The sequence below is a fragment of the Lutzomyia longipalpis genome, chromosome 1 (genome assembly GCF_024334085.1).
Source record: "Lutzomyia longipalpis isolate SR_M1_2022 chromosome 1, ASM2433408v1".
NCBI lineage: Eukaryota > Metazoa > Arthropoda > Insecta > Diptera > Psychodidae > Lutzomyia > Lutzomyia longipalpis.
Window position 1 is genome coordinate 7,257,750 of NC_074707.1, and position 116,672 is coordinate 7,374,421.

Sequence of the window (116,672 nt, forward strand, 5' to 3'; positions counted from 1 at the left end):
CACATTGTTTATTTAATTAAGTGAGTAACAATTCATTTCTATTAATCCCTGTCTGAGTAGTGATGAAAAATATGAGGATAAAAAGCCAAACAGCCGGTTCATATGGCCTTAACAGCTACAATAAAGCTATTAAGTTTTCCGACCTCTTTGGACTGAGAGAGCAATAATTTTCCGTAGAGAGGACATTAACACTACATATGCTACAACTGTGGAAAGTGGGATATATGCCGTGAATAGCACAATTATGTGCTGCTATTTTCTTATCGTGATATTTCATAAAGGAGAATCGGCACTGTACAAAAGGATATTTCCATATAAAATTATCCACACTTGTTTGAAAGGGAAAGTTTTCCGGTACATGCAGACATTGTAATATTCTGTTGATCAATTTGAATTATCATTTGAATATCCGTTTATAAGGCCGTGAGGATGATGAATAAAGAATGAATTTATCTTTTGAAATTATTTAAGTAGGTAAATTTATTCAGAGATGTTACAGGTAAATTCAATCTGTTAGGGCAAAAAAAGAGACAAGAAAAAGGACAAATTGTTTCGCGATACAAAATAGGTAACCTTTCGAATTCGTATTGTGCGTGATGTATCTCTATTTTATGGGAAAGCAGCATTTGAGACGAAGGTGATAATGTGGCAAAAATCTCACAAATAGCTCCCACAGCCACCCACTTTGGTTCATTCACGCCCACACCTCTGCAGGAGGATGTTTTACCGGAAGAGAAGGCGGATGTGAGATATGAGGGCACCTTTTGGTATGGAGGAAAACACTACGTTGTGGCGGCATGTGAAAGCGCGAAAGAGGAATGTGCGGTGATATATACCTACGCATAATGCTAGCACACAGGAATAAGCGTCTCACGAAATATCCTTCTCCGGTGGCGTGTATGGAATCTTTAGCCTCAACCCACATAGCAAAAATAACCTGCATCAATCTCTCTTTAACTCGTTTTTCTCTTCTCTGTGATAACAACCACACAAAAGATGAGAAATTTGCAGAAAACTGGGGAAAAATGAAAATATGGATAGAGTTGTATTTACAAAATTAAGAGCTACCTATTATGTGCTCATACGTGTACATACATATTTAAAAGCATTATAGACTAATATGCGTATATTTTATATAAGAGAGATAATAATTCAAGCCAAAACCAATCTTCTCAGAAAATTCTATATATAATAGAAATATATTTTACAGGATTTAAGGTCATGATGATTTTACGTAATTTATCGTGAATTGCGAATACGAAATCTCGTTATCTGTTGAGATCGTTGAGATAATGTGGTTAACATGGATGAAAAAAAGAAGGCGCGACTTCGTTCGATAATAACAACCACCCCCCAATTTTGCATGTATGTATGTATCTACCCCCATTTTGGAGAAATTTGGTTTTTTCCCTCAATACCGACTCTTCTGACAGCAAATAATATAGAAGAGAAAGCATGAGCAAACTCAGACAAAGAGTTTTTAGTACATTTCGCCAAAATCCCTGCCAAGCCGTTTAATTTGTAAACACCGTGGAAAAATAAACTGGTACACAGATGCTTATTTTCGTTAACACGGAACACTTGTACAAAAGTGGTTTGTTTGTTTATTAAAAACCGTGAATGAGGAAAAAAAGGCGCATAAAATTATAATGCGGTTAAAGGGTTCGCGCTTTACGAAATGGGGTGATGGAATTTTAAATAAAGTACATGAAAGCAAATAATGTGAACCTCTGATTCATCCAATTTAAGAGACTCCATTTTGCATTATGTATAAGACAATTTTATATTAGGTGTATACATAACATATACATACCTTTGTATTATAAGTTTTATACCTAAAGTACTATACATATGTAGTACATGATCTGTATAAAAGCTCATTATCTCTTCTTATAATCTATGAAGATGGAATGTGAGGAATTTTGAACTTTCCCAAAACTGTAGAAGAAAATTTTATTGATTCAATTTAAGTTTGATTAAAGTCGGTACCTATAGGTGAAATATAATAGTAAAGATTAAAAAAAGATACTGCTTGTTTACAGATTAATGAGTTTTAAATTTATTGGTTTAAAAAAACTTTGACTAACTACTGAATAGCGTGTAACATTTAAAAATTACCTCTAAAAGTCTTACTCAAAAGTTACTAAATCATCAGAAGACTATTTAAAGCAATACCTGTGAATCCTTTCAGTATTAGAACAAAAATTGAAAAATCAATAAAAAAGGAATTATGATTAAATTTTTTTAACTACAAAAAAACTTTTAGAAATGATGTATTAATGTTTAATCGTTGAAATTATATTGCAAATAAATAAAGTTTTTGCTTTTGTGTCTCTTCCTCGTAACAAATGATTTTAGTCATGAAAGTGTTTGGTTGGATAGGTTGGATTATCATATTTCATTTCTCTGCAGAATTGAAATAAAATAATAATACTTTAATTTTTTGTAAGCACCGACCTTGATGGTCAGTGATTATTGAGGTTGGCAAAATGTGGTTTTTAGTGCTTAAAGATATTTTATTTTTGTGGTTAAGACAATCAGTTGGTGCCAATCAATATCTCACGATAATTGAATTAAAAGAATTAAATTACCATAATTTACTATAAGGTAATTTAAGATTGTTTATTCAGTTTAAGTTTAATCAAGTTATTGGAGTATTTCTTGGAATGGAGAAAGAAAACGTAACAACCAAAAACTATACGTAAATTATTTATTCCAAACATGACAGAATTTGAAATTCTGTAATTGTCTGCTAATATTTATTTTGTCATTTGGCTATAAGCCATCTAATAACCACATGTTTTACATTTATTAATAGACTAATTAATGCATGCCAAGTTTTATATATAAACTGACCACACTGTGCACAATTCAATTATTGTGTAAATTTTTTTCATTCATTTTTGGATAGGAATAAATTGGATATATGCACAATATTGTAAAACTTCAAATTATTGATAGAATTATATCTGACAACATTTCAATCAAATAGTAATTATATAGGGTGGTATGGAAAAGCCCCAACTGGCTAATTCCGAAGTGACAATTATACATAATCTACCTCCAGGGTAATAACTTACTTGAAAATTCACCCCACATATCTTGCCCTAACATTATATGCCTCGTGGATTTTTCACTGTATGCGGGTTGGGGGAACTTGAGCTTTATGGAGACCCAATCTGTGTGACTCTTGAGAAGATATTTTAGGGTAGGTAGGAATTAGTCGGCTCTATGTAAATAATGTAGAGGAATCTATCAAAGGATCAACAGGTGTGGTTTCCTCAACCATCTACCGATATTTGCTTAATAAATGCTACCGCTCGTACATGGGTGGTATAAACTTTAAACTCCGGACCACAATTCCACACTAAATCATGCTACACAGAGTGCTATATAGATGAGTGAGTACTTGTATAAATATCTCACTCATTATACTGACTACGTGGTGCGTTTTTGATATAATTCTATGTCGCTCAGTGTGTTGTAGGGTAGGGGAAAGGATTCATTGATAAAAAGACAAAACGCTTGAACGGAGGGGGTGTATCCCCACTACAAATTGCTGAGTACACGAGCTTTGGGAAAGCACCACCGAGAAGTGGGGAGGATATTACACGCGCTTGGAGAATAACCTACTGAGCGATGAAATCTGAGCGACAACTTTACCAAATGGTGTAACCGACAAACTTTTAGGCACTCTGGTGAGACATCACAGTTCAGTCTGCGTTCGGGTACTGAAATGTGCGCTTTATGCAGCTCCCACGACCTTTGAAAGTGAAGCCAAGAGCACCAGTATTATAGTTTAATTTCTTGTGCGGTTGCTGGCAAGAGTACAAGATATTAAGGTGGTTCACGTTTACAAGTGCAAGATAATTGAGTGCATCATGATCCCACTTTAATTATTCCACATAAACAGGAGGAATGTTAAAGGGAGGATGAATGGGAAATTTCCCGGAATACGTGTAATAATGTGATATGCTACCTACATATGAGTGAAATGGTATTTTAGCGTCTAAATTAATAACATATAAATTGCAAAATGTTAGTATATAGGTAAGGGAATCAAGTGTGAGAGATTGTACTGTACGTACATAATAATCGAAGATAGGGAGAATTTCGTGGAAAGTGCAAACTCAATTTATTTTCAATCTCGTGGTAGATTAGACGCGCCAGTTCTTCAGTGTAGAGATTTAGATTTCGCACACAAATGATCAAATATTGAAGATGCCATGTCACGTTGCGTTATTAACTAGATATCTAGGGCTTTCTCTATAGTGGGGAAACATTAATTGCATTAGAATTCAAGAAGAGGTATTTACACATCATCTAATATGTTTCGATGTTATAGTCAGAGTGAAGAAACTAATCCAGCATCATTGTCGTGCGAAACATATATAAATTCTTAAGCTTCAGTACACAAAAGCAAAGCGAGTTGTTCGTCATTTAACTGATAATATTCATGTAGTGCGCGATTTGCCGCAATATCATAAATCTTCCGCTTCGTCTCCCCATTCGTTCTCTATTCAAGAATATTTTATTAGTTGGTATACCACAATCGTGGCATACCAAGTATTGTAATCGTCGGAAAAACCGACCACCTCAGATCGGGCTCAAACTTGGTATGAGCACGTTTTAGACATCCCACATTACGAAAATGCTGGTGGAAAATTTTTGATCCGGCCGGCCGGCCTGCCGGCCGGTGCGCCAAACTTTACCTTATAGCTCAAGAACGGTAAGAGATAGAGACTTCGGGTTTGAAGTTTTCTATAGAAATGTGGGTGTAAATTTTCATTTTTTCGCATTTTCAAAATCCAAGATGGCCGCCGTCCGCCATTTTGAAACACCGTCAACCAGTTCCCTTGTAGCTAGAGGTCTGAAATTTTAGTATGTTGTAGGGCTTAGTGAGACGTTTTCATCAACAAATCATACTTGAAAATCGGTCAAGCCGTTTAGCAAATATAGCGGTCTAAAGCAAAAAGTGTTTTTTCGATATAACTCGAGAACGGCTTGACCGATTTTGACCATCTTGGTATCAAATGAAAGGTATTGAGAAGCCCTACAACTGTCTGGAACATTTCAAGTTCCAAAAATGACCACAAGAGGCGCTAAAATCAAAAACAAAAATTGCCTAACTTTAAGGGGCAATATCTCCGAACATCTGTTATCGTTTTCCTTTAAATTTTGATATGTTATAGCCTGACTCAATATCTATCACCAGTCCGAAAATGAAGAAAATCTATGATGCCGTTTAGAAGATATAGCCATTTGAAAAATTCTTGAGTTTGAAAAGTTCAAAGAGTCATATCTCCTGAACGGCTTGTCCGATTTTGCCCATCTTAGTATCAACTTAAAGGTTTTGCAAAACTCTACAACTTTCTAGAACATCAGAAACCTCTAAAACTATTTCTTCGGGACAAAAAATGCCAATAACTGTTTTTGTAAAACAAAAAACCGCCATTTTGTGTTCTGGAGGTGACCTTGAAATGTTTCTAAATATATGTCAGATTATGGCTTATTTCAATACCTTTCCATAACTAATCACGAAATTTCTGTAAGTCTAATAGAACTTGAGATATAAGCATTTTAATCTGTCAAATTGCCAAATTTTACAAAAAAAATCGACTTTGCCTACTAATACTACTCACAAATTAAATTACAACGCATAGACTGACCCATCCGCGTTGTGGTATACCAACTCTAATAACTGGACGCGTTATGATTGACTTTCACCTGTAATTTCGTCACAATGTGCTAAATTCTTGCCAAGAGGCATAAAGGCAATTTTTTTTAGACTTTTCTAAACTGCCAGAAAATTCTGTGTTATACGTATTGAAAAAGATCTTCGAGAAAACCATAGAAGATGAATAATTTATTTTGGGGTGTTGGATTTTTCTTCTGAAGAAAAATCTCTCTAAGGGGTTACACATTTTAAATTTCTTCTCGAAAACAAAAGTGTGGATACATGCAAAATTGGGTAAAGGATATAAAAATACAAGGATCTACCTCAAGAAGATTTAAATCACTGCACTTCCACCTTTTCTTTTCAACTTTCATCCGTTTCTTTTTTCTTCGGATTATATTCCCATCCCCTTCGACGTTGGTAACGTAAATCTTCTTGCGAATATGAGAGGAAGTTTAGGAAGGGAAAACAAGTAAATATGAGGAAGAATGATTGTACTTTATGCACTGCCTGTGGTTTTCTTCCTTCACCACCAAGTTATAAATTCAAGAAGATACCCAACCACTTCAAAACTGTATATCCACCTGATGGTGTACAGTCTCATCGTTATCGCGTGTGGTACCGTGTGAAAATCGTAAATTTATCGAGACGACTCCTGTTGCAAAAAAATTCCTCGTCCTTCCTACTTGTCATTCACATAATGGAAAATAGCATTAAGGTGGTTTTTCATTTCCCAGTTGTGACTTCTCCGCAAAGCGCGCCGGTAAAGCTAAGTTGCAGTATAGATAGAGAGTCTGCATGAAGACATGTTGCTTTTACTGCTGACATCCAACTGAAGAGTATCAAAGTTTAAATATTTACATTAACAAAACTCCTCATACAGATAAGATGCTCTCAATTCTATTTCTGTTTACATTTTTCCCTCCGTCACTCTCGTATCGTCTCAGTATAATCATGTACGTAAGCATGCAAAATCTCGCAAAATGCGAGAAAGATATATCTGTGAGGGGATGAAGAATGTTTTTCAAAATCCACCCTGAAATTGAAAGAAAAATCATTCAATTTGCTTTGCAGAAGAATCTTTGACATGCATGTTTTTTTTACGAATCAAAAGAAGATTCCATCAGTCATAAAATCCATGGAGAAAAGTCTTGGTATTCTGTGGGATTTATGTTGTGTGTTATCATTGATGCCATGACCCGAAAAAAATTGAATCCTAATAAAGTTTCCGGGGTTTTCGTTTTTATTACAATTGATTGGCACTGTTGGCACTATAAGTAAAATAAGTCACATGAAATAATCAAATATCGCAAACATATATCGTCAATACCAGAAAATTCTTATTCTTGTTCATTCCTTATTCATTATAATGACAATTTAAGTACTAAATCATGTATAGAGATTTTATGAATCATTTGGATTTATTATCTCCTTTTAAATCATTTTTACTATTTTGTTTTCTTCCATAATATCTATTAAAAAATAATCACGTTCTCTATTTAAAGGACAAATACATAAATAAGAAAACTTGGTGCTATAAAGAAAAATAAAACTTTTCGCAAAGTTTTACGCGAATGCAAGATTTACTTAAGCAATCTCGCAAGGGATGTAAACTCTTAAAATATTACCAATGAAAGTACCTACCTATCCTAATTACTCGGAAGAATACGTGCTAAATCGTGAGTTTGGTTGTTATTTATTGCAAATGCCGTGAGCTTTCGAAAAGAGAAATTGACTTAAAACTTTTGCGATAAGCATCGTGCATGGTGATGCAGGTAGTGATTATAAATTTTAATAGTAGTGAGATTATAGAGATTTCCTTTAAGTATATAACAAACTATCAAAGTTGTATTAAATCTTTGTAAGTAAAGCTTTTTTGTGTTAAATCTAGCATATACGTTATTTCTTATATAAATATTTTCTGTTAATTTTGTTTGCCTTCAAAAGTCGAGACACATAATATATATAATATAATGTATTTGTTGTTGATAACGTGAAGAAAATAGAAGGTGAAAGCTCTCTCAGATCCATTTTTGACAAAAAAAATTAATTTAAGCATAAGCTGTCGTGCGTATGATAGATCTTCAAAATCTTCTGAATTTTAATAAGACATTTTGAATCTAAAAGCAGATAAGAATACCAAGAGGCTGCCGCTTTCCACCGAGCGTATATAATTCACGCAATTTTCTTGATGATTGAGTCTCTTCATAGTTACGCATATAAGACAATTTTCTCCATTATATATCATGCATTTCCTTGGCAGTTTAAACAAAGTTCTATTACACCATGAATTCTCGCCTCATGCTATATTCGTTCGCATTATTTACAATGAACTCGGAAATGACGATGTTTTTAGTAAGGGCACTCGTTATATGTATGTATCGTAAAATTCTAAATGGCCCTCATTACACTGTAGAATATTCATTGGGACAGATAAAACGAATGTTATCGATGCCATATCTTTGCTATCAAAAAACAAATAAAAAATGGTAAATTTGTATGTGTGTTTGAACAATAAAAAAGACATTTTTGCCGAAGAAAAGTTTTTAGGACAATTTTTTTATAAAGGTGGAAATCTTATGATATCCCTTTTGAAACATTTTGCGTCAGCTTGTGTGTTGTACAGTTTATTTTACAACTTTCCCAATTTTCAGAGTTATCAGACAGTAATTTTCGAAGGATTACGTTCAATTGCACAAAGTGTTTCCGGGGAAATCCCCATGTTAATACCCTAAATTGGACCCATGTGAGAAAGATGTGACCCAGTCTCTGGATTCATTCATGTTCTGTGTATTGCCGAAGTGTATTTCATACACTGTTTCAATTGCTACTAAAATATCCCCTAAAATGTTCATAAACCAATCGTATATTCTTCACGAGTACATAATAATCAATAAACTTATATTATTCCTTCCTTTTTCTTAAAAAAAAACAATGAAAGAAAATTGAATTTCCCCGTGAATTTGCGAAGTAACAGAAAATTCTGTTTACGCGTAAAAAGAGCCCTCGCAGAGAACAAACCCTTAGATATTTGCTTTTATTGATCGTCTAACCTTGAAAGTATTTCAGCTCAACTTTTATCTCGTAGTAGTGTGCACATTTATTAATCATCGCACCGGGTTGGTTTCCTCATGATTGTTTCAAAGAACGCCGTAGAATGCGAAGAATTTCTTCCTGTGACTTTTCCGACTTTCCCCCAACTGGGTTAGCATATTATTTATTGCAAAGCAACATTCTGCCCATTTGCACTTTCACCCCACCAATGAAACTTTACAATAAAAACGCCTGGGAAATTGCATATAAATTCTCGTGTATTTTGCGACAAAAAAAAATATTGGATTGGTGGTATTTTCATTCCCAACTTTATTTCGCAATGAAAGAAAGTTTAGCAGAATGAAAAAAAACAAGGCGAGGAGGGGTTTTCCCATTGAATAACTTCAACTGCCTACAGGTAGTTCTTCGGGCACTTTTGATATATTTTTTATGGTCCACATGGGTAAGAAAAATAACAAGAAAATTCCCAATCGCGCTCAAACTTCATGGACATCACAAACTGGTGTAGCAAAAAGGATATAGCTTTTTCAGTTTATTTGGTGTGACTTTGAGAAACAATTTTGGCTGTTTGTTATACGTATTTGTGTTCTCGATGAAGGTAATAAAATCTAGAAATTGCACGAAAGAGAGCAAAATTCACAAAATCCAGAGCTTTTGAGCTTCAATTTTGTCTTATGAAATCTTCAAGCTTAAGAAGCTTAAAAATATTTTTTAGCAAATTATTTTGTTTAACACTTCCATTTCCTTCGGCATAATTTCATAATTAAGGAGCCAGCGTGGTTAATGACATTTATTTTGATATGCTATTTCCATAATAATTTTAGGTTTTCGCTGTGACAAAGAATGTTAATGCCCATTATAGCACTTACTGTAAGAATTTTTATTATACATAACCATGCGATTTTTCTATTATGTTTTTCTTATCTCAATCACAAGTAGAACAAAAAAATAATTTTTACCATCATTAATGTTGGTATATAGGTATAGAATACAGAAGCTATCATTAAATTAACTATTAACCCGGAATTATGTTTTTTCTTCGTTGCCTTTCAAGCACAAACATGCATTATCATCCTCCAAGCGTCTTCCGGTATCATCTTCCGTTTCAACATTTTTTTTTCATTGTATTACTCTATTAGCTATTTCGAAATGATAATGCAAAACTTTCTTAACATTTTTGCAATTTCATTTCAAGCTTCCTGCTGAAGGGTACAGAAAACATAGGAATAATCGTTAATCTAAGAGGTCAAAGAAAAGAAGTAGCAAAGAAAAAAGTTCACATAAGTATTCATTCAGTGCAGAATTGAGAAAGTCATCTCTTTTCCGAGAAAAACTAAACAGTTTTTCTTTCTTTTTTCTTCCATTTCAAAGGATCCAGAAGTCAATATCTCGTTTGGATTTTTTTCCTTTATGCAGATTCTGAGATTTACTTGTGCACGTGGGACCAACAGTGAGCAATAAACCAAGCAGAAAAGCTCCGTTGGTGTACAAACTGAAGAAGCGAGTAAATTTTCTTTTAGCATTAAAATCCATTTGCATTGTATACCCGTGCCTCAATGGGTTGAACCGAATGGTCGTTAAATTTGATTTTAGAGCATCATCTTCTTCCCAACTGTCTCACGTGCGGACCATTTGCATGATTCGGGGAGGTGCAAAAGATGTTGTATACACTAATTTTTTCTTCGTGTATAGTACACTAAACAAGAATAAAGGTTGTGTTATGCTTGAAGGTCAAGAGAGGGATTTAAGCTTCATGTGTATGCAAATAAGTCAGCATGACTGCGAGTTTGCATACAAAATGCAACAGAGTTTGTGGGTGGTTTTGGTAAATTGCTCATTGAGCACCACATTCTGTCTCAAGCTCAATTTCATAGCAGAGTAATTTGTTTACCAATAGAAGTCTTATATGGCGGGTAGAAAAAAAGCGCAGCTCCAGGAAGTGTGGGTGATACCACTATGTTAATGACTTTGCACCATTTTCTCCCTCTCTCACAGTTATAATTGATGCAATTCCGCACAAGATTCCCAAACGCAGGAGTGTTGTTAGTTGAAAGTGCACACTGTGAGTTATGGGACAATACGACTACTGCACAGTGGATTCGAGTGTTGCTGTTAACACTAGGAAATGTGCCATCAATCTACTTTAGTCATAAAATAGTGGTGAAAGAGACGCGGTGAATGTGAGTGCAAAAGAAAAGGCTGTGTTTAGTAGAGCTTCGAGATACATACATATATAGCACATACACAACATATATAGAGGAAGCGAGTGTGGAAAGCACATGTTAAGTGACATGAGAGGGTACTGGTGGCACAAGAGTTAAGCAGCATCTTTATTAAATTCCATCGCGAACCGACACAAGTGACGGAGGTTAGGCGAAGCGGAAGGAATAAAAATGATGCTGAATCAGGAGCATTTCTTTGACAATTTCTCAAATAATTCCCTACTCTTGGACGTACTGGCTGCTAATGCTACTTCCAGTGCGACCGTGTCCACACTCTGGAGTGACAATATACTCGTCAACTGCAGTCACAATGACAATACAACACAATTCCCAATTGTCTATGAAAGCAACTACCAGGGAATGTCACCATGTGATCCAGGCAATCCCTATTTTAACTGCACCGTCGAGGAGTTTCTCCAGCACGTACGTGGACCGAAAACTTTACCACTGCTCATGGCACTTATGGTGAGACATAAAAGACCAATAAAGTTTTAATTAATTTTGCCATTCAGCGAACTAATTTGCTTTAATTAACACCAACGCATTTTGACATGAGCTCTCACATTAGCTCTCACACTAACTGGTTTATATGCTGTGGAAGACATTCATTCAAACCGTCCACCTAGCGATTTATTCATTCATCATTTCCGTATTACACAAATATTCCAATGAAATTTACTAATTACACGAACGTTCGGTAACAACCCTTCAGAAGTCATTCAAAGGTGTTTGATTTCCCAATTGGAACTGTTTGTAATGAAAACCAATTTATTTCAACATACAAATTTAGAATTTGCTAATAAAGCTTCCATGTGGAATACAAAGTTTATTGAATTTAAGGTAAAGATATGTAGTTAGGTAGTACTCCAAACATTTTATGTTGGTAAAAACAATAATAATTAATTATTCATTTTACTTTTTAAAAGCTTTGAATTGTTTTGTAGATTTAACGATAGACAAAGTAGTATCAAAAACTTCCAGAAAATAAATTTTCTATTCCTGTTTGTGACCTACCCTCCCCTATGTGCAAAAAAAATAAAGTAGAAATAAAAGAAATTGTATATTTTGTGGGTTTTTTTTATTACCCAGAAAAAAAAACTTCTTATCTGAGAATGAGTTTCTCGTGCTAATTTTATGGAAATAATATCACTTAAAAACATCTGCGAGACATCATTCTTATTATATCACTTTCTTCTTATCTGTACAAGAAGAATATCTGTCCAATGCTGATGTTTGTGGTATAAATTAAACATTTTCTCAACTTCACGTACACACAGACTTTATACTACCCCTCACAAATGTCATCTTGAGAGTTTTATTGTAATTCTATTATAAAAATATTATTTTTCTCCCCACCTATAATCTGAAAGCAAAGTATAATATTTTATAAGGAGTTTACACTAAAATGCATTGCTGGCTGATGTCTACATTTCCCAAGATTCTGCCTCAAATGACAAATTGTCGGAAGAGTATACTCCCACACTGAAAAGGCAAAGACAGTGAATGTAATTTGATTTAAAAGAAGAACTTTCCGTGGAAATTTAATTTCATCAAAAAGAAACAAACTTGAGTGCAAATAAAGAGAACTGGCTGAAGACTAATGACATTGTTATATTTTTCCACTAATCAGTATTGTTGTTCTTAAATTATTTTGCGTGCACTTTAGCCATATAGAGTTTGTGTGTCAACAAAGTGATTATTTAATTACTCACATGAGTTGAGAGAATGATAAATTAAGATGCAGACAGTGGCACTTAATTTGCATATTTAAATTTCGTGTAAGAAACGTGATATTTATGAGGAAAAACAATTATATTTTTGAGCATTAACACATCAAAGTGATACAGGTTTGATTCCATCCATATGAAACGCCTCCGCAGCAGACCTTACAAAATAAGCTATCAATTCAATTACATACTGAATAATACATAAATTCTGCATTAAATCCATAATATTTCATTCAGACTCTTTGAATTGATGGAAAATATATTAATAGAATTTATTGTAAATTTAGCATAGTTATGATTATGATGTATCAACATGAAAAAGCTTCCTTTCATTCGAGAGAATTAATTTTTTTTTTCGAAATAAATAAAACATATAGCATGTAATGCGCAATGGATGTATCTGAAATTGTTCAAATCCATTGTAAATCAATAAATGATTCATTACTGTTTATTATTGCAGTTTTTGCATAAGGCTAATTGTTAATGGTCAATTAAAAATAGCGAGATTACCCTTAATTTACGCATTCACTACCCGAAATTTCCACAGAGGATGGGAGGGACTTTTCACATTAACCGAAGTGAAAATGCTTATGTTGGAGATTTCACACGAATTACATTTCCATGCAAATTAGAACGCTGAGTGCAACAATGTATGTAGTTAGAGTATTTAATTGAATTAAAATTTTGCAGGTCACCATTCTATTCATGGCGATTTTCGTAACAGGAGTAATAGGGAACGTGATTGTGTGCGTCGTCATTGTGAGACATTCATCAATGCACACCGCAACCAATTACTACTTATTTAGTTTAGCGGTTTCTGACCTTATTTTCCTGCTAGTTGGTAAGTAAAGTGACACCTTTCCAGGAATATATTGTGCAGATGTGTAATAGTGTGATAATATCATTAATTTTATGCGGTTTTAACTCTTCCTTTGTTTCCCCGAGCTACACTCGAGGCCCGTAATTTCCATTGGGAAGACCTACGAGCACCAAGGGTTGCCCTATGTGGGTGTATAAATGAAATCGAGTTGAAGTGATTTGTGTCCTTAGTAGAAAGGCAATGGGAACATTTGCATAAGATATGCTTTCTCTCATAAACTTTTATATATTCCCTTCCTTAAGGGAAGCTTTCCTTAAAATTTAATGCACTAATTTCCCTTGAAAGATTGTCAGGCAGGAGTCGGCAAAAGGCGATAGTAATGCTTCCTCGTCGTGTAAATAATTCTACATAATAATGCTGAGAAATACCATCATCCTCTTTCAAATAGTCAATTGTGCGTCTCAAGTTTTCATTACATAGCAGCAGATTGGAAACAATTTCAATCAAATTGAATGGGAAGATGAGATATCTTAAAAGATAAGTGGTTTTGCGTACAACGTATAAGCAATAAGTATTGGAAAATCAATTTAGAAGGATGCTTTTCAACATACATATAACGTCTTTGTTGCTCACATATATGTTAGTTGTTTTATGTATCGCACTTTATTGAGCAATTTACATTTCTGTTTTTTTCCTTCTTAAAATTCGTTAAAGTCTTTCGTTTTACTTTCTATTTGAAATTCATCGAATTTAAACATGAGATTGTACATAGCATTATTATTATCTTCGACAGACATCAATTTTCACAAAATGTATCAGAATTTTTTATGCGTATATATATGTTATGACTATATATGTATGTAGTAGATACATAGATAATGTATTTTCATCATTTTTAAAATTGAATGGATATTGGTAAAAAAAACATGCAAATATCTGAAGTTAGTCGATGAATTTTAAAACAAAAACTTGAAGTAAAAAGGAATTTTCCACTAATAATCTCATTTATTAATTGCGTGTTTTACCAAATGAGATAAGAACAAAAAAATACATAATATTAAATTTGCAGAGAGATTTCCAAAAGTAATTTTAGCTTATGACAAAATTTCTCGTTTTTGAAATTTAATTGCACATGAAGGAGACATTTTTCTTCTTGTCAGACATAAGATGAGCATAAATAATTGAAACATAAAACAAGACACAAAATATCAAGGCATGTTCTACCCTTATTGCGGTGACTGCCTCAAGAGCACTTATTCGTAATTATTCAGTTCGTGAAAAATGCATTTTCTGCCAGAGAACATGCGCTTCCCTCACACTTGTAAATCTACTGGGAATTGTAGCTACTAGTACCAACAGGGTGATGCCTAAACATTTTGCAACATTTCTGAAAAATAATAATCTCTATCATTTACATTATATGAGTATATATGGGATCTGTCGCTCCCTTGTAGATGGCATAACTTTTCATTAAATGAAGATTAAAATTTTAAAAGAAGTTCTTAGAAAGTTTCTAACTGAAAATTCTACACTTTATTAAATTTGTTGGGTCATACTGCAACTAGCAAATATCACATAATGTGCCAGTTGACTTGGGAATGTGTAACATAGAGAAATAATATGCGGACAGATACCAAGAAAATTTTGTGATACATATTTTTGGAGTACTGTGGGACTACCCAGAAGTTGGGAATACTCAAAGTAAAATATTTTGTACAATTTGAATGATGATTTATGTTTAATCTATTCTGTAATCGTTTTTTGGCAACATAGTTGTGTAGCAATATATCTCAATTTTTGGAAAAAGCAATTTTGCAATATATCTACTTATTTTGTCATTTAATACTACACCAAAATCCATCATCATTTTGGGATATTTTGATATAATATTGACATCAACAGCAGATTGTCTCACGGTAGCATAACAAAAATTTCAATTGAACGGATTCAGAGTGAAAATATTGCCATTTTGGATGGTCAATGTAATTTATTATATAACTTTATTATATGTGCTATCGTATTTCCCCACACGACAAAATTGTATGCTACACTAACAATTAAATGATCTTGTGTTGGAAATTAATAATAGCGATATTTCATCATTGACGCTTCGCTGCGAAGGGCCGCCAATTTATTGTGATACGTGGTTTCATGTTGATGGTGCATATTCGATAAAAAAATACACTCATGAAAATTGTTGCTTTCAATGGGCATTCACCATTTGAATATAAGGACACTTTACGCTCCTTTATCATTTTTTTTTCAATTTTTATAATCACATATGGACACTTTTCTGTTCATGACACTACCCTTCTAGCTCAAAAGCTCTTCAATTATGAGGGCGGTATAAGTGGAAATTCAGCTGATGCAAAGTTTGAAAAAATTATTTACAAACTTTTGTGGTGGTTGAGGATGATTGTTATACTCACTGAAGTTAATATATAATTTAAATCCAAATTTACAAAAAAAAGTAGAAATGAATTCCACGAAGTGTTATAAAGACACGCGTTGATCCACTCAAGTTCCAGGATGATGAAAAAATTCATTTTGCACAAAATATTACATATTCATACAACTCTTTGCACATGTGGCATGTATTGTGTTGACATGCTGACATAAATCCACTTTCCAAATCTACAGTAATTTTCATTAAATTTGCAAAGACGTCCAAGATAATACGTAGAGATGCTTCAACATTCCATGTCAAAATAAGACATAAAATATGTATGTGTTTTAGGCTAACCACGTCCGAACCTGCCATTCATAAAATCCATTGAGATGGATCCTCTTCAACAAGTTTATTAAGGAACAAAATTGGAGTTCATGGGAATAATTTATTACAAAAACTGTTGACTCTCCCATCCATTTCAAATTTCCTTGTATTTTACGAAACATTCAGATAACATCTTGGTATAGGATATACCTGACTTGGATAATCTCCTCAGTCCCTCTTTTATGCCTTCGGGAAAGATTTAGACACAAACAAGTAAAGGGAGAGAGTAGTCAGCAGCAAAAGCCTGAGAATATCTTGGAGGGTATAGCATGTATGTATAGGGTCGTGGAATAACCTCACAGAATAGTAACGATGTTCATTATATCGAAGTGTATATGAATATAAGTAATCATTCTGATAACGACTAATAGAAGAATATTGTTATTATACAATATCTTTTCCTCATCTTTTTTTTTCGTTACCACACAGCAACATATTCCATAACGTATTTTATTGCGTTATATATCCATTCGTAATTTGATAGTGTCAATCTATAAATGGAATTACATTTACTCCGAATTTGAGACTTTCAAAAGGCAATCCAATTACATTTTTGCTGCTTTTGAGATTTTCACACAAAAAATGTTTGCAAATATAATCTAATAAAATAGAAATTGTAAGGAAATGTGGGGAAAAATCCTTTGGAGTCACAACAAACTTTCAACAACTTTGGTTATTATTAGAGGAGAAACATATTTAGGAATTTATATGAAACCTAATCGGTGTACCCACATCTTGTGGAAATTGGTAATTTCAGAGCACACAGTTTGCCTTATAAAGGTTTTTGCATCGACTAATCCAATAAATCATTATATTATATTACGTTTTATTTTGAGAATGCATCGTTAGCGTACTTGCTTAGCATCTGGCCGTATAGAAATCTTATAGGGTGTGCTAATTAAGCTCATATCAATATATAAACTTAGAAAGTATATAAACTTAATATCATATGTACATAATAGGTGCATACATATTATATATGTTTCCCTAATGCTTACACTCAAAATCATCGACAACTTTAAAATTCATCAACAATTCAGACCAAAAGCAGATATTCGTTTTTTTTTTTTTTAAATTAAGGGCGCAATTAAAGACAAATACTATTTTAGATATTGAAGATTTTAAAGAAAGTTAATCCTGAAGGAAGTAAAATTTTCTGAACACGTACACAAAGTCCTTAAGTGTATTGAATAAAAATAAAATTATTCCATAAATTAGGAAATGACTGCGGGTGTTTAATCTTTCATTGAAACCAAAGGAAACTCAATCTCAGTCTCTCAACTTTATTATCGAAAATAACACCGATAATACCCCAAATAGATGGTGCGAATCTTCATTGACTTGTGTTATTTATTGTGTTTACCCACGAGATAACACTCGTTCGTGCGGTACGACGAGATTGTGTGGGAAAGGATTTTACCATACAAATCCATACCCGGGTGCTAATGTGTCCATGATTCCATCTCCTGAGTTGCCGACAAGAGCTCACTGTAAGCCTTTAAGGGGGTGTAGTGTATACAGAGTGCATGAAGTAACCACGGAAATATTTGTGTGCACTCTGTGTGTGCTATCTTCAACAGAATTTGCATTATTAACTTAGAAATTTCTCTCACCAGTCCCACAAATAACGACCGTGAATGATGAGATAACTTTATGAATATGCGGTCACTCTAAAAAGAGTGGTTAACCTGTATGAATATTTCCATATGTGTATATAGCACACCCACATACCTATGATACGTTTTAACATTTAAATATATGTTTGAGAATATATGCTAAAATATGCTCTGCATTTTGAGAGATAGAACTATCAGGGGTGCTGTTACTGAAATATTTATGAAAAGAAAAGAACTTTCAAAGCCATGTTTTGAGTAGACCACAAATCTGTAGAGATTGTGAACATTAAAATAATTTATATAAAAATTATTTTATAAAAAGTTTAACAGAATAAATCAAAGGATTTTTTAAAACAAAGTAGATATAACTTTGTAGATAGACTGCTTCAGAAGCACATATCACAAGTGACGAGCAATTAATTACAATATATAGCTTGTAATTAAATAATTCAGTGAATTATAGTCATTTTAAATTTAATTTAATTTAATCGCACTTTGTAGGATGATAAATCATGCTCTTTTGTATGTGCATTAATTAATTTGATTATGAATTTTTACTCAAATATAAAATGGATAATTTCGTATTAATCATCAACTTTTCAACATTTTCATGGTGTATTAAATATAATTTATTACCTATAATAATACATAAAGACTAAATGTGATAAAAGTTAATTTTTGTTTATCCAAAAAGTTTCTTTAAAACAAAATGTTATTTTATAGAGAAATATTTTAAATTAAGCACAATCTTTTAATGTGATTTATTTTTATTAAGTTCAAAATGCACTAACAGCAGACTAGAGGTTATATCGCTGATCAATTTAATCAATTTTGTGTCGTACATGAGTTAGTAATTTAACAACATCGACAAGATTACATTCAAGAATGCCCAGAAGTCATCAAAATGTCTTGTCTATTTTTCGAGATTGTACAAAACAGGTTGGTGAGATAATCACAGTGTCAAGAAGACAAATTATTCCAATAGAAGGGCCACAAGATCATCATTCAATCAAAGACTCCATCATACCATCATATAGATTCATAGGAATGACGTTGTATGTAGAATTATAATGAAGCCTGTATCGTTATACAACAACCCTGCCTATTTTCTTCGCAATTTCCGAGTCATCTTGCGACTCCACGTGAGGACTCCTTTCTTTAGTTACTTTAGTTACCAACGAATTCCTGATATAAGTAAATATTCGCATGACGTACGATAGCTATTTGAAAGTTTTCTATTTTTATTTCAATTACATTCTGTATACTTATGTGCTTTTTTTTGCCCTTTTGCGGTACCCTCAATTACTGTGCCGAGACATTCACAACAGTCATCCATGCAATAAACATTTGCTTTGATGTAGCACGCAATATGTTTTCTATTAGGACATACCTATTTGCCATTCTTCAAGTCCAATTTGTTCACTAAGTGAGTGACTGCTGAGTCAAGTTTGCGATTAAACTTGAGCAATTATTCACAATGTAGGTATTGAAGGAGTGTTTTCCTAGGAAAAATGCCCATATAAAAAGGACTAATAAAAAATGTTCTTTTATATATTTTTCTATGTAAAAAAAAGAACGTTTTCGTGAGGTTTATTTAAATATTTTCGCAATACATTTCTATTTCCCTAAACTTATGAGACTTGAAAACACAGAGAAGGAATTGTTTTCCCAGATTTACATGGTTTAAGGACATTTTATGTGATTTCCTAAACTGTTATCTATTTCTCCATTCACAACATCTTGCTGGAAAGTGTATTAGAAGATCAAAACCCAAAAAAAAACGAGTTTAGGAGAATTTTTGCAAGACTTGTATGCAAAATGGAAAAATATCCTGAAAATGCATGAGAATCACATTGTATCAATAGAATAAAATACCATCATAAAAAAGATGGGGAAGAGAAGAAACTGTTGAAAAGAAATAACACAAGGGGTGGAGAAAACAAGTCATGCACTGTGAATTTTTTACGAATCAATAAAACTGCTGAAAGCAAATTTTTCCACCACATTGCAAAATTTCACCTTATAGCACAGTGGAGGCGCCGGGTAAATTGGCGTGTGTAACATTTAAATTTGTATGTGGGGAGTTTGTGTTGGATGCTGCAAGTTGAAAAGACAGGTGTTCTTGCGGAAAGCTCCGATTAACGAGTTGAAGTTTAGTAGCTGTAAAAAGAGCACCACACATGTTAGTCAATGGCACGAAATAAAGTTTTATATGAAAAGTTGAGCTTTTCGCGAGTGGTATTCATTTCATTAGCTGCAAAATTTACACCCACAGAGATTTTAAATTTTTTATTTAAAGTCACATTAAGTCGTAGACATATGGGGTTTAAAATCTCTCGATCATTAAAATTAGCAAACTTTCATAATGTCTCTGGCCCATATATACTTTCCTCCTAATTTTTCCATATAATGGCATTAAAAATGTAATTTGATATAGAAAGTAGTTTGTTCGGTCGTTATTTTAATTTAAGACCATTAAAAAAGTTAAGTTTTACTCAATTTTCTACACAGTTATGAACTTTACTTCTGTTAGTTCGTGGAAAATGTTCCAAATAATAAAAAAGAAAGAATAATTTATCTGTGATTGGCATGAAATCCTATACCAATAAAAAAGGTCCACGAAAGCTGTTATTGAAATTGATCGGAGAAATGAAAAATTTATTACGATGAATATAAATCTCCTATGAAAATTAATATTAAATCTCTCGGAGGACATCCTCATTCCACCAGTATTTGATATATTGATGGGAAAAGGTTCTAACAGAGCAGAAAATATCCTTGGAGCGGAGAATACATCTTTTATAAATTAACAATGATCTATGGGAAGGGTTAATGAGAAATAATTTTAAAGACATTAACAACTTTAAGGACACCTTTTTCTTCACAAAGTGGTTAAGGATAATTTTCGCAAGGTGAAAAGGTGAATGAAAAAAGAATCATAAAAAAGAACTTGCAAACTTCCTAAATCTGTTATGAATGACTTTAGAAGCTTTTTTCATGAAAAATCACCATAAAATGTGTTCTTGTGCGTCGTTTTTTTTATTAAAGGAATCTCCTACATTTGCGAGATACGACGGTGTTCTCACGACAATTCATATTTACCGCACTCAACCATAATTCTGTACATATTTCTGTTGACAATGTTCATGAAGAGTAGCTTTTAAAGCTCCGTGATATTAGAGGGAAAATTAATGACTATGATTAGTGTGAATAAATAATAAATGCCTCTCGCTATGTGATGAGTGTCACTATATATACATACGCAATATTTTCCCTTGCAAAATTATATTTCCCGTGCTTCAATGGAAAGATTTTCACTCCCATAATTCATCGTGTCCTCAGCAGGACGCATGTGTATTTTATCGAAAGCCTAAAGCATGACAATTGGATGTTATGTTTGCGACAGACAACACTATATGGCTAGACTTAATTCGTGGTATTTTATGAAAATATGTATTGCGTGCGTTACACAAATTAAAAATCCTCGTACAGTATGGTCATGAAAAAGATCAAAAGATCCGTAGTCAATGTTCATTTAATTTTAGATAACCCAGCAAGGACAAGTTTATTAATGTAAGCTAGATAAGAGTTTGTAAAGAAAAACTTATGAGATGGTAGAAATAAAAAAAAACTCTGCTAGCAAACATAAAAGGAAAACATATCTGTTTCACATTGATAGAGAAATCTATGCCATTTTTTTCCTAAAAAAGCTTTTATTCTTGAATAAAAAAAAGAGATCTGTGTGAATGTGATAAAAATGTGCGCCCTATTCATACGGTAGGTAACGTTAAAAGCGCCGTCAATGGTTAAGTAATGGTCGTCATAAGCAATTTCATGAATTGAATACCTACGCAATTACACAGCCATATTCCGTCTCATTTTCTTAAATGCGTACACCTCATTTCCATCCCAACAGAGCTTTCTGGTGTGGAAGTGTGTGAGAATTTACCATAAGCGAGAGTCATGTAATTTTATGGCCTTTTAGCTTTCCATTTCCCAGAAACACAGCATCAACTTGAAAGTATAATTCATCCATAATATTCAACATAAATAATTTAACTTGTAATACAAATTTGTGTGTGATTTGTAGATAAAACGCCCCTTACGCAAATATTATTATCAACGGATGAAGAAGCACTCATTGCTGGAGGAGCGTAACCACTTAATAGGTCAATATCAATAAAGATTTGCCCTCCTGGTGTAATCCACAAATTTTATTATTACGAAAACCAATAAGTTTGCCCCCAAGCAACACTCTCACAATGTATTTGCTTGCCAAGACGAAAATTTTAATGAAGCCGTAAACAGTCCTGTGTACTCAGGAAAATTTTGTGGCCTGTTTTTTGGCCGGAAAGTCACATAAAAATTTTCATATCCTTTTCCTCTTCTCATGTCCCATAAGACAAAATATGCACCCAAAATAGGTATATGCAAAGAAATTCTATATCTGGATCAATTTGTTTGAGTCGCTGTTTTTCGCATTTTACTGATTGTATGTTTTTTTTATTGCATTTCATCTTCCTACATATTTTACGCATTGAGGTTAAAAATAAAATTTGCAGCCAATTTTTTCATTCCTATATCATTTCGATTTCAAAATCGACGCTTTCAAGTCCATATATCCACCTATATTTTACATAATACGCACTGAAAAGTTTTCTAATATAAATGATTTATACGTGCTATACATTAATTCTATACGTTGATCATTTGGAGGGATTTCTTTTAATATTGCACACATCATACGTGAACGCAAAAAAAGCGAAGAAAAATGAGATATTTAAAGTAAGTATGTGCGAGATACGCGAGAGATATTTCTCCGTATGAAGTGTAACATAACAATGCCTCTTGATGTTTTTTTTTTGCACTTGTACAAAATTGAAAATTCCCTGGGAAGATCTTTCTCATATAGTGAAATAAATTAAAATCGCTTAGAGCATTTAATTTCATTTCAAAGCATTTTAAATGGTGCTCCAAGTAGAAGTATCTATAAAGTTTAATTTGTACGTTGTTTAGTTGATAAAACATACCACTCCAAAAACTAATTTTGCAAATACCTAACACAGGTACCTATATCTTCATGTCTAAAGTATACATATATCGTAACATTTCCAAACAAACTTAATTTTTTTTAATTGCACAAAAACCTGTGAATTATTTAAATTTATGAACCGACACTCTGATAAAATATTAGGTATAACTATTTTGCACAATTTATCACCATGAAGGGTTATGAGCTTTGAGAAATATTTTCTCACAGCACAATAAACAGTCCTCCTGCTTCAGCGTAATAAATTCTAAAACTACCAAAAATATTCGTACATCCTTTGGCATATTTTCTTTAAATCCAGCGCAAAGGAAGACACATATACACACGTTAGAACCTTCTGCAAAGGAAGAACGAAGAAAGTTTTATATAAATTTAAAATTCAGTGATATGCAAATGTGTTGCAGATAAAATGCAATACAGCCACTCAATTCTGTGAACTTTAGGAGAGAAGTTTGAAGTCAAAAGGCAAATCATGATGAAAACTTTAATTTTGAAAAGTACACACATACGGGTATGAATTCATTATTTTACGATTACTGTGTAACAGGAGAAAGTAGGAAGTTCTGAAAATTTAAATTAAAACAACAAAGTTAGAAAATTCTTTTTAAAATTAACAATTAACCTACATATTGAAGTGTTATAGACTCATATCTGTGTGAATTAGGACAAAAATAGAAACAGAAATATCTGCCAAAAATCCAATTACAATATTGGGCACAAATCACTTGAACTTCATCAAAAGGAAGGGAACTCCGCATGTCAAATAATATCAAGTACTTTTTTTTTCTATTTTTATCATTTCCATATCGATTACATTCGGAATATTTATCATTTCGCATATTGGCGCAAAGTTGAGCTAACCAGGAAACTTTCACTGTCACCAGAAGGGCACATACTAATGTGGTTTTTTTCTTGCTTACTCAAACACTTTTGATTTCCCTTTCGAGTCACATGTGGAGAAATGAAATTGAATTTTGATTTACAAAAGGAATTCAATTCGATCCTACTGAAATAATTCAGCGGTTAAATTGAAATTGTGGCGGCCATAAAATGTTTTGGGGGTCACATAGTGAAACGTGAATTTGATACCAATGATTTTTTTCCATTTATACTATGTATAAATTTGCATATGTATATTGTGAATAAAAGATAGAATGTAGTACACAATATGTATGTACAATGATTTTGTGTCTGAGAAATAGTGTAGCTTTTACCCTCTGTAGAGTAGCATCATCTCCCAGGGTGTAAGACATGTCAATAGCTGGCTGTTGGCTTTTCATCCCCATACAAAGGCTTTGCCCAAAATACCATAACAAATTCAATATTGACAGTTTCTTTAGGTTTAAATAAGTAGTTTCTATATATGTATATATCTCCTCGTGCACGTACTTCTGTTCGAAATTTTACTACATTAATAATTCTGCTTATGGTGCTTATGTTAAAAAGAGAAAAAATGAAATACTTATTGGTGCAGCAGCACTACATATCTGTTTGATTTACATCCATAGAGAGAATATCCTAAAGAGGGGAAACACTCCATTAGGCAATATCTGCTGAAGTAGTAATAAAAATGTTTAAGAAGCAAAAAGTGACGGCAGCTTTTATCTTTTTTTGCATATTACAAAAATTCCCAACATATAATTTCTGTTCTACTCCACCGTAAAAAAAAGATATGTATTCCACTGGAGTGGAAACGATGATCATAAATATGGCTATATATGTTCTACGTATATATAGTACGTAATACTCCTTCAGTTTGCCAGACAATTTCCTTAATTTACCCAAAATATATTTTATGTGTGTAACATTATATTGATATTATCCTTAATTTCGTGGATTTTGTTTGCTTCCAGGTCTTCCATATGAGATGAGTCTATTGTGGCATCAGTATCCATATCAATTAGGAATTGTTTTCTGCAAATTGCGAGCATTTGTATCGGAAGCGTAAGTATAACACAATTTGCTGTATGAGCACGAGGAAAGATATTTGAATCGGCAATCAATTCAAGAAATTCATTCACTCTATTGAATGAAAGCATTTAGAATCTTTAATACGCAGAGATTTCAATCCTCGTGAATTTGGATGGGAAAATAAAGATTATATAACGTTCTTCTTAAATACTTTATTTTCGTTATAAATCTTGGTAAATCTTTCAGTATGAATTCATCACACTTTGAAAGCAAGAGTGAGAGAAAATCTGAAATATATGTTGCCATGTCACTGTCAATGGGTATGTAATGTAGCAGCATATCGAATATAGCATATCATTTATTCAACACTGATATTGCTACAAAATACGTTGACAGTGACAATTTTTATTGTACCATTTCAATAACACATGAATAAATACAGATCGTTTAGCTTTATGATTAAGTTTATGATTTATTGAGGTAATTTTGATAAAATCATCGTTTAGAATAGTTTAAGATACAATATTGATTAGCTAATTGATCACATCAATCATAAGTATTTATATACAACTTGTTACAAGACCTTACACTTGTGATTTGTAGTAGAAACTACTACAATCTTTCCACATTCACAGCTAAGTACACGCTTGGGAAAAATGTAATTGATTGAAAATAAACATAATAATCTCTATGTATTTAATATACGTAAACTCTCGAAGAGGAATTTGTTGAATTTATTAAGTAGGTATACCTACTAAGCAAAATAAAAATATGTACGCACGTTTGCAGCAATAAAGAAGCAACTTTTCTACCGGATCTGTAGGTATTAATATTTATATTGATTTACTTTTCATGTGATGATTTCTCTTGGGAAATGAAAGCCATAATAGGAAAAGTTGTATGGGATAGACATGCATGATGGAAATATTGAAGGGTGTTATGTGGAATTGATTGTCGGTCACAAATCTCATATTTTTCCCTCTTTTATTTTTTACATAATATAAAAAAAAACAAAAAAAAAGAACAATGAGTGTGTGGGTGTCAGTTATCTAGAATCAAATCGTGACCACTTTCTTTCTTTTTTTTATACTTCCATACCACAAAAAAACAAATAGATCGACTTATGTATCGGTTCTGACGATAGTAGCTTTCACCATGGAACGTTTTCTGGCCATCTGTCACCCCCTTCACTTGTACACGATGAGCGGTTTCAAGCGGGCAGTTCGCATTATTGGCGCATTGTGGGTGGTGAGCTTTCTCAGTGCTGTGCCTTTTGGAATATTCACAAAAATCGACTACATCGACTACCCGCCTGGTAAGTTCTTATCTCTCTTGTTTCCCTTTCACCTCTTCCTTCCAATGAAATACTTTCGGATTCCCATCCCTTGAAAAATCTCTAATGTGGAATCATTGAGATTTTTCACATTCTTCCCCTTCAATATTTTCACAACTCTCGGTGTTCTTGGCAGACAACAGTACCATACTGGATTCCGCATTCTGTGCCATGCTCGAAAATCCAGAAGGTTTCCCACTTTGGGAACTGTCGACATGCATCTTTTTCGTCGTTCCCATGGTCGTCATTGTGGTGTTGTACACAAGGATAGGGCTCAGGATACGTTCACGGACCCGTCACACTGTTGCTCTCGGTGAGTTATTTTGCATCCTCTGGTGCACCATCAAGCACACTTTACCATTTACCCAATTACGAAATTTTCCACATAATTTATACAAAGTGACGGTAATATGCATGAAAAATCTGCAACATCATGTCTCACATAATGTACAAGATATAAATATTATATTTTTGATCACATTTTTCGTTACTACAAAAAGCGTGGTTGGAATTTAATAAAATTTACTTAAGAAGCATATAATTAAATCGAAACTCCTTCACGACGGCAGTTTGGGGTGAAATTCTAAACATACACGGATCATGTTCTGCTGAAAGAATCATGTAATCAATGATGTAGAAAAAATGTCGCCAAAATTGGGTGGAATATTGTATTGTTCATTTTTTCGCAAAAAAAATTTATTGATGTTTATTTTACCATGAAAATGAAAATCCCTTTGGCTAGAAAGGAAGGTCATGGTAAATTTATGCTCACCAATCATTTCGATTTACTGGGCTTATGCCAAATTTTTGGAATTGAAATTGGAGCTCATTAAATCATATCCTGTGTAAATAATTTTCAAAAAATCTTTAAAACACTCATCTCTGAAGGATCTGACGTATTTTATTAATTCCATGTTTTTTTCTTTTTTATTCATTTCAATTTAAAAATAAACTTTTAACATGTTTGTTTGTTGAAAAGTTAACAAACAGTAAAAGCAATCACACTAAAGGGGTGGGTTAAAGTTTAAATGAGAAGAAAGCATTTCCGCCCTTTGACAAAACACAACAGGAAAACTTTTTGGGGATGCTTTACATAACTTAGGGTTTTTTGGGGTAAGAAAAAAATAATGAAACCTGTTGTGGGCTTGTCATAAAGTTGTGGGGAAACACTGTGAGTTTTCACCCCATTTATTAACAGAACAAGAAAAGGTTAACAATGAACAAAGGAGAAAAGCAATTACAATAAAATTCTCTTTGTAAATTATACCCCCAATTTTGTGAAGAAAAGCTTCGTTTTATTTTTAAGGACGTTTTTTTTCCTTAAAAATCAAACAAAACCTTTCATAGATTTATTATATGGCGAATTTAAATCATTAACAGAGTAATTGCGAGAGTATTATAGGGGTGGCAGGGAAGGATATTGTTAAGTGTATTGGAAAATTGCAAAGACGAAAATTCATCGAAATCGAAAGATGTAATTGATAAATTGGAAGCATGCGGGAAAATGGAAAATTGCGACGAATTGAATGCTAGCGGGCACAACCCACAGTAATCCACAGAGGGATGGAGGATAAATTACCCAAGTCATTGGGGGTGACAGGGTGGCTTTATCGGCGCCATAAATGACCTCCGCTAACTCTACATCACTCTCATGTTCCTATATATGTACATATTACGGTATAGAATTACCGGACTCATCTCAATTCTATGCATCCCAAATTTACTACACACTTTATCGGTTAGCAATTAAATTGGAAGTGGGAGAATTTACGCTTAAACTAATGAATATGCATGAAACACAGATTTTGACCAATAATGTTTTAATTATTTTGAGGAATTTAAGCATTTATTCTTTAACGCTCGTAATCAAAACTGCTAATTCCATCCACATAAATTTTCCATTTTATCATAATAATAACAAGGAAATGCAAATCGTGCTACTTTATTCTTTTTTTTTTTCTCTAAACGAATAAAGATAATACACCTTATAAATTTTTTACAACTAAACCATTTAGCTGAGTACATAAGTATTTCGTACGTATCAGCAACCTCCGACCTGATGTTACCGAAGTAAAAACTACAATTTATTTTATGATATTGTGTGGTGTCAAAAGGGGAAAACATCTAGTGGAGCGTAAACATATTCAAACTGCTAACATATTAAATTATGTACCCAAAAAGACATCCATATTCTACCCCATATGAAACGAAATTTACCCACTTTTTTTCTCTCCTCGATCCCATTTTCTCGGGATCCCCGAAAATTTACCCCAACTCCCAGCTGGGTGGGAATGTCGCGAAAAAAAACGAGAAAAAGCAACCACCATGAATTTATATTGAAAGAGTTTATTGTCTGACGCTTTCCCTTTCATTGTGGAAAATGGAGAAAATTTTATCGAGTTTTCCTTGCGCTGCTATTTTGTTATATAACTTTTGGTAAGTCTCTCGTGTCTCTCATCTCACATCAATTGACATGAAGGTGCAGAAAGATAGAAATGATGTTATATGTTGACATGAAAGAAATATCAAGACATTTTCTCAGCTTTCGTCTTAACACTTGCAGGTGTTCAGCAGGGATCGGTTCATAATGAATCCAGGCAGACACAGTCACGGAAAGCAATCATTCGAATGCTAGGTGAGATTATTGTTTGTCCTTAATTATTGCAATAACACTTTATTTTCACAGAGAAATCACCTCCCCTCTATTTTCCCCATTTTTGCCAATTGCTCTTCTCCCTTTTTTTGACAAAGAAAAGATCTATGATGGGGGGATTCTTCTTTGTAAATTACTTCCACTCGTTGACATCGTCATTATCAGAATGAGAAGCTAGAAATAGGGTAGAAAAAAAGTGACACGCCATCGGAAGATGAAAAAGTATAAAATTGAAAAATCACACCATGAGACAATGAGCGCGTGAAAATGAGGAGATTTTTAAAGCTATATGCTATGCGACGAAGGATGCTCCCTTTTTGCGCTATGTATGTGTACACATATTCTTACTAAACGAACCCCCGTGGATGAAAAGAAATGTGAGAGTTTACAAAAAAGGCATACTCTCACGAAAATTACTTTCAAGAATCATGTGAATGAAACGCAGAAAAGGGAAGAGATATAATCTGATATTTCCTGCATGACAATGTCGTCAATGACCCAAAAAATGGTGCACAAGCTGATGGAGTGACAATCAAAGACAATCTCTGGATGGAACGTTAAGGACGAGCATCATTGTCATCTCATATCACTTTGTCTTTTACAAACCCCAGCACATCTAAAGCATTTGGCATAATTTGCATGCCATATCTCTGAAGAGAAATGTTAAATCACATGGCATTCGTGTAAAGGGTGTAGGATAAATGATTTATAATCTTCTGCTATATGATCTCTTGAATTAAAATGTGGTATATGTAAAATACCACCTGATAACTGCTGTTATGGACCAGACACCTTTTGAATTTTTCCTTCATGATTACGCAGACAGATTACTCGTTTTATGTGCAATAACTCTTACAAGGACTTTATTGCCAAAAATAAAATCAAACTTTTTTTTGGGGATGTCTACCTCTTTAAAGAGACCAAGTAAACTGTTTTTTAAGTGAAAGATGGAAAGGAAAATATCCCTCTTAAATTTTACAAGGCCATTTTCCGGGTCAAAAAGTAATTAAGGACATTGAGTTAAAAATAAGGGTATCTCAAATGACAATTCACTGAAAATGGACACCGTACTTTCTAAATTGTGATGAATTCGTTATATCTTTACTTTCAATTTTATTTTCTTTATTTTTTTTTCCTTTCAGCCGCTGTTGTTATTACATTCTTCGTGTGTTGGGTCCCATTTCATGGTAAGTATGTCCTCAAAATATTTTCATCCCATTTTATAATTTATACGTATTTCTTTTCTCTTATCTCACGGCTTTTCTCTTCTTTTCTTTCCATGATCCCGCAACAGCACAAAGATTATTGTTTTTGTACGGTCGCAACTGGGATTATTTTGAAATCGTGAATGAGTGGCTGTTTTTATCCGGTGGAATGCTCTATTACATCTCATGGTGAGTACCTAGAGGATGCTACATGGGGGAAGAGGGAGGGTGGTATAAAAAAAAATATACATAGTCACATGGAAGCTAAAAGTGGGTTTAGGTAACATAGAAAAACAGTCCAATGTCACGCGGGATTGCCGGTGAAAAGACCCGAAAAAAAAAGGAAATAAGTGTAGGACAGCCTTCTCTGGGTGAGTGTTGGTAACAGAAGAACCGGAGGTAACTGAAAATCCATCCGGCTTGCAAATGAAATCCCACAAATCAAGCCATGCTCCAAGTGTTTACATATACACTGGAGAAAGCCCTACGAAATTCTCATCTTTTTGGTAACTCTAGGATGGTTTAGTAAAAAGTTTGTAGGTATCTATATAATCTTTAAAGTTCAACTATAACTATTCAAGTTTGGGTTTAAAACTCATTTTTCTTTGTATATTTTCGTACAAGAGTTTAGTCTTCAGCCGCAATTTCATGGTCTACGATAAATTATGAGTTTGTGTTCTTGTGTTAGATACTTTAGCAGAAACTTTAGAAAAATGGTCAGAAATTATTTGCCACACCATATATTTTGGGTATGCAGCATGTGAAATTACTTTCACACAATCGCTCCGTTGTTGTGCCTCTCCATGTGAATTTTGCGAGGTGTTTCTTGTGAAAATGCAAGAGCAATATTTCTACCATGAAGCTATCCCAGCAGATCAGGGCAATCAGCGTCTTCACACAATCGCTGAATCGTGAAATTGCCATACTGTGCAAATATAGTGATTTTTTTCCATCGCCCAAAAGCTTCTTTTTTTTCTACCCTTCACGACCCTTACACACTTCTACAAAAGTGATGGGCGATATAATTCAAATGCACAACCCCATCGGAAATTCTCCAATTTTCCACCGTCACCCGCGTATAAAACCCAAAGTGACTTTCTAAAGCAAACATCATTGCATATTCTCTGTGTCTCTCTTTTTGTGGCAACCCATTGGGCAACGTAATCCACTATATAGATTCTTTGTCTTTCACCCTGCTGCTATATGGATCAATTTTCCCCCGCTGTGCTATATATTGTATTTCAGTTGTACATACCGAGAACAATGGTGCAATCAATTGATTTTAAAGATGAATGGCATTTTAAACTTAAATCCATCATCTCGCTATAGGATCATTAATAACTTGAAAATTTTACAAAAGACAATACTAAGGGGAAATCAACAAATTGCTCCAACATAAAATTCCCATAGTCACTTACACCGAGCAATAAGACAAGTGGTCTCTTTTAAAAGTACCTACTTCCTTTCTGAAACTTTGATAAGGAGAGTTGAATTTGAAAACTTCCACCGATGCAAGATGGATGGGGAAGGCCATTTATTATATTTTTATGTCATGAGATTCCACCATGAAGATGAGAAATTATACCACAAGCTATTTGAAAGATTATTTTGGGAGATAAGAAATTATTTAGATAATTTCAATGACCTCATAAAGAATTTTTCAAAAAATAAAATGCCAAAATGCTGACAATTTTCCTCTCTGAATGTGAAATTCCGTCAATTTTGATTTTCAAACGTATAAAAAAGCAGCTCCAAATAAAGTTCATAAATTAAAAGAACTGTCGTTGATTGTTGAGGAAGAAGAAAGTTTATTACTATCATGATTTAAGTGAGAACTGAAATGCGAGGGAAACTTTATTATGTTACCACAAAATGCCAAGTTCAAGGCTCAACCAGTCACGTTTAGCTGGAAGGGATGAAAATCGATCAGTTTTCTTCATTCAGCACAGACAAAAGACATGAAAAATATTTTTAGGACCATTCTTGTCACAGAGACAAAAGAAAATATGCAAATGTAACCAACATTGGTCCTTTTATTGCATATGTGCTGCATCATTTTCTGTTTAAATGGCGGGAAAATTCATGGAAAAACTATAAAATGCACAAAACAGATATCAGTTGTGGAAAAAAAAAATAACCCGCATTTCATAAAACAATGAGAAATTTTCGAGGAAAATGCAAAACATTTAAAAAGGAGAAAATTTCCAACCAGTGAAGAGGAAATTTTTCAAATTAACAATTCCCCATATTTTAGCAAAGTGAAACAAAACGAAACAAATAATGCATTTTCATTTCCTGCACTGAATGGATGCGGGTTCAGGAAGCCATCAGACCGTTGAATTGCAGAATCTTATGAGTGTGAGGTGAACTAATATTTTATATCACACACTTTCACGCTTCCTTGATGATTTTTCGAGTGGAAAACTGCGGTCATCATTCGCACAATGATGCTTTCTCAGCAAGTGTCGCACAACAATGGGGATATCCGTTCGAATATGGGTGGAAAAATGAGTGGCAAAGATGGCTCAAGGAAGATATAGGAGGGTGTTTCATACTAGAATTATAGGTCATCCACATTGAAACACGATGACGACATAAGAAAGTTTGAAAATATGCTGAATTGGCGAAAGATTTTCTTAAGAAATCACAAAATTTCATAACGAATCTCTTATCTCTTCGTATAAAGACTTACACAGAAATATAAACTTTAAATCACTCTTTTACGAACTTTTGTTTACTTATGGACTCTAAAATGCCCCAAAATAGATTATACAAATAAAAGATAATCGTATGCTTTAAAATTGAAGCATTTGATAAAATATGATAAACCCCTTTAGAAGATAGGAAAGAGGCACAGAGGATCCTTGCCCATGAGAAAACGTATCCTTGTGGTTATATGGGTTTTATGTTGTTGCCAAAAGCAAAATTTACTGTTAAGAGTGGCACAATACGTTAGGTATATTATGTATTATATTAAGTTCACACTAAATAATAGCATTTCGGCAAGATGAGAAGAGTCCCCACCAGAAAAAGGACACACACACTGTAGTTGTTTTGAGGGATGATGAGAAAAAAAAGCTCATTTATTTTCCCTGGAGCTATGATGTCCCAAAAGAATTTTCCCATCCGGGATCACCTTCAAATATTGGAGCTAAGTAACTGTCTGGGGAGCAATTTTCTGATGTGTGGATGAGATATGCTGCCACTTCTTAATGATACCTCGTACTTTTGGGGTACCCCATATGTGTGTGTGTGTGGATGGACCCTTCTCTAAAAAGGCGGGAGAAAAGTCAGGAGACCAATCATAAGTTTGATAGGTCTTCCCTCATCCTCAAACTGATGAGATAAAATGGGAGAGATATAGTGAATTATTTACTTTAACCGATGGCGAGTGAAAAAAAAAGAGAAAAAGAACTGTGAAGGGAAAATTGATCTAGCAGAGCATTTGGATGCTGTCTCCGCTCCTTCAACACTCAACCAGATGGAAAATATCCTTCAACTAGGGAAAAATCCAAGAAACAATTGACGAAAAAATATTACATGCTGAAGCCACAAACCACCCACTTGAGATTGAGTTTGTTTCCCCTGATATGTGTGTGGGTGGAGGTATTTTGATGAAATATATGCAGTAATTATGGGGTTCGGCAATAATACAATTTCGATGAAATCAAGCAAATATTCTGACACCCCAAGAGACCTCAGCTGGGATTTACGTTGAATATATACAGAAATAGGGTAAGATGAAGAGAAATTAGTCAATAACCACTGTTCGGCCAATATTGTGGTTCATTCGGGAAATTCAAGATATGTATACGTAGTACATACAGAGTTCCTATCGAGGAAAAGTCTCGATTGTGGAGAAATGTAATCCGTAGCGTCTATAAATGAAATCCTTCTCTTCGTCATTGGCATTGTAGATTCTTCTTATTAACTCGCACCCTTCACTTATGTATGTATACACACTCTACTTGACTATAATGAGAGCTTTTTCCAATGATTTTGGGGTGCTTGAAAGCTCTACTTATTTTCAATGTTATAAGAAATGGTTTTTTGGAGAATAAAATTCCGTCTTACATTTGCAACATTTTACTTTTTCTCTTCGTCTTCTAGAAGGTTTAAATTTATTAAATTACTTACATATTTTAAATTAGATTCTACCTACATATTTCTTTATTATAACTATGTATGTGGCCATTAAGATTTTGAGCTTTCAATTATAATAACAAAAGATCTAAATTGTAAATTTGAGAAATTTTATTTAAAAATAAATCTTTTTGCTCTCTCATACTTTTGATATGAAATATTCATTAGATACTACAGCTGCTGAATTCTTCTTTTGAATACGGTATTAATCCTCTTTGGCATGGCTCCTCACAGAATGTGTAGTAGTAATAGTATGTAGTTGTAGAATGAAAAGCACAAGGAAAAGTAAAGCTTCTGAAATGCTACACAAACCATATTCTTCGCACAAGTAGATCAAGTGGCTTCTACGGCGATTTTCCGGCCAGACGATCTGAATTTAGCAAGTTTTCTCAATTTGGAACCCTTCATTGCTCCCCTAAATTGGTGCGTGTGTGGCTTTATGGGCTATTTGGTAACTTTTAAGTGAACCACCTACCAATGGTACACAAAAGGGAAGATTTTGAAAATACAGGCATTTCCCTCGTTTATTGCATCTGTGTATATTTGTCAAGGATATTGACGGGTATTTTGGAGAGTTTTATCTTTTGGGGCATTTCTCGCATATTACAAGATACATATATACAAAGCTAATTTACTGCGGATATAATTTATTGTCTTATCTCTGTGTAAATACGTGTTCCACCCGCAATGTTGGTGGAGAACATTAGCCAAGGGAGGTATGACTGTGTTAAATCTTTGGGATATGGTGAGAATGAATGTCATGTTCCCTTTATTTAATCTACTTATATAGACAACATTCAAAATGTAATGGAGCACTTTTTACATGCGTATTTATCCGATTTGTGAATTGGCATTTAATTAATCGGATTTCGACCCCAAATTGTTGCGTGGAGATTATAACACTAATCCTACTGTTTGTGTTTTCTTTTTCTTTTCCATTTACATGCTCTCCCCGCCCATAATTTTGGACACATTGACGGTGATTACTCGACAGCACAATAAATCCAATTTTATACAATGTAATGTCACATCGCTATCGCATCGCATTCAAAGAGACCCTCTGTGGACGGAAGGCGAGCTATTTTCACAACAACGGCTTTTCCACCGACCACTCAAGCTTCAGGGAAACCACAATTGTAGGCGGATGCGAAAGTTCTCATTTGGTAAGTGGTGCTGTTGAATTTTATTCACATAAATCCATCATCAGTCAGTGCAATAGAAAATGATTTTCGTGATGCTTTATAAAATGTTTTCCTTTACATTTTACCCATCACCCACCCTCGCGCTTTTTCCATTACACTCTCATATTCCAAAGTGCAAGTGGCACTGCCTGCCCCAGAAAGTGATTTAAGCTTAAGGGATGAAAAGGAAGGGTTGGCAGAGAAATGGCACATTTTCATCCCAAAAGCTTATGCTCGAGAGCTCTTAGCATCATGAATAAACGAAAAATCAACTTCTCCAGGCATCAAAATTCAACTAAAATATTTACTTGGGGCACCCTTGTGTTATTCTTGCATCCCCACCGAGACACCTTCTGTGTAAAGTTGAATTAATGAAAATAACTAAAGAAACCTCTGCCAACAAATAAACCAATTGCCAACGTCTTTTCATATTGCGCGGTGTTCCACCATCAAACCTGCAACTTGTGACCATCATCAATTAACATCCCTCCACTTTTCTTGTCGCGGTGTGTAGACCTCCATGTTCAATCAATTAAAAAGTAATCTTTCATTTAAATTAAGTGCCTTGCGAAAGTGTTTCAATTTCATATACATCACATAACATACAATCGCACCAATTCACGCAATGTTAATTACCACACCGCCACCAAGAGGGTGGTAACAAATTAAGTCCCATACCATCGTCCCCTTTTGCTATCTCGAAGCGAAAAAAAAGCTACCTCTTTGTCTTTCTAAAATATTCAACAGGGGCTGTTTTTATCAAGGGCACGTATTCAGATTTTAGAATAATTTTCCGTGAATTTCCTAAACATCCTTGCTATAGTAGAAGCTTTTCCAAGAATATGAGTTCTTGTACGCTCACAAAAAAACTCTGTTGGTTTTTATTCTAACCCATTGAGGAGGAAAAGAACTTGCGAGATTGATATTTAGGATTTTGCCTCAAAAAACTTAAATTTTCCTGGACTACGGAACGTAAAGAAATCGTCCAAATCCTTCATGAATGAAATCTCTGTTGAAATAAGTTTTTATTCCAATTCACCACAAACAAAATCTCCCAAGATATTACACTTATCTTCTCCCTCAAGTCTTTCATGCCACAAAAGAAAGACTTTATAGAAGAATTCACGGATAAACAGTAAAAGATATATATAGAAAGGTCTTATGCTCGATTTCTCCCGCACAATAATACTGATGGTTGCTGCAAATCTTTGAAATGCACTGCAAGAAATTCCTGTGAGAAATCCCCTAGGAGACTTTATATATTGATTGTATATAAAACTATCTTCAATACAACATACATTATTGCTTTCAATTCTTGGTGTTTTTAGATACGTGTGAGATCCCTAATGCCCAGCAAGAGGTACTCACGGTACAAGGAGTCAAGAAAAAGATTCTCCAGCAGTGTGAAGTGGAAGGAAAGATTGGATGTTGGTGAAGCAATTAAGGTGAGATATTTAATTGAACAATTTACTTCACTATATGTAGCCGATGTGGCCCATGTGCGGTGTGATTTACCACAAACTGCCAATAGGGGTGGAACGATTTATGAACAAACCCACCCTCCCACAGGAACATCCATATTCAAAAGATTTTTTTTTTATTTGAACTACATAAGGTGAGCTTTTCATAAGAGCTTCATAAATCTCTTATAGAGATAAAATTAAATTACGTTATGAGAGAAATTTTCTACAAATATTGCGAAAGAATTCTGTTATGATGTGGCTTGGTTTCCGTCTAAAAGGATATTATGAACTTGTCAATTTGATGAGTTATTTGTCTTTGTCAAACATCCGTTGTGAAGGAAATTATTTTCCATTTTTAGAATTAACGCATTTTTTAACTCATTCAGTCTTGTATAAATTGGGTTAAATTTGAAGTCATGCAAAGGAGAATTAAAGCAAGAACAAGGTATTAAATATTTAAGAAAACGCTAAGAGGATATAAAATGCTATAAATCTTTCACAAAATGTTCACAGCTTCGTTTATATTTTTCTTCTTCTTATTCAAGGAAAGCTTTTTGGCTATATGACCTATCACATGCCTATCACATTGAATTCTAGCCCGCAAGGTTTATTACTTTTCTATTTTCTCATGGTATATTCCACTATATGCAATAAACAAGTTGATAAATGAGCGAAAGGTAAATATGTGAATTGAATACTAAAATTCAATTCAGAATGTTTCATTTCACCCACAAATAAATCACTTTGGATTTAAGAGGAGCTTCATGTGAATCTCTTTAGCTATATGGAAAAGGTAATTCAATACCCATGACCATCAATGGCTGTCTGCGGAGAGTCTCGTCTCATGAGAATCGAAATTCTCGCTTTATCTTAATCCCCCACAATTTACTATTGTAGGAAAATTTGCTAATCTTTTGCTTCAAAATTTAAGATCTAATACCAATATTTGTTTGAAAAGCTTTTTTTTTCTTTTTATTGAATTTTCAATGGCAATTGAAAGCTCTGAAATCTGACGTCATAAAAAGCCCCCACCCAGAGTGTATTCTATATATGAATGATAAATATTGAGAGATTATATTTAATGTATATTGCTCCATGGGATCCCCCCTTTCCCCTAAAGGTAATTGTAATTCATTCAACTGTGAATATCCCGTAACATGAGCAACTCTTTTCGTGTGGCAGCATCATCTCGAAGTGATTCTAGCCCATTTATATTGCAAATTGTATCAGTCACCTTCTCTTTTGTATTTACCTGGGATTTTGCCATGTTCAGGAGGTAAAATTTATAGGTGTGTAAGAGATACATTAGGGGAAATTGTCGAAAGACATTTGATATGGGTATTCAAATCGACGTAAATTGATTCTGTCCCCGAGACGTTGTACTTTCGTTGAATGGTTGATTACCATAAGAAGGGCTTATATACATAGAAACAGGCTTATGGCTGGCTGGAGGGGGAAGCTTTGTATGGAAAATGAGAGTGAAAAATGTGATTTCTTCGGCAGAGAGAAATTTTTCCATGGCCGACACTTTGTTATTACGTGACTGTTTTCAATGTTTATTTTTCACCACTTTTCTCCTAAACATGGAAAACAAGCAAAAGAAAACGAAAAAATGTGAAAAAAAGAAAGGCGCTAAATATTTGGTTTTAGGGCGAGACGACAACAGAGGAAAAGAATCGTATAAATTGGAATTAAAGGGGTTTTTGAGATTGTGCCCGCGACTGGAGAGACTTTATACGGTACATACATATTTTTGTGGATTTACAAAGGGAGATGGGGAAGGAGGATGAAGTTCTGCGTAAAATTGTTGTTTAATATTTGAAAATTGAATTCACATATAAGGCTTCTTTAGCCCTTCTCCCGCATACACCACGCACTCACGCAGCAGTTTATTTTCCTCGCTTGACTTTTGAGTACATATACAGGGCCCAAGAAAAATTTGCTAAAAGCGTAGAATGAGATTTTAGATATTCTATTTAGAAGCAACACACAATCGCTGAATTATGAATGGGAAAGTTTTCTTTTTCAAGGTTTTTGTGGGTGATGGAATTTTGATGGCATTGAAGCCACAATATGAGCAGAAAACGACCCATTTATTGCGAAAATACTTAAAAAATACGTAAATTCAACAACTCCGAAATAAAAAAAATAACTTCTCTGCTCTCGCTCTTCGCAAGCAAAATGTTTTTTTTTTGTACATAAACTGTTGAATAACTCCCGCATAATTCATTTATTATTTCCGCCCAGATCAATATAATATTCTGTAAGTCATCCAGGACGTGATCTCAAAAAAAGGAAGCTTACAGATTTACCCCATCATACCGCACGTGGATGCTTTTCCAGCCCATTGTGTCAACGTTATTAGGATTCTGGGAGTTCTATGAGCCATCCATACCGCATGTTATTCACATCATGAACTGACCACAGAGGCATTTTTATTTTTATTTCTCCTACCATTACATAACGTTCATCTTGTGGATGTCCTAGCCTGCATTCTGCGAGAAAGCCCCCCAAGCTTTTGCCATGGCAAGAGTTTTATTCTCCGCATACAATGAAAATGCGAGTAAAAACAATGTTTCCAGAAAATATTTCTGGGCACTTTTGTGCATAGCTGTGGTTGAGTTTCTCTTGTTTTTTCCCACAGCTTATCCCAAAGCTCAATATATAATGTTCTCCCTTTTTAGGGGAGAATGAGCCAAAAACGACCATGTAGGATTTGTTTCAAAAGTTTAATATAAAAGATTTTCATTTTATTTCAAAGAAATCTTCCTCTTCATATTGCATATTTTTATAGAGAATTTATTAATTTTTCTTATTCTTGTAAGCTTGAGTGCAAAATGGTCACATTTGAGCCATCTGCCTGTATCTGGTTTTTCTTCAAAAATTAATATTAATAGAGAAAAATTTATCTTCTCAAAATGTGAACAAATAACATTTTCTTGGGCTGAAAGATAAATGAGAGAAAGACAATGAATTCGGAGAAATGACCGTCTTTTGGATTAAAAAAAAAATTAGCGATTTTTTTTGCAAGTTAAGAAGAATCTCATTGACGTATCTTTCAGAATTTAATTATAAATAAAATTTATGTAATTCAAATAATTAATTTCAAAGCATTTAATTTTTATCAAAATTAACTTGAAAAGTCTACTTTTGAGCAGCGTTTCGTGCATTACACAACCTTTCTCAGAAGCATTTTTACTTTTCTTGTTCTTTTCCTGGCTATTCTTCCTCTTCGGTGGCAAAGTTAAATTACGAGCATGGAAGCTAAACGGCGCAAGTGGCCGATATATTGTTCCACCATATATTTCACCAATTTGCTCTCAACTAATTTTCGTCCTGTCGACATTTTACGAGGGTGTTTCCATTCTTTTCGCCCCATTTTCTCACCAACTCACTTTTTCACACTCAAAAGAGATCACCGACCGCCTGAGTATGTAATTCCAAAGGTGTACACATGGTATTTGTAATTTAAACGGGTTACATTGCACAAAAGGGAGGTGGGTGGGTGTTTTGTGTGTTTAATGAGATTCACTTTAAAGCTTGATGAAATATCTCATACCGACACGAAAGTATTTAATTACACATGTGCATACCTCCAAGTGCTCCTTTTAAAACTGCATTCACTGTTTAATTACGAGATTTCTTAATTTAAAGCAAAGAGCTATACCACCAGTTGAAGCATTCGGCAACACACAATACGCCCTTTTGAATCCCTAATTGACAGAGACATGATTAACTTTTACAAAATGTAGTCGCTCTATGGCAGAACAGATAATTTTTTTTTTTTTGAAAATAATAAAGAATATTCTATGTATTGATACGTGGGTGATGGCAAAAGCTTGTTCGTGCCTTTGACTATTTACCCAAATTCACCCATCAACGGAATATTGCCAAATTATTTGAATTTATTGAATCATTTTCACCCACGCACAGTCTATGTCGATATAATAAATGAATTTAAGAGCCTGCCTTCCCCCTCAAATAGTCATTTCAATATTTTTTCCTATCAAACCTATATCAAGTTTATTTGAAAAAATATCGACGTTCGTTTAAGCAATGAAGTGATAAAAAAAATTGTAAATGTCCTTTATCATGAATTTTTCTTTCAAAAATTCACCCTTTAAAGCTCCATACTATTTTGTATGCTAAAAAGAAAGCACAAATTATCATGTTTTCATCATAATTTTTTCATCAAAAATTCCTTTCTTACAAAATAATCCCATAAATTGGATTTTTTATGGGATAGAAATAAATTTTTCAAATAAAAATCCATTCTTGTAGTTAAACTAACGCCATGGCACCACTGGTACTGTAAATGAAATTTTTATATGAGAAAAATATAGCTTTTGTGCTTTCCCTTTTTTCATCCATAAAGCGAGTTTGGATTAATTTCATTGGGGCAGAGATCCCTGTGAGAATTGAAAAATTTGCTAATAAATTTCTCACATATAATACGAGGGGGGATAGGGGGGTGTAAAGGGGGGTTGGATAAACAATTAATAAAAGTTGCTCTTGGCAATTTTTTGGACATTTCAGTGGTGTAGGGTGGAAAAAAAATTAAATTTTCCACATATGGAGCACAATATTCCACCATGTATGGTATATGGGGTACAACACTATCATCCTTTTCGTTTAGGACCAATTATTTCATCCCCCAAGCACATGGGGGAATACCCCAAAAATGCTGTGTATTTCACTTTGAAGTGGAAAAATTAAATTGCGAAAGTTTTATCCAACAATATTAAATTTACAAAGTAATCCATATTTTTGGGCAATACGGGGGGTGGCTTGCTGCTGAAACTTGTCTTCAAATTGCTTTTAATTTCGTTAAGAAGTGTGTGGCCGAAGCTCTGAGAGGTGACGTAATTTATTAAGAAGACTCCTGCACAGAAGTGATCTCAATGTGATTAGGGGCAATCCCATTGAGGAAAACTCTCCCCATTAAGAGGAAATTCCACCTATTGCCACCTCTATCGTCTCGGATTATTCACTTCAACTCGCCTTTCGACGTAGGGTGAATTCTTTTTCTTTCACCTCCTTCATGGAGTTGTACAAATTGATCAAATAATGCAACATACCCGAAGCTATGAAAAAGTTATATGTGCGAGAATTTTGCCCTTATACGAAAAGTAGCGTCATGCGTTGGGGGGTGGCGTGAAGGCGCAAATTTTATTATCACCCAACTTCTTATGAATGGAATTGTTTTGTGGTCCATTTCCGCAGGAGGAGAAGAACCCCCAGGAGCTGAGTCAGAAGTCTGATGTGGTTGTGGTAATTGGGAACAGTATCAACGGACGTCCCAAGTGTTACGCAACAGCGGTTTCTTCTGTGACCCCAAACACAGATTCAACTGAGGCTGGAGGGTTCGTCGATGGAGTGGAAAAGACCTCACCATTGGGTCAACCGCTTCTCTCCACATCAAACGGAAGTCACAGGAATACCGACAGGGAACCCGAAGAGAGGGACGAGACGCGTATTTAATAAATCTTTCATTTAAAATTCCACGAACTCGTCGTACCCTCATCCCGCCCATATTGTCGTCTAATCGCGCGCAGAAAATCATTAGCACAGCACAAGAACTCCCTTCCCCTCCCCCTCATTCGTCTTTCTCACAGTAAAGCTATAAGGGGGAGGGCAGCAGGGGATCTTATCATGATAATATCTTCCTTCTCATCGTCACATTTCCGCGCTAAAAGACTCGGAAAGAAAAAGAATAAAGAAGCAAAAAATATGTGTGTACATCTTATCTCAAGAATTTGTGTAAAGATTTAGAATGTATTATAACATTTGTACTGTAAAAATGATAAGAGAGTCAGTGCAGATGAGAAAAACGTGTGTAATTGAAATTAAACGTATAAAATGAATTTAATTTTGTGATTCAAACTGTGAGATTTTATTGAGAAAAGTTGAAATAAAAATTAGCAAAGAAAAAGATATATAATAGAGAGAGCTTAAAAGACGGAAAATATAGTAAAAGCACTGGACAAATATAAATTTGTACTTTGAAGCCAAAACTATATATATAAAAATAGATGAAATGAGATTAAATTGATGGTTAAACCACAGAAGCGGTAAAAGAAAAGCAGACAAAAACTTTCAATTGAAACCACCCCCGCCCCGGCCCCTTGACAATTTATATAAGAAGTTTCATTCGCCCTGAAACAACACGCTACACCAGCAACAGGATATAACTCCTTCAATTCCATCCCCCTTAAAACATACATCTATATTGTTCTAGTCATTGTATCTTCCTGCTCTTTGGGGGGAATTTAATGGGGTTTGAGTGCACGCGGGTACAACTTTCTGTTGTTGCATCAATCTGCTCAATAAGGAGAGGTAAGTATGTACTTTGGTGTACAAGTAGAAAAGTGTATCCTTCAACTCCTCCAGCAGCGTGGGATTAATTAACTTGAAAAATTGAAAACATTTGTCACCATCCCCAATTCATCACCCACCAGTATTTTCCCACCCACTCTGACCAACAAGAAATGGTGGCTTTTTCCCCTTTTTTTTTCGTTTGAGATAAATTCAGTCCCTGCTTTGCCATTTTGGTAATGCCCATGAGAGACATGAGTCCCTTTGCCACATTGCGAACCCACATTAAAATTTTACTCATTCCTAATTTGATGAGCTTAATAAGGGCTGCCATGTCAAAAAAAAGGAGTTGACTACAAAAACACTGAAACTGAAAAACATCGAAATCTCATGATGATGGTAAGTTTTTGATATATTTAAAGCATACTCAGTCAATTTTTATGTGTAATCAGAGTTGAGCTTTGCAATGGAATTTAATTCTTTCGATTGTTGAAAATGGAGGGATGTAGATATTTAGTATTTTTTTTTTTTAGAAAATTTGATAATTTTCCGGGGTGTTTTTAATCAGATTTAATACGAACACTAATTATGATATTTCCGGCTCATAAAAAAGAATTTCAGGAAATAATGATTATATCGTGTTGTTCCTAATTAACAGATTCCGCTGATCTAATAAAATTAGAAAAGTTCCAAAGAAAAAATATTAAAAGATTTCTTTCATCAATAATATTTTATATATTATTTTTACTTAATTGTGATTAAACAGTCACATCTAAATATATAATTTTTCCGATTTAATATTTAATGATTAAATTACTAATATATATTTAATATAATGTATGTACGCTGTTGATAAAAAATACCCGTTGATTTGAAACCAACAATGGTCTGCTGAAGTTCTCTTCATCTCTTTAAACACCTTCGCATCAAGAACACTCATTTTCGGTAACTTTTTCGTAATGTTCTTTGCACGCAAACTTGTAATTAAAAAAAATGTCTATTCGCATTTATATAAATATGTTTTTTTCGTTTATTTAAATACCCTGCATTAAATTCTTTTTTTTTTCAACGAGATGTTAAAAAGTTTCTGCATTTAGGAGGAGGCAAATTTGTGCATTGAGATTTCTCTGTGTGCAGGCGATATTTCAACAAGTTAGTGCAAATGTTCATATCACACATGAGTGTCTTGGGCATTATTCTTAATTAAAGATGTGGCGAGAGATGCTCTCTGCCGTACATTCTCCATATGGAGGATTCGTTAAAAATTTCCACCACGTACATGCACTTTGTGTGCACCATCCAACAACTCTTCCTCTCCTCATTTCTATTCAACATGCAACCTTCCAGCCACGTGAGTGAGTGAGTGAGAGAGGGGACTATCACGTTAATTATGCACCCACCCACCCCACAAACTATGCCTTGAACATCTTCTGGAAGGATTTTTTCTCCTTGTCGCGGTACTCCATGAGAAATTGTTTGGCCCGATTGAATTCGTCAAGGATAACTTTGGATTCGGGTACGAGATTGTAGGCACGCTTTAGGTCACTAATGGCATTTTCGTAGTTCTTAAGTTCAATTTCAGCCTGGCCTCGGCGAAAGAGGGCCTTGGAATTGGTTGGGTGCAACTTGAGTGCCTCACTGCATACCTGGATTGTTTCAACGAAATTATTTGATTTCATGTGGACGGCAGCGATGTTGACGCAATTAATGGCATTGGCCTTCTCCAGTTGACACCGATCAGGTGCACTTAGGGTGGTGGAATTGCTAAAGAACTGATAGTATCGAATGGCCTTGTTGTATCGCCTTATCGCTTCGACATTGTTTCCATTCTTGAAGTGGTAGTTGCCCGCATTTCTTATTCTCGTAAGAATACTCACCATTTGCTCGATATTGAACTCCAACACTGAATCATCCCAGTCCAGGGGATACGGTGGAAGTTTGTCATTTGTTGCATCGTTGTCACAGAAGCCCCAATCCATGCCCTCGTAGATTTCTCCGCAATTCTCAATCACAATATCCGCCGTTGGGGTACCTTCGTCCGTTGTGAACTTCTCCATTTCACCCAGAATACCCAGACCCCGGAGAACGTAGCCCACGACGACATTTGTCCCATCCAGATGGGAACAATTGATAGCTGTGATGAAGAACTGCGAGCTGTTGGTGTTTGGTGTTCCGTAATTTGCCATTGATACAGCTCCCTCGTCATGCTGCATAGACAAACAACATCATTAGCATCCTTTCCAAGGAACTAAAGAACCCCAAACAAACCTGGAGAATAAAGTTCTCATCCTCAAACGTTGGTCCATAGATACTTTCACCCACATCACCACCTTGTGCCATGAAAATCCGCTGAACTTTACGGAATTTCGTTCCTTTATACGTCAACACCTTCCCGGATGTACCTTTAATCTCACCCCTGCACAGGAGACGGAAGTTCTCAGCTGTTTTGGGAACCACATCCCTCCGTAGCTCAATGACCATTCGTCCCACTTTAACAAACAACCATTATTTTCTCACAATACGTGGCAAAATCTCATTATCTTTTCACTCACCTCTTTCCTCATTTATACGGATGTCCAGGAAAACAAGTGGATTCCCAGGAAGGGGTTTCTTTAGGCCCATTTTGGTACAAATTCCACGAAATATGTGCAAAAAAATCTCTTGCGTTGTTTTTCTTTTCTACCCTCTAACGCGCGCATGTGTACAACCAAATTGTATCCGCGGAAGTTCCTACGAAAACCTTGACTTTCTGGGAATACAGGAAGAACTTTCCAGAAATCCCGGAAATCCGTTTTTTTTTTCATTTTTCTTTGAAAAAATTCTTAAATTCTTTTAAAAACTTCAAAAACTTCAATTTAAAAGTAAATCAAGAAAAGGTTTTGCGGGATTTTTCTGAAAATTCTGAAATTCCCTCATCTCCAGAATCTCCCAGAACTCCCAGAATGTCCAAAACACACAAAAAATTAAAAACAAAAAAAATCTCCGTTGATAAAATGATATTTTACTACGTTTGATTACACAGTATTGAAAAAAATAAAATGAATAATAAATATAAAATGAATTTGTAAATTCCTGACACTCTCTAATACCCCCGCAATCTCACTGAGATGGCTGTACTTCCTGCTGGGGCTGTCTGAGCTGCCTGATGAGAATCCTAATATGGTGGTGGTTGATGTGGATACTGCTGACCCATCATATTTTGCTGATTTGGCATTTGCCGCTGGAGCTGCGCGACAAGAGCTGGTGTCTGTTGTTGCCCCATTCCCTGACCCTGTCCTTGCCCCATAGCTTGAGGATTTGGTTGCTGTGCCATACCTGCAAGAAAAGATCCTCAAATTGTTACAAAAAAGAAACTCACTGTGAGCAGAAATGTGCAGATAATCTTACCTTGCTGCTGCATCATCATCTGTTGACGAATTCTCTGTTGATTTGCTTGCTGGAATTGCTGCTGCTGCGCCTGAGTTGGTTTACCACCTGTCTGCCCTTGGCGGGAATACGGTGGTGCTGCTCCCTGACCCACCATATTGTTCATTGTGACATTCGGTGCGGGCTGCATGTACTGCCCACGGTTCTGCTGGAGTGCTCTCTGCTGTGCAATGTACTCTGCCTGTGATGTTCGCTGGGGGGTCATTTGATTGAAATTCCCCATCATGGTTTGTGGGGCATTCTGCTGATTCATCCCCTGCCCACCGTAGCCGCCAAAGTTCTGCGCCATTCCCTGATACTGCTGATTCTGGAACATTGCCTGCTGATTTCCCCCCTGCTGTATGGTCTGCATCCCACCAGCTCCCATTCCCTGAGCAACCATTTGTGCCCCACCACCAGCTGCACCCCCACCCGGAGCTTGCTGCGGTTGTTGCTGCATCATCCCACTCGGGCCCTGACCAATTCCACTCGTCTGGCCCATTCCACCACCTGCCTGATTCATCATTGCACCCCCTGCAGTTGCCATCATCGCACCACCTTGTGCCATCATCGTCTGTGGCGCCGCTTGAGCTTGACTCATGGGATTCTGACCCATCTGTGATTGCTGGTTCATCATCCCACCCGGACCCATTCCTTGCCCACCCATTGTCTGTCCCATCTGCCCCATGGGCTGATTCATTGTCTGCCCCATCACGGGATTCATCGCCTGATTTGGACCCATTTGTGCGCCCAAGTTTGCACGCAATGTGTTCCGCATAAATTGATGCTGTTGCTGCTGTTGTTGCTGCTGCTGTCGCTGTTGCTGCTGCTGTATGTTAAAGTTAGCCGCATTTCCTGGTTGGTTTCCCCCAATAAATGGATGTCGCTGCCTCAGCATATTCGATAGAGCCTGCTTCGATTGGTTCGTCATGCTTGGTCGTTCGAAGCGATTTACTAAAATCAACCAAAAAAAGTTTCTTTAAAAACTTTTCTTTCTCTTTAATCTAACAGGGATTAGTTTGTTATATGTTGTTGTTGTTGCTTCATTTATTAGTTGAAACTCAGGCCAAGGAATATCCTAGGACTTTGAGGATAAAAGACTTGTTGTATTAGTATTTTGTTACTAAATTGAGCGGGAGAGAGTTAAATTGAATTGATGAAGCCTAAATAAAAAGAACTCACTTTGTTGCCCCATTGCTTGTTGATTGTACATCATTTGCTGCTGTTGCTGCTGCATCGGATTGAACCCACCCCATTGCTGAGGAGCCTGCTGTTGTCCCTGTGGCTGCTGCTGTGGACCACCCTGGCCCATTTGTGGTCCCCCCACGCCGAAACCCATACCACCGGGATTTTGTTGCTGCTGCGCCTGAGCCCCCACGGGCCCACCTTGCATTGGATTGCCCTGCTGCATCTGTGGCCCTGGCATCATTTGACCCGGATTCTGGCCCATCCCCCCTGGAGCTTGCTGGTATTGCTGCATCCCCGGATTCATCTGATTCCCCATGTTCATTTGCATGGGATTCATTGGGTTGTTGGGCATTTGCGTTTGCATCGGTTGCTGCTGCTGCTGCTGCTGTTGCTGCTGCGGAGGTGGTTGTGGTTGCTGTGGCTGATTGATGGGAATATTTGCGGGGCCGGGTTTGGGCTTCCTCGGTCGACGTCCCTTTGGTTTCACCCGTCCATTTGTGCCAATCATAGCACTGGGTGATTGATCAACGGACGAAGGAGTGTCCGCCTTCATATCCTCCTTCTGCAAAGACAACATTTTCAACAATGTGTCCTGCTTAGAGGCGTCACCGAAACTCACCGGTTTCTCGGGGAGTGGCTCCAAGTCCTCCGGTGGTAGAGGTAGTGGCTCATGGAAGTAGCTACTTGGCTTCGTTAGGCTATGCGTGTGGTACTTGAGTAAACGATGTGAATCTTCATACGCCAGTGGTTTGCGCTCCATCTTGACAGCACCAAACCATGCCCAGGATAATGGTGCTGGATTCTTGTGACCTTCTAGCAAATCCCACACACTAACACGCTGCTTATCAGCAATTCGCAGTCCGTACTTCTTGTCAATACTGTCGAACCCACTGATTTTGTTGCCCTTCGTATCTGTGAGGCTACTTGCGGAGTCGCATGCAATCACTTCGCAAGTTTGCTTCGACAGTGGCAAAAGTTGCCGGACAAACTTCACTGAGGCATTATTCTTGTCACCCAACTCCTTTCGTAGCTTCTTCATGAGATTCGTGTAGGATTTCTTCGTGTCATCGCGTTCCGATTGACTGTCAGACACGAGAGTTGAGTGAATTAATGTAGCCAACATATCAACGACGGTGGTGAAGAGTTCGGAGTTGTTGGTCAAGTCAATGACACCTTGAGAGATTAATTGAGCAAGGAGGATTGCCCAGTCTGTTGTGGAGGCGGCATTCTTCTGTATTGAGTCAAACATCCCCCCAACAAGGGAAAAACGAAGTTGTAGCGCATCCAACATCGATTCTCTCCCCTGTGGATCCTCAATCCCACCAATTCTTTCCATTTCCTTGTTGGACTGAAGGAATTGCGACAGTTGGGTGTGCAGGGAAGTCAATAAGCCCTCCTTCTGCTCATCTTGACCCTTGAGACACGTCAAAACAAGCCCCAAGAATGGTTGATGGCTCAATTGCGGTGTGGCCTTTCTTTTACTGCAACTCCCTCCACCATTGTTGCCCCCATTGCCGCTATCACGTCCCTTTGCACCAAAGATATTCGTACTCTCGAGCACTTGTCCAGCCACACGCAGGATTCTTCCCTGAACCTGACTCGGTAGCTTCGAAACAAGTGGTGCCACCAACCAAATTGAAGGTTTTTCCTGTTTTGTCGCCACAGGACTAACTTGGAAAACATCAATGGCCGCCCTTGCCACCGTATCCAACCAATTAGTGAGTTCAGCTGAATTCGAATTGGTCTGCTTGAACATGAGCTGCAAATCAAGCCAAGAAATCCTCAGAGACCACTGCTCTAAATTCTCCAAAATCCGCACAATGATGGACTTTTGATCCATCTCTGCCTTCATGTTGGACTCATTCTCCGCATAGCAAATCATATGGAGAAGTCTTTGAGCTTGTTTTGGTGTCAACATTGGGTCAATTAGCATCCCCGGTAGGCATAGTTCTTCCGCATTCTGTAGGCATCGCTCAAGAACCCATTCTTGGGAGCAAATTTGCCGTAGAACATGCTGAGCAAAATCATACAAACTCGATGCATTCTCACTGTGAACGCTGTGATTTTGTTGACTGCAAAAATGAGAATTTATTTTTAATCAAACTTTCTTCTTCTTGCTGAAAAAAAATAAAGAAAGAATACTTACGAGGAATCCAGCATTGGCTCATCGCAATTCCCCAAAAGTCCAAATTCACTTGTTCCCAGGATGTGGCTCAAGTCTCCAGCACTTCCCATACTTTTGGGAGTACTTCCGGGATGAACGGGCGTGTTGAGTCCACTGCGCTTCCCACTACTGTGCACTGAGGATGCCTTGTGCGCCATTGCATCGCCAACCACGAGGATTCCTTTGAGAACGGCCAATACAGGTCCAACGGCGATATTTTTATGTGCTGCCGCCAACAAGTGACGATCACAGCTCAGTTTTATGTTGCACGCTGGTCCAGAAATGATGGGATTGGGTGATGTGCTGACGGAATAGAGGCCTGGTTGGGGAATTTCAATTGTCTTGAAGAGTCTCAGGAGAAGGTGACACGTGAGACGTGCTCCAGCTTCAGCCTCGGGCGTCATATCGCGTCCAGTTCCATTGCAAATAGCCACAAGAGCCGGAAGAGCAACACTGGCGACAAAATTCTCCAGGGAGAAGCAATGACGTGCCACAAGGATGCACGTAAAGACAGCCAGGGCATTGTGAATACTCAAATTCTGAACATCCACCTGGCACACAATGTCCGGATAGAATGTGTCATTGCTGGAACCACAGAGGGCCACCAGAGCTCCAAGCCATTCAGCACTGAGGGCATTGCAGCAGGCAGTTAGTTCAGCACACGTGGCAGCAATGTCATTTAGCCGATCATTGTCATTCTCCCGTACAACAGCGAGAATGGCATTGCAGACGAAGCTATAGCGATTGGCAGCAGAGTCATTGAGTGGTCTCCCCCAGCCAGCTTCAATCTTCCCCCCACGCTTTGGCTGTGTGAGGATTTCAATCATAAATTGCGGATTGTAGGGATGTGTTGAGGCTTGAATTTGAACAGCCGAGTAGAGAGCTTGTTTTATCTTCGGATAGGCATTGTGGAAGGGCTCCGTGGGTTGGGGTTTTGTCTTTAGCAACGAACACGAGCTGTAGAGATCAAAGAGATACGCCAGGATGCATCTCTCGGCTGAACTACAATCTCCGGGATTTGTGACGTGTTTTACCACCTTGCAGAGCCCCTCAAATACCGCCGAAGTCTGTTCCGGAGACAAAAGTAAGCAGCAGTGGTACCTTCGCAGCACCCCAACTACGTAGAGACTCAATGAGGTCGTGTAGTTCCTCACCAAAATGGAATTCTTCGATATCAACTGACTCTCAACTTCGGGCAATTCCTTGAGAATCTGAATGCACATATCAATGAGTCCGTAGATATTAAATGCCATCTCCATGAGGTCGAAGAGGAAGGCAACGTGCTCCTGCACAGGGAGATAGTTGCTGTTTCCCAGTGCAAAACTATTGAGCATCTCCTGCACAGTCACAGCACACTGCCAAGTGACAAAGTGCTGGTCAAAGTAGGACATTGCCTGGCATTTATTGGTGGTTGATTCAAAGTTAAATTCACTCCTGGAATGTTTTTTCACCTTACCCCCCTCAGCCACGTCAATGCTGAATTTTTTCGAGAAGAGTTTGCAAATTTCTGAAAAAAAAAAAAAATGTTTTTTTGATGAGATTTTAAAGAAAAAACTTTTCCTCTTCAACTAACCTTTGGACATTTTCTTCACGGCATGCTTCTTCTCATCTCTTTCCTTCCCAACACCAAAGAGGAGGATGTAGCGTTGATTGCAATCATGTTGGGAAGCCATGTCACCATCTTGGCTGAGTGGGAAGTGTTTGGTGTAGAGAAAGTGCCGGGAAACCGTTGAATCCGTCCCAATTCCAATGTGTGATGCCCCTTGTGTGGAATTGTCGGGATCTTTGGGGCTATCCGGAGCATCCATGGAGTTTTGCTGATCAGACTTGATGTGCTGCAGCAATTTATCCAAATCATCGTCCACATTTGAATCATCAAATTCCTCAATCTTCGACTTGAACTCAATCCCCGCAAAGACATCCTCATCGAGCCCTGGATGCATTCCTGGGGATGTCTTTGTGGGATTCGATATTGGCCCAGGAGGAATTACATTCGTATGAGGTTGTGTGGCGGAAATTCCCTTTGTCGTGAGGTCTCCACGTGCAATTAACGTACACATGTAGCCATCATGAGAAAAGACATCATGCCGAATGAGTTCACTGAAGAGATGAACGAGATTCGTGAACTGCGATCGATTCTGTGGGCTTCCATTCTCCTCCAGCACTGGAGCATCATTATCCAGGAAGTTCATGAGAATCTTCTGAAAGACCGGAGACCCATTAATCCCCGCTCCCGAGCTAATGGAATCCTTATCGTCGGAATTCCCATTTGTAGCTTCATTCTCATTTGACGACGTCACTTCCGTCTGCCTCTTATCCAGCAGCCATGCCACAGCCATTGCTCTGTGTTCCCCCCATCTCTGCCACGATACCGCCCATTCACAGAGAATCTTTATAATGGGAGCATCTTGATTGGGATCATACTCAATCTTTGCATCTTTCCCATCACTTCCGGATGTGTGATCCTTCGTGGAGCTCCCATTGGGCCCTGCGGAAGTCACAGTGTTTGGTGGGAAGATTTTCGTGTAGAGTGTCTCGAGGGAGTTATTGGTGTCCATGCGATCGAAGCAGTGCGAATCGAGAGCATCGAGTGTGGATAGAATACGATTCCCTGTATTTCCCGTCACTGACTGCCACTTATCCGTGCACCAGCGTGCCTCTGCGTGCTTTGAGCGGATCTTTATGCTCTCCTCCACAACACGCAATTGCTTCCGGATCTCCTCATTCGCCTGTGTAAAACGTGGCGGCATTGGCAGAGAAGATGGGGAGATTGGTAAGTGATCCAGGGGGCTTCCAATGAAAATTGATGAGGCTCTATTCTCCCCGATTCCACACCAAACCAGAGCTGTTGGGCATTCAATGGTGATCACCTGAATTATTGCACTCCACTGAAGAATTAAATCCCTGTGATGAGCACAATTCATGTAATCGCTGAAGAAGGTGTAAGGATTGGTAGATTGCACACCATTTACCGGTGCACTCTTTGCTCCTGTCTTATTGAGATTTTCCTTGGCATCAGCATTCTCCGGATTCTTCGAGGCATCTGTATTTTGTGCTTCTGCTGGTTCCGTCTTCACATTACCTGCTGTTGCGGCTGCAGCTGTTTCCTGAGACATGAGGTGCCTATTCTCAACAGCACTGTTGATCATGTGTCCCATCTTCTTGCAAACCAGATAAGCGAGACGTCGAGAGAGACGCTCAGATTGCACGAAATCTGACATGTATTGCAATGCGAGTGGCAGGAAGAGCTTAAGGAGACCATCATCGGTGGGCTGGGAACGTACTTTATCGAGCAGATCGAGTATCCAATTGAGGAACTCGTGCTTATCCAACAATCCCTCCTCGTACATGTATTTGCTGAGCTGCATGCAGTAGGTCCACTGCTTCAGGGCTAGTTTGTGCTCATCTTGTGGCGATGGGGGTGCTAAGAGAGTTGATGAGGGTGTGGAACCAAGATTCCCAGGGCTATGCATACTGGAAGCGGGGCTTGTGAGGGGTGTAGGGACGGTATTTGTGATGGATGTGGATGAGGCGGAGGAAGTAGGTGTAGAGCTACTTGCAGAGCTACTCTGAAGCTTCTCCGGCAAAACTCCCTGGTAGTAGTGCTCGTGAAGTTTCGGAATGAGCTCTCGCATGAATTTTATCATTGTCCCCGTCCATTCAGTGGCCGGGTCTGGCATTTGACGCTTCTTTATCTTTGCCTCGGAAACCGCAACAGTGTATGCAGAGCTCAATTTAATGAACCACGCTGCCCGCTGCATGCTTACTTGATTCTCACTCAAAATTGCAAAGATCTCCTCTTTCTTATTGAAGGATGGCGCCTTCTTGGCCAGACTCACGAGCGGCTTTGTTCCTGCGAGATCCTTGAACCACGTATCAAGGGTAGCCTTTGTTCTCGCCGTAACTGGCCAAAAGTTATCCTTCGGATTGATTTGTTGCTTCTTTCGCCCTGAATCGGGGAGCGTCATGAGCTCCTCCTTCCTGGCCAGGATTGCATTGAAGTACGAACCAACCTTGTTTGCTGTAACATTGTAATTCCTCGCCGTACCGAATTCCTCCATATGCGGCAGGAGTGTGAAGCCTTGTTTAACATTCGACGAGGTGAGTTCATCCTCTTTCTGCTTCGCTTCCTGCGGATAGATATCCGGGGGCCCCAGGCGAGGTCTCTTCAGGGGCCTCTTCTTCTTCATGTCATAAATCAGGTTGTACACAGACATTGTTTCTTTTTATTACTTTTTCACCACTTATTCACTAAACTTTCCCCCTCCTCAGCTTTTGGGGCACTTGCAGAGACTCCCGGAGGAGTGAAAATGCTTCTTATTTGTGGGGAAAAATGAAAAATAGGCTGTGGAATTTAGGAAAATTGGTTCAAGTCAGCCATTGCGGGGCTTGGTGTGGCTGTCAAAATAATCTCACAAAATTTCCATGCAATTTTCACCCCAAAAGACTGCTTGTGTTTTAGAATTTTCTACTTTTCTCAACACTTTGGACTTTAACTACATTTTTATGCACTAATTTCCCAAAAAATGGGAAAAATACAGTGAGAAAACAGAAAAGAAATTTTCACCATCATCCCTGTTGGACAAGTGGAAGTGTCCAATGTGTGTCCCACGGAGAATCTATGGAATTGATATCAAACCATCTCTAGTTTGTTTTACGGGAGTAGGAACATTTTGGCGGGAAAATTTCATGCCTTTTCTTGCTTTTTAAATTTTTATTTCCGTTAAAATGGATAAAATTCATTAAATCTACAAGGAAATAGATTTTCTTTTAAAATTGTTGTTCTTTTGAGCTAATAAAAGGCTATTTATAGGAAAATTTAATCATCAACCTCCTTCTCAGGATCATCATCATCACCTTTTGACCCCTCTCCCTTTGAGAAGCCCTGCCAGTCGGAAGCTTCGGATTCCTCATCTTGCTCAACTCCCACACAGTGGATTCCATTCCTCAGCATTGGTGTACCCTTTCCACGTCCCAGGACTCTCGCACTGAGTACCAGCTTTAGTTTCTCTTCGAAATTCTGAACATTCACCAAATGCAGCTCCTCCCGAAGGAGTTTCTCTTTATGCGCCAGGAATTCCACCTTTAGATCATAGTGTCCTCCCACTTTTCCCGTAAACTCGATGTATTTGCAATTGACATTGGGTAGGCACCTCTCATCTCTGCTTAGTGCAATCCTCTCACCAAATAGGAAGGCTGGTGACACCGTTGAAGGCAGCTGCAGCTCCAACAAATATCGATGATTTATCTGTAGGAATCCCAGATGAACCAGCACACCATCCTCTCCACTCTTCTGGTACACAATACTGTTGTCTGCTTCCAAATTCTCCTTTATGGCTGATTCATCAAAGTGCACGTGATGATCGTGATGATGAGGATGACAATGGTCTGCTGAAATGTAAAAAGGAAAAAAAAAGAATATCCTTAAAAACCTTGGAAGGATGTCAAAATTGACGATTTTTGTAGTAAATCCCATTTAGCTGCACGAACAATTTAAAAAGGCTTTTCAAGTCGATTGGATAATAATTTTTTTTTGGCAAAGATTATTATTTCAAGTTCGTAAAAGGCTAAAGAGAGAATATGTAGGTCATTCCCACTACACGAGGGGCTTATCATTCCGTTAAAAAATATACTTTTTAAAGGAAAGAATTAATCAAAAATAGACAGATAATCATTTGTTTCTTATCGGAAATTAATGGTTAATTAAAGTGTTTTCTTTACGACTTTATACATTATTATTGTACACAAATTATCATAAAGCTTATCAGTTTTGTGTGGGAGCCTCTTCAAATGATGATGAACTGACAATATTGCGTGCTATCTTTGCATTCGACGCATATTTTCTGCGTAATTCTATTTTTAAAAAGACTTCCTGGGAGTATTTTCTTTCTGATACTATTTTTTACCTCTTCCTCGATACTCTAGTCTAGCCAGATAGTTAGATTAGTTAATTTTAGAGATTTAAAAACAATTTCAATTCCTGGAAAAAAAGAGTTTTCAAACTCTTTCGAGAAGATCCGGAAGATAACACTAAAACTTACGAAATAAATAAATTATCCAAAAAATAGGAAAAATCTATTTAACTGCAGAAAATCATTATTATTTTTCCCAAAACTTGTTCAATGCTTGACTAATAAGGAAAAGGTTTAAAACATCAAAGTGGGGCATAATCAGAAAAGAATTTTATCTAGAAAAATTAACATAAAATTATCAATTTAATAAAGCTAAAATTCCCATTATTTTTTCAATAAAAGAAAGATTTTACAAAGTGATTAAATATTTATTGAATATATGATTATTTTTATATAATCTGCACGTTTTCTCAATGAATATTCCAAAAAATTCATGGGAAAGACTTGGAATTTATGATCCGTGCTACAATGCTGGTTTTTGCGAGAGAGAATTGCGAGATTAGGATTTGAGCTATTAAAAGAATCATTTTAATTTCTGCAAAAACAAATTATTCAATTTGTCTTCTACTCTTAGCAGTTGTTTAGCATTGAAATAATTTAAAAACTTGCTTATGTTGGGTATGTTTTGTTGCGAAATGATTAGCCCCACTTCCTCCTAATAATGCTTGGCATCTGATCATTATTTTGTTTGCCACACTGTATGGAAATCTCAATGAAATTTAAATGGAAAAGTGCATTTGGCGGCTAATCGAAGGTCTTCCAGTTTAACTCATCTCATTTCTGAATTTTCTCGCACTGAAAGGCGATTTATTAATATTAAAATCCACCCAAATGCTCTCTCTAGAATAAAATATATTATTCTAAAGGTCAAATGGTTTGAGATAGTGTGACTTGGCATCAAACTGACCCTTTTTATGAAAAATTTTAAAGGATTTTTCAATGCCAAAGGATTGATTTAAAACCAATCACAAGTTTTTGATTAATTTAAGCCAAAATACAACTTTTTTGCAAAATAGTCACGCATGTTTGATCATGAGTTTAGTCAGTGATTTAGTAGAATTTTTTCTTTAATAGAAAACACAAATTGAATGTGCTAACATCAAGTTCAGTGCGCAATTCTGGGATGTTATATGTTCTGGTTGTGCGAATCCCGTGAATGGAGGAGTTTTGATAGCAAAGAGAGAGCACTGATAGGGAGTCTGATAATAACAATGGTGCGCGACATATTAAAGCTGCCACCACTTGAAGAGAGGAGCTCTATTTTATTCCCACTCGCTTATTTACCTCACACGCCAACAGCCCGAGAGCATATCCAATTGTATGCTATTTGCTCAGGGGCGCGACCAGGAGGGAGAGATCGCGGAGAATTCACGTAGGTGCAAAAAAATTGGACTTTTATTTATGGCAGAGCGATAGAATGAAAATGATTTTTCGTTTATTTGCACAACAAGCAAAATTCAACATTCTTGTTGTTCTTTGGCTATTGGCATTTTAGGCACGTTCTCACATCCCCCCGGCACGACCGCTATTGATTGAGAAATATGCAAATTTTTTTTCCATTTTGCTAATCTCTTCTTTCCCATAGGAAATCTACCAAAAGGATCCGGAGGAATTTACCTGAAGACGCTGCGGCGGTACTCATTTTTTAGAAATGCCTCCTTTTCTTCTTCTCGAGGGAATTTCTTTAATTTTGGGGCTGATGGGGGCACTGTAGCTGATACTTTCGGAAAGGATCAATAGAAAAATTTCCTTGAAGGTCCCCTTGGTCTGTCCATTACTTTTCTTCACGCCACTTCCACTAGAGAGATTGTAAATTATCTAAATTGCCCCAGAATAGATACCATGGAGATTGCAGAGGAAGCCACGAATGAAAAAACACAACCGAACACAAAAAGAGTCAATTTTCAACTGATTTTTATCTTCAACTTTTATCACATGTGTGGCGGTAGTGGATCAGCTGTTTTTGACAGCTACATTTTTTTCTCCGTGCATCGAGTTTGTTGTTTTGTTTTGTTCCCAAAAAAATAATGCACAATTACTATTCCACGTGATAAAATAAAAAGTACCACAAAAACCACAAAAGGGCAGAGAAATATAATGTCGGAGTACACCAAGAGTCCAGTTGTTATTGATGGTGAAGCAATTGAATCAGATGACGGTGAGAAATGATTCCTCCAAATCGAGATTTCTTTGACCCAGATTTTTTTAAAATTTCTTTTTTTTTTGTGCAGAGATCGTATCATTTTCCAATGCCTACCTCCCAATCCAGACTGCCACAGAGCTGACGGAGTCTTTTATGGCCTCCAGTGCATCATCCCCATCAAGATCTGATCCACAATTCTCGTCAATTTTGCACAGGAAACTCTGTAAGGTCACCTTCCGGAAGGAAGCCTCTCAAGATAAGTTGATTGATGAACTCTTTTTATTTACTTTTCAGACGAACGAAACGAACAACTTTGGCGTCATATTTACAATTTTGTACAATCAACAGTTGTCTCAGCATCCAAACAAATCATTGCTGCTGATCAGCAACTTCTCAAGAGTCAAGTATGTTTTCTTGAGAGACTTTTTCACTTTTTCTTTAACTTTATCTTTTTTTGCAGATTATTTTACAATCGGTGGCATCGGCTGTGAAAAAAATGAACACATCTAGCACGCAAGTTCTGGAACGCGTGCGTGATATTGCCACTGCGAATTTTCTTCCTCCAATAAAAATGAGATCTTTATGATTAAAAAAAAAAAAAGATTTTTTTGCATTGTTGAAAAGCGCGCGCAAAAAACTAAGATAACCGGAGAAAGCGTCGACTAAATGATAATCGGGATAATCGCATATGCGGTTACTTTGAAAGGTTTATTCGTCGAATAAATGAGCCGAACTCATTTGGAAAAGAAATTATTTTTTAGTTTAATTTCTCGGCTCCAATTTATGCATCAATGTGTTTTGCTCCCGGAGAACCTCACATGGCCTGAAAAAAAAAAAAAAAAGATATCGAGACAATAAAAGTTTTCCCAGCAATTCTCACTTCAAAAGAAAAACTTTTAAGAAGCGCCATCTGCAAACTGAATTGCAAAATTGTGGGGACAAAAAGACAAACAAGAAGAAGAAAAGGAAGAAGAAGAAGAAAGTGATTCACGTCCATTGTTTTTTCACACGCAAAAATTCCTCGTGCAATTTCTATTAAATAAAAAAGAAGCAGCGCCCCATTTAATTCGCAACAAGGATGCCGAAGAATAAGGGAAAAGGAGGCAAGAATCGCCGTCGTGGTAAGAATGAGAACGAATCCGAGAAGCGAGAGTTGATCTTCAAGGAGGACGAGCAGGAATACGCGCAAGTGACGAAAATGCTGGGAAATGGCAGACTGGAGGCGATGTGCTTCGATGGAGTTAAGCGACTGTGCCACATTCGGGGGAAATTGCGAAAAAAGGTCAGTAAAATGGGGCCACTCTGTGGGGATTGGGAGAATTGCGTTGCAAATAGCATTTTTGGGTGGTTTGGGAAAAGAAAAAGATGGACGCGAGAGATTTTTGCATTCGTGGTCTCGTGGGACTGGGGGGGCTTCCAAATCAATCTGTTCAATGTCCAAGGTTTTTCCTGCCCCTTCTCGTGTGAAAGTTGCCCCAAAAAGTGTCATTTTTATCATTGAAAATGTTGCATTTTACATGGGATTTATGTGAAAAGCTTCTGTGCAAATTATTCTAAGAAAAGGCCAGGAGCCGAGGACATCCGAACCCCCTCTTACGAAGCTTTGGCTTTAGGGAAGAGTCTTCTAAATACGACCTCTCTGACCTTTTTCTTCAATAAATTGAAATGTTAAAAAAAAATCTTTTTTTGTTTGTAGGTTTGGATCAATCAGGGAGACATTATTCTTGTTGGCTTGAGGGATTACCAGGACTCAAAGGCAGACGTTATTCTCAAGTATACACCCGATGAAGCAAGGAACCTCAAGACCTACGGCGAATTCCCTGAATCTGTGCGCATTAACGACACAATCACATTCGTTGAGGATGGCTTCGATGAAGATATTGAATTCGACGATTACATCAGTTCGGACGAGGAAGCAGATTCAGTTGATGCCATCTGATTTCCTGCCAACTAAATTAAAAAGCAGCGTCAGCCTCTCTTAGAGGTAAACTCTCAGAAGAGACGAGTGGGTGGCTTAGAGAAAGTTGATTGAGGGATTTAAAGAAAAAGGAAACACTTTAAGATGTGAAAAATCTAATTAATTACACAAAACAAAAAATTTACTCGTTGTTCGTGCAGAAATAATAAGAACATAATATCCAAACAAAAAAAATTACAAGTCCTTCAAACCTTGTTTTCCAAGATGAATGGAGTTGTGAATTTTTTCACGCAGAATAGGTATAATTATCAAATTTTCTGTTACAATGACAAGTAGTTATCTTTCTCTTTTCTGGCAAAAAGCAGAGATGAAAAAAATGTAAAAAAATGCACTTTTAGTATTGAGAAATTTGTTTTTTTTTTCTATTCTAGATATTCTTTGGTTCATTTAAGATAAAAGAAATACATTTATGTAAATTTCAACGTAATAAATCCACTATTTTATTAATTTTTCCAATTTTTATTTTATACTTTTTTCCCTTGGTTATGCACATAGGATGAACTCTCACGAGAAATAAATCTAATTTGTCTATATTTATCAATTTATTCATTTAGAGATATTCTTTTTTATGTAATAATTATTGGTGACTATTGAATTATATATTATTGTATTAAAAAAATATGAAATAAAGGAATATCTTAGTAAACAAAACACAAGTTGAAGCTTTCATTCAAAAGTTATTTTTAGAACAAAGATTCAGACTGCACAGAAAGATCTTTTTTGCGCTTTCTTAGCTATAGAGAAAATTCTAAGTGTTTTGAAATTGATTCTAAAAAATCTAACGATTAAGGACACATTCCGATGATTTGTTGCCCTGTGTGTGGATGGAAATGATATTAATGGTTGTATGAAATAGAGAACAATTTGATGAACTCATGCTACTATTCAATTTGTAGACTATACATATTACAACAGTATTGTATTGCCTCGCTATGGTGACCTCTTGAACCCTCCTTCCTATGTTGTGTGTAGCAGCTCTGATGCTGATTCAACACCCACTTGCTCCCGCGAGCGCGAGAGATGCGTCTTGGACGGACGGAAAAGTGAGTTTAATTGTTGTAATTGGTAATGATGGTCGATTAATCAATTACTTGTTGGACAATTTGAGAACTCACAAAAATTCATGTTTTACGGGCATGAGTAAAATATCTTCTTTTTTTCCCCAAATATTTTTCATCCACTGGACATTTATTTCATTTTCTCTTTCAAGATCATCTTACACATGTTCTGTTCACTAAATACAATTATATGGAATTTTATTAGCCGGCTTCAAGAGTGTGGGGCGGGGGAGAGACGTATGAAAGGGTCAGATGATGAGTTACATATAGCATGTAAATTATATATATAAATTATGGTGTGGGGGATTCCAGCCAGAGTGAGATGGTTTGATGCAAAATTGGATGGAATCAGTGGAGTTGCGCAAACACTGCAGGCAGGCAATGGGAAGGAGGGATGCCTCTAAATTACCAGAAATTTTCTGAGGGCTGGCAGGGTGGCCAGGAGGAGGAGGATGGTGCCACTGAAGGCGCCTTCGAGGCGCCTAGAACCATTCCGGCACACCTTTCGTACATTCGTCGTGGGTAGTCCGCGTCGCTTCAGGAGATTCCTCACACTCTGAATGTCCTGTGGAGGATTTGAGCAATTACATAATTATTATAAAAGCACAAAAGCTTGCAAGAGTAAGATAGATAAGAAAAAATTCAGCTTTTACCTCGAAAGTTAGGGTGTTGGGCTGTCGCGAGAGAACAATGGAGAAGAGTGTCCCGCTGGGGAAGTGTTGGCAGAAGGTGAGAACGAGGTGATCTCCCACGGCTTTCATCACCTGCACCGTGCCACTGAATGTCCCATGCTCCAGTTCAAATGGCCCACCACCCTGTGGTGCCGATGTAATCCAAAAGCCACGTCGTGATGCATTGAGACGCATTGTGTACTCCAGTGTCTTCTCCCTTTCATCCCAGATTAGCTTGAGGTATCGATAATTCTGCCGACTATTTCTGCCACGATATGTATTCCCGTAGCCATACTCCCCAGGACGAGGACTCCTCTCCGTGGTGATCATTTCATTGGTCACCTCACCCAAGTGGATCACCACGCAGGAGTTGTAGACCAGCTCGCGCTCCTCATTGTCGTGATGTGTGTAGATTTCACTGCCGTACCACAAGCCCATGATCTGGTGGATAATTCCACGAGGAGAGATTACTTAATTGGTGCTAATTGGTGTGAACTTGCCAGAGAAGACTAAATGAAGGGGCAAGGCTTTGGGATGGTTTGGAATTTTTCTTGAGGAGCCAATTTGAGGGATTTAAATTTGTCGTTTGATAAAATACTTTTGCGGGAGCATGTAGGGCGTTTTCTGTATTTAATTATATCCGTAATCTAAGAGATGTTTTTCTTTTGATCATAGAAAAAAGATTCCTGTTGTTGTGATCTTAAATAATGTTTTATTTTATGTAAAGAAATTGTTAGAATTGTTATGATAAGATTAGAAAACATATAGGTTGACCCCGATCTTTTGCCCCCCATTTCATGGAAATCTTGGTTGTAATTTCAATTTAATTCGTCATGCAATGATTTATTACATTCCTTTTTTTATTTACATCACATAACTTCTTATGTTTTATGTTTCAATTTTAAATTAAATTTAATTAAATGATCAAACTCAATTCTATAAATTAAATGATTTATTTGAAATTCGTTTAATAAGAAATGAAAGAAAAAATGCGAGAAAATGCCTTTTAGCACGCGTTTCTATAGTTTAAATATAATATAGCAACTATAGCAAATAAAAATTCCTCGCAAAAGAGGGCAAGGGATTCATGCCACTAAAAATGCAAAAACACGCCCATGCCGGGTGTGCTGCTGGACAAAAGGAGAGTGTTGAAAAAGAAAAAAAAAAGAATTAATAAATACGGGGACAAAGAATAAAATGTTTGTCCGGAAGTTGAGGGCGTCAATTGGCAATTTGGATGGTAGTCCAAAACACATAACAGTGGGAGCACTTGACAAAAAAAAATTCCAAATCACCACCCACTTGTTCAATATCCAAATGACTCTGCGGATTGAGATCTTGGCAGTAGAGCGGTGATCCTGTGAGCTCATCATCCGCCACCGCAAGGACAGCTAGGAAGCATGGCACAATTAAACTGATCACTGACTTCATTCTCACGCACTTTACCGATCAATTGAACTCTGTCTCACATTCAAGAGTAATTGTCACTCAATAAATTCCACTCTTTATGGGCTCTTCTGGGTGCGTCTGCTTTCAATTCGCGCCGGAGACTGACTAAAGCCGACCCAGTGGTGACGCTCTAATTTTATTTGAAGGGGGAACCATCAGGAGAACCTACACACTATACCGTCCTCGCAACAACTCATTCGAACCCTCTTTGTCTGCACACAAAAGGCAAATGAGGCAGCCCCCCGCTTACACCTTACCCAGCATGTGGCAAGAAGCACTAAATTCGCCTAAGGAGTCAGCACAGCCCTCGAGGATTTTCCCACTTCTTGGGCTTCGCAAGAAAAGCTGCGCTATATACCGCGATGATTCCTTTTTTGGACGTTGTGCCACACAGTTCAAAAAATGGTGACCCACTTCAAACAATATTTTAGCAGAAGAGGAGGAGGACACAAAGGCGTGGGCAGTAAGAATGCCTCCATGAAGCCATATGTGAGTGCTCTTCACGCACGTGAAGCATTTCCTCATTTTTTTTAATCATGGTCAGTATTTAAGGATTTTTATTTAGAGAACAAACAAATTATTTTTGAATAGAATTCGGTTGGCTGAAAAGTTCAAGAGCTTCTGGATGAAGCATCATACATAAATTAATTTACATATTAAGAATAATTTTATGTTCAACGAACTTTTTGAGCAACCTTAAAAATATGTTTCATACTCCGTCAAGGTTGGGGGACAAAAATCAACAGAGCCATTACTACCACTCCGCTATATACGAAAAACTTCCTCCCCTGACAACGAGACAGGAGTGTGCTAATGTGAAAAAGCATGCAAAAATATAGCAACGGGTCTGGTGTATGTTTTGGCGCCAATTTGTCGCATCCTGGAAATGGAAATGGCCTGATTGCAACTTAATAATCCTGCGCGGGTGTAAAAGAGGGACTCCCAATTAGTTGCAAGGCAATTTTACAATCCCTTTCGCCAGTGATTCAGACAACAGCAACATAATGTCTTGATCACCAAATGCAATTGAGAAAGGCAAAAGATGCTGTGAGAGGAAGCTCACCCCACGCAGAGGCAACAAAGACGCTCGATTAATTGAATTAGCACGTTGAGTGATTTCTCCAGAGTGTGATATCGAGGGAAGTTGCGCTAAAGGAAGGTGATTCACGCTTATTTACACAAATTTCAAGTTTATTATAATTTTATCTTTTAAAAGGAATTCTCACAACAATATCACTAAAAATTAATTAATATCACTAATCATAAAATATAAAATAAAATAATATTGGGTCTAAAATACTTTTTAAAAAACGTCTCTCCCGTCTTAGAATCTCGTATTGTCGGGCATTTTCATAAAATAAGCCACTTTGTCCTCAGGCACGCGGTAGTTGTGAATCCAGCGGCTTCCTTTGCGCAGGGAACCGTCAATCCCATCTTTCCAGACACCCTGAGGCAGATAAACTGCAAAGAAAACAAGCGTATTAATCAGCAGAGTGTCTTCTCATGTCACATACAAATTAGATTATATTGATATTCATGAGTTCTTGAAAAATTGAGAGGAAGCTACCATTTGATCTTGAAAAGATCTCAAAATTAATGCAAGACTAAATTATTCATATTCTGCGAATATTTTAATTACTCGATTGATTGTTAATCATGCTCTTAATTAACATGAATTAGATTTTAAGGAATGTGTGAAAAGAAGTTATTTTAGTATGTGTCTGTTACAGAACTTGATATATTGCTTACCTTCTCGCTGTAATTGTCCCTTCTCGAGGATAGGTGCTACAATGAGATCCTCACCAATTGAAAATTCGTCATTGACATAGAGACAAGCCGTGTCCTGAGCATCCAACATCCAGAGAGGTCTAATGAGTGGTAGACCCTCATTCATGGCATCACTGAGGTACTTCTTGAGCAGTGGAATGACTGCCTTCTGCCGAATAAGCGTCAATTCCTTTACTGCTTCCATTATCAGCTCACTCTTATACTCTGACGGTAAATGAGTAAATCTGATCACAGGTAGGAACGTTGCCAGTTGCATCCAACGTAAGTAGAGTTCTTGATCCGGAAGTGGAGGCTCTTCCATGAAGTAGAATGATACAGTTTCATTGGAAGCTGAAGGAGGGAGCAGATAATCTCCACCAATTGGACCTATAAATTAAGAATTTTTTACTGTGTTGTTTGATGATGAAAAGAAAGATTCATTAAACTTACCTGGCATTATGAATGGATATCCAATGATGCCGTATGTCAGAGCACTGGTCACGACAGTTCGAAGTCCTTCCCAGGATGAATTTACCGGAGGTAGGCTAACAAAGGCAGGTGGTCGAGGAACAGTTACTGCACTTGATACTCCAATAACACTGATAACACCCTCGAGGGCAGTTGTGAAGATTGTTTTATATTGATCCGGATTGTAGAGGGTTTTATTGCACTGATAATAGTGGGGCATGTTCTGAGAAGTTCCAAAATCCAAGTAGAATCCATCAATTTTGTAAGTTTTTTGAATCTTCTCCAGCTTTTCAATGAGCCAAGGAATTGACGCATTATTTGTGATATCCAATACTCCTGCACTTGCAACACTTTTATACCTCGTCAGGGCAGGAATACTTCTCTCAGATTGCCTCTCGTAGACTAGAAGTTTCTGCGCTACAGACTGAGCGAAATTATCACTATCCGTGCTTATGTATGGCTGAACTGAGAAGACAATCCTAAAGCCACGACGATGGAGAATTGTAACGGTCTCCTCGAGATTTGGGAATCGTTCAGTTTCCAGCGTAAAGTCTCCAATGTGTCTCTGCCAGAATTCATTGACCAGCACATGGCCTAAACGGAGGAATCCCAGTGCGATTACGCGCTCAGTGTAGTTGTGGATGCTGTCTCCCGTGATACCTTTCCCGCCAGAAGATGGAATTTGCCAAACTGGCTCCTCCAGAAGGGAATGAACAACATTGATATCATGCTCTTTTAGTCCATCCCAGAGACTCTGCTGTGTCATCTGCTGATGCAACTGACGCATATTGTCGCTCGTGCAAATTCTGTATTTCAGCTCAGGAAGTGGCGTAAGGCGATTGACAAAGGCAAAATGATCATGTTTCGCACGGAAGCACATCTCGCCTGATTTGTTATCGTTCATGCTGACATATAGAGGGGATTTCTCATCCACCTGAATTGCCACACCGCGTGAACTTATAAAGTATCTCTTCAGGACATTTCCCCACTGCTGTCGTTTAGCATCACCCGTGATGAAGGGTGCAAATGGAAAGGATTCCGTCTCCAAAGGCCAGTTCCCACCACGTGTTAAGCCACCCCCATACCAATGTCCTTGACCCATAAAAGACTCATAGCAATCCGTAGGTAAAACATCCGGAGACAGTGATTGCCAACGAATCGTGTAGCAGGGAACAGATGGACTGAGTTCCTGGAAATTGAGATACATCCTCGCCTTGCCATCCCATTCCAGACACACACTTCCATCTTCCAGCGTATTATTCGTGAGGCAGTGGTAGGCTTTCTCTGAATGTATAGTCGTACCCAAACGACCAGTTACCATCAGAACACCCTTTTCGTTGTAGATTCCAATCACACGCTGGCCCTTGTTCAATTTTACGCGATCAAAGTAGGAACGAGCAAGCACCTGCTGGTTGTACATAATGTACGCATATCCCACGAGGAAGACGATGATCAGGAACAAACAAGCAACAAAGGCCTTTATCTTGAAGTCCTTTGATTTCTTCTTTTTCTTTATCATCGATGGGAACATCTAAAAATAAATACGTGAAGAGTTCGTTGAGCCTTAAGAGCTTTTGTGTATGTATATGTGTATTAATTTAGTTGCTAAGCTTTAGCTCTGTTTGTTATGTATAATTTTTGATCAATATCTTTTGTTGCATTACATGCAATTTTTTCATAATTAAAAAATTTGGAATTAAATAAATTATTTTATTTTTACTTTTTCAGGATTCATTAAACTTTGTTTCATTGATAAGTTTCAAATAAAATTTTTGCCACAATAAAATAATAATTTATCGCATTGAAAAATAGTAAATAAATTAGATTTTTTATATCACTTCAACGTCTTTTCATTGTCAGCATGAAATAAACCACAATTAATTAATATTAAGAAAAATAAATTCTTATCCGCCAAGATCATGATCAAAATCAATTCAAATCAATTTGCTGAATTTTGTTATTTTTGTGGTTTTCCGTATAATTTTCTTCTCAGACAAAATGCAGCTAAATCAGCTAAATGAGAATTTAAAGAAAATTATTTAATATGACGCCCGGCATTTAAAAAAAATAATACAAAACACGCGGATAACAAATTTATAGGTGTACCAATTCCCGTTCTTCTTCCCACAAAATGTAACTTTGTACGTCTTGGATCATCTTGCGTTTACAACTCACACTGATCGCATCCAAAAGTGTTGAATAATTTATGAATAAAATGCAAACAAAATAGCAAGTGATATCGAGGCATTTCCAGATTGCGCCAGATTCCCTTCCGATTAAAATAATTGCGTGGGAACAGCAATATCTTTTGTCTCACCTGAATCTTCTCCTTGAGCAGAGATGCCAGAGAGCTAGCACTTGTGATGGAATTTTGAGTGGTGACACTCTGGCTGTCGAATTCGTTGGCAATCATCTCTTTGTCGTTGAGTCTCAGGGCAGGAAGGGGTGCAATGGAGGAGCGTCTCTTTGTACGGAAGATATACCTGTGTGTGCGGGAGGAGAAAGCAGAGTGATATATATATATAGAAGAAGTTTAGACAATATACCAAAAAAGAAATGTAATGAGGACTACTTTGTGCAAGATGGTGCTATACACTAAGCGCAATGGCTTCCCAGCGACTGTATCCAATTTAATAATTTTATTAAATTGCCACTTCAGCAGGAAGACACTCTCGTATTCTCTGGCCCGAGTTTCACTACACAATTCCGCCTGGGTACGATCAAAACAAGTCTCTCACTCCTCTCCACACTACATGGGGCTTTCCAGAGCTATACGAGCTTCGGGTACCGTCGGAGATTCTATATTCTCGCCGTCACCTGACCCAGGCACGCACTCCTCGGCTATATCGCGAAAAAAATCTTTGCTACGCTGATAATCCATACACGGGATTTGCTCCAGAGCAGAAGACTTTTTTTCTCTTCGCTAATTGCTCAAAATTCTACATATATGTATGTACGTTTAGCATGACTACATGGAGCATTTCGCGCGTAAATTGCCCATAGCTCGCGGAGAATTTATTAAAATTATTAGCACTGCCGCGTGGAGTTATGCTTACCCAGAAAATTGTGCTTTTTGCTCCAAAAATTTTTACCGAAATTCTCTCGAAGGTCTCGAAGCGAGTTGTGTGAGAACTACGTCGCAAAAGATTGATATACCACGAGTGTGGATACTTTTGTTCCGGAATTTTTATATTCTTTGATTTTAGACTTTGATCTCGCACGCAAAGTCACATAATGTTGAGGAATATGAGAAATGATTGAATTTTAATTTATTCATAAAAACATATGTGGTCGTAAATAATTTATGAAGGGTTTTCATTCTCAGACGAATATTTAAGTCACTGAAATATCTCTTTGGTTTAAATTAGAAGAATTTTTTTGAAGATTTAAATGCCCTGAAGAAGATCCTATTATAATCGATCGAAAATAGATTTTGGCCGTGTTCTACATTTTATTTTTCGTGAAAATTTCATTTTGATACGACATTAATTTCAAATAAAAAAATGTATAAAAAATTTTAGGCATACAGCTAAATTCTTGCCCTTCTACCGCTAAGTAAATTAAGCTTTTCTCCTTCATTTGCGGTCAACTGATTTGAGCAGAGACTTTCTTATCGGACACCGTAGCTTTGGTACTGATTTACAATCACTGCGCACATGATTTACTTTGCTATCAAATGGCCTCAATCGAGCTTAATCAAAGCTTAATCAAACTATGTACATAACAAAGCACTAAACTTACTTCTTGGCGGGTTTCTTTTCCTCATCCTCGGAAGATTGTTCCGTGTCGGGTTCAATGCTACACACCATGGATTCACCATCATCCTGGAAAGGGAAAGTGAAAGGAGATCAGCTGGAGAGTTGACTGATTTGATAAGAGAAGAAATTTTGATGTGTAGGCTTAAATGGGGATTTGTATATAGAGCAACACCTGACGCTTTTTCTGCAAATATGCATGAAATCTCTGGAGACTGATTTCACTGCCACTGTATTGCTCCTCGCCAGATTCTTCCGTGACGTCATACGCCTGATAGAGACCTTCATTCTCAATACCTCCGTGGCGTTTTAAATTTAACCCATCATTGCAACTTAAACTCTTTCCGTGCTTCCTTATCTCATCCATGCTAATAAGTTTATATGTGGTCAAAAATTGGCTATCATTACAGGCACGATTGCAAAAAGGCAACACACAAATTGCTGTTTTAGTTTTGAAAGTCGACGGTTTTTTTCCTCAATTACATCACAATGCGATCTCGCACGACAAAATATCCCACTTGTGCAACACTTCTTGGGCGACAAATTTCAACTGATGAAGAGCGAGTAGTTTCACAGAAATCCCAAAGCTCTATCCGTCATACTCCCGCGACTTTTATCACAAACTGAGAAAATGAGTGATAATTACAGATAATTGCAATTAAACTGCACTCACAGAGCGTAGAGGAAAGTTTCCGCACACACTGGCTCTTCATCCATTAGATATGATAAGAGACTGTGAGAGTTTGTCACATCCAACTGCGAAAGGAGCACTCAAAAAGCTCTCCTTGGATTGGTGCACAGATGATGAAAAAAAAGTTGTTGGATTTTTTTTTTATTATATATTGTGTGCTCAACTAATTCACTTTTATTCTAGCAGCAGAGGGTGAAGCTGTTGGATAAGAGATTATATGGGGAAAAAATCTCGCAAAATTTATTACACCATTATTTTCAACTTCCACGGAAAAAAAATAAGACGTGGATGATTTTTGGATGGAAAATCTTGTCTGCGGTGAGGAGATATAATATTTAGAAAATTAGCTAAAAATTAGATTAAGGAAGAATCTTTTGAGACATCCTGTCTACAGTAGATAGAGCCACTTAAAGCCAGTCAACCCTCGCATTGTATTTTCTTATCAATTAGTTTGTCTTATCTCCTTTGCTTGGAAGGAATGATTGAAGAGTTAAAAAAATATTGCACACCTTATCCACGCATTTTAATCCGGATGTTTGGAAAAAAAATCAGAACGAAAAAATAGGCTTTGTGGATAAATTCTTAAGGTCGATTAAAGCTTTATGCGAGATTACAAATTGACCAATTGATAAGAAAAAGTAATATATGATTAAAGGTAGTTCAAGGAGGGAACGATTTCCTAAAACCATTTCCTAATTAAAGCTCAACTTGGCATTGATGGATAGATAAAGATTGGGTAGGTATGAGTCTTAGTTTGGCTTGAGATAATTTATTTTTCTCAATTTTTGCCCTATGGAAAATGAGAAAACTTTTCAATTTATTCGTTAAATTTTCTAAGGCATAATTTATCATTACCAAAAGCTCTATACGCAACACTGCACTGTATTATTATTATTATTTATGATACAAAACTGTGTCTTAGAAAATGTTGTGACTATGTTTTCTTATCTGAGTCATCTTCTTTACATTTTCTTATCATTGTTTATCGCATCTTTGCGATGTCTCTTGTAAAAGCTTTTCATTTTCGTCTGTATTGTGTAGGACGATTTTCCTACAGGGGCTATTAACTACCCTTATTTAGAGAGCTAACGGGTCCCGAACTGAATCGGACGAGCGGCAATGGGTTACTGATACCTATGAGTGCCTGATGAGCGGCATAGAGCTAACGACTCATCTCACTCTTTCACCCAGAGCAGTCCAACCCTAGACACACATAGTGCCACAGCTCAACATATATTACGGTAGAAGGGTTTCTCTACCGGGGCACATAGCATTGTTCTACAATTGTAACAGTTTCACAACAATGTCTACCTTATTTTCTGAGGGCTTACGGAATTTCCGGAAAACTTCGAGCTATTCACATGTTGTTTTGCAAAAGTGCGTGCGACAAAAAACGTCATTGGATGTTTTGTTAGATATAGGTATATAATATCTAAGAAAATATAATAAAATTGAGACTACTCCGCACTGATAAGCATTATGTATTTGCACGTCTCTTATAAGATTACTCAACTCTTGTCATTGTCAGTTTCATGGACCACCGACCAAGAGGAAAATTCCTAAAATTATAGATCAATTTATAAAGCGAGCTTATGAATAATACTTTTGCATATATTCTTTTTACATAATAAATTCTATTTTTTATCTGGCTAATCTTGTATGTACTCTGGACACTTCATAATCAGTAAATTTAGCTCTAAAGGTAGAGTCGCAAAGATATTGTTCGTGAATTGCCTCAAATTGGCTTTTTAGACGATTGTGTATCTTATCGGGAAGCTTTGATGAGCGTGTGACACGGATGGTGATTTATTGGATTGTCAATTTGTCGTCGTGATCTTGTGATTAAGCAAAGAAAGCTTTTTTTACCATTAATATGGAGATTTAAGAAATTTTAAAAATCTCAATATTTTTCTTTATATTTTCTGCACGAAACTTACTAAACTATCCAAAAATTTCACACGCAAATAATAAGAGTATGAAAATAATGTTGAGGAAGAATTACAAATATTTAAGTTTCTTGTGCATAATAAAACGTTTTATGATCATCATCCATTGAACAAAGCTTTAGTTTGCGAACAAAATTTCGTAATTGATGATTTATGCTCATAAAGATTCCTTAAGATGTCGAGTTTTACCTTCTTGGCTTGTTTCTCGCGCACTTCTTGCGCAGCATCATGGACCGCAACGAGAGTTTCCAGATCAGCAGCATTGAGAGTTGGTAGTGAAATGGAATTTCTCCTGAGACCACGTTTTTCTCCACTTTCCCTCTCCTTGAGTGGTCCTGGTTCTTCATCATCACTTGTAACATTCCTAATAGGTCACACGCGAGATAAAAGATTAATGCACTTTCAATGAAAAAAATCTTATCAGAAAATGCAGACAAACCCAGGTGTGTCAGCCTTGCTCGATGAACTTCCTGATGCTTGTTCTTCTTGTGGAATCTTAATGTACAGAGGACTTCCATGTGTTCTGCGTGCCATCAGTGATCGCCGACGACGTGATTCCTCACTGGACACCGTTTCAGCACTGCTTACAATCACTGTGGCCGAATTTGCACCATCCACTTGCACGTCGTCATCTGCCCACGGAATATTGTGGGTATTTAAACCACCAATTGCGTTTCTTCCTTCGCCCTTGCTCATTTTGTTCCTCTAAAGTCAGTCTAATTTATTTGGCGGGAATATGGAAGAAGTGTACAATTAGCTGGAATTCTCCTTGACACACTACTTTTCGCACTGGGAAAACATTCCACCCCGGTGTGGATTTTTCACACACAGGGGCTTTTATTAGATGTTTTTTTGTGATAAAATCTAAAACACAATTTGTACGTCTGGATTCTTCACTGCACTATATTTATAAATTGTACAACATTAAGTCACAAACTCAGACACTAAATCGCACGTGACTCTATTCTTAAGAGTCTGGACACTTGGCGAAAAAAAACTGCTATCGGGAATTCACTGACCAGAGAGAGATAAGGTCACGAACCAAAGTATCAGTGTTGCACTTGAAATTTTCTTTTAAAAAAATCTTTCGAGAAATTGAAAATCTCTTGAGGGGTTTGCAAACCGATCGAGTGATCTTCCCTTCGTTTGCAGGATCAGTGATCACTGGTTGGCGGAAGATCACATTGGTCAGGTAGTAGTGCCTGGGTGGGCAGTTAAACTTAAACTGTGCCTCCCACTTAGGCAGGTGAGCACCTTGAGTCTCTACCTGGCTAGTTCGTCGCGTTGAATAACCAGTCGATCACTTATCGGTACATGATAACAAGCGATACGAAGAAGCTCACCACGGTCAATTGAAAAAATTATCTACTTATGTACTGCAAAATTCGACTATCTTCCATTTAACCTTCGAGGGTGGATTAAGAAAATATTAGTACCTTAGTTAGGTCAGTTTTTGCATTTTTTTCGACCCAAAATCAAGTAAAAGCTTTTGCGCGCTATTTAAATTTTCTAGATCGCAGAAAATTCACATGATCAACCACAAAAAGATCAATCAAGGGGAAAATTTATTTTCTGTGGCTTCTCCTTCGAATTTAATTTTCGTGTGCATTCACGTCGAAATTAGATCACTTAAATGCTCCATTCTGTGCGATTGATCAAGATGTACAATGGATATGCGGGATAAATGGTAAGGTAACACTCCTCATTTGTATTCTCAATCAATTGCTAACATTTTGTGCAAACACAGTGTGACTTTCCGCACAAAGTGTCACATTATTCACACCTGGATGTGCAAATTATTATACAGAAAAAAATATACGTCTTGTATTAAGATCATCGTCCCATCGACATCCGACACGTGATCGAAAGACAATGCTTGACTTCAATAAATTTTCTTTAGATTGATGGCACACCCAGGACAGGCGTTATCAATTCACTAAACTGATTTTTTTTTCTGGAACACTTAAAAATTTGGATTTTTTGATAAAAATTAGAAAGAATTTAGGTCTCTTAGAATTGATATTTTGCTCTGCTTTTATTTTAATGACAAATTAATTGTAAAGACCGACAATCTGGAGACGCTCAATTACTCCCCCACGTCACATTTTTAATTACTTAATTTTTCCATCTCTTTTTACCGACAAATTGATCATTTTTTTAAACACCACACACAAGTTAATTAAACCATGTTGTTTGTCCTACGATATCCCACCTTCTGAATTCAACTCTGTGTAAAATAAAAGTCTTCAATTTGAGATTTTCTTTTTATAGACACGATAAATTAATAAGGAAGCAGTAATATTTATTATTCAAGTGCGTCATTAGATGAGAGTTATTATTCCAAATATAGAATGAAATATGAATATTTTTCCTATTGTAATTCGCTAAAAGAATTGTTGATTTATTGAACATCATTTTAGGCCGTTAGAACTAAATTTTTTAACGCAGAAAGCTATGAAAATTAATCATAAAAAATTCTCATATTCATTTAAGTAAAATTTTCGTTTAAAAATAATTTAAAAAAGCAAATGGAACGCTGTAAATTATTAAATCTTGCTCTCAACAGTGGAATGTATAAGATAAATCATTGCACTTGCAACTGGATTGATCAAAAGAAAAAGTCAAAGCGAGATAAGAATAAAGCTCTCATACATTCAAAATATTTGGTTGAGCTTAAGATGAAACAAAAGAAGATCGATGAACAAAATCAAATCTTCCTGGAAATTCTTCTAAGAGCCGTAAGACCATTTTAAATCTTTTTTTTAGTACAGAATGTTGATGAAATTTATTTTTAATTAAAAAAAAAAGAAACCAAAAGTAGACACGTGGGCGACTGAGAAAATTCCAAATAGATACCCAAAGCCTCCGAGGGAGCTTTTTCCCAATTATCTCATGCCTATGGGGCAGATTCCGAAGAGCAAATGTTGCAGACAAATTTTCTTGGAGTTCAGTCCGGATGCAGAAGCCGTTCAGACTTACGGGAGATTGTCTGTTGTCCTCTTTTTTGATCTTGCACCAAAAACATGCCGTCTTTTCGTTGACTACATCACCCAGTGCTCATATGGGAAAGCAATCTCCGTCAACAAAATCTTCACAGATATGTTTCTGGAATTTAGAATAATGGATGATTCACTGAGAGATCCCTTCGATAAGAAGCACGCCTCCCTGCAGCACAGCCATGCTGGAACTCTCTCTGCAATGTACGTACAGACGAGACTTTACAAGTATTCCTACATGCAGTTTGTGATCTCCTTCAAACCACTTCCTCGCATGGATGCGGTTGGTCATGCCTTTGGCTATGTTGTCCAAGGAGCTGATCTGCTAAAGTATTTTGAAACTTTTGGAACAACACGTGGGTGGATGAAAGAAAAACTTTTCCTAACACGATGTGGATTGGAAAAGAATAAATAAAATCAATTTATGAATTTCATGACTCATATAATTTAAAAAACAGGCCATTGTGTCAGTCACTATCTGAATTTTCCGCAAGTATCTGATTCTTTTCGATCCTGCGAGAGAAGTGAAAGGTTGGTTCAAAGCATCTCCTGAAAATCTTACGTGTACGCATCCGTTGAAGATCCTCCTCTCGTGGCGGAGATGCTGGTACAACATCTGGATCATCGATATCAACTGTCCTTCTATAGGAATTTTCCGTGCTTTCTGATTCTCTCTGGAAGATGATGTTAACAGATGAACCTGAGCTTTGGGCATCATCTCTCGTGTCTTTCGTGATATGTTGCAAATTTTCCGGTTGTGGATGATTATCACCGTCCAATATAATGAGGCTGGGAGATTTATTTGCATTTCTGGAACTACATGGTTGTTGATTTGGCGGGGAATTGATCACGGCTACAGATCTGTTTACATTTTGTGAGCCACCACACAAAGAGTTTTGCTGAGAATCAACGAGAGTATCAGCATTTTCAATTTGACTCTTTGTCATGAGTTCCGGACAAGGTTTCTCAGGTCTTGGCCTCTTTGGGGGTACAGGAGATTTGAACTGTTTCTCCAGTGATGGAGATTTCTGACGCTTATTCTGGGATTTTCTCATCGAACTATCATTGGGTAGGATTTCCGAATGAACAGCCTCATCGTACGTTGTCGCCATTGAGTTCTCGTACATTTCCCGTGCCAGTGTTGATAGCAAAAGACATCCTTCGATAGGATCCTCATTTACAGTGCACAGCATTGGATCACCTTCTGAGTCAAAATCCAATTTGATATTCGAACTTGCTCCCAAAGCTTCCCCAAGTGCTAGGATTGCTCGAAAACTCCTCAGACAGAAGGTGAGTCTTGTCTCCTGTGCAATACTGTACTCCTGGAATTCTTCCGGATGAAGGGTAAACCTGGTTCGCACCACAGTCTTATCAACAATCCTGTCATCAATGTAATTCTTTAGAATAATTTTATCATTTGACACATCCATTGTGATTTCTGCCTCTGCCTGAAGGCTATTTGTGATATTTGTGAAGAGACTCGCTGAACAGACCAAAGAACTAGGCATGTCTCTCTGCATAACAGCATCCAGAGTCTCCTGCTCCAAAATTGGCACGTACATCATTCGCACCTTTTCCTCAGCGCATCTCAAGCGGATGGTGAGCATGTCTTTGTCATGGTCCAGCCTTAAAATACATACCTCTACTTGCTTTATATTCCTGAACACAGACAGCAGGGATTTCAGGGAGACTCGGCATTTTGTTTCGTTGCTTTCGGACGAGGGAACTATTTGCTGATGATACTCAATGAAGAAGCTCTGGGAGAAGTGCACCTTCATAAATGAGGAGTGAATGGAGTTAGCAGCACGCAAGGACAAACCAGATGCCATTGCTTCCAGGTACAAATCACTTCCGATCTTTGCCAGGTTTTGTATGACTTTATGGAGCACTGAAAGGGAATTTAGTTTATTTACTGGAGATCTCTAAAATTCTGTAAGTTATGTTACCTCTCGCATTTGATCCATGCATGGAGCACTTCATCTTGAAAACTTAAAGAAGCAGAACTAAAAGCGCTAAGAAAGACTCACAGTCACAAGAAGAATCTTGTCTCTTCCTGGCAAACAATTCTGGCACGAAACAAAAATATTGTGAAATTTTGAGATTTTTTAGGTTATGGTTCGGGCTTAGAAATGGCGGTAAACATTTTTTACGTGTGAAAGAAGGTGAGGTAATAAATATTACCTTGTGGGCTGGTATTAAAAACTGAGTTTCTTTTAGGTTGAGTTCTTAACGTTCTTAAAAAGATCATATTTTATAATTAATTATTTAACTGTTGATTTTCAATTTTTATTTTGTGCAATACCATTTTTTACATTCTATTTTATTACACGGTAAAATATTAAATTACGCTTCGTTGACTATCATTCGTCAAGTTCGTCAAGAGTTTGTTTTTGTTTATCGTAACCTAAAAAAAAATAGCAAAATATTTCTTTTCCTGCGAGAAAAAGTGGAAAAATTACCTTTTGTTGCTATTGGAGGCAACATATTAATCCTATATTGCATCATACTAGTAAAATTAATCAAATTAATTCAAATTAGTCCTTATAAGTACTCAAAAATAGCTGGTAGTTGCACCGGTTGTTGTTTGAGGTTATGATGTGTTATTTTTATTTTGGAAAAAAATGAAGAAAATATCATTGTGGCTTTTTGGTGCGATTGGAATTTATTTCCTAGCATCCCTTTGGCTCTTTAATCGAGTGTACAGCACAACTAAACTTGTGGTTGATGAGGAATTTCACCTCAGGCAGGGACTTCACTATTGCCATGGGAATTTCTCAGTGGTACGTTTTTCCAGAAGAAGATTTTCTCGAATTTCTTTTTCCAATGATTATTTTCTTTTCCAGTGGGATCCAAAGATTACAACCTTTCCTGGGCTGTACATCCTCTCTACTCTAATCCTGATGCCCCTACACCTCTGTGAGACCTACTTCTTGCGTATGGTGTCTCTCCTAGTATCTATATTGAACATTTACTGGATGTATGAGATTCGGAAGTCAATCTTGCCAGCAAAAGAATTGAAGGTGAGTTAATTTGTCTTTCTACATTCATTGGAATGCCTATGAAAGACATTGTTTTTTTTTCCTAAGAAATCTCCATCGTGGGGATTGGCACTCGATGCTCTGAGTGTCTCTCTTCTGCCACCAATGTACTTTTTTGCTTTCCTGTACTACACGGATATTGCATCAATAAGTGCCACGCTGGCGATGTTCAACTACTCCCTCAAGAATAGCCACAAGTTAGCTGCTACCGCCGGTTCAGTAGCAGTTCTCATGAGACAGACAAACATCGTATGGGTTGGCTTTATTTTAGGTTTAAATGTTCTAGACAAATTAGTGGCCAAAGCACCCAGAAAGAAATCAAAAAAGGATCAAAAGTTTGCATATTCTATCCATGATATTTTCAATGCCGTAAGATATTACTTGAAGAAACTCTCTTCAGGCAACATCAAATGGTTCTTAGTGATTATAGAACAATTCCTTCCGTACCTGGTGGTGTTGGTGGCATTCCTCGTGTTTCTGTACATCAATGGATCTATTGTGATTGGAGATAAGAGTGCTCATGAAGCTACCATTCATCTAGCTCAGGTGACTTTTGAAGGTTTCTCCAATTCTAATTGATAGTTAATAATTCTAATTAATTTTTTTATAGATTGGATACTTTTCAGCTTTTGTTGCATTCTTCAGTAGCGGATTTGTTCTGACGCAATTCAAGGAGATTGGCCAGATTCTCCTAAAGAGACGCTACATTCTCCTACTCTTGGGGATTTTCTTCCTTCTAGCTGTGGAGTTCAACAGTGTGGTTCATCCGTACTTACTGGCGGACAATCGTCACTACACCTTCTACCTCTGGAACAGAATTCTTGCTAAGCCCCTGATGAAGTACTTTGCCATTCCGGTGTTTATGTTCGGTGCTGGGTGGGTGTTAGAGTTGCTAGAGGGTCAGAGTGCGGGCTTTAAACTTGGTTACTTGGTATGCACGGCTGTTTCAGTGGCGCTTCAGAGTATGATTGAAGTTCGCTACTTTCTAATACCCTACCTTATCCTTCGTCTTACCCACACAAAATCATTCAAACTAAGCGGTCTAGCTGTTGAATTTGCATTTAATATTGCCGTCAATGCGGCAACATTCTACATTTTCTTCACGAAAACTTTCTTCTGGAGCAACTACACTGAGCCACAGAGGATTATGTGGTAATGTGCAAAATGTCCCGAAATAAATTCCCCGTGACTCTCTGACTCTCTTTGTACATTAGAAAATTATGTTTCTCTCACCCACGCGCCACCCTATCTTTTTTTTTTGTGTGTGTATTTGAGTGTATACGCGTGTAATGTAATAAAAAAGAGGGCGATATCAATCCAATCTTTTTTCTCCTTTGTATCCCAAACATGTGGATATTTTATCGAATGAATCAATAAATCAAAACTAAAGGTAATTTATTACCTCAGCTACACCTACAAATTACATGGATGGCGCACAATGCAGAATAACAATATGTTCCATTTAGCTATCATAAAAAAAATTCTCTCACCCTCCTGGTGACATAGTTTATTGTAGAAATTAAGGATATTCCATACAGTAGATGACCTTCTAGACTAGTTTATTATTCGATAAAATTTACAGAATTTCACAAAGCCTAAAATAATTGTCTTAAAGTAATTTGAAGAAAAGAAAACGGATAAATTATGTAGGAAAGACGTTATATGGATGTGTTTGCTATGCAGTAAAATGATTACGATGGCAATTTGGACGACCTTGCGGGCAGATTAAACGATGAAGCAGCACTCGAAAGAGTCTAGTTTGTATCAATTAAGTATAACTCTCGCGAGACTACGGGAGATTAGAGCAATGGCCTGTTTTGGGAGAGATAGAGCATATTTTGCGTTTGTGCGCGCAATCATTTTCCTTCCCCAGCCTATATGTATATGTATGTAGCACCTCTACCGCAGGGAATAAGGTGCTTACTTTAACCTGGGGCGGATGGTACATAGCGCAGAGTACATAGTAATTATTTTATATTACAAAATCCCCTTCATTTGAACAAACACACTTTAGTGTAGACCGAGGGGCTCAACTACCTCAATGCGTTGGGAGTTTTAATACCGCATTTGATAGAGTGACAATTTCCACTTCCGATATCGAGTTAATTCTTCTTACCGCACATAGTTGTTTCTGACTTTGCTCTATTATATAAATGGGAAATACAATTTACTGCCAATTAGGTCGTGGAATCCATCCCTTTGCTTTTTGGTGAATTGGATTAGATGAAATAGCACAGAAAATTCCGAATTGAATTATTAATACTTTGGGATGTCTTCTGTGAATGAGCACACATGTGGAGCTGCACTTGATGGGAGTATGGGGCGTGTGAGGGATCAAATGTTGAGATTGCAGCTGTAAATTGAGAAGGATATTATGTGGGTGGAGCCGATGTGATGTAGAGCAAATCTCTTTGAAATGGAACCTTTCCGACAAGAGGGGGGTTTTCTTCTATACAGATGATTTTCCATTGCGTACATAGCATAAGATCATAAAGTAAAAGATTAGCCAAAAAAAAGGGAAAAGAAATTGGATTCAGATGGAAAGCTCTCATATATTAATCACAACACTGCCATGAGAATGCTGTGAAAGGAATATATTGTGAAAATATTAAACCAATAAATCATGAAGGAGTCACGGGTTGTGAAATTTTGCTCCCTCATAGAATCACACAAATCCAATAAATTCTCATTTTTCTCACTCTCAACCCATTTACCCAGGGATGTCCTTATTTATCCCCACCCCACAAAAGCTCCACAGTCAATGGAACTTATGGGGTAGTGTCTGGAGTGAAGAATATGTTTCGTTGGTACATCAATAGATCCATATATGCGGTGTTCGGTTAAAGGTGTATGGGAGACCGATAAGGAAGTTCCTGCCGGAGGGGCTTCCGCCACCTGATTACAAATCGTGATAGCTCACACGCCTCCTGAATTTCACATTTCATACACCACCAGAGTTTAAAGTATTATTAGTTTTATAGATAACACAATTTAAAAAAAAATTCCCCAATTCAGGCATAAATATCTCAAATCGTGCTGCCTTTAAGTAAAAATCTGTGATTAATTTTTTTGTTGCGTTTTTATAAATAATTCTAAATTAAAAATTGATCTTCAATCTTTATTTTAAGCAACTCTGAATAAAAACTACTATAGTTGGAGCTTAGAGCAGGAAATTTATAGAAAATTTTATCGCTAGAATTTCATCTTCATTGAAGTTTGAGGGTAACGTTTAGCTCTTCAGCAGAGGATTTTCTGCCACCACAAGTTGATGGGATGAGAATAATACGTTGAGTAAGCAAAACTCTTTTGCTGGGGACTAATGAGAAAATCACCTGAAATTACTCACTGAAGGGTTTCGGGCTGTGATGGAAATTTGTTGAACGACTTTTCAAGGTGGCAAGAGTTTGGAGCTAAAAGACACAAAGGCTATGCGGGGTGTCTGACCTATGGGGCATGGCATTAGGTTAGTAACCATGGGGCCAATCTGTTTGCTTACAATTTATAATGAATTCCCACATTTTTGCCGAGCTACGCGGGCTCTTTTTTTTGTACTGAAAGGCTAGTTGCGTGACTGGGTGAAACACAATTTTCCGCCCACTTCTAACCCGGCGTTATTAGGTCGATGCTGTCGGCCGTCCATACAGGGAATGTGTCCGCCCGTGCAAGAAGGGGATGAAACACTCGAGTAAGCAGCACTCCTCAAAGGGGATGAGCGTTAGTTGAAAAACATTAATGATTTTTTCCGAAGCCATAACACAAATTCTTTCGTACTAATGAACTTCAACACTAATTGCTTGTAATTATGGGCAAAAGATAAATTATTAGGGCTTTTTTTTAACGTATGTGCTACCTACCTATAATTTGAAAGCAATGACAAATGGAGGACTCTTCAATGAAATTCAATATTTTTTAGGGTGGTTTCCATAGGACGTAAATTGCTGAACATTAATAAAGGCAATTGAAGGTTGATCAATTAACTAAATAACATAATAAAGCCTTCAAATGTGTTTACAAAATAATTAGAGGGCAAAAATCATTGCAGTAATTTCATTAATTTCTTTGATTTTTATCGTATATTATAAAAAAAAAATTGTAAAAGTTTTAGGCTCCGGCGAGATTCGAACTCACGATCTCCTGTTTACTAGACAGGCGCTTTAACCAACTAAGCCACGGCGCCACGGTAAATTTTAATTATATCAAAATTTTAATCATCAATTTAAAAATATTTGCATAATAATTTCAATTTATTATCAGCAAGAAATTCAAGTTGAGTTTGTGTGCTTGTTCGTTGGTTTATTTTGAAAATTTATTTATTTATTTTGTTTGTTTCGGTTTATTTTTAAATGTTTTTTGGACTTAAGAAAACTCACTTTATAAACGGTTTACTATATTAAATCATTTCTTGAAATTATAAAAAAAATACAAAAATTTTAAAAAGAAAAATGCCTAACGAACTTTCTCAATAACCCTTCTTAGAATGTTTAATTAAAATGTTAATTTACGTAATTTATTTACATTTCATAACACATGCATTTAGTTAAGAAGGTTATATTTTAAAGAGTGAAAAACTTTGCGATAAAGCTCGGTTATCAAATACTTTTTATTGCTTGGTTTGATAAGATGCAGGAGCTTATCAAATGAATGATTCGTTCAAAAAATAATGGTAACTAGGCTCCGGCGAGATTCGAACTCACGATCTCCTGTTTACTAGACAGGCGCTTTAACCAACTAAGCCACGGCGCCACACATCCCCAACGTAATTAATTTTCTAATTTGGCACCTAAACAGCCTTCGAGACCATCAATTTTGGAATGAAATGTAATTCACTTTGCCAACACCACCGACATACGTTATTTATGTATTTGCTTGCCTTCAGTATGTTCCCTTTTATTTATATACTATCTGTTTTTCCGTCTCGAACCTGAATCAATGTATTAAAGTACTTTGGTGCTTTTTGGGGGGAAATGAGAGTAGGTATAAAAAAATGTGATGTCTCTCTGGGAAGAAGGCGATGGTTAATGTTGTATTTTGAGTGTAATGAACATTTCATCGACATATACCACCTCTCGTATTTGCAGAGGTCGGCAGGGGTGAAGGCGGTTGAACATGGAAACGAAATTGAAGACTTTCACTTACTTCTCCACCTTCACCTCCCAAAAAATACCGCAATTTCTCCGTATGTGCGTCGGTTTCAGGCGCAGTGTGGAAACATTAGGAATTCTCGTCATTTTTGATTTGTGGCCACGAGGGTAGCATAAGAAATTCATTTTCCGCGCTAAAATCCATTTTTCTCGTCGTACGTATATAATTTCTTACATTTCTCCCCTATATCATCCCCGAGATCATCGTAGTATTGTGATGCTGAGATTTTGAGACAATATAATGCTGGTGTATTTAACTTTTGGGGGAGATAGAAAACCGCATTTAGTCAGAGAGAGAGTAAGCCTGAGCATTAGCAGACAATAAGTCTGTTTATTATTTCATTATAGCTAGCAAGTTCAACTGCAGAGTCCATAAATGCTTCCACTTTAGTTTAGCCATATCCTCCCAACCCAACGCAACCCTATAAAAGCCAGAAACATCTCAAGATGTAGAAATACTTGTGGAAATGGCTCAAATGTAGACGATAATCATAAAAAGCGACCAAAGCACCCACGATTTTCTCTTTATCAAAACACCCCCGCTCTTTATTTGATCCCCGTCATTATCAAATGGGCAGGACAAGTGATTTTCATCTCTGTGACACGAGAAGGTCTCTCGAGTGGGTGGAGATTGCTCTGGGCGTTTACGAGAGGCCAAATGATGGGGGTGAATTTTATTTAAAATAACTTCATTTTCGCGTAATGAGAAAATTCAAGGTAAAATTTTATATGAGCTTTTAACAGGATATTCAGCAGAGCTTCAAAGTTAATTGTGGAGCTTTCTTTTTAGTAATTGCTGCAGGTTTATAATAGAAAAAAAATTAACATTTTTATTGAAATTACCTTTCATCGTTACCACCCTATTTCTTTAAATTGTCTGTAAATTTTTAAAAGTGGTTGGGGATGATTCTTGTGGGTAAATGGTATCATTTTCTCCAGTTACGTACATCCCGCTGCGAGAATTTCCTCTGTGAGTGAGAGGGAAGTTATGTTGGTTGATTCTTTTCTGTGGTTACCTTCTCTACAGAAGATTTCTCTAAACACTGTTGCTCACGCGATATGTATGTGTGGAATTTTCCCCTTTTCATCATTCAAAGGATATACCTACATTTGTGCACCTAAGTCCTCTACCGCATTGCCCTTAATAATTCCTTCCAATAGAATGAACATGTGTGCATGTGAACACATATATTTAATAGTGGGGGATGAACGAGAGAATTTTCCGTGTGATTTGGTTGAGGTGAAGGAGAAGTGACGCACTTTCGTCATCGTCATCATCACCCGCCCCGCAGGGGTTGATGGCTGCGGAAGAGCTTTCGGGAAGCACGCGCTTGGGAGAGCGCAACTCCAAAGAGCGCCAACTCCCCGGCTGACGAAGCCCCAACAAACACATACCAATTTATGCCCTCGCATACCGACATAGGTGCCCCTCCATGAGCGCGTACACCGAATTTCAATTGTATTCAGGCAGACAAGACTTCAGTCGTGCTGTGACTTTCCTCCGGATATCATGGATTTTTATCGCATTCGTATTGCTTTCTGTTAGTTAGGGAACACTTTTTCTTTCACAATCCCCAATCACACAAATTGTAGTGTTTTGCACAAGGTTAGATAAATAAGGATCTCGTTGTTCGGTAAAAGTTGTAGATTTGCATTAGACCAGTGCGAGAAGGGGAACGTAACAAGGATTGAAGATAAAATAAATAGTCTAGGAGTGGAAAACGCCTTTTCCGCCTCCTTTTCACCCAAACTTTCCACTAATTTGACGGACGATGTGTGCGGTTCCGTAAATCCCGAGTGGTGGTTTTGACTCTGACCCCTAATCCCCTAACTTACATCCCACAGGATGAGTTCCCATTGAATGTGTCTATATATAGTTGGGTACCACGCTGCATAAGATGCTGAAACTTTAATTTGAAAATACGATTATTTTGGTAAATATTTTGTGTGTGTGTGTTAAGAATTTTTTTTTGACTCCCACGAAGAGATTTTTCTTATCTCTGGTTGCATTAGTCAGAGCGGTTGGTGATATATAGGTTTATTGTGAAAAGTGAAAACGCTCTAGCAGACTTTAATGTGAAATAAACTGTAGAGGATGATGGTTTAAAAAAAATGTGTTACCACAGCAATGGAAGGATGTAGGAATCACCTTGCAAAGGTAAAGAAAGTTCAATATCTAAAGTTTTTTTTGGACCTTTTTCTATTTTATTTTTGTGTTAAGTTTGTGAGATAAGACGATAGACCAAGAGCAAATTTGCCAGATGGGACCCATAATTTTGTCTTGTTTCTCTCCTATCTTGAGCTATATTTTATAGTTTACTTTTTTGTATACTTCCTCAGTATGAAGAGATATCTACACATACACAGAACCATGAAGCTTTTCTTCTAAACAAATCCTTCCAGGAAAGCTTTTTCTTAAAAACAATTTAGTTGGTACAACCTTCTACATATTATAGAGATAATCTATCTAGACATTGATCTTCCACACCGGTAAGTGGTTCTCCTGACAAGATAGATCACCCATGGAGATATTGTTCACACATTATGTATGACTAAAATGTCCAATTGATAAGAATTACCGCGAATTTCACGTGATATCTTTAGCGATATGAGCTTCTTTGTGTCGTTTTTTTTCCATTCTCAATATTATATGCTCCAAATACAACAAATTGCCCACAAAACCCACCATTATCGAGCATAATAATCTTCCATGTCAGCGACAAAGCAAAATTCACATGCGAATTGTCTGCAAAATCATTCAGAGGGAATACCAACCTATTTTAGCTGTGATTCTTTCTTCAAAGAAGCATTTTAGCTGTGATTCTTTCTTCAAAGAAGCACAGCTTCTGTGTACACTCTAAAATCGAAAGTCGTCAGATCGGGCTCAAACTTGGGATGAGCACGAATTAGGGTCCCTACATTCCAAAAAACGTATGCGCCAAAAATTGTTCCGTCCGGCCGGCCGGAACCTTTTGCTAAATTACAAGAGAACGGTGATAGATAGAGACTTCCGGTCAACGGCAAAGTTCATATATCAGGTGGAGGACATCCGATTATGATGTCAAATCCAATCCCCCACCCCTCCGTCCGCCATTTTGAATAACCTCTAAATTTTGTTTTCGCTATATCTCAGGCCCTATTATAGCTAGAGGTCTGAAATTTTGATATGTTGTAGGGGCCATCAAGACCTTTCCAACGATACTTTATTTTCGAAAATCGGTCAAGCCGTTTAGCCAATATGGCCGTCACAATTTTTCATCAAAAATCGGTCATAACTTGAGAACGGCTTGACCGATTTTGATCAACTCGGACTCAAATGAAAGATATTAACAAGCCCTACAACTGCTCGGAACATCACAAGTTCAAAAAATGACCGCAAGTGGCGCTAAAATCAAAAACAAAATTTTCGATGAGTTTTCGATGAATATCTCGAGCACCGCTTTATAGATTTGCTTCATATTTCGATATGTTATAGTTGACTATAATATCTATCACCATGCCAAAAATGAAGAAAATCTATGTAGCCGTTCCGGAGATATCGCGTTTTAAAGTTTACATGTCATATCATGAGTTGCATAAGTCCAACGCCCCGCGAAACGGGGCGTTTTATATATACACATATAAAATTAAATAAAATATATATAAATGCATAGATATATACATTATATATATACATATAAAAATGCAAAGATAAATATATAAAAACTGCAAAGATAAATAATAAATATAACATGGATGGAACAGGAAAGCGAAAGAACGGTAAGTAAAACTTACGGGCTGTGATTCTTTCTTTGTCAGTGAAATGTGAAATTGACGAAAAATTGAGGATAGGAAAATTTTGAGGAAGGCTTTCTCGCGTACCGAATCACAGCCAACGCCCACGATTAAGGCTTTTCACATAATTTCTTCGCGTTGGCTGTGATTCGGTGCGCGAGAAAGCCTTCCTCAAAATTTTCCTATCCTCAATTTTTCGTCAATTTCACATTTCACTGACAAAGAAAGAATCACAGCCCGTAAGTTTTACTTACCGTTCTTTCGCTTTCCTGTTCCATCCATGTTATATTTATTATTTATCTTTGCAGTTTTTATTTTGTACCCTTCCGTAGCTGACGAACTTGCGCGTGGAAAGGGTTGCGGGAATTGTAATCCCTCAAACGTACAATGAAAAACCAAAGAGGGAGATCCTTTGCATATGTCGCTCCTGGGTGGTACATGAAGTGGTTCGTTTAATTTGCAATATGTACCCCCTTCTCATGGGGTTGTCCTTCAGCGACTACCCCCTGCTTTTCGGTGTTCGCGCTCAAATGTTGCTCCCCGTCGACAAACTGGAAGTTGAGACCGTTGGCGCATTAATCGACCTCACAAATACACAACAAAATAAACTAACACATGCACAGGAAAAGGGAAAATGGTCAAAGGATTGCAGATGGCGAGTCCACTGTGTGGACACGTCCTCTGGCTCTGACCCTTTATATCCACCCAACAAGCGGTCAAGGGGGAGAGCGTCACAATGTAATGTACTCTGTGAAACATATATTTTCGCTTTTACTTCTCTATAGTTAATTACTTTAAAGCTTTTATTTTAGATGGTTGAGAAATCATAATGTTTTTGGGTCATTTATCGCAAAAAGCTTTAAAATAATTTTTATCTGGAATTGTTATAAATTGGCAGCAAAAAATACAAAGTCTTTGAGAAACTCCGCTTGTCGGAGGGTTATTTTTCATCATTAATCTCATTAACTAAAGTAATTTAAGCAACAAAGTTAATAACCATACCCCAAAATGTTATTAACTTTGTTGATGCTTGTATGTTTTCTCCTTAAATTTAATGTAATGCGGTGTACCCATTTATGAGCACTCACATGTCCCCTGCGCAACATTGTGTACGTTCTAATATAAACTGTTGAAGGGTTGAACTCTAACTCTCTCTCTGTGGGCGGCACAGGCGATTATACGCAAAGCCACTCACACCCTAAGTATATTTCTAAGTCCATTGCCATTATTCCCCAAACTACATACATTATATAGTTGAATATTGAGGGGTGGCAAAGAAATCCCCGTAGCTTTCTATGCATGTATGGGGGATTTCTAAAACTAGGCAAGAGGTGGAAATGGTGTATTTAGTTTTTTTTGTTGTGTGTAGGGTAACATGAAACCCTCTCACCTCCCATTTTTCAAACCAATCTCAAAAGTGGCTGTCGCTTTCTGCGTGTTAAAGTGGCTGAGCGGAAAACTCCAGTTGGTGAGATTTTCTTCTTCATGAAAAAAAAAAGAAACATCGCGATGATGCTAGTTCGTTGAAATATGGTTGTTTAGTGAGAGTTTGACTGCGGCGGGTTTTTTTCATGGTATAGGGTTCAAGGACTTTTCCTCTGCAACATCTGCTCATGATGCCTCCTCTGTGGTATGGTGAACACTCATTATTTTGTTTGCACATACTCATTGCCATTCAAAGTGATTCTTCACATTCAATGTGTGTACTAATGATGAGTTTGAAAATGCACTCAAGTGCTAACAAATGTTGGGTATGTTGTTAGGTTCCAATTCGAGTTACATTGTGAATGCAATAAAACCAATTATATTTCCATCCTCGCGCTTCGTTGATGATGTAACGAATACCTCAATAAACACCTCATCACATTGAGGGCCCATCCATACTACTAATCCATTACCACGTGGTGATACTTTGCACTCATTCCTCATTGGCAAACTTGAGAATCTTTATATACTCGAACTCTGCTAATTAAGCCACAGTCTCGTAGTTTTGCGTGACATTACCTTTAGTTGTGTGTGGAATAATTAAGTGTTAAATCTAATTGAAATGCCTAACATTTTCTCTTCTTTTTCAAATAAAACCCCGTAATGTCAACCAAAATATTTTGTATTTTGGCCCAAATGTATAATGCAATAGTTATTGCGGAATCAGTGCCAAAAGCAATAAAAGTTCAATGCATTTTTTTCTCATTCAGAAGGTCACCACTTTATTGCAATGACTTCAATGATTGTGAAAATTAAATACTCTACTTTTATAATGAAATATTTCTGTGGAACATTTTATGCTTTTATTAGAAAGTGATTTTTTTTACTTTCCCCGATTTTTTAAATTTATATTTGATTCATGTTTTTTTTTTAATGACGCAATTGTACTTTTGGTATTTTTTTTTATAATGTTGCAAAGAAATCGGAAAGTTCTTGCGAATAATTTTTCCAGATAAGGTGTTTTTTTTTGAAATTGAAGAATGCGTTACAAATAGCTTATCATATGCTGGTATACTTATTTACAATCATTACACTTTCGGTGCTTTTTTTCCATTAAAAAAACCCACAGGAAAATCTTATCTCAATTGCATTTATAAATCCATTCCTCTATTGTCGATTTTTTTTATTGGAAAGTTTACGTATATAATTTTATAGTGTTCATGGTCATTACAAATTGAAACATAATAAAAACTACAATAAAATGGTCATCAAAATTATATTATAATTAGATACTTACCTGCTTACTTTAATTTATTAATGTTGATTTAATCTTCTAGATGATATGAGAAACTCAAAAAAAATATTCAGTTACCAGACTTTACGTTGAATGCACATAAACACAAGCACTTGACTTTATAATGAAAGTTACACAGTTATACATATATCTAACATGCAAGTACATATGTTTACCGCTTCCGTCTTTTGAATCAAAGATTGATAAGATATTTAAGTATACAACAACGCGATACAATGTTGATTTATTAGCTCGTTTAAAATTCTTGTTAAAAGATTATGCTCAATGGTAATCTTAGAATTTTCAGAAATCTCTGTTAAACAGGCCCTGTACACGGTCTACTTTGTTTTGAAGTTGAAGAGCAAAAATTGCTCACTTTTTGTATGGGAATTTTTCGCCTTTGGTAATAAAATTTTAATTTTTTGACATTTAGAATACTGATCGCACGCTGAGAATCTGTCATTTTGTAGGTTATTAGTTGTAGAATTTAATGGTACAAAGGGATTTGAGATTGATGCTGTCAGTAAAAAAGCGCAGTCCAACTTCATTTTTTACTAAAGAATTCCATACAAAAATTGAGTCGCGTACACAGCCTGCTGTTAAATAATGGAAGGGAGTAAATAGAGATTATGAGAGCTTAGAAATATTAGCAGAAAATTTTCAGTATTAAATGTCACGGGTCACCACAAATAAGGGGACATTATTGTGAGTTGTGAGAAATTGTGAACCTGCCCGATCTTGGCTATTTTCCATGCATGATTTATCAATGCAATCCAATTTTGCATAGACTGTTGGTAAATGGTTATAGTGCCTCCACAAGAAACCCCTTTGCAAGCGCTCTAAATTGCCAGGGAGAATGGGCAGGGATATAAATTTCACAATATATTGTCCTCTATGACGCCTTGTATGATTGTACAACATAAAAGTTGAATTATTTATATGAGGTCTCCACCACGAAACAGCTATAAACATTCAAGTGAATAAGGAGTGGGTGGTGTAAATACGAATTGATAAAATCATAATTAATGATGTCATATTGTGTGTTTGTATATGATGGAAAAAGGATATATTACCAAAAAAAAATCTCATGACTTTTCCCTCTAACTCTTCCACCAAACATTCTTTTATTATTATGTTTATGGAATGTATGCGGGAGGGAAATGAACAGTTCAAGGTGAGATCTTATATTAAGAAAATATTTACGTTTGTTCCATTAACGCTTGTAAATATTTTCTATGGAGAAAGAAAGGAATTCATGGTGACCTTTTGAGGAATTTGTGCCTCGAAGAAAATGTTTATGAAAATTTTTTTTTCTGCCCATTAACTTCCACTCCATACTCTATAGCCCTTATAAGAACTTTCAGAATCGATTCTAAAAATTAATTATTCTTTGAAAATTTCAATTGTTTGATTTTTAGCTGTGTTTCTTTCAGACACAGCTTTTGTGTACCGAGCAAAATCGAAAGTCGTCAGATCGGGCTCAAACTTGGGATGAGCACGAATTAGGGTCCCCACATTCCAAAAAACGTATGCGCCAAAAAATTTTTTTGTCCGGCCGGCCGTCCGTCCGGCCGTCCGGATTATAAACTTAAATTGCAAGAGAACGGTAATAGATAGAGACTTACGGTAAACGGCAAAGTTTAAAAGTCGACTGGAAGACGTCAGATTATGATGTCAAATTTTACCCCCCACCCCCGCGTCCGCCATTTTGAATAACCTGAAAATTTTGTTTTGGCTATATCTCAGCCCCTGTAATAGCTAAAAATCTGAAATTTTGATATGTTGTAGGGGCCATCAAGACCTTTCCAACGATACCTCATTTTCGAAAATCGGTCAAGCCGTTTAGTCAATATGGCCGCCACAATTTTTCATCGAAAATCGACCATAACTCGAAAACGGCTTGACCGATTTTGATCAACCCGGGGTCAAATGAAAGATCTCAACAAACCCTACAACTCTCTAGAACATCCGAAGTTTTAAAAGTGACCGCTAGGGGGCCAAAAATCAAAAACAAAAATTTCGATGAGTTTTCGATTAATATCTCGAAAACGCCATTATCGATTTGCTTCATTTTTTGATATGTTATAGCTGACCATATTATCTAGCTCCATGCCAAAAATGAAGAAAATCTATGTCTCCGTTCTCGAGATATAGCCTTCCAAAGTTGGCATGTCATATCTCGGGTTCTACAAGTCCGATTTTGATCAACTTAAGTGCAAATGAAAGGTTTCGTGAAGCCCTACAAATGTCTAGAACATTGCAACTTCGAAAAATGACCGCGAGGGGCGCTAAAGTCAAAATCAAAATTTTCGAAAATTTCGAACTCGAATTTTTCGAAAATGCCATTATCGATTTACTTCATATTTTAATATATTATAGTTGAGGTTAAGACCTTTCCAACGATAGCTCAAACTCGAAAATCTATGGATCCGTTCTCGAGATATGGCCATCTAAACATTTTTTAGGGTATGACTTTTTTACTTTTCCCGACTTTGCACGTACATATTTAAATTAATTTACGCTCTAGTTTGCTCTCACAAAATTGGTACACTGAAAGAAACACAGCTCTCGTAAGCTTGGTCAGCTTACCAGTACATTTTTACATTTATTTCAATAAAAAATACTATTCAGGAATTTTTTAAAATTAAAATTGGCAAATTTTTCGCAAAAAATCTCAAATTTCAGACTAATTAAAAAATGATTTCATTTGATATACCAATGGCATATCAAAAATCACAGGCTGTGATTTTCATTTCAATTTTAGTAATTAATTTTGAATACAAAAAAAATGCAAAAGAACGCTTTATTGGTTCGTTTTGTTAATTTAACTGCTGTAAAACAAAACGAGCTCTTTCAAAGGCTGCAAAATTGCATTCCGGAAAATTCTATGTTTATTTACTTCAATTTTATTCCGCAATTTGAGGCATTCGATTTCCTGTTCGTCTTTCAAAGCAAACTCCACATTGGTATAGACTATTTGTTTGGCAAAGAACCACAGAAAATGGTTGTACCAAAATGTTACTTTATATTTTATTGTGTACGGTTTATGTATTCAAATGGTTTGTTGTATACATTTAGGACGGGAGATGTTGACCTAAAAAAAAGATAAAGTGGGGTAAGATTGCATCTTCACACCGGAAAAAATTGAGAGAATGAAAACTTTTGACTATGACGAGTGCGCGAGGAAATTTTCCGGGTGGCACAATGAATAATTTTACTGTGGGCTATGTGTAGGTGTTATTTGAAATGGGAAAATTGTGAATTTTCTCCCTGAACAATGTGTATATTTTCTCCTCACGTAGCAATGTTGGGGTGTTTTGCAGCATACCGAAGTATGTAGTTGCAAAAGGGATACACAGATATTCTACAAATGGAAACACTTCTACGCTCTTGATGATGATGATGGTGATTCGTAAGAATCTCTCACTCATAGTAATCTTTTTCATTTAATCAAAATCCCACATAATAATGAGGCATCCTACAATGGAAACCCCTTTAGTCATATCCTTTTGCTTTACTTGTTTTCCTTTATAATAAAATATATTTCTAAGATTTCGTATTAGAAACTAGATAAGATTTTTCCGCAAAAGTTAAACCTTTATTTTATCACAATACAAAAGTTTTTCATTCGATGGCAATAACAAAGTGTGATACATTATGTACTTACATATAATATGGGAAGTTCTGTAAGTGTGAAGGATAATCCGCTTTTGACCCAAAAGCCAGAAAAGTTTTCATAAAGCTTTGCCCATACTCTGTTTATACTGTTAAACACATCAAAAAGTTAAAATTCTCCGTTTATTTTCCAATACCCTTTGAGGTATACGACATTACCCTCCCCCATCCTCGTGACTTTTGACCTTTCACTTTGAATTATCACTAAATTCCTGGATTCATTCAACTTTTAGTTAAGAGGAGTTGATGGGAATATTTTAAAAATAATAATAAACATTCTAAAATATTTTTTCCGAAATTTTTCTAACATTGCTAAATTGTGTGATATTTTTTTCATTTTTCCTGTTAAACACACCATTCGTATATTCAGGAACGTGGTATTGTAAAATATTTAAATAAGTTCCAATACAAACTCCTCAGACATTTTTGCAATTCTAAAATGCCTTTCAATTCTAAAATGTGTTATGTATTCACGACGTATGATACATATTCTCGAAAGAGTTGAAAATATTCTGAATTTCAATACCACAAAAACAATTTCCTGCCCTTTGGCTATATATGTAGCTAGAGAAATTCTATAAAAGAAAATCGAATATGTGGTATTCTATATAAGAAATATCTTTATGGATTATCCGTCTCCATTGTCGTCTCTTGTGCAAGGAGATTATTTTAGAGAGTGAAATGGAGAATCTTTTAATGTTTTCCACACCACCCCCATATTGGTGGTGGAAAACAAATAAAGTGAAAATGATCTCTAAATATCCCAATTTTCCCCAAACATCCCAAAAGCCATTTATCGCATTTTGCGAAATGAAGCGTTCCCGTATATTTTAATTGCTATACATAAAAAATCAATTAGGCTCCCCTAAAATGAATTTGAGTTTCAAAAACATCATGCCAAACGTGCCAAACCAACAAAGGTATAAAGGGCAATTTTGATCCATATACCTACACTTTAATTATATCACTGCAATTTTCATAAATATTTTGTTTCATGCTTCCATTCCGGTATTAAGCATAAATCAATTAATATTCACACGATTGACCCAAAAATGTAAATTTTTTTCATGCAAACAGAACAAAAGTTTTGCATGCAACATTGTGGCATTTGACATAATTCAAAAGGGGTTTCATTGATTTAATTGGGGTAGTAATTATCGTGTATTCATAGCCACAGAGAAAATGATTATTTAGCTTTTAACAATGCAGTGTTGTAGCATGAAGATAAAAATCATAAAGAAAAGTTTTTAATTCATAAAAGTTTCAATCGCAAAATGGAAAAATTGAATGCAAAAGTGAAGATTTTTTTTTATCAAATATCCAGTATCGATGCATTTTCAATGTGGATACTTCTTTTTCAAAAACTCCCACAAAATATGGTTTGGTTGATAATCTACAGATCGTGATTCTCTCATTCTCCATGGATGATTCATTAATTTAGCTGAAAGTGAGTATTCTCGCGTATCGCTAAAAATATTCTCATCGGCTTTGCTATTGTGGCATTAATTCGTGAAATACTCTATGAGAAGTAATTGATGGGAGTAATCAATGATAATTTCCTATGTCTTTATCGCTCAATTAATCTCATGCAAATCGATTTAATACACCCACGCGGTCGATGTCACTTCTTGCTCGTGCGAATTATTGCGCGCTTAGAAAATAAAAATCAAATTGACTTTCATCATAAAATCAGTTGAAGTTGTATTGTGATAGGTGAATGATTAATCTTTGGGGTTACAGAGCTGTATATAAATTCTTATTGACCATTCCATTGCTTTCCCACCCACACTGTTGTATATTTTCAAGTGTATTGCAATTAAGTAGCGAACATTATAGCGTCTTTGCCGTGTAAATATTTGCTTTTCTTCACTATCGCCCCCCGGGGGTGCCCCATTTCAGCACGTGCCTCTGCGTGGTAGCAAAGCTCAAGTCGCGAACATGAAGCGATTAGCTGTTTATTGTATAAATTCACCATGAGAATCCCGGTGAAAGGTAAATTTTGACGAAGCTGGCATAATGGGCTATAAATTCAATTTCCTCCACCGCCAAAACCTTGTGATTGATATGTATGAAAATTCTAAGAAAAGCTAAAATGGATAAAAAAAAACTTTTTTATCTATCGTTACTTTTAAATGGCTTTGCAAGTTTTACTTGATGTTTTGGTTCGTTCATTGTGTGTTTCCCCAAATTATGAACAAATAATTTTACTAAATTTAAGAGTTTTTCAATGTAAAAATCAATGTGTTAATTTATTTGTTTGTATTACATAAGACATTATACTACTTCAAGTCTTATAGTCTGCTTGCTAATCTATAGGATGAAAAAAAAACTTTTCTGGCAAACATCTGATTCATTCAATTTAACAACGCAAAGAGAAACTTTTTAAATTATTTTGCCCATTTTGCCTGTGAGCTTTTTTTATCTATAGAAAAAATGAACGAATAAAAAGAAAAGTTTTCACTACAAGTAGAAAAGATTTGAAATATTCTGTTAGTCACGGGCAAATTAATGGGATTTTAACACTATTGGAATATTTTTAATCTTGCCAGTTGACCTGGAAAATTTCATGATATTTCATTGCAATAAAATCGAATAAAATGCAGAGTGAAAAATATCGAAGAAATTAAATGTTGGCACATGAATTAGTATCCAGCACTTAAGCTGCCATAAAGCAGAGTGAAAAATTTACCAAGGAAGCCAAAGTGGAGGATAAATTGTAACAGTCTGTTGCGACAGAAAAAAAATCCTCACGAACTATTCACATTCATTTATCAAATATTTACAAGAGATACATCTTAAATATTTATGTGAAGATCCCCATTTGAAGGGGTGAGAAAGCGGATAAGAGCGATAGATGTATAGCAAAAGGAGCAGGAACTCGTCTTCCTCATAGTAGGTGCATCTTGAGCTGCAATTCCTGGTACGGATGACTCTCTTTTATATATCACAACAACCATGACTGAAGAAGGTGCATAATAAATTCCCAACATATTCTCCGCTCCTCGTGATACTTACAAAAAAATGTCTCTCAGGTATCATGCAAAACTTATATATAGCTACGTACTACATGTGCATTATATTTTCATCGAAGTTGTCTCTCGCAACGGGTACAACGGTTGGTGATTTTAATATATTCCACGGGATGATTATGGTACACTGTTGCTCTCTACGATGACATTGCAAAATAACAGAAGGTTCCTACCTACATGGTATATACGGAAGGGAGCATCACAAGACTTTGCAGAATAAGCTCGTCTCAGCAAAAAAAAAATCCAATAGATCCAACTGCAAGGCTTCTGTGTGGTGGAAAGTCTTTCAAGGAAGCCCTAAAGCTCTTCTCTATCGACATTCTTATATATCTATGTATATTCATTTCGTATTCTAAGATTGAACATCCTATTGGATTTTGAGAAGATTTAGTGGAGATTCCTGAGAGGGTAGAGTATTATAACATGTGTATATATAATGTAGGTATTACCCGAATTGTGCCCTTAAAACCCTTAAAATAATTTAATAGAATGCGTTATGGCTTAAGAATTAGAAAGATTGTATTAAATGGAAATAAATCTTCTTATATTAATTAATTTATCGTTATTTGATTTATTTGCAAATTTGTTTTATGCAAAATAATTCCTAATTAAAATTACACAAATTATTCCGATTGGCATGTAGGGTGTTAATTTATACGCTTAAAATAAACCAAACAGAAAATATTATTATGAAGTATACCCTTTTCCAATAAACGAATTAATTTCAGTTCATTTAAATTTAATTTATAAATAATTATTATTCGAATTTTGTCCATTTTGATGACCGCGTGGTACACAAAAACATTGATTGTGTGGAATTTTCATTTTCACATGAAACTCAATAGTTCAATTTAGCGACTTATTTAAAACTAAAATGCTGTATATGGCTGTATCCCAATATTGATTTTTACATAAAAAATTTATTTAGGTCATATTTTGTCAGGTGCTTTCCAATTGTATAAATTTCAGGTGGTTGTTCTGAATTGATGTTCCGGAAAGTTGTCAAAACATTTCAAGAAGTTTTAGTAAATGTCTGCCATTGGGGAAATGAAATTACTTTGAAGGAAATATTTATTGATCGTTAGGATTTTTACAGGCTCATTTTACTGGGGTGCGAGTAGAATTTTCTCTGTCAATTTAAAATCACGCAAAATCTATATAATAAAGAAAGGTCTGTTTGTTGGTAATCTTCCGTCGTGTTCGGCTATACAAATCTACACCGTTTGACCGATCGCGATGAAATTTGGCACAGAGGCTCCTTATATCAGGCGGTTTCGAGTGGCCGTATTCATTTCCCCCCCAAAGCCCCCCTTCAGGTAGCCCCCATATAAAAGTCATGCATTTTTTGCGAATTTTTGAATTTCCCGCCTGAAGTGTTGTTTGAAAATGATTTGTTCTGTTTGCAAATTTTTTTCCGGGATTGATAATTTGTTTTCTCTCTAAAATTTGCGCGAAGCCCAACAAATCCCCACGTCGTTCGCAATAATTTTGACACTGATAAAGTAAAGGAAGAAATGAAAAAAAAACTACCAGCACATGATATGACGTGACTATGTACTTTATTTATTCTAAGAAATTCTCCGCAGCATGACCATTATTTCTCTTTTCGGTAACCCTTCTACATCTTCTTTAACGCATCCTCACTTTTTGTACGTGACGCTAAAAATCTATCCGTGACGTTTCAAATGTATCCGTGACGCTAAAAATCTATCCGTGACGTTTCAAATGTATCCGTGACGCTTCAAATGTATCCGTGACGCTAGAAAATGTATCCGTGACGTTTAAAATGTATCCGTGACGCTAGAAAATGTATCCGTGACGCTAAAAAAATCTATCCGTGACGTTTCAAATGTATCCGTGACGCTAGAAAATGTATCCGTGACGTTTCAAATGTATCCGTGACGTTTCAAATGTATCCGTGACGCTAAAAATGTATCCGTGACGCTAAAAATGTATCCGTAACGCTAAAAATGTATCCGTGACGTTAAAAATCTATCCGTGACGCTAGAAAATGTATCCGTGACGTTCAAAATGTATCCGTGACGTTTCAAATGTATCCGTGACGCTAAAAATCTATCCGTGACGTTTCAAATGTATCCGTGACGCTTCAAATGTATCCGTGACGCTAGAAAATGTATCCGTGACGTTTAAAATGTATCCGTGACGCTAGAAAATGTATCCGTGACGCTACAAAAAATCTATCCGTGACGTTTAAAATGTATCCGTGACGCTAGAAAATCTATCCGTGACGTTTCAAATCTATCCGTGACGTTTCAAATGTATCCGTGACGCTTCAAATGTATCCGTGACGCTAAAAATCTATCCGTGACGTTCAAAATGTATCCGTGACGTTTCAAATGTATCCGTGACGCTTAAAATGTATCCGTGACGTTTAAAATGTATCCGTGACGCTTCAAATGTATCCGTGACGTTAAAAATCTATCCGTGACGTTCAAAATCTATCCGTGACGTTCAAAATGTATCCGTGACGTTTCAAATGTATCCGTGACGTTAAAAATCTATCCGTGACGTTCAAAATGTATCCGTGACGTTTCAAATGTATCCGTGACGTTAAAAATCTATCCGTGACGTTCAAAATGTATCCGTGACGCTAAAAATGTATCCGTGACGTTTCAAATGTATCCGTGACGTTAAAAATCTATCCGTGACGCTAGAAAATGTATCCGTGACGTTCAAAATGTATCCGTGACGTTTCAAATGTATCCGTGACGCTAAAAATCTATCCGTGACGTTTCAAATGTATCCGTGACGCTTCAAATGTATCCGTGACGCTAGAAAATGTATCCGTGACGTTTAAAATGTATCCGTGACGCTAAAAATGTATCCGTGACGTTAAAAATGTATCCGTGACGCTTCAAATGTATCCGTGACGCTAAAAATGTATCCGTGACGTTTAAAATGTATCCGTGACGTTTAAAATGTATCCGTGACGCTAGAAAATGTATCCGTGACGTTTCAAATGTATCCGTGACGCTTAAAATGTATCCGTGACGTTTCAAATCTATCCGTGACGTTTAAAATGTATCCGTGACGCTTCAAATGTATCCGTGACGCTAAAAATCTATCCGTGACGTTCAAAATGTATCCGTGACGTTTCAAATGTATCCGTGACGCTTAAAATGTATCCGTGACGTTTAAAATGTATCCGTGACGCTTCAAATGTATCCGTGACGTTAAAAATCTATCCGTGACGTTCAAAATCTATCCGTGACGTTCAAAATCTATCCGTGACGTTCAAAATGTATCCGTGACGTTTCAAATGTATCCGTGACGCTAAAAATCTATCCGTGACGTTTCAAATGTATCCGTGACGCTTCAAATGTATCCGTGACGCTAAAAATCTATCCGTGACGTTTCAAATGTATCCGTGACGCTTCAAATGTATCCGTGACGTTTCAAATGTATCCGTGACGCTAGAAAATGTATCCGTGACGCTTCAAATGTATCCGTGACGTTTCAAATGTATCCGTGACGCTAAAAATCTATCCGTGACGTTTCAAATGTATCCGTGACGCTTCAAATGTATCCGTGACGCTAGAAAATGTATCCGTGACGTTTAAAATGTATCCGTGACGCTAAAAATCTATCCGTGACGTTTCAAATGTATCCGTGACGTTAAAAATCTATCCGTGACGTTCAAAATGTATCCGTGACGTTAAAAATGTATCCGTGACGTTTCAAATGTATCCGTGACGCTAAAAATCTATCCGTGACGTTTCAAATGTATCCGTGACGTTTCAAATGTATCCGTGACGCTTCAAATGTATCCGTGACGCTAAAAATCTATCCGTGACGTTTCAAATGTATCCGTGACGCTTCAAATGTATCCGTGACGTTTCAAATGTATCCGTGACGCTAGAAAATGTATCCGTGACGCTTCAAATGTATCCGTGACGTTCAAAATGTATCCGTGACATTTCAAATGTATCCGTGACGCTAAAAATCTATCCGTGACGTTTCAAATGTATCCGTGACGCTTCAAATGTATCCGTGACGCTAGAAAATGTATCCGTGACGTTTAAAATGTATCCGTGACGCTAAAAATGTATCCGTGACGTTAAAAATCTATCCGTGACGTTCAAAATGTATCCGTGACGTTTCAAATGTATCCGTGACGCTTAAAATGTATCCGTGACGTTTCAAATCTATCCGTGACGTTTAAAATGTATCCGTGACGCTTCAAATGTATCCGTGACGCTAAAAATCTATCCGTGACGTTCAAAATGTATCCGTGACGTTTCAAATGTATCCGTGACGCTTAAAATGTATCCGTGACGCTTCAAATGTATCCGTGACGTTTAAAATGTATCCGTGACGTTTAAAATGTATCCGTGACGCTAGAAAATGTATCCGTGACGCTAAAAAAAATCTATCCGTGACGTTTCAAATGTATCCGTGACGCTAGAAAATGTATCCGTGACGTTTCAAATGTATCCGTGACGTTTCAAATGTATCCGTGACGCTAAAAATGTATCCGTGACGCTAAAAATGTATCCGTAACGCTAAAAATGTATCCGTGACGTTAAAAATCTATCCGTGACGTTTAAAATGTATCCGTGACGGTAAAAATGTATCCGTGACGTTTCAAATGTATCCGTGACGCTAAAAATCTATCCGTGACGTTTCAAATGTATCCGTGACGCTTCAAATGTATCCGTGACGCTAGAAAATGTATCCGTGACGTTTAAAATGTATCCGTGACGCTAGAAAATGTATCCGTGACGCTAAAAATGTATCCGTGACGGTAAAAATGTATCCGTGACGTTCAAAATGTATCCGTGACGTTAAAAATCTATCCGTGACGCTAAAAAATGCATCCGTGACGCTAAAAATGTGTCCGTGACGCTAAAAATGTATCCGTGACGCCAAAAAATGCATCCGTAACGCCTGAAAATGTTTCGCGCCAGAAATGTTGTTTGAAAATGATTTCTTCTCTTTGCCAATTTTTCTTTTGGGTTTGATAAGTGGCCCATTTGAATTTGGATTTTATTGGGTTTAATATCCCGGTGATACATCACAATATGGAACTATATACAAATAAAAATTTAAACCATCACAACTTTTTTCCTCTTTAAAATTTGCGCGAAGCGCAACAAAACCCTGCGAAGCGGGGCGAGGAAAATTGGAGCGAAGCGACAATTTACCTCGTAAACTATATAAACTAGTTTACAAATTAAGAATGAAAAGTAAAAGTTTTCATCACAAAAATTACTTTATGTTTAGTCTTTTAAGGAATGGGATTTAAGGATATTTTCTACATCAAAATCATGTAAATGAAAACCTAAAGCATATAATTTTTGAGAGATTGTATCTCAATAATGTTGTGCTTCACTGAATTTCATGTCAATTTATTTGTGTCCATCTACCAACCTAAACTTTCCCCGCGAACTCTCTCCTTCACCATATCCTCATATAGAATGGACGGTTAGTTGGGAAATTCAATTTATTTCCCCCCAAACTTGACACTCATCGTCATGGAAGGAGGTGCATTTACGAAAATTTGCTCATATTTAGGGTTTACCCAATTTTGTTTGAGAAAATAACTCAATATATCTACACCCAAAGACTAAGAATCCTTTTGGAATGCTACTTCCAACTATGTGTATAGTAGAAACTCCTTCCTGGAAGATATTCAAAGCAGAATTTCTATACCACAATCCGAAACAGTGACCTCACACGAATGCGTGATTTCTGCACAACATGAATCGGAATTACATAAAGCTTGTGAAATATGAATGCAATATTGAAGTCAATTGAAGTGGTGCGGGGAACATGTTTACGGAATGGAATGAAAGGGAATACGAAATAATTGATGAGGGATGGGAAAGAAGTTGCCAAAGGGTGAGAAGAACATGAATTGAATTGTGATAATAATTACCGAGGGGAAGGGGGAATAATTGCTTTATTGAATGCTCAGCATGGAGATGAATTGAATGAACATGATCAATAATGACGGAAGATCCATAATTAATTCAGTTGTGGTAAAGGAGCTTTTGTTGCCAAAGCTCTTCGTCAACAGGCTTCAGCAGCCTCACTTCAAGCCGTAATGAGATGTTCTTCGTTCTTTTTTTTTATCCAACAACCTCCTAGCTATTAAATTATATGCATATATGATAAAATGGATGTTTTTGAATATTCCACTCATAGAAAAAGCATTCGGGATGATGAAAAAGAGGCATCAGAGATAAAAGCCGTTCTATGGGGTGGAAATAGAAAAGTTGAAGTAAAAGTCTGCAATTTTTGAAGCGTTCACAAGAGAGCTCTGACCTACTTTTCATTATCCTAATAGCTATGTGGCTGGAAAAAACGCAAAAAGAGGAAAAAAAGTGAAAAAGACATATTCTCATTCATGGATGAAGGGAAATTAAAAATAATCACGATTGTCACGATGTGGGAAAAATCTTGGTGGAAGCTGGAAATATCATATTCAATACCACTTGAGTGTCAATATCACTTCCCAGGGTCACTCCATCAATTTTAGGTCACCACACGGGGACATGGGAAGTTCCACCGTATCTCAATTGATTTCTTCGGATTGCACGTGAGCTCTCGGAGTCACTCACATATATTACAACTTATTAGACACAACCATTTTTTATAGAACACGAGTAGAATTTTTTAAACGAATTAATTTAAATTATTAAAATATTAAACGAGCTAAATAGTTTTAATAAAAATTTATCATGAGTCATAAAAAGCGTTATAATTGAAAATTTTAAATTCAAAACTTCCTGAATAATTTATTATTTAAATAATTTGCTTGATTTGAAAAATGTCATAACTTTATGAAAAAAATATTGTAAATTGATTTTGAGAATGCATAAAATCATTCACACTGATTTATGAAAAAAAAATAAACGAATATGAATTAAAATTTTGCCCTTTTGAACGGTATATTCAATTGAATTTATTTTTTTTATTACAATATGCTGAAATATCGTTTGAATACTAAATCGTTTCGCCTTTTTATCCTGTCGAGACAATAGCAGAATATTAATTTCGTATTTTATTTTTATGTATCAACAGTGATTTTTACATTTTTATCAAATTTAAAGAGTTTTTATTTTAGAGTGCCTTCCTACCCTATTTGCTATTTTCTGTGCTGCTAAATTCATAAATCGCGTGAAGCTGCAAAATTCATTTCTGCATAAGCCCCTCTGGTAATAACAATCAAAAATGTGTACGATGCAGTACTCTATAGCATAGAATATGCAGAATTAAATAAGTAATACCTACATTTTAATTCCACTAATACCATATCGATTACAAAAACCTTTTCTGCAAAAATTCAATAGTTTTCGAATCAAAAAAAATTATGCATAATCTTTAAACCTTAAGTTGAATTCTAAATCTGAATTAATTAATATTTGAGCATTGCGGTTGTGTGCAATTATTTTTTATCGACTAGACGGGAAGCCTTTCCGTCTTCTGTGAGAATGTTGAGAAGATAAAGTCCTAAATGGGGTTGTGTAAATGCCTCGTGGAACAAGTTTATAAGATATATAGTCTCATACTTTACTCATGCGCTAAAGTGTGCCCCAAAAAGTCATCTTAATTGCACCTTTAATGTAATGAAATGAAATAGAGATGTGAAACTCTAATTAATTTCTAATGAATAATAGAACTTTAACTTATTGGCATCTCAAACCCCATTCCCTCCTACATTCTACAACATTGAAAAGCCTTTGTTGCTCCATTGAATATTGAGAGCTAATTGAAATTTGCGTACAAAGTAGACAACTAAATATAATGAAGAGTTCCCTCGATATTAGCTAATTATCCAACATAAGGTAGGTAGGTAGTCTTTGAAGTTCATTTAGGTATGCAGGATGAAAGGAATTTTACTCCTGGAAGTGACACATTCAATATGCACATTTATTCACAAAAGTATATGTAATTAAATTACCTTACATTACCATTTTCTCAGCACCCAATTTACAATGTCGCTTCGTCTGGATATTTTCAATATCCTTCCCCGTAGGAATGTTTGCATAATTTACATTTTCCCACTGCCACGATGAGCGTAATAATTCTATGGTGGAGCTATGCGGGAAGAAGTAAACTTTCTTATTAATTTTTTTCTTTATTTTATAATGTTGCATAAATTTATATAACTTTCTTTCCCTTCATGAATTTTAAATCGTTGCTATAATCTCTACATTTTCTCCCTGTCTCGCTCCTGTTTGCCACTATATGTTTATTTTTTTCATCAACCTCAAAAAGAAATTCTTGCCAAGTCACAACAAATTTACCCAACATGCAACTTCTACCCTCTTCGCACCGTGCTTCCTGGCGGAAAAATGGCAGTTCTGTTTCTTTTTTTTTTAATATCCCATGAGAATTCCTCTCCTTTCACGCTGAACATTTTTGCTGTGGAATTTTCCACCCATTACATTTTACCGCGATTCATTCTTCAAATAGCGCCATGAGTTATAAGAATTGACACTTCCGTCGTTGAGGGACTGTGATATCATAGTGATGTACCTACTACATGTCTTCTACTTTAATCATATAAATACATCTCTTGTTATAGATTGAGATGCCATACATATTGGCAGATTGTACATATCATAAATCAATTAAATTTTACACACTACCTCCTGCATGTATATATAGAGATTAGAGATGATTCAAAGGGCCCCGATGGTAGATGGTGGTCAGTTTTGCATGAATAATTCAATTATAGTGCCTCAACTGTGAAACCATCCCCACAATTCCCTTTGGTGGACCCTTTTCTCCTCCTTATAGCGGTCAAGGCGATATATAGTCGGTATAAAGTTTCCACCTTCCCACAAACCACTTTATTAGCCATTTTGAAAGGTTAAACCAGGGGGATGCCCAACCCCGAGAAATCAGTACTTTTAGTGAGGCAGCAGGTTCTTCCGATCAAAATAAGGGATCAGTTTGCACAATTCCACTTGCAATCGAAAGTACATTTAATTAGCTTTCGATTGATCCCTATCTCATCGTCGAAATAACATTATTAATATAAAAAAAGTTAAAGTGTTTCTCGGGAATCGGTCGAGATTGAGCGAGATTCGAGAATTCCTCATACATTTTGTTCAACAAAAAGTGACTTTTCTTCACTGAAAATGAGGTTAAACCATCCCCTTGGGTTAAACACAATGGGGTTTAAAAAATCAATTAAATCGAATGGACAATTCTAATTTTAATCCCTCAGTGTAAGATTTTTGTCCTCAAGTAAAGAAAAAAAAAAACATTTTTCCTTTACTCTTGTTGAATTTTTTTATCACAACAATATATTTTGGAAATTTATTAAATTTATACAATATTTCCCGAGATAATTAATGTCCTTGGGAATAAATTGCATTTTATGGATTGAAATATGCACATTATTAGGTACGAGGTAGTGCGGGTCATACAATTTTCGTATATTTTATACTAAAAGTTTTCTACTGTGTTACTACTCTTGTACTCACGTAAATTTATTGTCTTGTTATATTCCAAACAAAAGGAAAGTTGTATGAGCATACTCAACAGAAGCTTGCTCTATGAGAAGCAACCAAAGAAGCTTCCTTCGCAATTTATTGTACCATGTCAAGAAAAGTTTCTATACACACACACCGGAATTATATCGTGAAGCTGACGAGAGTTCCTCGAGAATGAATTCAAATATTCCATATACACACCAAAGTGAGATAACAATTCATTAAGTATAACAATTTTGTAATTTTCAACATCCGCAATTTCTCATTCTTCTAACACAAAATCTCCACATCTATAAATAAAACACAATTTTCTCTCGCTGTGAGACACACTCAAAGGCATGTTGAACTAGTTCTTAGTTCAATTCTTGACGATGATTGCTGTGAATTCATTGTCATAAATTTATTATGTACGAATGGCAAAAATATGAGTTTGTCCCTAATTCGTGCATTAGGTCACATTTGTTGCTTTCAATCTTCCCCCATAAGTACTTTTGGCTTGATGATGATGTACTACAAAAGACGCATCTCTCAATTCACACTCTGTAATTTGCATGCCATGCAGCAGAAGTGTGGAAGAAAACCCCCATTTCCATTCTGTCCGCTTATCGTTGTTGCTACATATCACAAAGTCTGCCAAGTGCAAGGAGAAGAACAAAAATATGCTATAATATAGCCAATTGAGTTGGTTTCCTCGCCTTGTATAGCCCCAATATTAAATACGTGAAAGTGTTTTTTCATTCTTTTGCAGAAATTATTTATTGCCCCATTTTTGCAGTTTTACATGAAATAAAGTATCTCGCGCTGTTGAAAATAAGAACATTATATTATTCTCTTAATAAAAGAAATTGTTTAATAAACACGAACCATGATGAAATATTTTAGTACTGCACGTCTGATGTTTTCTTTACGGTTATTACAATTATTTAACTTAACTATTATTCCTAAATAATTGAATTTTAGTAGCTTTCATTGTCCCTTATTCTTTCGTTATTTTTTAAAGGTTTAATTTATTTAATTCTGAATCATAGTAGTTAATTAAGAAAATAGAATTTGAATCTTCTAAATAATAGAATTTTAATTTTACGTTATTCAATAAATTCCTAATTAGCTATAATTCTGGAACATTCCATAAATTAGGATAAGCTTTAACATTTCGAGATCCAGATAGGTATGCAATGAAATATATGCATCAAAATGGATTAACATTAAATCATCATAGCAATTTGTATAATGCAACAAGTTGTACTACGCTCTAATTTATTTTTCCTGTGAGGCTTCTTAGCTAAATTCAAATTTCCGTTTTTTCCCGCCAGTTTCTCCACCGCAATTTTGGATGCCATCCGGAGTGGAAACCCGGCAGAAATCGACGCAAATTTTGTTGCTAAAAGGCACCGAGAGCAGTCTCTAAATGAATACCATATTCGTAAGTATCTGGAGAGAGAAAGAGAGGAAGGAGGGATGCCTCTTCCTGGGTGTGACAAAAGATTTCCATTAAGACACTCATCCTGTATAAATGGTTCTCATCCCATCTATTAGCTGGATACACAGTGCTGTAGAAGGCAAATCAATGCATCACAAAGTTGAGTTGAACGACAACGGCAAGATGAGAACATACACCAAAATGTACCTGATGATATGCCTCTCGACGGCATGTATATTCCTGTATCAGTATCAATTGTCCCGGGCACGCCTCATTTCGCAGCCAACCCATCAGCAAGATACGGTGGGGGAAGTCCAGCAGAAGGCCAGTGATTTCTACGTGTCTACAACGACAAATTCTTCAACGGCAATCTCGGTAAATGATCCATGCAGATCCAATATAAACGGGGGAAGGGTGGTGGCAAAATGCAAAAGGAGAGAGATTTCATCAGGATGATTAACGATTTGTATTCTCCCCACTTCCTTTTCCCACCATTACAGCCCCCATTGTCAACTCCACAGGATAAGCTACCACTTCCACCACTGTACATAATCACACCGACTTTCCGGCGGCCGGAACAATTAGCTGAACTCACTCGCCTGGGATATACCCTGAAGCATGTGCCTAATTTACTCTGGCTGGTCATCGAGGACGCTGAACATGCCACAGCACTCGTGACGAAGCTCCTGGAGCACATTGGTGTGCCATTTGTGCATTTAGTCGGTGAGTTCTTTTCCCTCGTCTTTTCTACGGGGTGGGTCGTCGTATGCTTCTTTTCATTTCCGTTTCATTCTCTTCTTTTTGGCCCCAACCACCAACCCTTGAACCTATTCAATGTTCCTTTTGCACTTGAGCTAGATTTCACAATGAAGCGGGAGAAAACTGATAAAATTCTTTAATTAAAACACAATCTAACTGCAAGACTTCATGAGTGAGAACAGACATGCAATTATATTTGATTTGAAAATTGCAAGAAAATTGTTTGATAGACCGAATAACTTTTTTGCTAATTGAAAGTTTTCTCTTGTCTCCTCATTTCATTTTCAGGATATCATGAACTAATTTTCTCCCCGCTAATTTGCTATATCTTTTACATTTCTTCTGTTCTGACTGTGCAGAAGATCTGAAAACAAAGAAGCATTAAAAGTTTCCATTAAATTAAGTAAGAGAATGTATACATAATACAACACAATATATAAAATAAGCCATAGCATCTCTTCCAAGACCAATTCATATTCTTCGTCATTCCTTTTTAAATCACATGCAAAGAAGGAAAGAAAATCCATGAAAAGTTTCTCTGCTTCCGAGCTGGGGGAAAATTAATAAGTATATGCCACTGCATGGGGTGATTGTGGATGACGGTGTGGATGACCAAGAGATGGGCGAGAGGGAGAGAGAGAGAAAAAATAGAGGAAACTCAAAAAAAGGAGCATATAATTTTAAATTGGGTTTTCATGTTGCAGCTGCGATGCCTGAAAAGTTCCGGAAGAACAAGGTTAAACCTCGTGGCGTCTCTAATAGAAATCGTGGCCTCAAGTGGATTCGTGCCAATGCAACGGAAGGAGTCTTCTATTTTGCCGACGACGACAACACGTACGACGTTGCTCTCTTCGAGGAGGTGAGATTGTATACTTGAGATTGTATTACTTGAGCGTTTTATTAAAAGTTTTCGTTGAATTTTAATTTTTAAAAAAATCTTCTTTTCCCAACAGATTCGATACACAAAGAAGGTATCTATGTGGCCAGTGGGGTTAATCACAAAGTACGGCGTTAGTAGTCCCATAGTGCGAAATGGGAGCTTTGCGGGATTCTACGATGGATGGATTGGAGGAAGGAAGTATGCTGTGGATATGGCAGGATTTGCTGTGAGCGTTAAATTCCTCTTGAGTCGTCCAAAGGCAGAGATGCCCTTCAAACCAGGCTACGAAGAAGATGGCTTCCTTAAGAGTCTCCATCCGTTTGATAATTCAGAAATTGAACTTTTAGCTTCAAATTGCACTGAGGTAAGGGGTTTTCTCAAGAGTCATGTCATTAAAAAGGCGTGGCATGTAATATCCTTAAGAAACTTTTTTGCGAATTCCATCAGAAGGAGCAAATAAATGTTTAAATTAAAAAGAGAAAAAGCAAAGAGTTCCCTTCAATAATTTTCCCTGAATTTTAATTTTTATTTCCAGATACTCACATGGCACACACAAACGAAGAAGAATCAACCAGCTCAGCAGCTTGATATGGGAAAGTATAAAGACACCAATTTGGTCAAGTTGCGCGGAATTCTCGTGTGAGATACTCGCCAAATAAGAATAAATTACAATAAAATGATAAAACTCTCTCACACACACAGAAGACACAAAAGCAAAGAAAAAAATAATACTGAAAAAAATCCACAAGATATTCTTTTTGTTTGATGGAGTAAGAAATCAAATTTTTGGGCGGAAATGAAACAGGATGAAGCTCAAAGAAAAAAAAACAGTTGACATGAGAATAAAATAAATTAGGTGCTATATTTTTGTATTGTACTTAAAGAGAAAAAAAGCGTATAAAGTGAAAAATACTTTGTAGGTAGGATGAAAAAATATTTGATGAGAATACCAAGAGCAAGGAGGCATGGGAAGATTACGACGATTGAGGGCGGGAGGGGGTGGTAGCATACACATTCCGAGAAAATTCGTATTCGAGTAGAAAAAATCATTTTTTTTTGTTTCTATTCAATGTGGAGAAGATCAGAGGAGAATAAATGGATGAGGGGGGTGGAGAGAGCGAGAGAGAGATTTGAATTGAGCCACCTTCTGCTGAGACATCAATTGACGCGAAAAGGACATTTTCGCGCTGTGCTGTTGATTTTTCTTTTACTCTAATGAAAAATTCATGAGGATTGTGCAAATAGAGTGTGGGGGTGGCGCGCGATGGGAGAAGCGACTATTGAGAGTGGCGACCAATAATGAGAAATTTCTGTTCTTTCTCTGGACGGAATACTGAACAATGTGATTCCATGTAACCCTGGTAGTTGTATAGATTTGAATGGGAAGGCGAAAGAAAGGATAATGTTTAATTTATTCACTCACCCATTTTTAATGTGAATTTCCCAATGGACATTCTCACAAATTAGCATTCCACGAAAACGATGACTTTTTCTTATTGCCATACATTTTACATTGTGTACGATATACATAATCCTTGTATACCTCTCCTGATTAGTTATGTAATTATTTAATTTATTATTTAGACTTGTAATGTACCAAGACTAAAATTGGGCTACAGTCGTGATCTCGTGGTAGGACCGTCGTCAAAATGACTTCTCCGCGGTAAAACGGCTTCAGAATGAAGAATTTTGCCTTCGCAGTGGGACAATTAGTACTATTGGAAAGGTAGGATACTAATTGTCCCACTGCGAAGGCAAAATTCCTCATTCTGAAGCCGTTTTACCGCGGAGAAGTCATTTTGACGACGGTCCTACCACGAGGTCACGACTGTATATATATTTTTTCAAGTATTTCTATGTACATATAGCAATTTTCTATGCCTTTATATAAGTTCTTTTCTCTCAAAGAGATTCCAGAGTTGGGATTGTTCTGCGGATAATGCATTTCTTGTCTTGCCCCTTTCGTGCTGAAAGCTTTTGAGCTAAGAAATGAAAAAATCTTGACTGATTTTCAATGAAACGAAAAAGCTCTAATGACGATTCAATGAGAAACTGAAAGCTCCAGAAGACAAGTTTTGAATTTCCATAAAACAATTTCAAATCTTTCGTAGAGCAACGTATTGAGACAAATCTCATGTTAAATAATGAATTGTGGTACATTTTTGTTTTGAAAAATATAATTTCATTATATAGAATTTATACATAGACCATACCCAAAGAAATGACTAAAATAGCTATATATATTATTAAACTCTATTTACTGTAAAACAATGTGTTTCAATTTCCGAAACACGTAAAAAATACCAAAATGATTAAATACGAGAAAAGAATTATTAAAAACAAAAAAATCTAGAATAAAACATTTTTATTAATGCAAAAAAATTGAAGAAGTATGTAAATAAAATAAAAGTAATTTCCTAGAACAAGATGAATTCTATGGAATATATTATTACCATGAATTATGATAAAAATTAAAATGAAAGTAAGTAATGAGAAGAAAAAAAATGTTCTGGGGGTTTTCCAATGAAAATTATAAAAATTATTACCTATAATAAAAAAACACCATAACACTTGAATTAAAAAAAAAAACATATTTTAATATTATAGTGAAGAAAAAGCTGTGGTTCTCAAATTTGCACTCTTCAGTACGAAAGTATAGTGCATTTAATTGATAAATTTTAAACATTTTTTTTTAATTTATGTGAGACGATGTTTATTAAAAACAAAAGTGACAAAGTGATTTTTATTTCTTCAGAGTTGCTATTTAAACTGACTTTACTAATAAGATGTGGAAGAACTTGGTCAAAGTTACAAAGTACCTATACTACATAGTATCCTTTTGCATGAATTTCCATACGAATATATAACACATTTTTCCTTTATAATTCCAAAATGAATTAACCAAAAAAAAGCCAGAGAACTAAAGAAAAAAAAGCAAGAACTTCATAATGATTGAGAATACAATATAATTTGATGCAGATGAAAGTTTCCAAATAAATTTGTAAGATATTTTAATGAGATCATTATATTAAATTGATGAGATTTTCTCAACATTCAACCCCCTATCTTTCACTGGGATGTGCCCATCCTTTGTCCTCTGTTGCTTCGTGCATGGTGATGGATCACACGAATAGAGATTGCCTATTCCAGTATTGCATGAAACGACTGTTGGAACGAGGCGAAAGGAAAACATCATCAGATCCCAATTCACGAGCTGTGAGTCGTGCAATCAGGGGTTGAGCTTCTTGATCTCTATACCGCAACACCCTGACACGTTGACGCCTCCAACAGGGGCACCCTCCATCCATTAGTCGCGTCTGAATGAAGATACTTGATATGAATGCCATCAGCCACACTACAATGCAGAAGCAATCTACCGGAAAATTAATATTAAAAAGAGATTTTCAATGAGATTTTTGTGAATTAAACTGAAAAGGATTTAAATGGAGTCTCACCGACAATATCGAGATGTGGATTGATAATAGCATAGGTGAATGATGTATCCTTTAGACGTCGCCAGTTGTTGATGACGGCATAATGGATATTGCCGTCAAACATAAAGAGAAGTGTTATGGACATGAAGAATGATCCTTGGAGGGCTGTGCTGACGATTGCACCTCTCCGCGAGAGTGGAAACGAGAGAACAGCTGCACTTGGGAGGACCAGGCAGAAAACCATCCAGTAGTACGTATGAGATTCCAGGATTCTCATATCTCCAAATGCATACAGGACTAAACAACTCAAACCGTAGCCATTGATGACACTACCCAAAATATCCGCTACCTCCGTGACTGAGTGGCACTGTAGCCAGAGAACTGTCCACGCGATTGCAAAGATAAGTCCACCGAGCATAACTATGACCATCTTGAGATCTAAAAAAAATAAATTATAGCGTTTACAGAGGATTTTCTGCCACACAGTTAAAATTAACATTTAAACAGTCTACCTCGTTGATTAATTACACAATCTTACGGGGTATGTATAATATTTATGCTGAGAAGCGCAAAACAATTAATTACAATAAGTAGAAAACAAAGAGAGACATTCTAGCAGCCGCATAATTTGTCTTAAAGAACATCTCTATAGAGCATATTTTGTTCCACACAGAGATTATTTCGAGGAGTGTTCCTGATGTAGGAATAAATCCTCCTGGGATTAAATGCGAAGAGGCATTTTGTAAAATATAATTAATATTGATTTAAAATAAATCTTTTACGCAGAAAAGTTTATATAAAATTTTCAAGAGATATGAATATTTTTGAGAATTGAAGTGTTTTTTAGTAGAGCGCATAAAGTTTCCTTTTCATAAAAACCTTCTTCGGTATTATGTAGATGGCAAGAGGTGCTCCAATTAATTGCACTAATTTATGATTTAATTGCGCCGGAACAATTTACGCGCAGAGGCAACCTGTAGGAGGGAACGTCTTTAGCGTCAGGAGAAAATAATTTCTGGTAAGAGCTCTACCTCTTCAAGGAAAATATTGCCACAATTTTCAATTAATGAACAGGAATTCTTGCAAAATTAATTTGGCGGTAATTTACGGAGAGAGCACGAAGAATTTGCTATTTTCTCGCTCAAAAGGTTCTATCTTATCAAATATTTTAGCTATGATTCTTACAAAGTTTTTTGTTGTTGCGTTAATATTATCAATTTTAGTAAATTATTTAATTAATGGCGCCAATATGTAATGTAATTAGCACCTCATAATGTATTTTTATGCTGATATAATTCCCGCATGTTTCATACCTGAATTTTGTTATATTATAATTTAATTTACTTGGTTTAATGACAATGCTACAACAATCTGCTGTGTAGCATATTATTAGCAGCACGTCACTGCGAGCAGGGTAATTTAGGAGACAACACGTGAGCTTTTTTGTTAGAGGTTGGTGGTGATGATAAAAATGTTAGCTGACAAATCAATAGGAAAACACTAAAAGGAATTTTCCATTACCCCAATCTTCGATAGTGCAGAAGATCACATAAGCCAAATAGCCGCCAATCATAAAACTGTTGACAATAATGCGCAAATAGACCAACTGACGACCAAGAATAATTTGACATGCTCCCATCACCATCATCAGCACCAGGAGGATTGCTAGAGGTGTACTATCTGCGAAAGAAAGATTAAATTTTAATTGATTTTGGCAAATAAAATATTTATCAAGTTTATCAGTAAAATATTTATAATATTAGTTCCATTTTCACCCAAGAAAATATTTTATTATTAAAGCTTTCATATCGAAGAGAATTGACAAAAAGATAAGCAGCTTGGATAAATCCTTGGGAGAAAAGCTTCAAAAAGAAGATGACTCACCTATAACGTGACAATCACGAAAGAGCTGTTGCTGGGGGCATCCGTAGGAATGACCGGGAATATAGGCCGTGGTAACGTTCTCCCCGTAACCGTCCATCACGAGTGTCACAAAGAAAATCCCCATACCCGTGTTTTTGGCATAGTATTGATGGAGATTGTATTCGGGTACCTTTGTCACGAGGTATCCAGACTCCATGGCTGTTCGTGGAACCATCAATGTGCGTAGCATATCAAAGTACGAGCGTTTGGAGAAGTCTTGCTTGGTCAGGTAGAGGTAACGGAATTCATACAAGAAATTCTCCGTGGTGCATGTTGTATTGTCCAAATGAGGAACTCCTGAACCCGCGGGTGGTGTCTCCACCAGCACTATTTCCTCTTCGAGCATTACACTGAGGAAGGGTGTCTCATCAACGGGATGCACCATATTGCAGCCTCCGGGTATGGCACCAGTACTCCTGTAGAGAATAAATGCAACAGCAACCGACGTATTGAACGTGCCATTTTGGGGATGAAGCGAATGGAGGTAGAATGTTGAATTTCTGTGGACATTGAACCCAATATTGGTTCCATTTACGTAGAATTTCTCGGATGCATCTCCGAGGGTGTTATTGGCTGACAATGTCACTGGACGGAGGTATGAGTGCACTTGAATGATTCCAAAATGTTTACTCCACACAGCTTCACTGCCCTTTATCACAATGGTTGCTGCTGCAGAACTATTGGAAGAAAGTTCATATTCGCGGTAAAAGTTTATTTCACCAACACGCATCTGAGTGTCGTTGATGAGGATGCTGATACGGTATCCTGCAGCACAACAATATGGGATATCATAAACGTATGATGTAGAAAATTGTGTGTAGAAGGGCTCAACTTACCATCCTGTGGGGATTGAGCTGCTGCCGCTGCTGCAGCAACATCACCGGCGGCAGCTATTCCACGCAGCAGCCAAAGTGCCGAAATGATGGGGAGTATTTTAATTAAATTCCACATTTGGCTGTTTCGGGTTGCTCTCTATCCCCAACTAATACCACATAAAATCTATTTAATCTCACACACTGCGCCCCACTGAAATGTCCAATTTTGCCTCTACTAGGCCAAAAATATTTACCGTTTTATCAGTTAGTTATCAATTGCAGCATCTCCCTATTGGCCCCATATTGCCGCATCTTTGATATTATGTGATTTGCAGACTTTGGGGCTTAAATCTCTGGACTTTACACATATTTTGTACAGAGAAATTTCCTTATTTGAGAATTCGTCCTACTGGATTCGTCCTACATCTCAAGGATATACTAACTTCTAAATTTTCCCATGTCACTCTTCTAGTTTGAAATTCATCAGAGAAGGATATGAGCAGAAATTTTTTTTTTTAGAAATATAGCAGAATATGGAATTTGCGCACATTTGATTGGGGGCTTGGGTTGACTAGTTTTATAGAAAAAAATGAAATGAAGTGGACAAAAAGAAGTGGAAAAAACGGAGCGAAAAAGACCAAGAGAAAACGAGAAAACCAAGAGGAAACAAAGAGAAAACCACAAAAAAAATATTTTTTTAATTTTTTTTATTAAGTTTTTATAATAGGGATGGGGGGGGGGGAAAGTTCACAATATTTATTTCATTTTATCAAGGGGAGGGGGGATATAATTTTTTTTTTCAGTGGCGGGCCTCGCGGGGCTCCTTCCTGAGGTCTCTGAGCCACCTCAGCTTGCGCTGATGGTCCCTCTGGATCTCCTCTTTCTCTGCAATATTTAAAAAAAAAATAGAAATACAAAAAATATTATTTATTGTTAATTATTTCTTACTTTCGGGTGTGGCGTCCACATTTTGAACATAAGCCTCCATGGACGTCTCGAGGCGCCACAAAGAGGTCCCATATTCCCTCTTCATCCGCATAAACGCCCGGAAACGCTCCTCCAGCTCCCTCTGCTCGTCCAAGACACGGCGGCGTGAGTCCATTTTTTTTGGCACTTTACAACTTCACTGGTTGCTGTATCATGAATAACTGAGCTATATTGGATTTTATCACAAAGATAAAGCTCAATAATGCACATTTTTTTTAAAATTAAAAAATTTTGCAGGACTTTTTTTTTAAATTAAAAAATCATTATAAATCGTTAAGGAAAACCAAAGTTAAAAATGATTATTAAACGATTTTTTTTATTTTTTCAATTAGATGTTTTTCCCTGTAAAAGCGGATAAACTTCTTTGCATTTTTTTTCTATAGATCAATTCCCGTTTTTTTTACATATTCAAATAGCTGCCAGAAGAAGAATCTTCAGTTAATGTAATCTCATCCTTCGTTGGTTAAACATCGCAGTTTGTTCAAAATAATTCTGTTTTTTGTGATTGTTCTGTGCACATCGTCTTGTTTTTAAGGATGTCATTAGCTGATCTGAAAAGGAAGCTTGAACTAGCAAAGAAGAAGGTGGATGAGACCCGCTTAAGTTTATACGATGTCCATAATCTCACAGTAAAGTTTGGAAAAAGTACAACAGAAATCCTAGAGTGGTTCGACTTGGATGTTCATCCCAAAATGCCTTGCAAGGAGATATTCCTAAAAGGCTTCCCGTTTGCTGATGTCCACAAAATGGAGGAGAAATCCAAGGATTTAGATAAGAGACAAATTATATTAGGTATTTCCATGAGAGAGGTGAAAGACTCATGGGATAATGTCAATGATGTTCTTTCATCGATAGAAGTGCGTGGTGATCAGGA

The 116,672-nt window shown here is 36.5% G+C and overlaps 13 protein-coding genes and 2 non-coding genes across 30 annotated transcripts; 6 read left to right on the forward strand and 9 right to left on the reverse strand.

Moving 5' to 3' along the window:
* The first annotated feature begins 3,704 nt into the window (after nucleotides 1–3,704).
* LOC129786103 (neuropeptides capa receptor) lies at nucleotides 3,705–42,910 on the forward strand. 11 transcript variants are annotated; one of them, XM_055820941.1, is made up of 12 exons: nucleotides 3,705–4,050; nucleotides 10,727–11,418; nucleotides 13,371–13,521; nucleotides 24,793–24,883; nucleotides 25,966–26,165; nucleotides 26,320–26,496; nucleotides 28,747–28,818; nucleotides 29,979–30,023; nucleotides 30,131–30,230; nucleotides 35,179–35,347; nucleotides 36,694–36,810; nucleotides 42,052–42,910. In XM_055820941.1, exons 2-12 carry the CDS (start codon nucleotides 11,125–11,127, stop codon nucleotides 42,307–42,309), a joined length of 1,674 nt encoding a protein of 557 aa, XP_055676916.1. In that variant the 5' UTR covers nucleotides 3,705–4,050; nucleotides 10,727–11,124; the 3' UTR covers nucleotides 42,310–42,910. The 11 variants fall into 11 exon arrangements, with proteins under 11 accessions (XP_055676916.1, XP_055676975.1, XP_055676907.1 ...); XM_055821000.1 differs by having other exon boundaries at nucleotides 3,705–4,038; nucleotides 10,629–11,418; XM_055820932.1 differs by having other exon boundaries at nucleotides 3,705–4,038.
* Nucleotides 42,911–43,854: 944 nt separating this feature from the next.
* On the reverse strand, nucleotides 43,855–45,857 carry LOC129786225 (peptidyl-prolyl cis-trans isomerase D). The gene is made up of 3 exons (XM_055821089.1): nucleotides 45,696–45,857; nucleotides 45,412–45,632; nucleotides 43,855–45,350 (listed from the first exon to the last, which is right to left on the reverse strand). The coding sequence occupies exons 1-3, from the start codon at nucleotides 45,763–45,765 to the stop codon at nucleotides 44,556–44,558; spliced, it is 1,086 nt and encodes a 361-aa protein (XP_055677064.1). The 5' UTR covers nucleotides 45,766–45,857; the 3' UTR covers nucleotides 43,855–44,555.
* A 267-nt stretch (nucleotides 45,858–46,124) lies between these two features.
* On the reverse strand, nucleotides 46,125–54,500 carry LOC129786233 (mediator of RNA polymerase II transcription subunit 12). Of its 2 annotated transcripts, XM_055821113.1 has the most exons (6): nucleotides 51,474–54,500; nucleotides 49,883–51,407; nucleotides 48,356–49,808; nucleotides 47,731–48,298; nucleotides 46,531–47,502; nucleotides 46,125–46,458 (listed from the first exon to the last, which is right to left on the reverse strand). In XM_055821113.1, the coding sequence occupies exons 1-6, from the start codon at nucleotides 54,115–54,117 to the stop codon at nucleotides 46,298–46,300; spliced, it is 7,323 nt and encodes a 2,440-aa protein (XP_055677088.1). In that variant the 5' UTR covers nucleotides 54,118–54,500; the 3' UTR covers nucleotides 46,125–46,297. The 2 variants fall into 2 exon arrangements, with proteins under 2 accessions (XP_055677088.1, XP_055677077.1); XM_055821102.1 differs by having other exon boundaries at nucleotides 47,731–49,808.
* Nucleotides 54,501–54,594: 94 nt separating this feature from the next.
* LOC129786250 (UPF0687 protein C20orf27 homolog) lies at nucleotides 54,595–57,762 on the reverse strand. Of its 2 annotated transcripts, none has more exons than XM_055821147.1 (2): nucleotides 57,430–57,762; nucleotides 54,595–55,288 (listed from the first exon to the last, which is right to left on the reverse strand). In XM_055821147.1, the coding sequence occupies exons 1-2, from the start codon at nucleotides 57,452–57,454 to the stop codon at nucleotides 54,720–54,722; spliced, it is 594 nt and encodes a 197-aa protein (XP_055677122.1). In that variant the 5' UTR covers nucleotides 57,455–57,762; the 3' UTR covers nucleotides 54,595–54,719. The 2 variants fall into 2 exon arrangements, with proteins under 2 accessions (XP_055677122.1, XP_055677113.1); XM_055821138.1 differs by having other exon boundaries at nucleotides 54,595–55,291; nucleotides 57,430–57,717.
* A 37-nt stretch (nucleotides 57,763–57,799) lies between these two features.
* Nucleotides 57,800–58,743, forward strand: LOC129786271 (uncharacterized). The gene is made up of 4 exons (XM_055821171.1): nucleotides 57,800–57,970; nucleotides 58,044–58,178; nucleotides 58,250–58,359; nucleotides 58,416–58,743. Exons 1-4 carry the CDS (start codon nucleotides 57,910–57,912, stop codon nucleotides 58,539–58,541), a joined length of 432 nt encoding a protein of 143 aa, XP_055677146.1. The 5' UTR covers nucleotides 57,800–57,909; the 3' UTR covers nucleotides 58,542–58,743.
* A 65-nt stretch (nucleotides 58,744–58,808) lies between these two features.
* LOC129786262 (eukaryotic translation initiation factor 1A, X-chromosomal) lies at nucleotides 58,809–60,589 on the forward strand. Its single transcript, XM_055821159.1, has 2 exons — nucleotides 58,809–59,237; nucleotides 59,652–60,589. The coding sequence occupies exons 1-2, from the start codon at nucleotides 59,034–59,036 to the stop codon at nucleotides 59,892–59,894; spliced, it is 447 nt and encodes a 148-aa protein (XP_055677134.1). The 5' UTR covers nucleotides 58,809–59,033; the 3' UTR covers nucleotides 59,895–60,589.
* LOC129786241 (uncharacterized) lies at nucleotides 60,381–63,308 on the reverse strand. Its single transcript, XM_055821124.1, has 3 exons — nucleotides 62,965–63,308; nucleotides 61,645–62,103; nucleotides 60,381–61,556 (listed from the first exon to the last, which is right to left on the reverse strand). Exons 1-3 carry the CDS (start codon nucleotides 63,091–63,093, stop codon nucleotides 61,392–61,394), a joined length of 753 nt encoding a protein of 250 aa, XP_055677099.1. The 5' UTR covers nucleotides 63,094–63,308; the 3' UTR covers nucleotides 60,381–61,391.
* A 976-nt stretch (nucleotides 63,309–64,284) lies between these two features.
* On the reverse strand, nucleotides 64,285–73,023 carry LOC129786279 (myogenesis-regulating glycosidase). 4 transcript variants are annotated; one of them, XM_055821183.1, is made up of 7 exons: nucleotides 72,178–73,023; nucleotides 71,928–72,102; nucleotides 69,088–69,170; nucleotides 67,664–67,829; nucleotides 65,329–66,877; nucleotides 64,861–65,265; nucleotides 64,285–64,572 (listed from the first exon to the last, which is right to left on the reverse strand). In XM_055821183.1, exons 1-7 carry the CDS (start codon nucleotides 72,432–72,434, stop codon nucleotides 64,436–64,438), a joined length of 2,772 nt encoding a protein of 923 aa, XP_055677158.1. In that variant the 5' UTR covers nucleotides 72,435–73,023; the 3' UTR covers nucleotides 64,285–64,435. The 4 variants fall into 4 exon arrangements, with proteins under 4 accessions (XP_055677158.1, XP_055677165.1, XP_055677183.1 ...); XM_055821190.1 differs by lacking the exons at nucleotides 71,928–72,102; nucleotides 72,178–73,023 and adding an exon at nucleotides 69,277–69,914; XM_055821208.1 differs by lacking the exons at nucleotides 69,088–69,170; nucleotides 71,928–72,102; nucleotides 72,178–73,023 and adding an exon at nucleotides 68,403–68,481.
* Nucleotides 73,024–73,107: 84 nt separating this feature from the next.
* LOC129786885 (E3 SUMO-protein ligase RanBP2-like) lies at nucleotides 73,108–75,149 on the forward strand. Its single transcript, XM_055822135.1, has 3 exons — nucleotides 73,108–73,425; nucleotides 74,305–74,476; nucleotides 74,547–75,149. The coding sequence occupies exons 1-3, from the start codon at nucleotides 73,406–73,408 to the stop codon at nucleotides 75,147–75,149; spliced, it is 795 nt and encodes a 264-aa protein (XP_055678110.1). The 5' UTR covers nucleotides 73,108–73,405.
* A 6-nt stretch (nucleotides 75,150–75,155) lies between these two features.
* Nucleotides 75,156–76,846, reverse strand: LOC129786303 (cell cycle checkpoint control protein RAD9A). Its single transcript, XM_055821220.1, has 2 exons — nucleotides 76,681–76,846; nucleotides 75,156–76,622 (listed from the first exon to the last, which is right to left on the reverse strand). Exons 1-2 carry the CDS (start codon nucleotides 76,712–76,714, stop codon nucleotides 75,202–75,204), a joined length of 1,455 nt encoding a protein of 484 aa, XP_055677195.1. The 5' UTR covers nucleotides 76,715–76,846; the 3' UTR covers nucleotides 75,156–75,201.
* Nucleotides 76,847–77,086: 240 nt separating this feature from the next.
* On the forward strand, nucleotides 77,087–79,088 carry LOC129786305 (putative Dol-P-Glc:Glc(2)Man(9)GlcNAc(2)-PP-Dol alpha-1,2-glucosyltransferase). The gene is made up of 4 exons (XM_055821221.1): nucleotides 77,087–77,514; nucleotides 77,578–77,754; nucleotides 77,821–78,318; nucleotides 78,383–79,088. The coding sequence occupies exons 1-4, from the start codon at nucleotides 77,356–77,358 to the stop codon at nucleotides 78,926–78,928; spliced, it is 1,380 nt and encodes a 459-aa protein (XP_055677196.1). The 5' UTR covers nucleotides 77,087–77,355; the 3' UTR covers nucleotides 78,929–79,088.
* Nucleotides 79,089–81,875: 2,787 nt separating this feature from the next.
* Trnat-agu (transfer RNA threonine (anticodon AGU)) lies at nucleotides 81,876–81,949 on the reverse strand. Its single transcript has one exon. It is a non-coding gene; the product is annotated as a tRNA-Thr (tRNA).
* Nucleotides 81,950–82,441: 492 nt separating this feature from the next.
* Trnat-agu (transfer RNA threonine (anticodon AGU)) lies at nucleotides 82,442–82,515 on the reverse strand. The gene has a single exon. It is a non-coding gene; the product is annotated as a tRNA-Thr (tRNA).
* Nucleotides 82,516–84,392: 1,877 nt separating this feature from the next.
* LOC129786316 (galactosylgalactosylxylosylprotein 3-beta-glucuronosyltransferase P) lies at nucleotides 84,393–111,697 on the forward strand. The gene is made up of 7 exons (XM_055821246.1): nucleotides 84,393–85,071; nucleotides 106,894–107,003; nucleotides 107,117–107,375; nucleotides 107,501–107,723; nucleotides 108,464–108,618; nucleotides 108,713–109,003; nucleotides 109,175–111,697. Exons 3-7 carry the CDS (start codon nucleotides 107,148–107,150, stop codon nucleotides 109,280–109,282), a joined length of 1,005 nt encoding a protein of 334 aa, XP_055677221.1. The 5' UTR covers nucleotides 84,393–85,071; nucleotides 106,894–107,003; nucleotides 107,117–107,147; the 3' UTR covers nucleotides 109,283–111,697.
* LOC129786309 (transmembrane 7 superfamily member 3-like) lies at nucleotides 111,325–115,086 on the reverse strand. The gene is made up of 5 exons (XM_055821232.1): nucleotides 114,833–115,086; nucleotides 113,958–114,761; nucleotides 113,595–113,753; nucleotides 112,095–112,511; nucleotides 111,325–112,012 (listed from the first exon to the last, which is right to left on the reverse strand). The coding sequence occupies exons 1-5, from the start codon at nucleotides 114,945–114,947 to the stop codon at nucleotides 111,762–111,764; spliced, it is 1,746 nt and encodes a 581-aa protein (XP_055677207.1). The 5' UTR covers nucleotides 114,948–115,086; the 3' UTR covers nucleotides 111,325–111,761.
* Between the last annotated feature and the right edge of the window lie 1,586 nt (nucleotides 115,087–116,672).

Bases quoted from the DNA above. Each gene is read 5' to 3' on its own strand.
- LOC129786103 (XM_055820941.1), top strand. From the start codon at position 11,125: ATGATGCTGAATCAGGAGCATTTCTTTGACAATTTCTCAAATAATTCC. The intron at 13,522-24,792 runs GTAAGTAAAGTG...GTTTGCTTCCAG, and splicing joins CCTTATTTTCCTGCTAGTTG to GTCTTCCATATGAGATGAGT. The intron at 26,166-26,319 runs GTAAGTTCTTAT...TGTTCTTGGCAG, and splicing joins CTACATCGACTACCCGCCTG to ACAACAGTACCATACTGGAT.
- LOC129786225 (XM_055821089.1), bottom strand. From the start codon at position 45,765: ATGGGCCTAAAGAAACCCCTTCCTGGGAATCCACTTGTTTTCCTGGAC. The intron at 45,633-45,695 runs GTGAGTGAAAAG...TGTTTGTTAAAG, and splicing joins CCGTATAAATGAGGAAAGAG to TGGGACGAATGGTCATTGAG. The intron at 45,351-45,411 runs GTTTGTTTGGGG...TTGTCTATGCAG, and splicing joins ATGAGAACTTTATTCTCCAG to CATGACGAGGGAGCTGTATC.
- LOC129786233 (XM_055821102.1), bottom strand. From the start codon at position 54,117: ATGTCTGTGTACAACCTGATTTATGACATGAAGAAGAAGAGGCCCCTG. The intron at 49,809-49,882 runs GTAAGTATTCTT...TCATTTTTGCAG, and splicing joins GAGCCAATGCTGGATTCCTC to TCAACAAAATCACAGCGTTC. The intron at 47,503-47,730 runs GTGAGTTCTTTT...GGTTGATTTTAG, and splicing joins ACAAGCAATGGGGCAACAAA to TAAATCGCTTCGAACGACCA.
- LOC129786250 (XM_055821138.1), bottom strand. From the start codon at position 57,454: ATGAGTACCGCCGCAGCGTCTTCAG. The intron at 55,292-57,429 runs GTAAATTCCTCC...TTTACATTTCAG, and splicing joins TACCGCCGCAGCGTCTTCAG to CAGACCATTGTCATCCTCAT.
- LOC129786271 (XM_055821171.1), top strand. From the start codon at position 57,910: ATGTCGGAGTACACCAAGAGTCCAGTTGTTATTGATGGTGAAGCAATT. The intron at 58,179-58,249 runs GTAAGGTCACCT...TTTACTTTTCAG, and splicing joins AATTTTGCACAGGAAACTCT to ACGAACGAAACGAACAACTT. The intron at 58,360-58,415 runs GTATGTTTTCTT...CTTTTTTTGCAG, and splicing joins AGCAACTTCTCAAGAGTCAA to ATTATTTTACAATCGGTGGC.
- LOC129786262 (XM_055821159.1), top strand. From the start codon at position 59,034: ATGCCGAAGAATAAGGGAAAAGGAGGCAAGAATCGCCGTCGTGGTAAG. The intron at 59,238-59,651 runs GTCAGTAAAATG...TTTTGTTTGTAG, and splicing joins GGGGGAAATTGCGAAAAAAG to GTTTGGATCAATCAGGGAGA.
- LOC129786241 (XM_055821124.1), bottom strand. From the start codon at position 63,093: ATGAAGTCAGTGATCAGTTTAATTGTGCCATGCTTCCTAGCTGTCCTT. The intron at 62,104-62,964 runs GTGGGTGGTGAT...ATTATCCACCAG, and splicing joins GTCATTTGGATATTGAACAA to ATCATGGGCTTGTGGTACGG. The intron at 61,557-61,644 runs GTAAAAGCTGAA...AATCCTCCACAG, and splicing joins CCAACACCCTAACTTTCGAG to GACATTCAGAGTGTGAGGAA.
- LOC129786279 (XM_055821183.1), bottom strand. From the start codon at position 72,434: ATGAGCAAGGGCGAAGGAAGAAACGCAATTGGTGGTTTAAATACCCAC. The intron at 72,103-72,177 runs GTTTGTCTGCAT...GTGACCTATTAG, and splicing joins AGCAAGGCTGACACACCTGG to GAATGTTACAAGTGATGATG. The intron at 65,266-65,328 runs GTAAGTTTAATG...CTTAATTTATAG, and splicing joins ATATCCATTCATAATGCCAG to GTCCAATTGGTGGAGATTAT.
- LOC129786885 (XM_055822135.1), top strand. From the start codon at position 73,406: ATGGATATGCGGGATAAATG. The intron at 73,426-74,304 runs GTAAGGTAACAC...TGCTCTCAACAG, and splicing joins ATGGATATGCGGGATAAATG to TGGAATGTATAAGATAAATC. The intron at 74,477-74,546 runs GTAAGACCATTT...TAAAAAAAAAAG, and splicing joins TGGAAATTCTTCTAAGAGCC to AAACCAAAAGTAGACACGTG.
- LOC129786303 (XM_055821220.1), bottom strand. From the start codon at position 76,714: ATGAAGTGCTCCATGCATGGATCAAATGCGAGAG. The intron at 76,623-76,680 runs GTAACATAACTT...ATTCCCTTTCAG, and splicing joins GCATGGATCAAATGCGAGAG to TGCTCCATAAAGTCATACAA.
- LOC129786305 (XM_055821221.1), top strand. From the start codon at position 77,356: ATGAAGAAAATATCATTGTGGCTTTTTGGTGCGATTGGAATTTATTTC. The intron at 77,515-77,577 runs GTACGTTTTTCC...TTTCTTTTCCAG, and splicing joins GCCATGGGAATTTCTCAGTG to TGGGATCCAAAGATTACAAC. The intron at 78,319-78,382 runs GTGACTTTTGAA...ATTTTTTTATAG, and splicing joins CTACCATTCATCTAGCTCAG to ATTGGATACTTTTCAGCTTT.
- LOC129786316 (XM_055821246.1), top strand. From the start codon at position 107,148: ATGCATCACAAAGTTGAGTTGAACGACAACGGCAAGATGAGAACATAC. The intron at 107,724-108,463 runs GTGAGTTCTTTT...TTCATGTTGCAG, and splicing joins GCCATTTGTGCATTTAGTCG to CTGCGATGCCTGAAAAGTTC. The intron at 109,004-109,174 runs GTAAGGGGTTTT...TTTTATTTCCAG, and splicing joins TAGCTTCAAATTGCACTGAG to ATACTCACATGGCACACACA.
- LOC129786309 (XM_055821232.1), bottom strand. From the start codon at position 114,947: ATGTGGAATTTAATTAAAATACTCCCCATCATTTCGGCACTTTGGCTG. The intron at 113,754-113,957 runs GTGAGTCATCTT...TTTCTTTCGCAG, and splicing joins TCGTGATTGTCACGTTATAG to ATAGTACACCTCTAGCAATC. The intron at 112,512-113,594 runs GTAATGGAAAAT...TATTTTTTTTAG, and splicing joins CTGCACTATCGAAGATTGGG to ATCTCAAGATGGTCATAGTT.